Source organism: Paramormyrops kingsleyae, chromosome 3 (genome assembly GCF_048594095.1).
Source record: "Paramormyrops kingsleyae isolate MSU_618 chromosome 3, PKINGS_0.4, whole genome shotgun sequence".
NCBI lineage: Eukaryota > Metazoa > Chordata > Actinopteri > Osteoglossiformes > Mormyridae > Paramormyrops > Paramormyrops kingsleyae.
The window spans coordinates 1,372,060-1,516,238 of NC_132799.1; the positions used below are offsets into that span (position 1 = coordinate 1,372,060).

Genomic DNA, 144,179 nt, shown 5'->3' on the forward strand with positions numbered 1-144,179 from the left:
TCTATCCATGTATCACATTTTAATGAAGGTTCTGTAAATGTCAGCTTGATTAAATAATACCTGAACATCCTTTTAACACAATTAATGTTGAAAACCATTGTTTTATATTAAAATATTATTTTAGCTCATGGGAATTTTACCTACACAAAAGTGTTCTGAAGGCAGAAGGAAAAATGATTGGTTCAGGGAGATAACCAATCAGATTATAGAGGAGGTGGGTCCAAGCAACTAGAGAATGCGAGACCAACCAATCACATATTCTTCTTTGTTAAAATACCTGAAACTATTACATAATCTATGTCATTATAGCTGTGGATGTTATGGGGCTATGCGATGCATGCTTTGTATAACACACATGATCATAAACAACTGGAAATTAAGCCATTACAGAAATGAAGGAAAACAACTGGATAATATACATGTCCCTACTGTGTATGTGTGCAGATTATAAATACATGTCAGTGTGCACCAGCTGTCCACCCGAGGAACAGGTGCAGTCAACATGATTGAGAACTTTATTATAATTGGCATAATTGTTATAATTTTTCAGATGCTAGCAATGTAAATACAGTGGAATCCGTGATGTGATCACGTCTGTCTGGGTGAAATTGATCACTATAAGTGGACGATCATTATAACTGATTTTTTCCCTTTTTATTTATGTTTCAGGCAGATTACCATCTAATTCACATATTGTAAATTTATTACATAAATATAAGGTAATAAAATGGACAGCGTAGCTATTTAAAGAATTTTATTGACTCTCAAAATACAGTACAGCTGTTTCAAACACTTTTCAAATTACAGTACTTTACAAATTAAATAACTGAACTATGTATAATCCAAATACGCTATAATACCGTAACACCGGCGGCATCTGCGGACATGCATGCCTCATGAGCGTGTGTATATAGCCCCATGTGTGTTTTGTATATTTTAGGTCCTGTTTGTATTTTTTAATGTCGGTACTTGTTGGGCTGTGTATCGGTTGTCGCGTGTGCTTTTAACTATGGTTGTACTCTGTCCTAGCCTGACCCTCGCGTGTCTCAGCCACCGTTTAATTACCCGCCGCCTGTGTGCCCTACCTTCCTTAGCGTAACTTCCCCGTGTTTCCGTGTTATTCGTGGCTTTCGTGTTATTGTTGCTTGTGGGATTACTTTAAAGAGTAACATAAAGAACAACTTCTTGTCAGTCCGCCGTTGTTTTCATTCGCCGCCACCGCCGCTATTCCTCGGTCTGCTTTGCGCTTCAGAACGGTACAATATTGTACATAAATTATAGCTTTATTGTAGTTTTGCCGTTGGATCTCGGTGGCTAGTTTTTGCATTTTTATTATAAGCTTCAATGAGTCTATATTTGTCATTGAGAGAAAATGACTTTCTTTTTTCCGTCATGTTTTCTGTGCACGCAGCATTAGCCTCAAGTAGCTAGCAAAAGCAGACGGGTTACCAAATAGGCTTATCTAAGTAAAGTAAAAAAAAAGTAGAATGAGGTAGTAGCATAGATTCACACTGTAAGCGGAATACTTCATTACTATAAGCGAATTATTTAAACAGTATTTGTACATGAATGATTCTGTCTCAAGTTTTTTGATCCATATAAGCGGTTGATCACTATAACCGTGATCTCTATAAGTGGATTCCACTGTACATAAATATCATACTATTATTGCCATTAGGGCCAATAGTAAAAATTAACATACAGTACCAATGTTATTTCGAGGTTAAAGTCGCTAAAATATATTGAGATAGTATATATATATGAGGCAAATTTAAGGATGGACTCTGTTGTGAATTAATGAACGTGGATCCAGAATTAGAGTTAATGGTGACTGTTGCAGCCATTCAGCCAATCAGAAATCTATTCCCTTCCCTTCATTTCTGATTTTCTTACTGTCCTTCTACCTTTGAACCGTAATTGCGACTGGAGCAGTTGCATTTATTTCAGCTTTTCAGTATTTTCATTTCAGTATTTTCTCTTTATTGTTATTACTGGGATGTGCTCGGAGGCATCTGGGGACTGGATTGGCCGCGGCTGATAAAGCTGTCGGTCTACAGGGGATGGGGGGGTGGGTTTGTGGGAAAGGACAGCTGGTGCGATTTAATAAGAACACTCCGGCAAAAAGCACCTTCAGAACCAGAGAGGTAGCAAAGCTAAGGATCCTGCGAAGCTGTCGGCGCCGTGGTTGGTTTCCATACTTGACTCTCACAAAGTCTGCAAAATCGACATGATTCTGTGCCAGCAGGAGTGGCCTGTGGAAGTGCTACAGCGTCTTTATCTCTGGCACGTAAGACCCTGCGATTGCTCTGGCCATCAAGACCACGTGAGCGGCAGTCAGCTCCGCTCGCCTTACCCTCGTGCTGCAACTTGTTCAACACATATTCATTTAAAAATTCTTGAGTCTGATGAGAATAGTTGTTGACTATAGAGGTTAAAAATATAGCCGAAGTAATTTTCACATTTCAAGTTAAGGTATGGTGTAAATTATATGCACCATTACTGCCATGTGAACTGTCTGCTAATTAAAGGAAAAATTATATTTCACATTAAAAATATGGCAAGACCGTGTGTTGTTGGAGACCCCTGGTAGCACTGGGAGTTGACTTTGAGCCCGCTCTTAGGAATGGACTGTTTGTTTTTGGAGCAGGAGGGGGACAGTCCCACCAGGAAATACCTAGAAACATCTGGAATGTTCTGTTTTAGAGGGGGAGGTGATCATAGCCTGTAACACCCACTCTGCTGAGTTACTCGAACCCGCTTCCTTAGCAGCGTGTCCTTCTTACATTGTCTCACCGCTCCATGCTATATATAGATATATGTAGTTGCTTCAGATCTGAATAATTACTGGTGCAAATACTGCATGTTTGTACTGTATTTTATATTTGTCTTATTGCCTTTGTATTATTTGTGTGTCTTTACCCATTGTCCTCACAAGGTTCTTTTGCCTTTTGCTAGGCTGTCAATGTAAATAAGAAACTGTTCTTAGTGAATAAAGGGGTGTGGAAGGTGAACAGAGCCGGAACATGGGGAATTTATAATCCCGAATATGGTCATGTGACATCATTCCTTTTTGAATGCACATTTACTGACGATAATCTGCGCAGTGTCCTTCTTTCATTCTGACAACTTTTAAAAGTCATTTTCCTTCCATCTGTATTCAGTAACTGCCTATCCCGTCTGTGTTGACTTGCATCCAATCCCAGGATGCCAAGGGACCGAGCACAGCACCGATTCCCATTCACTCATACAGTCAAACACAATGGGCAGTCAGGCAATTTGGGCAACAGTCTATTTCACTGTATGATGAAACCTCATAAAAATTGGAGGATCAAGAAGAAACTATTCACAGAAAGGATTCCAACTTGCAATCATAAAAAGTAAAGTGTCATGGTATAATTAGGGTTAGGGTTTGGGCTATTATTGAAGTGTCTCATCTAAATTATCCACAGAGGAGTTGATCAAACTTTTTTCGCAATGTTTTTTTGGCCGAACGTGTGACCGGTATGCTGTGTCCGCTGGGTTTTGCATCACCTGAAATACTTAAAATGCAGTTTTTCTGCTCCTCCCTGGTGCCACCTGCCTGCAGCCATCTGCTCCCGAACTCTGGAGCACCAGCGGCACCGCAACAGAAGTGCTGATGAAAAGGTGCCGCAGTCCCCAGTCCAGTTACCATGTGCCGTGTGCCCCGTCTCCAGCTCCAGTCGTTATCAGAGATGATGTCTCCTGTGAACTTTACAGTTGTGCCTGTGATTTGTTATTAGTGCATGTGCACACGCCTCAGCCACCTTCTTCCATAGGGTCAGTGATTCATTAACAGCTCTCTCACACCATGGGCAGCCTACTGTGTTGTTTACCATGACTTTAAGTTACACAGATACTCCTGAATTATGACACCTGTCCATTTCAGCATGTCAGTGATGTTTTTTGTTTACATTTAAAAAGTCCCATTACAGGTCTCTCTTTCGCCACGTGACGTCCGTGCTAGCTCAGCTGGCAGAGCAGTGCCCACCTCCTGCCGGTTGTGTGCTGTTAGCTACCAGCCAAGCCTCGTTCCTTGTGCTGTGGGCCTCAGGAAGGCTTGCTAGGGGGAGAATGCCATTTGCCCGATTCGGTACACGTCTCTGTAGGACAATGAGTAGGACAGAAACCCAGCTGTTCCTGTAGAACCCAGCTGAAGGGAAGCTCATTTGCTTTCTGTGTCCCACGTGCAGAAGTTGCTGTTTAAACATTCTGTAAACACTATCCCGGTCCTGTAGAGTGGTTAATGACCTGCGAAAAAAGTCGGGGCCTTGTGGAGACCGAATGGAATCACGGTGCATTGATCAGTTCCCAAGCATGGAGACGACTTTGGTTCCTGCGGTGTCTTTGGAAAGGGGCAGCCTGCCATTAGTAATATATTCTCTCAGGCCCTTTACACTCAATCTGTCAGCTGTAGCTATAGTTATATGTAGGAGTCTTTTTTAATTCTCCACTATCATTACATGAGACATTGGGCCAGCCAGTCATACACAGTGACACCGGGCAGTTAATGACACACAAAGGAGGGGGGGGCTTCTGATACCCGGTCCAGGAGCGGGTCCTCACCGTGTCACTCGTTACTGTAGATGTCTTTGCGCTTCAGGGAACGTCGTGGCTGTGAGGACCTGGGCTGTGATTTATCCCTGTAGCCATAGCTGGTCAGTGTTCTCATCCGTCAGGGAGGTGCTGCTGTTCTTGGCGCGTTGGGTAAGAGCCTCCGGGGGGGACGTAGCAGACAGAACCTCAGCGGATGATGCAAGCGAGAGCAGTCAGGTGAGGCCATCCACACCACGGAGCGTCGTGGAGCTTTCAGCCAAGCCGTGTTTGGGCTCTGGAGTGTCCCAATCTCACCCAAATACATCATGCAGAGTCTTCTCATCAGTATTTAGCCTCTCGCCATTTATGTGCTGCTCAACATCATTTCAAATAACCGTACAGGAGAAATATAATGAATATCTTGCTACTTACACTGAAAGGTGGCTTATGCATGGCCTGCATACTACATTGGACGTTATACCTTACTTTAAATTGACTCATTTGCGCTTGGTGTAATGCTCTGCAAAGCAATATTCTGAGATATGTACGCGCCCCTGAAATAGACTTATGCTAAATATGAGAACATGAATTATATGCATCAGTAAAATCTGGAGTAGCCCATTAGAGTCGAAGGTGCAAACGGCATCAATATCAAAGCACATGTGTGGGGAACGGGCCGGGTCCACGCCTGGCTTCTGACATCTCACTGCCGGCAGCTGGAGGAGTTTTGAATTTTGAAAATGCAGCTCCTTGTGCTGTCAGCTGAGCTCGTGCTGCCTGCCGCTGTCATCCCTATCGGCTCGTACTGCCTGCCGGCACTTCAGGACGTGTCAAGGGCACACGCAGCTTTCATGTGCTTTTGTCTTATTGCATCCTGAATTCCTTTTGCTCCGGCTCATCGGGAAGCAGCGGCTGTTTGAAAGTGGGAGCCCCCCCCCCTCCCCCCACGCCGGGCCGGCCCCGACACGATGCTAAAATAAAGTTGTGCCTCCGTGCGGAAACACCTGCTGTTCGCCTGGACAGAATCGGGCAATGTGATGAAACACGTGTGGGTGCTTAAAAATAGAGAACCCCCTTTATTCCGCCCTTATACATGCAATAGCGATTGAATGTTTTGTGACATACAGTTGGCAAATTTCTGAGTTTTTCACGTAGGTTTTTCCCAATCATCGACTGACTTTGGAGACACATTCTTTTAATAGTGTGTTTGAACTGTCACACATGAAGGTTTGCATCATTAAATATCCCCACAGGATATCCCCGGTCCTGTTTGCCCGAGCCATATTTCATAAAGAGATATGCTGTCATCTTGCTCTCACACTTCTAATACCCAATTATAGTGCATAAATCCTACCACTTGCACATTAGGTACAATATCGTATCGGTAAACATTAATCATAATATAAAATGTGTTTTCCTAGATTTCCACAAATTCAATCAAAATGGATTAATTAAGAAATTTAAATAGTTACAAATGGCATTGTTTTCCTCTGTGCAGAGTGCTGAGATGAACTCTTTTCCACGTTCACCAGCGATCATTAAAACGTGATGAAACATACATGTACAGATACCATCACGCACACTTACTATAGATAAACATGGCCATGTCAGGTCAAGATTAGGCAGGGAGATGATTAACATTAAATATGTGGTGCTGCGGAGGCAATTAACAGGATTTAGGAGCCATAACGTGTGCTGATATGGGGCATGCATTTTGACTATCATCTTTTTTATGATTAAATAAAAAGGCGAGTCTGGCTGGGTGCCTGTGCAGAGATTGCATTGTTTTGCTATTAATAAGCTGAATAATTCAGCCCTCATTGGTAATACATCATTTGTTTTGTCTCCAGCTGTTCTGCTGCCCCCCCCCCCCACCTCCCCATCTCCTCCCCACCTACTCTCCTTCCCCAGGATGGGATGAGGAGGCTGCTGTACCACAAACAGATTCCGAGCCATACATGAGTTCACCTCATCTCTCGCTGTGCGCCTCAGCTGTCATGCTGGCGAGCACACGGTGCGTTTCATACGAAGAGATTCCTGTAGCCGTCCTGCAGTATATTGTGTTGCTGTTGTTAGTAGCAAACTGGGCTTTGACGTTTATATCTTGGTATATTGATAATATTGATACAATGCCGTATAAACGATTTCTGTTCACCGTTTATCTAATGTGAAATGTGACGTCGTCATGTCGGCAGATAGTATGCTTCCCTCTGCCTCCCTTCCCCTTAAATTATTGATAATTGGGGAGGGTTTTTTTGCATTGTGTAAAAGATCCCACAACAGCCCTGTCATGTCTACCCTGTCAATGTTGCACTGTGGGTCCAGGAAGAACATTATTTCGTTTCACTGGGTATTATTCTACATGGGGGTGATGACAGTGAAGATTTACTTGACTTCACTTGGACTGATCATAGCTCCAGCTACCTGGTTTTATGTAAACATACCAAACTACATCACAACTGATTGGCCTGTAAAACACAGAGGAGATTGGACCGTCTTCTGTTTCATGGCATCTCTTCAGGGTACGCTGCTCCGATGCACAGGGACACGTCATTAGCTAGGCAAAGCATAGGACCACAACCATGCTGATTGTGTGTTTACATGCGTGACGAGTGTGACATCAAATGTGTTCACCATTTGCCTGTATGTACGCATTGGCCATTGTTTGGTCTCGTGAGCACATGAGCAGTGGATGTTCGTGTTGCCTGCATCACACAGAGTCAAGGTCAAGGCGTCCTGCTCAAACTGTGCCAAACCCGGACAGTAGCTTACATCTCTAACCGAAAAAGTGCCCCCCCCCCCCACAAAGGATGACTCCTGACAAGCCACGTCCACCGGATGCTGGGGGTGTCATTCGGAAGCATGGATCTGGGCTGTCGTCCAGTCACCAAAGCCAAATACAATTCAAATGCTTTCTTTCCAGAGGAGTGGTTCCCAGACTGGACATAAAGATGGATAACTGCGCTCTCTGTCTGTGCCGGTGTGTTCACGGTGGATCGGTGGCAGGAGCTGTGTGTGACATCTGTGAGGGCGAGACCGCCCTCTGAGCCAGAACATCTGATCAACTTCACAGGCTGATGCAGTCACCCCCCGACCAAGCCTGGAACACGATTACAGCCTGCCACCTTTCCCATGATGTGTGTTGGCCACACTCTGGGGCGCTGCTGTTTTTTGTGTCTTGATATTTTTCAAAAATCAGATGTTTTTGCTCTCCTTTGTTTAATGGCTGCATGCAGATGATTATTATTACAATCCCGGGCCGCAAGCAGAAGCGTGACGGGACGTTGAGGGGTGACTAACTGGTTTAGTTCTGGTGAAAACACCAAAACACACAATGTCAAAAAGAAAACATAAACCACGCAGCAGCAACAAGCTGTAATTTTCCAAATTTTTTAATTAAATATCAAAGTGAAGTCTGTAAAATACAAAGTATAAACAGGAGTGTTCATACCTTAAGCTATTATTCAATTTAAAAATTAATAAAAGGAGGCAAATGACCCCAACAGCTCATCGTCTGCACGTGTTGAGGGGAGCAGAATACAGATTTCTTTGCATTTTGGCTGCATTTCACTCTGCCAGCTCCTCTGTTCTTTTTCATTCAGACGAAGCGCGTTTCGAAAGTGTGAATTCAAGCTGATTGTCTTCCTGATGAAATCGCCACTGCAGCCGGAGAAGCTGCTCTGTTCCGGCACGACGGCCCATCGTGTCCCAATGTCTCCACTGGACATCTGCATCAGCCGCAGCACAACTACAGAAGAGTGGAAGAATGTGAAGAATATGAATTATGCTAATGCAGCTACTGCAGCAAGTAACCACGGCGACAAAACAGAGCTGACATGCAATCTGTCGGGAACATGTGGCTGAGAAAACAGTTTCTGTTACAGCTGGAGAATGTGGAGTGGAATCGCGGGGCGACACAGGCCATCAGTGGGCTGGATAATAAAGTTTTATTTTCAAAATTTAAAATACCGTAATGTTACATTTCAACATTTCAGCTGTGCGCCGTGTATTTCGAATCAGAGACGCGAGTGCGTGACAAGAGCAGCAATCAGACAGTGGCGAGGGCGCCAGTTTCTACACCAACAAGCCCGTAACAAATGCCCTCCGCCCCTCTCCACTGGAAACGGCGCCACCTATGATTTGTAAACATTGTTTGGCCGCCATGCTTGATTGGCCCGTAAATGTGACGCTGCTTGACCCCTCAACCTCACGGATGATCGGGAAAATGAGACAGGATGTAAACTGTCCCCACGCCCCCGTGCCACCGCACCCTCTCCACGCAGTTCCATCTGCAGGTCATGTCCTTCGCTCCCGCTAATTATCACGCCCTTAATGGTACCTGTCCGCTCTGACTGTCACCTCCCTGCCGAGCTTTGCCGATTTATGATGAAATACTAAAATGACCATGCTAGGCAGGTGGGCAGGGAGGTGGGCACGGGGGGGGGCATACAAGTGGAAACAGATGGTGGCACTGTGTCACTGTCAGGTGCTTTGATCTTCTGTCAGGTGGTGTTAACTTGTCTTCAGAGAGTCTTTTCCTACCTAAAGTGTCTCGGTCCTCTGTCCTCTTATTCCTTTCCCGGTTCCCCTTCCTCCACACGGACATGAAATCCTTTCATATATAATTACGTTAGTGTGATTCAGCAAGGTGGTGCTGAAATTTACTGTAGGAATGTGCGGCTGTCCTGATATTCCACCAACGGCCTGGCTTCTGGTGCTTCTGGCGCTTTCGTTTCAGCGTGATCATCTCGCGTCCCCTGAATGTCGCGTATCTATAAGTGCATCAGCATCAAGTCGCAGCAGATGGGTCAAACGAGAACTGAGCTTAACTTCATTTCATGAAGATACCTGCTGGCATCATCTACGAAGCAGCCTACATTTACAACAGAGAAATTTCACATGAATGGACATCAACTGCCTCTGGTCACAGAAAAACCAGCTGCCGTTTGGCCAGGCCAGGCCCGGAGCCCCACCGGGAAGACCTGCTGGGGGGGCTCTCTGTCCTTGTGAGTTATCTTCGGACACCGCAGGATGCTGAGCAGCGCCACGGAGGGTGAAGGACAGCTATACTCGTTATTTAACGAGGCTGCGTGCACACGCTTCGCTGACACGCCTGACTTAATCTCACATGGCTTTTTTTTGCCATCCTCGGCCTGCTGGGAGGGTGGTTTCTATTCCTGCTCGCTGATACCCATTTGATGACCGTCGTAATCATTATCTCTGTGGGCAGCCGTTTGGTTTCTCCTTTGTTTTATTCTTCTGTAGATGGTAGGTTTCCTCTCGCTCTGGCTGTCTGACAGCCTCGCGGGCCGCGAGCCACTCTGCTCAGCTCCTGATCGCCGGTTCCTGGCGCCTTGTCCCTCCCTTGCTCACGGCACTGAAACCAGCGGCAAATGCCCTCCACGTTCATCCACGCCGCCAGAGCGCCGGTGTGATTAAAATAAAAACATTCACTAAAATATTAGCAGAGGTTCTGTGGTTTTCTGCCGGAGATGATGGAGGATTAGGACTTCTCATTAACGAGGCAGCCCTGATCGGATACACAGGATTGGGCAGTAAGGACACGAAACCTGACCTTGGTGGATATTTTCATTCCTTGTTAAAGACTCCCTCTCACGGCGTGATTCAAAGTGCAACATGATGCAAATTAATTTCAATGCATCCTCTGATGAGCTATTCTGTAAATAGCACCTCTTGTTCATGTATAATGGCGGGGAGGGGTTTCATATCGCAAGCTGTGGTGAATATTCAGCAAGGAGGCCCCCCATCCATAACTCCCATATCAGGAGATAAGCACTAATGTAAACCAGCATTTTGTGAAATGAGGGGCCTGGATCCTTGACCCAGTGAATAACAGCAGGAGAGTGGTACACGGGCCCCATCTGCCCACCCCCCAAGGAATGGAGGGCAGCTGTGATAAGCTGGCCTAGGCCGGGTGTGGGTGGGTGGGTGGGGTATTAAGCTTTCAATGAGGAATCCTTCTGGCCCCCTCCATAGCTGGCTATGTGAGAAGGTGTCCAGGTGGAGTGAGATTGCACCCCCCTTGGGGGAGACGGAGAATACGTACCCACGCTGGACAGCATGAGGCCCTTTCCGGGCCTCCTTCTCTAAGCTGCATGGGCGCCTCACCTCCCCGCCCCCCCCCGTTTCTCTTAACGCCTAGAGGGGAGACAGAGAGACATGTGAACACTTACAAAAAGCATGCCAGGTCACATGACTCCCCACACAGAAGTGAGACGTCTGTATGCAACATGAGACTGAAAGGCCCTGTGAACTTAGAAGGATTTGTTTACCCTTAAACACCTAAAAACTAACCATTGTCAATGGTATTGTGTGTATAGACTATGATTCTCGTGCCTGAGCGTGTGTGTGTGTGGGCTTTGATTCTTGTGGCTGGGGGTGTGTGAGGCTCTGATTCTCGTTGGCTGAGCGTGTGTGTGCGCTCTGATTCTCGTTGGCTGAGGGTGTGTGTGGGCTCTGATTCTCGTGGCTGAGCGTGTGTATGGGCTCTGATTCTCGTAGCTGAGGGTGTGTGTGGGCTCTGATTCTCGTGGCTGAGCGTGTGTATGGGCTCTGATTCTCGTAGCTGAGGGTGTGTGTGGGCTCTGATTCTCGTGGCTGAGCGTGTGTGTGGGCTCTGATTCTCGTGGCTGAGCGTGTGTGTGGGCTCTGATTCTCGTGGCTGAGCGTGTGTGTGGGCTCTGATTCTCGTGGCTGAGCGTGTGTGTGGGCTCTGATTCTCGTGGCTGAGGGTGTGTGTGGGCTCTGATTCTCGTTGGCTGAGGGTGTGTGTGGGCTCTGATTCTCGTTGGCTGAGGGTGTGTGTGGGCTCTGATTCTCGTTGACTGAGGGTGTGTGTGGGCTCTGATTCTCGTGGCTGAGGGTGTGTGTGGCTCTGATTCTCGTGGCTGAGGGTGTGTGTGGGCTCTGATTCTCGTGGCTGAGGGTGTGTGTGGGCTCTGATTCTCATGGCTGAGCGTGTGTGTGGGCTCTGATTCTCGTGGCTGAGCGTGTGTGTGGGCTCTGATTCTCGTGACTGAGCGTGTGTGTGGGCTCTGGTTCTCGTTGGCTGAGAGTGTGTGTGGGCTCTGATTCTCGTGACTGAGCGTGTGTGTGGGCTCTGATTCTCATTGGCTGAGAGTGTGTGTGGGCTCTGATTCTCGTTGACTGAGGGTGTGTGTGGGCTCTGATTCTCGTGGCTGAGGTTGTGTGTGGGCTCTGATTCTCGTGGCTGAGGGTGTGTGTGGGCTCTGATTCTCGTGGCTGAGGCTGTGTGTGGGCTCTGATTCTCGTGGCTGAGCGTGTGTGTGGGCTCATTCTCGTGGCTGAGCGTGTGTGTGGGCTCTGATACTCGTGGCTGAGCGTGTGTATGGGGTCTGATTCTCGTGGCTGAGCGTATGTGTGGGCTCTGATACTCGTGGCTGAGCGTGTGTATGGGGTCTGAGTCTCGTGGCTGAGCGTGTGTGTGGGCTCTGATTCTCGTGGCTGGGCACTGCAGCAGGGATTACCCTGGACCACACACTGGCCTGTACAGTGAACGATGAAGCTCAGCCAGGGCCTGGGGTTTGAGAGCCACAGAGTGGGCCAGCAGATAAAAGAGCAGGTTCCGTAGAGCGCCAGAAAGACTCGCAGGTTAACCGGCTGGGCTGTTTGGCAGCCCAGGTAGCCTGGCAGGCTGGACAGCCGCTTAGCCACACGCTGCTTAGCCTGCCGCTAAGCCCCCATAGACACAGAGCCAGCCTGCGGCCCCCGCTAACGTGACAGCTAGCCTCTGCGGAGCTAGCCTGCATCCGCTAACGGAACAGCACAGGCTTAAAACAGGCCGTCTGCACCCCAGAGCAGCTGCGAGTGAGCCGCTTGTGGTAGCAGAGTGAAAAACACAATAATAATTTGGGTGAAGAGCTACTCAAACACTGCTGTGCTTTCAATACCTTTCAAAACATAATTTGGTGCTGATAACACACAACATCTCACATTTTAATATTTATTCCATAAACACCAATCTCCAGAAGCCATAAACACTGGAGTACATGGCAGTAATCCAGCATGTAGAATTTCCTCATGTATATACGTGTCTGTATTTTTTTCCTGTATATTCATTATATAAATACAGCAAATATATATGCACACATACACACACATTTGCGGTAACTGGTCTATGTGAAGACGGTTTTACCTTTAGAGAGAGTTGCTTTACATGACGTTAGCAGTGTTAGCATGTACATTTACATTACATTTACAGCATTTGGCAGACGCCCTTAGCCAGAGCGACTTACATAAGTGCTTTAAGACATGTAGCATTGGGCAGGTTAGTGCATGGAAACACTGAGTGGATAGCAATGATGGCCCAAGCTATGCTTCATGAACCATTTGCTGCGTTTTCTGACCCCGCGAGATGGTGCTCTCTGTTCAAAAACTAAGTATACTAAGAGCACCGTTTATCAGGGTCAGAACACACAGCAAATAATTCATGAAGCGTCGTTTTGGCCTAGTAGATAGTTACTAGTAGATTGCGTGTGGTTAATGTGTTTAACAGCCATTCCTCATGGCTTACCCGGACTGGGTCTTTGCAGCAGAATTCTGTGTAATGCTGACCTCAGATGAAGGTTCTGTAGGGCATCTCACTGCCCTTGATTGAGCAACAGTTACTCTTTATGCTCTTCTTAGCTACTGCGGGGACGTGCTACACGCTATTCGCCCACTGAGAGCAACTGAGGGCCCCACAGCGGGTGGTGTGACCTGCCCTGGCATTAAAGTACAGAAACGGAGACTGTAAATTTTCTGTTTTGGTGGCGCTCATTTTCAGCGGTGCCAAACATCATTGCCCTGCCTTTCAGGGAAAAGAGATCACATTCAGAGAACAGAGATAATGGTCGCTCCAAAAAAATCAGTACCTGAAAAAAAAGCCTCATTCGGGGGAATTCATAAGTCCATACATAAACTTTTACAGCGGAAGTGGCAAAAACAAGTCCTTTCAATAAAGGCTGCAGCCATCTTTAACTGTTTTGATTTAATGGTTCTTACAGTTTAAAGTATATAAAATATACTCTACACCACAGAGAAATTGGCCCTTGGAATACTTATTATACCAAGTGAGCTGTTTAATTAAACTGTTAAAGTAAAAAAGTATTCATGCTAATTCCCGTCTGTGGAAGCAGAGCAAATGCCGGGCCACTGCACATTAGCACGTACCCTGATTTTAGCCGTTTAGCATTAGCATGCTATTGTCATGAGAGGTGCTACGGCAGAACTTGCCTTGCTCTAAATTAAGAGAATTAATTAGCCTGGGGAAGGGAACGCCGACGTGATGAATCCCCACAAATCTCTCCTCATTAATTCTGTCCTTTGATCTACTAGCTGCTAATGTTGTATTACAAGCAGGGACTCCTCTGGCACAAAGACCATTAATCATTAATATTCTCTCATCTAATGACTCACTGGACGCGATCATCCAGACTGGACCTTGATTTAGCAGTCTGTTAAAAAAATGTAAATCCTGAGGGCTGTATCGTGAGCCTCTGGCTTTAGTATTGGGCTTATTATCCTTACAGACCTCTGTCATCATTCTGTCACGCCTGTCCTTCCTCTCATCGATCGGTGCCATCTCTGTAGTGAAGACAAAGGGGATTGTGGGTAAATGGGCTTTTCAGTGGCTCCCTAACAGGCCTGTACCTGGGGCTGCAGAAAGATGACAGAGTTGCCACCTGTGTTGCACTGATTAGAAAATGTTCTCTCTCCCCCCTCTTTTAAGTAGCAAGCCCACCGCCATGTGTATGTCAAATCCGTCCAGCTGTAAAGTATGGTCGTATTCTAATCAGCTCCCATCAAACAGGGCTATGTGTAAATCAAAGTTTACATTTGCATTTATTTGTTCAGCCGACGCTTTTGTCCAAAGCGACGTATAAGTGATGCACTTAATCAATCTTACAGATGAATCAGAATGAACGTAACTGAAAATCTTAGAGGATTCTATATGTTCTTCCAAAATGTACAACTTGTCTCATTGCACCATTTGTTTTTTTCTTCCTGGAAAAAAGCAGCCAGTCACATGACAGTCACATGGCACTGGCCTGACATTTTGACAGAGATGCGTTCAGCCCTGAATGCCATGGAGGATTTTCACACAATCAGCGCGTGATACACAAACTTAGCATAGCCATCGTCCTACATGCAATGAAAATGTAAAAAGCCATTCCCCTGTTTGCTTATTGCGATTGTTTGCAGACCTGCGTTTAGATTCACCATACAATCCAAAGACGTCCTGAAGTGCACCTTCTGTGTGAATGCAGATTTTTCACTACAGTATACCCTCAGTGGGCTGTGACCCAGCCACAGTTCTTACCATGGGAATCAACCATTAATAATGCAAATTAGTGATATATGTACATTATTTCACGTGAGAAAATATGAGTGGATTATTTCTTTACCTTTATTTTTTTTTTACATCAAAACAACCCTACAGCAAAAAGCAATGTAACTGTACCTATGTGTGAAGTTTTCTCCCCAGATGGAAATGACATTTAAAAAGCACTTTTTTAAATCTCCTGTAACCTGCCTCCTTTATGACAGATTTTCTCATATAATGTGCGAGGTGCGATTAGTGCTTGAGGAAGGACATTACAGTGCCAGGCGACTTCAGAGACCCTGCTCTCTTTGGTTTACTGCAGGCCACAAACACTGACCAAAAAATGATCCTTTTTATGCTGCTTCCAATAAAATTACCACATGGTGACCTTAGAAAAACTTTGAGACGCCAGAGTGTGGGACACCATGCACATTCAGATTTCAAGTGTTAAAGTCAGCTAACCTTGAATGACAGAATAACTGAATGACATCACTGTGTGACGGAGATGACAACCTGCAGGATGCGGCGCTGATGTAAGATATCAATGTGCTTCATAATATTCCCGCCATCTCAAACTTGCCGTCCTCTTGAATTACCACTCTTAACATCAGATTGTCTCCAGTGGACCCATAGAAGACTATCCTGGTGGACGTTGGTTCACCTCGACCCTAACAGGACGGATGGATGCATGAACAACAAGTATTGTTAAAGACCTTCTGACAGATACCCCACCTCAGCAGGAAGGCCTTCACATCCCGAGACATTCACATCAATCCCCCCCCCCACAAAATCCGTTCTGTTGTTTTTCCACACTTCCTGTTCCAGCCTCCCGCATGTTCACTAAAGGCCCCCGGTACATTTTTCACGTATGCTTTTAAAAATCAGTACCTGAGGTAACCATCTACAGGCTCCTGGCCAAGATGAGGTGTTAGTGCTGAATTCATTCTCTGGTCAGCTTTTATCAAGATAAGTAATATTTCAGCACAGCGCTGTCACCTCGCCGCACGAGTTACCGCCACATCTCAGCGTTTCACACCAGCGATAAGGGACCCAGGCCGGGCCCATAATGTCAACCAGATTAATATGTGTGTTCCTAATGATCGGCCCTAACCCGAGGCAGGGGCTAATTCGACACAGTTTATAAAGGCGGCCTGGCTCTCTCTAATGTTTGCCTCAACTGCCAATATATTTATGGCGGTGCTGTAAATTTAGGTATGGGGGGGGAGCCGAACCAGCTGTCCCATCAAATCCGCGCATGCGACTCTGGGGCTGACAGCACAGAATCCATTACCAACACGCGCTAGGCTACGTAATTATCCAGCTTCCTGCTAGACCATCTCCTGCCCCCTTATTTCTTTTTGGGAGGGGGGGGCAGTGACAGTTCTGCCAATCACAGGATGCCGAGTCATAAATGAATTTTCCACACAGCCGTAGCTTGCAGGCTGTTAGCATTAATGACAACCTGACACACAGGTCTGCATGTTGCCCGTATGTGTGCAGATGTGTACGTGTGTCTGTCTGCATGTTGCCTGTGCGTATGCAGACGTGTACGTGTGTCTGTTTACATGTTGCCTGTGCGTGTGCAGATGTGTACGTGTGTCTGTCTGCATGTTGCTTGTGCGTATGCAGACGTGTACGCGTGTCTGTTTAAATGTTGCCTGTGCGTGTGCGGATGTGTCCACATGTCTGTCTGCATGTTGCCTGTGCGTATGCAGACGTGTACGTGTGTCTGTTTACATGTTGCCTGTGCGTGTGCAGATGTGTACGTGTGTCTGTCTGCATGTTGCCTGTGCGTATGCAGACGTGTACGCGTGTCTGTTTAAATGTTGCCTGTTCGTGTGCGGATGTGTATACATGTCTGTCTGCATGTTGCCTGTGCGTATGTAGACGTGTACATGTGTCTGTTTACATGTTGCCTGTGCGGATGTGTACATGTGTCTGTCTGCATGTTGCTTGTGCATGTGTGTACACGTGTCTGTCTGCATGTTGCGTGTGCGGATGTGTACACGTGTCTGTCAGCATGTTGCTTGTGCGGATGTGTACACGTGTCTGTCTGCATGTTGCTTGTGTGTGTGTGTGGATGTGTACACGTGTCTGTCTGCATGTTACTTGTGTGTGTGTGGATGTGTACGCAGTCGCACTTTTAAAAGATCCCGTGCTGCGTCTGCGGCTCCATTTCCACTGATTATTTGTGCAGCTTTAATGAATCTAAAGCCACGCTGAACAATGCGGCCTTACATTTATTAAGCACGTAATGGGTGTTTGTGATTATAAGCATTGCAGACCAATGTCTGTTGCACAAAACACATTAATCATGCTCTCACACTCCAGTAACAGGATTGAAGAAAATACAGGAACAGAAAATGAATCTAGTTACACAAACAAATCTTTTTCATGCTTGTATTCATGAAAAAGGTTTAGCTGTTCTTCATGAAACTTTCCTTAAATAGGGCTTATTATCATAAACACTGTAATTTATATGAGTAATAGAGCAGCTAGATTTCCCCGGCATTCTATTCCTTGGCTACAGTACAGTCAGTTTGCTCTTTACTGCTGTGTTAATCTTGTGCTGCTCTTGCAAGAAAACCACCATCAGGAGAAGGTTCCTTAGCCCCGTGTTCTCCGTCAGAGTGTGACTAGAACCCAGGCGTCTTCGTGACGGGCGCCCACCTGCCCACGTGCCAGCCTAACCCCACAGGGGCCTACCCATGCGCCCACCTGTTCCTTGCGCCAGCCTGCCCACATACCCATCTGCCCACGTGCCCATCTGCCCACGCGCCGGCCTACCCACGTGTTGGCTTGCCCACATGCCGGCTTGCCCACGCAAAGTCATGATGCCGTCTGCTGACGTCACAGTCAATAGATGTCAGAGCATGGTTAAACATTTTGACAAATCTATACACCTACCACTCGACATCCTGGGGCGCCCTGGCACTCCGTCTTACTGACACCTTTAATCTGAAAGCCACACCCTCTCCCCACACCAGTACCTCCCTCCAGAAAATGCCATGCCAGGACTATAATCAGATGAGCTCATTAAACCACGCTGAAACACCTCATGCTGTCAGATTGCTTACTTTGGAGGAATGAGAGCCACACAGCTCGCGCCTTGGGGGGGATGGGTGCAGAGTTCAGGCAGAGCACATGATTGAAGTGGTCGGTCTGAGAGCTGCAGGACCACATTAGATATCATTACAGCATTAGGGGCCTTTAATGTAGAGTTCCAATGAGCGTGCAGGGGGGAATGGCTGCGCTAACAATATTAGCGACGGCCCGCGCACTCATGACGAAGGGGCCAGGATTCACCCGAGATTTAATCATCATTATTCAATTATATTATTTTACCCTATATTAAGTTCCATAGCTCCCCATTTGTTTTGTTCAATAATAACCTTCATGTCAAAGTCAGATATAAGATTGTGTCAGAATTTCATTCAAATTTGCTTTATCTGTTTGAATTTTCATCTCTGAAAGAAATGTATCTGGGAAACGGCCGTAAAAGTTGGCCTCTGGCTGAGTGCCTCCCATCCGGCTCTGCATATCGCCTCCCCTTCACAGGCTGCACTTCGCGGATGCTAATCGGTACTGGCCGATGATTCTTCCACCTCATAAATAAATATATAACCAGATTCATACTGTATATATAAAGTCATCCTTGACAGCATGCTAGCTGATTAGCAGATTAGCATCTGGCTTCCCAGCCGCACTTCATCCATTATAACATATTCCATTTATTACCCCACTCATAATAGTAATTATTCATAATATTATCACTGTAGACAAATTACTGCTGGAATATAATCAGAAACATATGTACACAAGCAGTATTTATTGTCTTTAAACAGAGAAATATCCCGGGCATGATTTCTGGGGGATTTAGCTCAGTGCAAAAAAAAAAAAAACTAAATCTATTTTGTGTTTCAGTAATTAAAGGTTTCAATTAGGCTGACATTTTAATTAAAACCCCAGCGCTTGCAATAAAACGTAGGCCTACAAAAGCAGGGTGAATTTGGACAAATGCAAGCAAAATGTGTTTCTAGCAGTGATATCTAACCAAAATGGCGCCACATAACTACCAACCGACTAGTCCACTGTCACATAGCCTTTAGATCATTACGTCACTTTACTGATAGCTGTAGATCAGCTACAACCTACAGCAGATTAAAAAAAAACCTTATTTATTGTGATCCAGACCTTTCTATGTTAAATAAATAAAGAAATACCAATAAACAGCTTTGCTGCACCACAAACTATGTAACACACTAATTTACTGTGGAAGTTTAGTCAATAAAGACCAAAACATGGCATTTTATGGATAAAAGAGAGGGAGACCAGCTCTGGCCCCCTGTAATTCGGTAATGAAAGTCCGTTAACAGCCCACCGCCGGCAAAACCACCCCCCCCCCCCCATTGACTGGAGAGAAAGGAGTGCTGAAGTATGCAAATATATTTCTCCAAGAAGTATTTCAAAACTTCTTCACGCTTAGAGGAGGTACCACCTAAAAGGATGAGCCAGCAGTGGGTTGGACGGGTCACTGCTTGACAGTGCAGGTCCGGCCGGCACATCCTCATCTCTGCCCTCTTGGCTTTAGCCAAATTTCCCCTTAGCTTAACTGGCTAATTCGACGTTAGCCTGGTCTAAAAATGCTAATATAGTTTGGAATTTGAAATTGTTCATTAGCATTAAATTGTGTGTGTCCGGCACCCCCCCCCCCCCCACCACGAGATGTGAAGGGGAAGACGTGTGCTTGCTCTCAACACTATCACTAACTGTTTCCTCCTGGATGTTTCCTTTACCAGTGGATGCATATGAGGACTCTGACGTTGAGTATCTCTTTTTAAAGCTTGCATTTCCTTTTTTTCCCCAGAAAACCACTTTAAAACGTTTTCTACATATTTAAGGCAGCTTCACTGACTGTTTTAGCCACAGTGAAGTACAGCTTCTGTTGTTGTACCCAGATTTCTAGGATGACACAGAAATTTGAAGTGTGTTCATCTCCCAGGGCCGGTAAGCCTGTCCCACGTTACACGTCAATATCCTGCTCTGCATGCATCCATCACACGTGTTCAAGACAAACAGTTTCATACATTATCACGGGCCACAAAACAATATTCAAAGATTCAAGATTCAAAGGTTTTATTGCTGTTACGTTTTATTGCTACACACCAAGGTTATCTTAGTGACTTTCAAAGTCAATGCAATACAAATATGAAGCAAATGATATACAATACACAAAATATTGAAGAAGTAACTATGCAGTGAATATATCGAGATAGTTGCACTATTAAAGAGATAAATTATAAAGATGCAGACTGTGTGAAAAAAAATTACATTAAGTGCAGGAGTGACAAGTGACCATAATTGTAAGCTATTTCACATAGTAGCTTAACTGTGTAGGGAAGGAACTTCAATATCTAAGCCTTCAGTACATCAGCTACCCATCATTCAATATCAAGATTTATCCAGCTCCCATAAAACCCATAGAAACACAACAAGTGCCCAGCTGTTTATTTATACCAGCCAGTACGTATTTAATACCGTCCTGTGGTAATTAACCGATTTATCTAATTAAATCCAAACAATGCTCAAACTCTCAGCAGTTTGTTTGTTTCAAGTTTAATATCAAATGCAGTCTGTAATTCATGCTGTTACTATATAATTACATAAAGGTAATTTGAATAATTGTTTCTCCAAGTTCAACATCCACCATGTACGGCCGCATGACAAATAATGACAACTTACCTTCTGTTGCTTGACTTCAGCGCATTAATTTGCATAATCAGATGTGATCGGAGCGGCACCTTTTACGTTTCGCTTTAATCGTTTTGCCGTGCGCGTCTTTCTGAGCGAGCCAATCAGAATCTGGTCAGACCCGCGCGCCGCGAAACAGTTACCTCCGCTCGGCGACGGCTGCCTAAGCGGAGGCGGGAGAAAGTAGCGTAACTGCAGATTAATTGCCTTTGTGACGCACGATGTGTACATTGGAAAAGTGTCTAATAGCAGGTTCTTCTTCGGCGAAGCTGTCAGGGCTGACATTTATATAGTTTTCATAGCGGCGCTGCCTCGGAACAGAAAGATAAAAGTTTATCGACTTACCCTTTCACTTCAGGCCTCGTCTCGGCTGAGCACCTGAAGACCGGGTACGAGAGACGCCTGCGGAGAGAGGAGGGCAGTGAGAATGCGGCCGGGAGCGGCCTCAGAGACAGCAGGCACACGGCATGCAAGGTGACCCGGACTAGAGTCTCGCAAGGCCGGGACCTACGTTACTATCAAAAAAGTAAACCAGTTCTGGGGACGGAGTCGGCGCCTTAGCGTTACAGAAATCATTCTTTAAAGGCAAACCTTGGATTGCCCTGTGCCATTTTCACAATGCTTTTGCTTCTGGTTATGTAACATACGTTTAGTTGGGTGAAAATTAATATTAATTTTAGTCGTTTTTATTGATTACATTATTTTCCCTTTCGTTTTGGTCGAGTGATTTTCTGAAGCCTCTAGTTAACATTAATTAGCGGTTTTAAAAGGCCTAGGCACCTATTTGGGGTTAAGTTGGCAAGGTTTACTTTTTTAAATATTAGTAACTTTAGCATTTATGATTGACATACGCAAAATTAGTTATTGTTGGGGTTACCTGATTAACGCTTATTCATCCTGTGAGTCCCGCGATCTATTGTCTAAGCATCCGCCTCGGGATCTACTAGCCGCAAGAGAGAGTTCAGTTCTAAAGGGGCCGTCAGGGGCGCTGATATTTAAAGCTCTGGAGATTACAGATTGGGCTGGACAACAGAGAAAGCAGAGGGAGAGAAGACATGTGTGACAGCGACGAGTAGTTAAGTCAGAGACACCTCAGACTCACTCCGAGGAGTGAAGAAGACAGAGAGAGTGACTTTATGCAATGCTCAAATGTTGATGGGGGTAGGGGGGGGTAGGTTTGAATATGCTGACTGGGGAGGGGGGGGTGCAGTCATTTCAGCAATCCTTCCTTGATGGGGAGTGTGTGTGGGGGCATCCTTACCTCAATCTCCATAACACTCTCAGAAACACGCTATGGCAAACAAGTCAATCAGAATTGGTGTTTAGTAAGATCAAACTTAGAGGTGCGTTTAAAAACCCATTTATTGTTCTAAACAATCGCTTTTCCATTAACATGTTATACAATTATGTGACTAGCCAAGGAACAATTTAGCTCTTTAAAACTTAACTTTAAAGTTATTTTTAACAATACTTCTTAGTGTATTAATACAGCTTATCTATTGTTACACAAAAAGGACTTAAGACAAAATTTCTAAAATTCATTTGTTGATGAATCCTTTTTGACGTATCAAACCAGTTTAGCCATTACTGTAGAAGAAGGAACAAGTCATTCAAATATCTCTATTTTTACAAAAGGCTTTCAGCTTTATTGACAAATTATGGCAAAACAAATCTGACCATTTATGTTCACCTATTTAGAAGCTTACACAGGGCATGTTATGTTCCTTTTTATTATACGGTTTATGTACAAATACAGGTTAAACACTGAACAGAGCACTGATAATTAGCTACAGACATAGCTGATCGCTGTGCACTCAATAACAAAATTAAATTAAATTTACATACTCAGTATTGAACATCATGAAGCTAACAGATATTAAAGGAAAGAAATTATCTACAAGTTAACGTCTCGCATCACTTGGAAACCGGACTCTTGCCGTCGGAGAGGAGCAGGTGCAGCCGAGTGCCGTTGAGCCATTATTTTGGACATACAGTAACGTGTGGCTGGGAGGAGGAGCCATTTCCACCAGAACAGCTTTGCCAGATTTCGGGGTTTGTGGGATTTTTTTGTGCTTTTCTTTTTTTTTTCTTTTTTTGCTCCTACATTTTAAAAACAAGTCCATGGTGTAAAAAAAAAGCGTGCTGACAGCGATGTCAGGGGTTAAAGGTTAGGCTGGAGCTTGGCTCACCAGGGGTCCAGGAAAACAAAGACTGATTACTTTCTTGCTTTTGTGTGTGTGGGGGGTAGGGCACGGGGGGAGGGTAAGCACACAGTTACAGGGCTGTCTTTTGTTGGAGGTCACAGATGTGGAGCACCTTCAATATCTACCATAGGGCTGCTCTCTGTAGGTCCCTCGGGTTAGCCTTGACGACGGTGCCTTCAGGCTAGGCCGGGACGTGCTCCACTCCTCTTCTGCAAAAAGGCAAATACACCAGTAAAGAGTGTACGCCTCCCCCCCAAGGGCACGGTACACACCCCACACGATGGCCCATCACCGATGGCCTGTCCCACCCGACCCGGTGTCAGAGCCACCCTACAGGCCTGTCAGGGAAGCTTCCAGAGTCGTTAGGATGTGAGGGGAAATGCTCTGAAGTCCCAATAACAGTAAAAGAATAAAGGTCAGGGTAATGAAAATATTCTAGAAGCTAAGTAGCGTGGGGGCGCGTGAAATATAATTACCTCACAGCCATCAGCGATGCTATAATGCAGTCATTATAGTTGTGTTGTGGGTCCCTGACCCGGCATTGTCCCAAACCCATACGGCACAGCTCTGGAGGGTGCCAGCCGATGGGCTATTACCCTTGCCCCATACTCCTGTTGCTTTTTTTTTTTTTGGGGGGGGGTCACAGCTTCAGGCAGCAAGTAACATTCCTTAATGTGCTTTGGCCCTAGCTGCTTCTGAGGGAATAGGGCGAATTAGGTCAGGATCAGAACCAGGGCTGATGGGGGTTGTAACCTACATGACATGCTGCCCCCCAGTGATAGACTGGGATGCATGGCGCCCAAAAGTGCCTAAGGGAGACAAAACTGAACGTTGCGCCCCTGAAATCTGCTTCTTGGTGGCACCCGCACACCCTCAGCCATTGTGGCTGGAGTCCTGCCGTATGTTATGTGCCTCTCCCTAACCCGCTGTGCTGTGCGAGGTGTCACGAGCAGAAGGAGGGAAAAACCATTCCAGTTCCTTCCACCAGGGGGCCATGCTGCACACTGCTTCTCTCCTGCACCCTGTATCATACTTTGTCCTGTCTTAGAGTATAATTATAGAAATAGAAATAAATTCTCTTTGTGTGTATAAATATATACAGAAACGAAAGCTTAATTATCCATTGCATAAACAAGTAAAAATGGAAATTTCCAGACAGTATGTTATTTCCAGACTGTTACGATTAACTGTTTCAACCCCATCTGAGCCCTTGACTCTCAGGAGTGCCTTCATTAGTTCACCTGAAAGCCTTTTTTGTGGTGCTCAGGAGCCTTGGAGAGAGACCTTTGAAAGCAGGAGGAGAGACACCCTCGCCTCTGGGGAAAATGGAGGGTTTCAGAGAAATATCACTGTGGACCTGCTAGTTCATCTGCGCAGGTACAAGCCCAGAAACATAAAACCATAGAAAGAGAGATCTCCATTGTCAGCAAAAGGCATGCTGGGTAGACTGCCCACCTCCTTTAATTTTATGGGGTGTTGAGCCCACATTGACCTTTGGTGGGGAATCTAACCCTAACCTGCTTATTCCAATGGCAGTCAAAAAGCATATCCCCAGCAGAGTAAAGCATAAAATCACGTAACTTTACTCCCGGTTTTCTGGGCTTCTGCGTCCTGACACTCTGGAAGCAGCTTCCCGTGCTTCTGAGAAGACAGGCACAGCAAGGCAGACGAACACTAGGAATTGCCATGCCGGGGGCTCATTGCCAAGAGCTGCATGGGGCCAGCTATCCGCTCTAATCCTACAAAAGCACGTTTATGACTGCTGGGATTCTGTGTCCATCCAAGCTGCACATGCTACTGGCTGCCGGCAGTCCAGATTTCCGCTAGCAGGCTGTGGATGTAGCCCCCCCCCCCCCCCCCCCCCCCCCCCCCCGGAGCTGCCTGGCTAGGTACATAGGGCCCTGCCCGGGAACCACTCACGGTATACTGCGTCTCAGACATCAGCCAGACCGCCTCCCCTTATCTCCCCCAGAGAAAGGACACTCTCTCGCTGCCGCGTGGGAGGAATTCGTTTTTATATAAGAGAAAGGCAGCCTGTGGCTTTCCCTGATGGAGTCAATGGGCCGAGTTTAAGCTACATCCGTCCCTCAGAAGAACGGTGTGAACTCCATGTCTGCAGGCCTGAAAAGGAGCCCCAGGGACCACAGCACAAAGACCCCTAAAGGCTTGTTGTCAATAGAACACTTTTTACATTCTGTTCTTGAGCGAGGGGGAAAATAACCATGGTGAGTGAGCAGCATCAGGGGTCCTGCTGGACATGACATCTGAAAGGGGCGTCCGGGCAAACACATATTTGCCAGAGGTCAGGAATGGGGGTGTCCGCATGCCCTGATACCGTCGGACATGAATAATGCACATTATCCACGCTCCCTAACTCCAGCTGGCGCTGTGCCGCCCCCACCAGACCTTCGATTAGCAGTGGGTGCCCCGGCCTTGGCGCAGGAGGAATTGTTGTCGAGTCGATACATGTGACACTTGGCAAAGTAAAACACTCCCAGGTACTAATCAGGCATCTCAGCATCCCTGCGGATATCAATTTGACCCCCTTTTATTAATTGCTACTGGAATCCTGTTCACATGTAACCCCTCCTGGATACAGAACTCTTGTGTTTGGAACAAAGCTAATCAGTTCAAGAAGATCAAAGTTCTACAAAAGCTGAAAAAGGAAGATTTTTTTGTTTTCTTCCTAAGGGCATCCGGTAGTTTTTTTATTCTGATGAAGCAAAGCAACAAAAACACAGATGGAGAGGAGAAATAGATGGGCAGTCTTTACCGTAAGCGTCGTAGGCGTCCTCGTTTGTGCCGTGGCTGTATTCGTAGTACTCAGAAGCGCTGCAATGAAAGAAGATGGTGGTTTAAGCAGGACAGGATGGCTAGAATGTTCCAAAGCTGCCTCATGTTCACCTCTGATTCATAACCGAATTTTTGCATTGTAGATTGCAAATCCAGAGAAAGATGGAAAATGATGAGTCTGTGGGAAGTACAGGATACAATTCTGACTCAAAGACCCTGCTGAAGGTGGACCCGCAGACCCGCAGACAGACAAATTTCAGAATTACTTCATAACTCTTCTTGTGCTGACCCATTTTCATGACACATGCTACAGAGGCGTCCTCACCCACGGTGCGGGCCTGACGCGCTTAACAAGGTGTGTTTAGGTAACAGGGACGCATAATGCTCCGTGTCCTGCTTTAAGGGTAATGGACCGATTCAGAGAGGATTTTGTAGGACCTGCCATTTTACAGCTCATCTTGCAGGAAATTAACCAGACTAATGAGTTTAATTGATGGGGTTTCAAATTTGGGGTTACGATGCGGAACTGTCCTCCCCCAATTTGACTATGGAATCGCTTAGACTTCCGCTGTCGTCACAGCGACATATTTGGGGGGGGTAATTTGATACATGCATCATGAAGAGAGCGAAGGACAACAGTGGGGGTGTTAAAAGCATGTCGGCTTTGATTGATCATCCTTTCAATGAGCTCAAACATGTACACAATTAACAGTGACCTTACTAACGATCCCACATGCTTACTGTTGCTCCCCCATCATGGGCTTGGTGGTGTGGGGTGTGAAGTGAGGCAGCACACACAGGAAAGCCATTCATGCCCAGAACAGTACGGCACAATGCAGCACACTGTGTCTTTAAGGACAGAGCCACCTGATGCATGAACACCACTGTGAAGCACTCTGTATACACAAGGAGCTCAAAATATTATTATGATTACTCCTGTGATTTTCAGTGAAGGAACAATCAAACGAGAGCATTAAAATAATGGAAAATGAGCCATTATTGATATATTAATTTCAGAAGAGTATATGACTAGATAAGTAAAAGTGAAAATGAACGACTGAATTAATAAACACGTTTATATACAAAGTTCCTAGTTTTCTTCAGCAGAAGATGATTACAGTGGCACGTGTTTAATGTGAGACTGCTGTATTCTTTGAAGACGTCTCTTCAAAACAGTTTAGCTCTTGAGTGATAATGATGGTTTGCCAAGACGGAAAGCGCTTGTTTAAATAGAAAAGCTTCACGTCTCAGAGTTCAGCTGTAATCGTTCTGAAAATAGGCGCTGATTGGTTTACATGAATGCAGGAAATGAGTTTTCGATCCAAGTGACTGACAGTTATTCAAGTGCTGCTCTTGGTGGCGAAACAAGTCTTTTGACTGCTGTCTGATTTCAGCAGTGCAACGTCCACTCAGCGCTGCCAGCAGAATCACAGTTGTTTTCGATGTATGGCTGTCAGTGCTGTGTGTGCTGGACCGAGCATCTATATCTCTGGCTGGTTAACCCAGCATGCCTTTGGGTGAGCATCCATTTGGGTAAAAGCATCAAATAAAAGAGGAAGAGCTTTACACACACACACACGAGATGTTTACAGGAGGCACTCAGAAGTTGGTGCATTTAGTATGTTTAGTAAGTGGAATCTAACATTTTTGTAAAGAATGACTAAGTGCTACAGTTAGTAACAGTTGCAATTACTCTGAAGTAATAACGATGTTACTCTTGGGGTCTCACTGTTAAAGGACACCGGATAGGTGGGGATTTCTGAGGAAACCCCTCCCCTTCTCTAAGGTCCCCATTCAAACCACTATATATCTGGGAAAGTGTCTCCAGACTGCTCATCAGAAGTGCCTGGATTCGTTTTAATTGATTCTCAAAATATGAAACAAATTCTTGAGAGCAGCTCCAGAGAATTGTCGTACTTTAACCACCACAGGCAGGCTAGAGAGTAGGAAGCTATAGACCAGGATCCCCTTCAACTTACAGGCTCCTGCAGGCCATTGTTTCCCCCGTGGATACGCACCTTTTTGTCTGACTGCTGTAGGTGTCTTCATAAGTATCGTAACTCTGGTCGTCATACTCGCCGTCATATCCATCGTCATATGCCTGAGAGTGAAAGCGACAAGTCAGCCTCGACACCTTCACAAGGGAGTTTAGTGAAAGGCAGGGAGTTCCGTAGGCTGGCTGTATGCCTGGGGCCACCTATGTGAATAACTGATTTAAAACTTCAATAATTGTCTGTTGTTTGTTAAAATTTTTAAAGCTTTAACATGTTAATTGCATTTCCTTGGCGTACGTCAGGCCAGTAAGACTTTTTGGAAGGAGCTGAATCGCATTGAGTTGTGTAAACATAATGAGCCCTCAGAGAAATGCACTCTCAAGCCCCTCCCAAAATCTGATCCATGACCAGATGAGGAACGAGACTAATTGCTGTGTAGCAGATTTAAGCGAATCAGTTATGAAATCCAGAGGGCAAGGCATTCCCTCATTTATGAGATTCTTATCCGAAACTAGAAGAGTGGTGCCAGCTCTCTCTATCGGACATTAAGCATTGGCTGTTGACTAATACAGCTGTATCCAGAGATGAGGGGAATCAGCTGGGTCCATGGTCATTTAGTGGTGCCTTTATGCTTGGGACAATCTGAGATACAACAATACAGACAGACTACAATATGATAGATTTTCTCATGATGAGGTTGGAGTTTTTCTGCTATTTCTACCATTTCCTGTTGAGTCAGACACTGAGGCCAGTGCTAATTTCCTGTCTTCTTTCCTTTCTCTCTCTCATTACGAAGGCTGGCACATTCACCGCCGAGGGAATGTCACTTTATACACTCCCTGAAGGACGCTCTGCAGAACAAGCTCTTCTGATAGCTATGCCTCTTTAAAGATAATTGTAAATCCAACAGAAAGACTAGCAGGGCCTAGGAATTAGAAATCATGCCTTGATACTTAGTTTTATATTTCAATAAACATATTTTATTTTTGCTTTGAGGTATGTCCTCTTGGTAATCATTCTTTGCAGAAAAGAATAGGGCCTCAGTAGTTAGAGAATGAGTGGAAAAGAGAATGAACCTCTTTGATTTCATGGTTGAGTACAATTTCAAAAGAATTGGCCTGGACCATGGTCAATGTACCACTGTAACTATCACATCTGCCATACAAATGTTCCAGGTTGTTCTTTTCCTGTCAGAACATTGGCTGACCCAGTGTTCTAGGACATTCCCTTTATATTGTGACAGGGCTCTGAGCATGTTGGCTGTCCCTGTGTTCTAAGACACTCCCTTTATATGGTGACAGGGCTCTGAGCATGTTGGCTGTCCCTGTGTTCTAGGACATTCCCTTTATATGGTGACAGGGCTCTGAGCATGTTGGCTGTCCCTGTGTTCTAGGACACTCCCTTTATATGGTGACAGGGCTCTGAGCATGTTGGCTGTCCCATTGTTCTAAGACACTCCCTTTATATGGTGACAGGGCTCTGAGCATGTTGGCTGTCCCTGTGTTCTAGGACATTCCCTTTATATGGTGACAGGGCTCTGAGCATGTTGGCTGTCCCTGTGTTCTAGGACATTCCCTTTATATGGTGACAGGGCTCTGAGCATGTTGGCTGTCCCTGTGTTCTAGGACACTCCCTTTATATGGTGACAGGGCTCTGAGCATGTTGGCTGTCCCTGTGTTCTAAGACACTCCCTTTATATGGTGACAGGGCTCTGAGCATGTTGGCTGTCCCTGTGTTCTAGGACATTCCCTTTATATGGTGACAGGGCTCTGAGCATGTTGGCTGTCCCTGTGTTCTAGGACATTCCCTTTATATGGTGACAGGGCTCTGAGCATGTTGGCTGTCCCTGTGTTCTAGGACATTCCCTTTATATGGTGACAGGGCTCTGAGCATGTTGGCTGACCCAGTGTTCTAGGACATTCCCTTTATATGGTGACAGGGCTCTGAGCATGTTGGCTGTCCCTGTGTTCTAGGACATTCCCTTTATATGGTGACAGGGCTCTGAGCATGTTGGCTGTCCCTGTGTTCTAGGACATTCCCTTTATATTGTGACAGGGCTCTGAGCATGTTGGCTGTCCCTGTGTTCTAGGACATTCCCTTTATATGGTGACAGGGCTCTGAGCATGTTGGCTGTCCCTGTGTTCTAGGACATTCCCTTTATATGGTGACAGGGCTCTGAGCATGTTGGCTGTCCCTGTGTTCTAGGACATTCCCTTTATATGGTGACAGGGCTCTGAGCATGTTGGCTGTCCCTGTGTTCTAGGACATTCCCTTTATATGGTGACAGGGCTCTGAGCATGTTGGCTGTCCCTGTGTTCTAGGACACTCCCTTTATATGGTGACAGGGCTCTGAGCATGTTGGCTGTCCCTGTGTTCTAGGAGGCTCCCTTTATATGGTGACAGAGCTCTCAGAGGTTCCATGATTACACTTCTGAGACTGTGTGAAGTGATTGATTCTGCGAAAATGGGCATTTCTCAAACCTACTTTGAATATCAAGAGGGAGTCATCGTTCAGACTGTCCATAGATGGTTGGGTATTCAACACAATCTATTGGATGATCTCCAGAAAGGTTTTCTTTTATTGATGAAGAAAAAGTTTCACTTTGAGCTTGGGGATGGTGAGTTGGCAGGGTTCGAAACTTCCATAGTCAGTTTTTATGTAAGTGTGGAGTCATACATTGCTTAGTGTTAGAAGTTGTCTTTATGTTGTCTTGCTGCCACTAATTAACACACAACATACATGCTTATAAACTGATTTTCTGACTAATCCCTGGACATTAAGTGGGTTTCTTACTCAAACTCACAAGGCTTTTGACTTGAAACAAGCACATGTGCCAATATTTCTAGAACATGAAGAATACAATGGCATTTGTCAACCATTATTAAGAACATTAAGTGTTGGGAACATTTTGAATATTGGGAGTATTGTTCTTGTATTTCAGAAAAACGAAAGTCTGATTTCCCGCTGATTCTCAAATGAAAGCGTTTGTAACGGTAGACAGCCCTAAGCGGCATTAATTAGCTGTCCCACACCTTGAATATTAAGCAGATAATACACCTTCAGCCCTGACCTCAGTCCTGCTTTATATTTAATGATCACTTAAAGCCTCCAAAACGCACATCTGCATTCCACACTTAAATGGCATCTTGACACAGACCCTTCGTCCCTACTCAAGTGACAGATTGATTCCTACGTCATTTAAGGATCATATTCAGTCTGTCCTAATTAGTAGCAGTGTTCACCACCACTCAAACCACATGTTTGTGCAGGGCCCCCTGTTGGCCAAACATTCACTACACTAAATATTAAATTTAATAAATACAGTGGTATCTCAGAACTTGAACTTAATCCGTTCAGAACTCCGGATCGAATCCTAAAAAGTTTGAGTTGTGATCGAATTTTCCCCATAATAAATAATGGAAAACCAATTAATTGGTTCCCAGCTCCAAAAAATGACCCCTAAATATGTTTTTTTTTTCTTTAGCATTTAAACACAAAATGAACCGGATAAAACAAGAAGAGCATGTACTGTACTAAACACATCTAAGCACATTTATCAAAACAGTAATTTGTAAAGTAAGGAAATGTATCCAAACAATGTGTAATGTTAAAAAAACAATGTATCATGCCCCGATTGTCTGCTCCTTCTGCGTGCCACGCTCCCTCGTTAACCCCGTGTGGAATCCCCGTGTGATCAGCTGTTTCTGGTTGTTGTCATTAGTCCTCTGTATTTAGTCCGCGTTTCAGTTTGTTTCCCCAGTCCGGTCTTTGTATTGTCCGTCTGCGTTTTGCCTGCCTTACCTGTAATTAAACCCCATATTCCCTGATACCCTGATGTCTGCATCTTTGTCTCCGTTCTGTCCTCGCTCGGCACAACAATATTATTATAATGAAATGTATTAATGGTTTATTATTAATATTATAATAATAAGAAATCTTAATTTTTAAATGTATTTTATTATATAATAATTACTGTTACTGTCCATCATTGTCTAAATGTATTTTTACTGTCTAAATGTAAACATGCACAATGCTTGTTTACAATACAGTGAATGCGAGGCTGAGACTGAAGTGTTACCCTTTGTTGCCGCTGAGAGACGTGTCACGTGACTCATTTCCCCATGTGTACAAATTATCTTAGGTCGGTGTTCACGGTTTGACTTCTGAGATTCAGATCGAGTTCTAATGAGTTTGAGAACTGAGGTACCACTGTATTAAATTTTATAACGTTCCTTATTTGGGAGATGCTGAAGTAGCATGTTCTGCTAACCAGGTAGTTAGCTACCATCTTCTGATTGTTTTTGAAATATCTGGGCATGGGGGTGGGGTGGGCAACCTGACTCTTTCAGTGGGGCCCCAGAAACAACAAGCTGGCCCCTGGTCCTAAATCGTTAGTAATGGGACATATGCTTCATAGTGATTTCCTCTACCACAGATCACAATGTTTGTGCCATGGTTTGGTGTATAAATATTCACGTTTCTTAAGAGTTTAGCGAAGCCAGAAAATGACTGAATCCTCTCGGCCTGGTTGAATTTTCTATATATTGATATTTTGATACAAAATGAGAAAAGAAATGAGAAATTGACATGTTTCTGAGTCGAGCTGCGTGTGAATAATTTATGTTGGAAGCACAGGTTTGTATGTGGGTCAGATTCCCCAGTTTTCCTGCATTTAGCTCTGAAGTAAATTTGTAATATACAGTACATTCCATGAATTGACTGATTTGTGTCCTACTTGTTAATGGCCAGCCTGGAGTGCAGTACTTATTTACCCCAAGCAGCAAAGGGCCAGCTGGTAGTGTGGTGATTAAGGGCATCTACCCCAGGCAGCGCTGGTCCAGGTCTACTGCGGGACCTTTAAGAAAGGTTCTTAACCATAGTCCAGCTGGCCGAACAGGTCAAAATCATTGGATAAGTGTGAGCTAGCCAGCCACACGTGATGTATGAAGTACATATTCAGTTGTGAAAGTGGTCCCTGCTCTAAACACCCAGATAAATTGGCTGTTTGTTGCCCACGTCAGCTGATTTAGACCCTTTGGTTGGCACATCCCTCCTATTTGCTGGAGGCTTGTCAGGAGGCATATATCAGAGAACATCTTTTCTACAGATGTGTAAGGCAGTTGCTGATTCCTGACATGAGACCATCAATCCTCAGGATACTATCACAAAACTCCTGATTCTAAATGGCTATCTTGCCATAAACTGACAGCTGACTGAAAATTAGTGGCACCGGAGAAGCTTCTGGAACAGTGGAGTTTTCTAATGTTCTGTGAATGGTTTTTTTTTTACACATGGCTGATTTATTGAGCGCCAACGCCCGTAGACACGCTGTCTTGGGTACTTCTGTTATCTCTTTGAACATGAAGACCTGTGTACAAAATTAAGGATTTACAAGCAGGCTTGTTATGCTGATTTGCATTATAGCATGTACATGATGTTCAGCTGTCTCATCTTACAAAGGCCCCTGGCTCTTTAGGAGGAACATTCTAGAATTAGTGTGAAGTTTGATAGCTGGATTGCGTCTCTGCTCTCCGCTCTTGGTTCCCCTGTTCAGCCTGTCTGTTGTTTTCTCGCAGATCCTCCTGAAAGCAGAACCAGCTGTTCTGTCTCTTCTGCAACAGTTAGTACGTTTCCATGCACAGCTAAGTGAAGCTACGGTTATAGCTCGACTATACCATTTAATCGGACTACTGGCCTTGTCCCAGTATATATGCACAGGAGGGGAATCGATTTATTCGCTGTGTGTATGTCCGACTCCGATATGATAGGTGGCATTATCTTGGTGTTTTAGTCCAACTATGAGAAATTCGATTTAGTACGATTTCAGTCAGACTAACATGTTTACAGGTACTTTATAAGTATGGTCTTAGTCAGATTAACACAATAATTCGATTTTCTTTGTGTGCTTGTTAACGTATTGAGTTATGTCCCTGACCTGACATTCTGGAAACTTATAATTTTACTTATACACTCATAATTTCACCCATACATTGAGATTACATATGGCCTTCAAAGGTATAAATGCAAGAGCCCCCCCCCCAGAGCTGGAAGTGGCACCCCCAAGGTCTTCATTGGGAAACAAGTTGCAGCTTTTCATGCTGGCTGGCGAAGCACTTTAAGTAGCTGATTATCTACACTTTACACAGCAGGAGAAACACTGAGAGTCTGTGTGGATCAGTGCGCCTGAGATCAAGCTGGAGTCCCTGGAAACACACGCCATTCTCCCCAGATCCTCTAGGTGGCGTTCCATGCAAACCATGTCCCCCCTCAGTTCCCCTGGGCCTTTTAAAATACCTTAGCATTCAAACTGTTCATTGGCATCAATTATCGTCCTAATCTGCCCTATCTAATCCAGAACCTGCCACCGTAGAAACTAAGGCTGTATTTTAATTAATGGGGAAGGGGCTGATTAGCAGCGCAGGCATTCCCCTTTAAAATGATTTGTTCTTAAACATCCATTTACATTAATCTAGGAAAGACACTTTCTCACAGACTGTGACGGAGACTGTAGCAACCTTTTCATCCACACTTACAAACTGGGGACATTTCAGTGAGTAATTAATTGACTGTGGCCTCTTCACTGTAACAAACATATTGCTAAGGGCACATATATAATTTGTATGGCAGAGTTAGCTTGTCGTCTTCCGTTAGTGAGACTCCATCTGTCAACAACGCAGCTAATCCCACCTTCAGACCTAAAAGACCCAGGCTGTATTTATGATAAAGTTTCACTAACGATCCCCATGTGTACAGAATAGGGGCTGATTAAGTAATTTGGTGAAATCTCCAAATATGGATGAGGAACAGGGCTGTTAGCTCATTTGCCTTGTTTGCAGTGTCATTAGTCAGAACTCTCCAGAAGCCACATTCCTGTCGCTTCTGTGTGCTGTCCTCTTCTATGATCTCCCAGCAGACTGTGCTGGTTCTCCCAGGCTGAAAAATGGCATTATAGGTTCGTTCGGCCCACAGACTGGGACAGATTGCTCAAGTCCATCTCTATTGTGAATTCAGGCAGGTTTAAATGCTGCTCACGGATAGAGAGCAGCGTGTGTATGATCATGAACATGGATTTGACTAAATTAAAGCTGAGGATTATGTCAGGGATTAAGTTGTTGTTTTGAATCTCAATCCACAGCCTTGTGGTGTGAGCCGTCCCCTAAATGACAAAGCTGTGGTCCCTTTCTTCCTCTTCCGGGACATTCTCCTGCCCATTCACTTCTTCCCTGGCTTCTGAAAAGGCATTAGCAGTACAGACGACAGTTGCTGTATATAGTTGAATCAAGTTAAGTTCAATGAAGCTCTCATATTTCCAGTGGGAAGCTTCTCCGAATTCCCTGGATGTTTAAATATGCTCCCTAATATTCTGTAGAGGTATGCTGTCCTCTTGCTACTTAGCTCAATTAATCAGGCTCAGGAATGGGCTTGTGGTTTTTGGGGCCCCACTTAAAAAGTCACTTCATGGTCCCTCACCCCTCCCAGTGCAGTGACCTTGGGGGCCCATATAATTGTGTGGTTTGAGTGGTGGTAAACATTGTCACTGATCGGGTCTTATGTTTGGGTGGGCCCCCAGCCCATCGTAATGCCGGTGTGTATCGTACTTATGGAAACTCAATGCTTTGCTCAGAAAGCCCAGTGCTTTCATTTGTGTAACATTTACAAGGACTCCTGGACCTCACTGCATGGAAAGCAAGGCCCCCCTAATGGAGCCCCATTCTTACATTTTAAAACTCGGCAGGAAAACCAATTAACTCCAGCTTCTTTGAACAAGCTAAGAAGAAATAAATCAAGCGCTAACGCACGGGTGGAGGGCTGGGGCCTGCTGTAATTAGGATGGGGGGGCGCTCAATGCCTCTGTAGTGCTACTTCACTGTCAGCTGACAGCCTAACCCAGGACAGCCAGGGAGAGAGAAATGAGGGTCCGGAAGACCGTGGAGGCCTAAACACAGAAATAGCAGCTAATTACCCAGGTCCGCAGGGATCCTGCTTACGTTAGGGTATATTTCCTGGATGGGATGCCAATCCATCACAGGACAAGGGACAACCTGGACAAGATGCTAGTCCATCACAGGGCCAGGGCACAAGACAGGGGACACTCCTGATGGAATGACAGTCCATCACAGGGCACAAGGCAAGGGACACTATGGGACAGATTGCCAGTCCATCATGGCGCACAAAGCAGGGGACACTCTGGATGGGATTCCAGTCTGTCACAAGTCACAGGGCAGGGGACTTCCAGACAGAATGCCAGTCCAGCACAGGGCACAGGATGGGACACCCTGGACAGGATGCCAGTCCATCACAGGGAGGGCACTCTCTAGACAAGATGCCAGTCCATCACAGGACACAGGATGGGACACCCTGGGTGGGATGCCAGTCCATTACAGGGCAGGGGACACCTTGGAGGGGATGCCAGTCCATCACAGGGGGGACACCCAGGATGGATGCCAGTCCATCACAGGGAGGGCACTCTCTAGACAAGATGCCAGTCCATCACAGGACACAGGATGGGACACCCTGGGTGGGATGCCAGTCCATTACAGGGCAGGGGACACCTTGGAGGGGATGCCAGTCCATCACAAGGCACAGGGCTGTGGACACCCTGGACAAGATGCCAGTCCATCATTGGACACAAGGCAGGGGTACACCCAGGATGGATGCCAGTCCATCACAGGGGGGACACCCTGGACAGGATGCCAGTCCATCACAGGGGGGACACCCTGGACAGGATGCCAGTCCATCACAGGGCAGGAGACATCATGGATGGGATGCCAGTCCATCACAGTGTAAGGGACACTCTGGACAGGATGTCGGTCCATCACAGTGTAAGGGACACTCTGGACAGGATATCGGTCCATCAGAGGGCAGGAGACATCATGGATGGGATGCCAGTCCGTCACAGTGTAAGGGACACTCTGGACAGGATGTCGGTCCATCACAGGACACACAAACACAAATCACACTCTATAACCAAATGTGACTGACTATCTTTGGACTGTGGGAGGAAATAAGAGTTTGAGATAGAGGGGAAATCTCTACACACAGAGTGGGATTCAAACCCCTCCAGGCCTGGCGTCTGCCCAATGAGGCACCACGCCACCCCCATATAGGGGTGCTGACTTAAATACGGTCCAATTTTCCGTGTTCGTCTGGGTTTCATCTTGCATTCCACACACATACAGTGCTGATGTATAGTTCAGTTTACCATATCTGGGTCTTACCGTTTCCCATTGAGTATACTCTCTAAGGCCTGAATTGTAAGAGCCCTGGGAGAAGAAGCAGTTTCCTAACCTTTGTGGTGACTTCAGGCACGGCAAGGCAAGCTTATTTATACAGCACATTTTCAAACACGGGTCATTCAAAGTTCTTTACGTAAAATAAGATCAAGTAATTATGTGACTTTAGTCACATAATATTCTGCTATAGCTGCATGCTGTAGGAGGACTATGCCTGACTCGTCGGGTCAGCTGTGCTATTTTCCTTCCGTCCACCGCAGGGCAGCAACTCAAAAACGACCCCCTTCTTTCACATAGCTGCAGACACGGTTTTCTCTCGCTCGCTTCCTCATTGCAGTTTGCATGTTTTCTTCCTTGCGTTGGCATACATCTCCTCTACACAGCCCATAGACGCATGGGTCAGGTGACATGCAGACACTGATCTGCCTTTATCGTGTTTTCTAGGGGAGTTTTTGCCCTGTGATGGACTGATGTGCCCCCCAGGTGGACCTCCCCTTACTCCCCTCAGTAAACTATAGATTACAGCAGCCTTGGTAGCCTATGTGATTTCTCTATACAGATCGGTTGATCAAAGACGATCGGATGTCCTTTTTTTTTGCCCAAATGACTCTTATTCATTGCATAAAATACGGCTCTTTGTATGTGCAGAACATTTGAATGTCAATATTATCATATCTGCAAGTACATGAAATCCTAATTAACTCGGCAAGCCTGACTTAGGAACAATTGTGTCAGAGAAATGTGAATCCTTCTGCCTCCGAGGCCGTTAGCTCCAGCCACAATTAAAATGCAAGACGATAAACAGGCGGTAAGGATTATGTTAAGGATTTTGACAGTACGTCTGTCTAACGAGGCTCTGTCTGTTACTGATTCTGCAGCCGTCTTCACTGATAATAATGCGACAATTACCAAGCTTTGAAAAGAGCCGTCATTAGCTCTTACAAACTAGCTGCGTTTTCAAAGAGCTTGTGTTTATCTCCAAACTCCACGTGGGTCTCCGCACCCATTTTGAAATGGTAATGTTTACCCCTGCAAAGCTTTGTTGCCAAACAGAAGACTTTGAGGAGACATGTTTGGCCCACTCGCCACCAAAACATCCTAAAACATTACAATCAAAGCAGGGAAAAGTGAAAACAAGCATGGAGCAGGACTGACATGCATGGAAACATGTAGATTCTGCTTTGGTTATGGTTACAGTCCGGTAATGGAATAATAATTTAATTGTTTTTTTCATAATTACTTGATAAAGTTCCCAGTGTCTGTCATTTGCATAGTGGGACATACATATTTATAGGCTGTTAAAAGGCACTTTGCACAGTGGTGGGGATAAATTATAAAAGGAACAGACAGCTTATAATTATTTAACTGAACCCAAATACCCATAAAGCTTCTGCGGCACACATGATCTGTCAGCTGAGCCATGTGACTAGGAACACTGCACTTTGAACAAGCTGCTAATCCTTCCCCCGCGCTTGAATAAAAGAGGCCACGCCCAACTTTATACATGCCATCCAGGGTTTTAAGGTCCTGTGCTCTGAGTGTCACTGCTCTCACATATGCCAGCTCATCCTTAACATTAAACCATCTTTCTGCGGGGATGGCATGTTTCATTTCCTCATGGAGGAAGTGGCACAAAGACGGGCACCCAATCCCATGCAGGGGGAGTCTTGGGTGCATGCCAATGAACGGGGTCAGAATCCCACGCTTCTATACCTCTTGGGTCCAAATAATTAGCCAGAGACACTGTGTGTAACGATAAACTGGGATATTTGAAGTGGTGTGATGAGGTCTTACATGCCAACCCCCTGGCGCCCTCTAAACACCAGCCGGCGCTGAACAAACAGCATTTCTGTTCCACACAAAGAGCGTCCCATGGGAATATTCCCGTCTATGACTTACCGCATGCCTGCGTGTTCAGATTTAATCACGTCGCCTTCTTGTATGATAACACTACAAATTAAATGGCATTATAAACAACAGAGCGAGTCTTCCTGTGGGAGGTACGCAGGAGCCAATCATGTTCGCAGGGGGTGCGTTCGGTCACCGATGGCCACAGACCAGCACGGCCTTTGCCAACTCAAACATTGAGCCTGTATTTCTTGCTCTGTTGGCATACAGCTGCTCGCCTGTTTTCTGTTTCATAGAAAGTGACAAAAACATTCTTCATCACAGCCAGAATATCACTGCGTGACTGTCGCTGCATGACTATCACAAAGTGACTATCACAAAGTGACTATTACTTAGAGAAAATCGCCAACTGACTGTCAATGTGTGACTATCACCAAGTGATTATTGCCACCTGACTATCTCCACCTTTCACCGAAGAGGGCGTTCACTGTCTCGAATGGGCTTATTACTCATTCCATTTGGCTCTGAAGTTCATTGATTCCTGAGTAAGAAGTAGAGCGTTTAATTATAAATGGACACACATAACCAATAGTAGTAATGATTTATATGGGTATAAAATGCACGGTTTCTGCACGGAGAATGAAGAAATACAGTCTCTCTCACTGCTTTACTGTCAGTGTGATGGACGGCCCTTCACTGCCCTGGTCCTATACTGGGGATTTGTACAGTCTGCAGCTTTGCACATGAATACAAATTAAATTACACAACATTACACTCTGACATTTGCATTTCATCTGGCCCATCTCTCAGAACAGCGCTTTCTGTATACATGTAGGATCGGCCTTTTTTGAGACATGCATCACACAGGTGCTAAAATATGAAGTATCCTCCCCCCTCCCTCCCCATTCGCTCACTCACTTTCTCATGCAGGATGTGAGTTCTGCCTCAGATCCAACAAGATCCAACAAGCTGTATGTTTCATGGATAAGAGGGTCTAGCTGTAGTTCCTTGGAGCTTGGGAAGGACGTCGGCTTTCAGGAAGGGGATGTAATGAACCCTGTCCTTCCTTAGGCATGTGGCATCAGGGAGGATGACTTAATTAACTGAAGACAGACACGTGCGGAGCTGCAGCGCCCCCCAGCAACAGCTAAATATAGCCATGAGTGAATAAGGCACTCCCTGATATGATGTTGAACAATCCTGTGTAAACAAAGGCTGAGTTTTAACAATCGCCCTCCTTTATAAACGCACCTCAAAGCCTCACTCGTATTTTTGTTCCCAAGTGTCCATGAGGCTCCAGTGACAAATTGTCGCTTCAGGTTAAAAACGGGTAGCGTGGAGCATATGTTGTGGTGCCGGTGAGCCCATGGGCACAGGCCGTAGCAGGCTGCCCTTCGCGTCTATGCACTGGTCACTTTCACTGGTCACAGCGGTTGTTCTCAGGGGTCAGACGTCTGGTCATGGGCTTTGGATGAGCAGATGGCTGGGCTGGGCCAGGCCGCGTCCCCCATTAATACTCAGGGATCCCCCTCCCTCACCATGCTAAGAGGCTAATGTCTTTATTCCCTGGTTGTGCCCATGTCTCCACAGATATGATGTCCAGCATCTAAACACCCGTGCTGCTAACAGTTTAGCATGGTGACATAATAAAAGGCTTACTGCCACCTCTAATGGCCTGTCAATTTTACAAGCCACTGGCCCAGGCCTGTAAGCGGGGGAATTCATAATCAAAGCTCTAGAGGGGGGAGGCCCCACTCCCGGCCATCACTCCTCCGTGCGGCCGTCTGCGAGGAGAGCGGATGCCTGCCCGTGTGACAAATCGTTGCTGTACGTTGGCCAAAACCGGCACCTTCCAGCCGCCAAAAACTGAGCTAATTTGCCTTGTGATTGTGGAAACGCTCCTGTCGGTATTTTTAAGGAAAGGTTTTTTCCCCACATCCAGTATTAATTCAACGTTTCAAGCACAGGGAGACCTGATGGTGAAAATGTAAAATGTAAAATCGAAAATGTTTGACTGTAATTAGAGGTGTCACTTTCATTATAATAATTTCACAGAACCCCCCCCAAAAAAAAACCCAATATTCACTTGGGAAGTTCATCCTCTGGGCGGCGTGGTGGTGCAGTGGGTAGCACAGCCGCATCACATCCTGGGACCTGGTTCCAGTCTTCATGTGTGTGGAGTTTGCATGTTCTCATGCTGTTGTCTCCTCGCACAGCTGCCTCACATCCTGGGACCTGGTTCCAGTCCTCATGTGTGTGGAGTTTGCATGTTCTCATGCTGTTGTCTCCTCACACAGCTGCCTCACATCCTGGGACCTGGTTCCAGTCCTCATGTGTGTGGAGTTTGCATGTTCTCCTGCTGTTGTCTCCTCACACAGCCGCATCACATCCTGGGACCTGGTTCCAGTCTTCATGTGTGTGGAGTTTGCATGTTCTCATGCTGTTGTCTCCTCGCACAGCTGCCTCACATCCTGGGACCTGGTTCCAGTCCTCATGTGTGTGGAGTTTGCATGTTCTCCTGCTGTTGTCTCCTCACACAGCTGCCTCACATCCTGGGACCTGGTTCCAGTCCTCATGTGTGTGGAGTTTGCATGTTCTCATGCTGTTGTCTCCTCACACAGCTGCCTCACATCCTGGGACCTGGTTCCAGTCCTCATGTGTGTGGAGTTTGCATGTTCTCCTGCTGTTGTCTCCTCACACAGCTGCCTCACATCCTGGGGCCTGGTTCCAGTCTTCATGTGTGTGGAGTTTGCATGTTCTCCTGCTGTTGTCTCCTCACACAGCTGCCTCACATCCTGGGACCTGGTTCCAGTCCTCATGTGTGTGGAGTTTGCATGTTCTCATGCTGTTGTCTCCTCACACAGCTGCCTCACATCCTGGGACCTGGTTCCAGTCTTCATGTGTGTGGAGTTTGCATGTTCTCATGCTGTTGTCTCCTCACACAGCTGCCTCACATCCTGGGACCTGGTTCCAGTCCTCATGTGTGTGGAGTTTGCATGTTCTCCTGCTGTTGTCTCCTCGCACAGCTGCCTCACATCCTGGGACCTGGTTCCAGTCTTCGTGTGTGTGGAGTTTGCATGTTCTCCTGCTGTTGTCTCCTCCCACAGCTGCCTCACATCCTGGGACCTGGTTCCAGTCTTCATGTGTGTGGAGTTTGCATGTTCTCATGCTGTTGTCTCCTCACACAGCTGCCTCACATCCTGGGACCTGGTTCCAGTCTTCATGTGTGTGGAGTTTGCATGTTCTCATGCTGTTGTCTCCTCGCACAGCTGCCTCACATCCTGGGACCTGGTTCCAGTCCTCATGTGTGTGGAGTTTGCATGTTCTCCTGCTGTTGTCTCCTCGCACAGCTGCCTCACATCCTGGGACCTGGTTCCAGTCCTCATGTGTGTGGAGTTTGCATGTTCTCCTGCTGTTGTCTCCTTGCACAGCTGCCTCACATCCTGGGACCTGGTTCCAGTCCTCATGTGTGTGGAGTTTGCATGTTCTCCTGCTGTTGTCTCCTCACACAGCTGCCTCACATCCTGGGACCTGGTTCCAGTCTTCATGTGTGTGGAGTTTACAGGTTCTCCTGCTGTTGTCTCCTCTGGGTACTCTGATTTCCCTCCACAGACCAAAAACATGCCGTGGCTAATTAGAGTTACCAAATTCCCTGCCTTGTGCCCAAAGGTTCTGAACCCCCTGCAACCCTGAACAGGATAAGCAGTTTCAGAAAATGGATGGAAGTTCATCCTCCCCCCTGCCAAATCCAGGGGCTGGTTTGCTGTTTCTGGGGGCCTTCAGAGCCCCCTGCTCTCCCTAAGGTAGTGACTGTTTGTGACCAACAGGGGGCCCCCACCCACAGGGGCCCATATGCAATTCTGTGGTTTGAGTGATGGTAAACGCTACTGCTAACCATACACCCCTAACCTAACACAACTAGCCTGTCTGCACTTAACTAACCCGGTGACACCATCTTCTGCTGACCTGAATGATAAAAACCTTCCTTTGAATACTGTTTAAAGGTGTCCATCTTTCACAGTATAGCCTCTTTATCAAAGTACCTTTCAGAGTGTAACCTCTTCATGAATGATCTTGTTAAATTATTTATAATGAATGTCATAGATTTTTATTAATGGACATCAATTAAATATTAATTAAAAGAGTATAAATCATGCTCAATATAGTTACAGTACAGTGCAAGAGTATTAAATAGAAAATGCTTTTTTGAATGTTACAGTATAACATTTGCAGAATTTTGATCTATAGTGTAAGTCCTGTGTCTCTCTGCGCTGGTAACCTTCACTCTCCTGGGTGGCCTGAAGGGGGGGTGTAAATAGCAGTGTAGCTGCTCCCACTGTCTGGGTCGCTCCTGAGCCGGAGAGCTAATAGGATCACATGAGGGAATACGGACAGGGCCTGATGTTTCCTTCACCTTTCTTCCCAAGCACAAAAGCGTCACCCCTTGTACGCACCCCCTCCAGTCGCTCATCAGCCCCCCCCAGCTGCTCCCCTCTCCCACCGAATTGGTATCCGCTGCTGGGAATCGATCCCCTGTTCCCCCGTCGGTTATATTACACCCCCCTCTACAATATCAGTTTTATAAACTTGATTGAGTCACTCAATCATGCGGGTGCTTCCCCGGGGCCCGGCATTAATACGGAAAGCCGGAGAGGCCGTTCAACCCAACACGCCGTAAAACGAGCTTTAATTGAAAATGCGGCCACTTCATCCGGGCCGGCAGCATCCTTCATGTTTATATGAAAGCCATAATTATCGGCAGGGCACATCAGCGGACTGATAGCGCTTCGGGTTACGGTCGATAGGAAACCCAAGCGCCAGGCGGCGCGTGCTGCGGCAGGTCTCGCACTCGCGGGGAACACGTCCTGACTGCTGTGTCAGTGTCTTAATCGGTACACAGAGTCACTGAGCCCAGCTGCTCATAATTGTTAGAGAAATAAGGGCAGTGGAAGTGTTACTGTCACAGCACTGGAATGCAGCGTTATTGTCATAACTGGACTGGGATTCAGAATCGGCCCTGGACCCTGCGGTAATTTTGCCTGGTATGCTGATTGGCCAGTCCAGGCCAGTACTGACCCTGTGATATTTAAATGAGATGGTCTGTAGGGTGAGCAAACACCATCCCTCTCAGAACCCCATGTATGGTACAGATGGCGGGCAGCCGCTTCCACACAATGGCCAGACAGGAATAACACAGGCCTGTCAAGGTAAAGTGCACCACAGTTCCTTCTAAAAGCAATTTGCCACTGATCAGAGGCTGGAGGTCGGGTTGTTTTTAAAGGCAAAGCGCAGCAGACGTGAGAATGAGTGTGCAGGAGACTGGACGCTCTCCCAAAGCTCTTAATCCCCCTGCTCACCATTTCACCAGAAACACTCAGGCTCCTCCGTTAAAAGTCAATTCTACTCCATAATGAGGCTACACTCACGCACATCCCCATGCAGACGGAGTGATATGTGATGGTTGGAACACGCAAGACATCCTGCATGCAAAAGAGGCCTGTACAGGAAGCACTCACTCTCTTATGAGGTTGTGACAAGACCGGCTCTGACCTCAAAAAGCACTTGGCATCCGAGAGCCACCTTGGGCTGTTGGGGTGCTGGAAAGGAAGAATGGTGGGGGAGGGGCTGTGTGCATTGGGGTGTGCAACCCCCCCCCCCCCCCCGCTGCTAAAGGGGGTGGCGGGGTATCAATATCTGGAGGACCAGGCCGCCTCGTCTCCTGGAAATTTCCCTGGATCAACACCATGAGTGGCGTGAAGAATAGGATGGCGAAGATCAAGCTGGCTACATATCAGAGTTTACAGCGGACCCTCTTGCCATCTGCCACACGCCGGCTGCATTAACCTTTGGTAAATAGAATTTCGTAAAATGCAATTTCATGCTTTAATCGATGTGTCCCGGTGGGGTATGGATTTTCATGCTTGCTGGAGAACAATGTGTACCTCATTTCGGCAGGAAAAAGCCTTTTGTTTTCAATCATTTAAGGAAAATGAAGGGAGACGCGGGAGGCGATGGTTTCATATTTTGATTATTGCAGGTGTTATACAGCACTGGATGTTAAGAAGTGGCGATACCTCTCAGCATTAACTGAGATGCGACCTGCTTCTGTACTGACGCTCAAACGGGAACTACATTATATTTACTTTGCGGGCATTTTTATCCAAAGCATCATACATTTTGAGAAAGGGTCAACCTTTTGCTGGAGTACTTGGGGATAAGGGCCTTGCTCAGGGACTCAGTGGTGACATCACTCTGTTGACACAGGGATTTGAATCAGTGACCTTCTGATGACAAGCACAGCATTCCAACCTGCTGAGCCGTGTTTGCGAAACAGTGACTTAGTGTGCATGAATGCCCTGTATTTGCATAGAAGGACAGTGACAGAGCGACCCCTTCCTAGATATACACAGCAGTAATGCAATGTGCAGTGTGTCACTTACATACTCGTCGTAGGACTCATGTGCAGCGGGCAGCAGTGGTGGTCGGTATGCGGGGGTTCCCGGTGCTCCTCGGGCACGGGGGGCTGGCACACCCCTGGCGGCTGGGGTCACGGGCAGTGCCCCCCGAGTGCCAACGCTCCCTCTGGGTGCCGCCGCACCTCTGCCTAGTGGGGGGGGTGGGGCGGCTCCACTCCGTCCCCTGGGGCACAGGGCAAAAAAAGTCAGAGGTCATTTAGAAGTCAGTTAAAGGCAGCAGGGAGATAAATATAGTCACCATGGGGGCAGTGAGATGGAAGTGGGCAGGGCAACTCCCTGCCCCCTTGTCATTGACCCTCCATATCGGGGAGAGTGGGGTAACTGCACTCTGTCCCCCAGTGTGAGGGGCGAATCAGAGGTCAGTCAGAGGGCATTTAAAGGTCATTTAGAGGTCAGTCAGAGGGCAGCAGGGTGATGTGGAGGGTCAATGACAAGGGGGAGAGTGGGGTAACTGCACTCTGTCCCCCGGTGTGAGGGGCGAATCAGAGGTCAGTCAGAGGCATTTAAAGGTCATTTAGAGGTCAGTCAGAGGGCAGCAGGGTGATGTGGAGGGTCAATGACAAGGGGGAGAGTGGGGTAACTGCACTCTGTCCCCTGGTGTGAGGGGTAAAATGAATCAGAGGTCAGTCAGAGGCATTTAAAGGTCATTTAAGGGTCAGTCAGAGGGCAGTAGGGTGATGTGGGGCATCACTCTATCTTCATGGGTATCAAGGTCCATTTACAAACATGTCAGTGAGCACACAAACGGTTCAGAGGAGGGTCTGGGTTCTGAAATGGCCTCACAGGCACCTTGCTGACACTTTATGTCCTTTATAACTCCTTGAAAGGCTCCGACCAATCAGCTGCCGACAGACGGGAAATGACCAGCAGGGTCACGCAGACTACCACGGGCCAGTACTTCAGGAGGCACGGGCATAAACATGGGCTGCCATCTTTAAGAACTCAGCTTCCCAATTTGCTGAGGTGTTGTGGGAGTCATCGTGTGAGAAGGAAGTCATCCTCTACCCGCTCCGCTGGCTCAGAAGCAAACAACTCCGTAAAGGGATTTTCCCTTCTCCATTCATGTCCGTCCCGCTACTTTGGGGAGATGCTGGGATGCATCAGCTGAGAATGACATGGTAGCTCTGGCTTTGCAAATGCAGGATGTGAGGGATGATGGACCTTCTCTGCCCACCCCTGTTTGCTAGAGAAACGTATTCCAGGCTGGTGTTCCAGGGTCTTATGGTCACCTAGTATGTGGTGCTCAAAAATATAAAGAGTTTTTGAGACATGAATAATCAGCAGAAGTGCGAGTGAGATGGGTGCCCAATCACGCTAATGGCAATCAGGGATGCGGGCAGAGTGAGGAGGGGCGTGAGTGGGGAGGACAGTGAGATTGGATGAGGCAGCTTCAGGGAGGGCGGACCCTGTTTTGTGCTGCTATCACCTGAAACTCAGTGAACATGAGATTTTTACCGGGCATTTACGTCACACATTTGCCATGGAATATCTGCCAGTTGGAATACAAACACTGATAATCTCAAACCTTACCAGAAGGATGGCATACAGAACCAGTCATAAGTTTGACACACCAAGCCACCTACAAAGGAGCGTGATAGTGTTGTATGACTTGGTTTTGGGGTCCACATTCCTGATTGCCATTAGCGTGCACTCATCTCACTCGTATCAGAAGGAAAAGCGGCTAATGAGTGTGCACCACTGTGCAGCACTGGCAACCTTCCCAGTCCTAAGCCATAAAGCTTTTTTTTGTGTAATTCTTTCTGGTCAGTGCATAATTCCATATGCGTTATTTTATAGTTTCTGTGTCTTTGTAATTATTCTAAAACATACAGAATAGTACAAATAAATCTTTGTATGGGTAGGTCCAGATTTTTGACTGGTACTGTAGTACATGATTAAATAAACATCACCTCAGATATTCTAGCTGAAATGGAAATGATACTTTTGAGAAAACATGTATCACTAGCGGGGACAGACTATTTTGAATCCTGTAACTGCCCTGAGTCATTGAGGCCTGCGCACAATTGAGCCGGCCGAGGTTGTGATGGACTACCTTGCCGTTGCTGTGGAGGTTAGCCGCAAGCCCCGCCCCCGCACGCTCCTCCCGCGGCTGCCGTCATCCGACCCGTTCAGGTAGGACAGCTCCCTCAGCTGCTCCTGCCGGATCTCGTCGTTGTAGTCCTGTGCATGAGATGATCATGTGACTTTAATTAAATGTACTGCTCACCCAATCACACCGTCATGTGACAAGCAGCACAGCCTATCAGAACGCAAGATGAAAGACAGTAGATGCTCTTACTGGTCTATTTAAGCACAACATTATTTGAAAAATAAATTCTAAAGGCTTAGCTTTTGCTTATATTTTAAAGGGTTATATCTCATTTAAATGGCTACCATTTGGGGTTCAGGTTAAAGCTACTTATGTTTTTCATTTGAGAGTGATTGCTGGTGTGTGATTTAGCAAAAGATGGTGAGAAATCTGGGAAGAGGAGGGTGACAGGACTGGGAAGTCACAAGATGAGCCCAGGTGGGACAAAAATGCACCATTTACATTTGGCACCCCCCCCCCCCAGCCTTAGCCCCTGTCACACACTGCACACATGGGAAAAAAGACAAGCCATTCATCAGTGCTGTCATTAGTATATGTGGCCCCCGCAGGGACAAAAAGCACGAGGGCTCCATGTGGGCTCACTCTGCGGTTCCTGCTCCTCCCTAATTATACACCATAAGGCATCAAGAGAATGCTAAGAAAATGGAAAATACAGTTCCATCACCACAAAGAAATGAAATGGTCTAATTTCCATTGTATGGTAATTATTCTCCTCATCTTGTGAACTGAATTGTAAGAGGTGGTTTCAAGATTCACTCTGAAATCTGCCATGAAATCCAAACCCATCAGGTACAAGTCTGACGGATTCCCCTTTAAGGGTAGCAGGAGCCTAGTAATTCCTGGCCCAATCTGGCAACCCTGGAGTTCCCAGGCCGGCACGGCTTGCAGAAGCAGCTGGAGTGGATACAGCTGCTCAGACATCACACCTGTAGTCAATCCACTAATCATTCCCTGTTAAACTCCAGGCTAAAGTCAATGGGGCTGGAGTGGTAGGGGGTCCATTTTGGCAAGCTGAGGCGAGTGGCACCTCAGCACAGCGCTGCTCGGTGAGTGTGTCTTGGTGGTTTCTCGTTGCGGTTCTTGCCAGCAGAATACCCCAGATTGCTATCTTGTGTCGTCCTGTAGAGTTCTGTTTAAGAAAGGACCTGCACATCTTACACTGTAGTGTTTTCTAGAAGGGCAGGAGCTTTGAGTCTGGCCACCCCCCAGCAGAGAAGCAGGCTGCCTTATTCACAATCATCTGTCAGGAGTCTTTGATGGAGGGGGGCACGCCACTCTGTCAGTGTGTATGAATGTGGTGGGGGGAGCTCTGCTTTTCTGATATGCTTCACATTCCCAGGAGATCCTGTAACAGCTGATCTGCAGCATAAGGGGATGCCACACATTTTCGGTGCAGTGGGGCTTTTTTCGTTGAAGCATAAAATAATGGCACAATGGACAACATGCTGTTGGGAGGTAAGACCTTTAATAAAAGGCCTTTAATAAGAACGTCAAACTTCTGTAGAATCATAACATCTTCAGGGCCTATAACTCATAATCATGCATGCTGGTACTCTTTTGCATATCAGCAAGCCCATTGGTTGCTTTGCACTGACTTTGATGATGTCAGCAGTGCAGTCCTTGCATGAGGCTGGCTAACTCTTTACTAAATGAACAATTAATTTGAATTTGATAACATAAACATAGCCTCACTGCCTTACTGTGTGCTACACGAGTGAGTCTGCAGTCTGTCCCGCACGGGACACGGTAACCATTACTGAAAGTTACTGAAAATTAGTAATTAATTACTTGTTACTTCATTTAAAAATAATTACTTACTGCATTTAAAAGTAATTAGTTACTAGGGAAGGTAACTTTTGTGTTACTTCAATTCTCTTATTAATACCTAGAAAACACACATACTTTGGTTTTAGATCGGAAAATTGTTAAATGATAGTGTTCCATTTAGGCCTATTAACAATATTTAAATGGTTACATACGCTAATGTGTGTTTCAGCGAGTGCATTTTTTTTCTCCCAATTTTGCTTTATTCAGTTCAGCATAACTGTTATGCCTGTTATTACAGTTTCTGTCATGTTAATATTTAAAATAATAAATGTATAACTTTTAATCAGTTAAATTGTTTGTTTGGTATACCATTTTAAACAGTATAGCCACATGCAGGAAAAACGGAACAAATGTACCGTATACTATATAAAAAATATATGGGCTGATTGTAAATTATATAGTCTTATTGGGAAAATAACAGTAGGCTAAACTTCGCATAGTGATCTCATTAACATTGTGTTACTGTTAAAATACCTTGCACAGACATCAGGGGAAATGTCAATATTCAGTAGCGATGTCTCTGTGACATAGAGATGCTTTGCCGATGGATTTCCAAGCATCGCGGAGACATCATGCCGATGCATGTGTGCTGTCTGGTAGTTATTTTAGTGTTGCTGCTGTGACTCAGTACAAGACAATACAACTGTCAAATTTCATCTGTCACTGTATCTAATATCACCCATTCATTGCGCCACTCTAAGGTTGGATGACGTTAGATCATAAACAGGAAACTAGGGGAATAGGCTGCATTTGTCTATTAATATTTTCAAGCAAGACAAAAGACAATTTTCCATTTACATTTCAGTAGTAATTGCATTGTTTAATTTCAAAAAGGTAATTAGTTACATTTCTCATAGCCAAAATGTGTGAAATTATGTTACTTTGTGTACTCATACTGGTGTGTTTACGTTTGTGATGTACCGCACGCTGCTCTATGGCCAATACAGAAAGCAGAATGACATTTAATTCAAGCCATTTTAATTTTTTTCCTCCCATACCAGCAGTAGCCTGAACCCCCACTTCTGGAAGCATCCGTGTGTCGCAAAGGTGTGTGTTTAGTTTCAAAATCCCTGCTGAACACCAGTGTGCACCCTTCCTATCTCTGGTAGCCTTTCCTCGCATTTTCCCCCAAGTGGGAGGGGCGTTTCTGCACCCGCCTCTGCAGAGTGGTGTCCGCACCCCCAGATTCAGCTTCCATTACACGCAGATGAAAGCCCAGGGGTGGGTCAAAAATATTTTCAAATGTAGCATAAAAATTTTAAGGACAAATATAGCGATGGCGGAGTAATGCAATTTGCAGGCGAGTGAATGAGAAAATTGGACGGAGTGACGGTGAGGTAGAGTCGCCGTATTTATACGTAGCCTGGAGCTCAGGGACTCGCGGCCTGATGGACAACCTGCCAGTGCGCTTAATTGGAAAACGAAACGTGCAGCTTAACCGCAGTGAGGAAGTCTGCTTTCATAGGGAATTATCGACGGGGGCTTTGAAGACGGCGAGCCACACCAATCTACTGCAGGGCAATGCAAACAGTGGTCACCTCTTACTTTAATTTTTATGAAGGGAAAATCGATGAAACCGATGGTCTAAACAGAAGGAACAAAGTAGCCAGGTGAAGGCCTTCAAACTTGATCTCGACATGTTGGGGAGCTGCTTCAAAGTTCAAGTCCTAAAAGGAAAGAGTTTATTAGTTTCCTAGAGCCATTTTATTTGGAGAAGGTATAGGGGAGTGACTGCTTCCTAGGCAGTTCCATCCGCTTGATTCAGGCCGTATCCTTACACGCACTGTCAGAGATGGTCGTAATCACGTGAAAACAATCACCACTGAGAGAGGCCTCCCTGGCGTTGCTGGCCTCAGATCTGACTAATTGGTCCCTGAACAGAAGCGAGATGATCCTAACATGGTGAGCCGTGCCTGTAGTCTTCTGGAAAGACTCCCCCTTTCATTCTAGCCGCGTCGAACACACCCTCTCGGATCAGACACTTTCATTCTTCCAGGCTGCTCTGAGAACTATTCCACAGGCAGCCCACGATCTGGCGATGGATTTTCTGATGTGTAAGCAGCGCGCAGGCAAAGAATTAAAGCCACACCAGTGACCACAAGCAAATTTAACATGAACATCTCATTCTGGACACTGTACACAAACGCTTAGCATCCTGTGACAGCTTAATTTTCCGCTGGTCGTAAGTGATGCTATAGTGCCCGGTTTGTCGAGCACCGCATCAAACTTGCGAAAAAACCTTCAAATCAGTGTGAAAGTCCCCCACTGAAGAGCGGCTTGTAAAGCATGGCTGGTTCCACCGTTCAGGAAGCCTTCATCACCAGTGAACATCAAAGCGAGAAATTAGCAAAGGAAGTATGCTTTACTTTTTAAAGAAGGCTGACATTTCCATTAGGGTACCAGAGCACTGAAGCGCGTGAAGGCCTGTTCGCACCCGGGGCTTGGACCATATCACTCGCCGAGGGCAGGAGATACAATCAGAGCTTATGTTTTGCAGAAATCAATGACTTTAATTACCCTAACAGAGCCTGAATGGAGCCAGCTTACTCAGAGCACTCTGCGTCGTTAATGATTGACCGATTCAGATTAATCACAGGACAAACAAAACACTCTGTTTGAGGCATCAAGTAAAAATGAAATGGGGCGTGTTTCTGGAAGGTTCTGCAGACAGGGTACGGCATGCTTTCTGCATGTAGTAGAGCGGTGTCTGCCCTATAACCAGGAAATGAAGCCTAATATGGAAATGCTCCATGCCTTCAGGGTTGGGGTTTTCGAATCCTGGCCCTGCACTGCATTTGTGGGGATTTCTAATTGGCTAATTGCCCTACCCTAAGCCCTGTGCTGCCTGGGATGGAGGGTGGCGGAAGATGGAAATGATTGACTGCATAGTTGCCTCTGACATCAGGTTGTGGGCTTGAGCCTCCACCTGGAGGCTGCATGTCCTGTACTTGTGCGGGTTTCACAGTCTGGGTGAATCACTGGCTGTGTGTATCCCCCACCCCTGGGGCCATAGACACAACTGGGGTGGCCACAGTGTAACGGAAAGGATGGCAAAGTGATGAGATGCAGCTTTATGACGGCTAGATGAGCAAATATTTTAACGGCCTGTCAGCAGAGCTTATTATTTCTACATGAAGTTGGCTGCTGATGATTAAGTGAGGGACAGTAATTAATGAACATCAAAAAAGTGAGGTTTCTCCACTAAAAATGACCATGGAGGCAGGTTAAGAGCCTCCCTTGGATGAGAGCAGCACTTCCCTGAGGTACAGATACAATGATGTTAATGAGCTTCCTAACTCGCCGAATCATCAAGAATCAATTCGAGCAGACAAAATGTGGTGTTTCCCAAACGGCCATAGGGGAGTAATGGTGATGGTGTCATGGAAACAGGACCGGTGACCCCCTCCCATAGTGGAGTAATGGTGATGGTGTCATGGAAACAGGACCGGTGACCCCTTCCCGCAGTGGAGTAATGGTGATGGTGTCGTGGAAACAGGACCGGTGACCCCCTCCCATAGTGGAGTAATGGTGATGGTGTCATGGAAACAGGACCGGTGACCCCTTCCCGCAGTGGAGTAATGGTGATGGTGTCATGGAAACAGGACCGGTGACCCCTTCCCGCAGTGGAGTAATGGTGATGGTGTCATGGAAACAGGACCGATGACCCCCTCCCACAGTGGAGTAATGGTGATGGTGTCATGGAAACAGGACCGGTGACCCCTTCCCGCAGTGGAGTAATGGTGATGGTGTCATGGAAACAGGACCGGTGACCCCTTCCCGCAGTGGAGTAATGGTGATGGTGTCATGGAAACAGGACCGGTGACCCCCTCCCATAGTGGAGTAATGGTGATGGTGTCATGGAAACAGGACCGGTGACCCCTTCCCGCAGTGGAGTAATGGTGATGGTGTCATGGAAACAGGACCGGTGACCCCTTCCCGCAGTGGAGTAATGGTGATGGTGTCATGGAAACAGGACCGGTGACCCCTTCCCGCAGTGGAGTAATGGTGATGGTGTCATGGAAACAGGACCGGTGACCCCTTCCCGCAGTGGAGTAATGGTGATGGTGTCATGGAAACAGGACCGGTGACCCCTTCCCGCAGTGGAGTAATGGTGATGGTGTCATGGAAACAGGACCGGTGACCCCTTCCCGCAGTGGAGTAATGGTGATGGTGTCATGGAAACAGGACCGGTGACCCCTTCCCGCAGTGGAGCAATGGTGATGGTGTCATGGAAACTGGGCCGGTGACCCCTTCCCGCAGTGGAGCAATGGTGATGGTGTCATGGAAACAGGACCGGTGACCCCTTCCCGCAGTGGAGTAATGGTGATGGTGTCATGGAAACAGGACCGGTGACCCCTTCCCGCAGTGGAGTAATGGTGATGGTGTCATGGAAACAGGACCGGTGACCCCTTCCCGCAGTGGAGTAATGGTGATGGTGTCATGGAAACAGGACCGGTGACCCCTTCCCGCAGTGGAGTAATGGTGATGGTGTCATGGAAACAGGACCGGTGACCCCTTCCCGCAGTGGAGTAATGGTGATGGTGTCATGGAAACAGGACCGGTGACCCCTTCCCGCAGTGGAGTAATGGTGATGGTGTCATGGAAACAGGACCGGTGACCCCTTCCCGCAGTGGAGTAATGGTGATGGTGTCATGGAAACAGGACCGGTGACCCCTTCCCGCAGTGGAGTAATGGTGATGGTGTCATGGAAACAGGACCGGTGACCCCTTCCCGCAGTGGAGTAATGGTGATGGTGTCATGGAAACAGGACCGGTGACCCCTTCCCGCAGTGGAGTAATGGTGATGGTGTCATGGAAACAGGACCGGTGACCCCTTCCCGCAGTGGAGTAATGGTGATGGTGTCATGGAAACAGGACCGGTGACCCCTTCCCGCAGTGGAGCAATGGTGATGGTGTCATGGAAACTGGGCCGGTGACCCCTTCCCGCAGTGGAGCAATGGTGATGGTGTCATGGAAACAGGACCGGTGACCCCTTCCCGCAGTGGAGTAATGGTGATGGTGTCATGGAAACAGGACCGGTGACCCCTTCCCGCAGTGGAGTAATGGTGATGGTGTCATGGAAACAGGACCGGTGACCCCTTCCCGCAGTGGAGTAATGGTGATGGTGTCATGGAAACAGGACCGGTGACCCCTTCCCGCAGTGGAGTAATGGTGATGGTGTCATGGAAACAGGACCGGTGACCCCTTCCCGCAGTGGAGTAATGGTTATGGTGTCATGGAAACAGGACCGGTGACCCCTTCCCGCAGTGGAGTAATGGTTATGGTGTCATGGAAACAGGACCGGTGACCCCTTCCCGCAGTGGAGTAATGGTGATGGTGTCATGGAAACTGGGCCGGTGACCCCCCTCACACAGGGGAGTAATGGTGATGGTCTCATGGAAACAGGGCCGGTGACTGGCGTGAGGGTCATTAACCTCCACATGGTGATTTCTCCATGTCACCTACATGATTTGGAAAAATAAAATAAACATGGGTAGATATTGATGGATCCTGGCTGGGGGGGTGTGGGGCTTCGAGAAAGCAACTCGCTGACAGGGAGATACTGGGCAACATGATGATGGGTGATGAAACGTGAAGAAATGAAAACGGTGGCTGATGGCGGGTGTGCACTGCCTCGGGTGAACCCTCCCCACTGTGCTTTTTTTGGTGGGGAACTTGATGAGGTCGGCCTTAATCCCCCACCATTTCAGAGCCTACGTCAGATCACAAGTTGCTGAATGGTCCAACAGCATCTCCATGCACCTCCACATCACCCTCAGAAACGAACCTCATCCAGCATCATACGGTGCAGAAGCGCAAAAGGCTTCAGGCGAATGCAGGTAACATGAAACTTGCACTTCTGGGTGATGCATGGCATCTGCTTTCTAGGAATAAATGCCTGCTGAGTTGGGTGGGCTTTTAAAATAATAAACCATTAGCTTACAGCCGAGTGGCTTTAAGTACAGCACAGGGCCACTGTGAACCAAAGAATGCACTCAGGCAATTTACGTATCAATCTCTTAAATCTTCTGGATATTTCTCGCAAAGGCGCTGGCTTTGTTTCATTGCCGAGTGTGTTTATGGGTCTGTGTGAGGATTCAGCTTTCCGGGGTCTGCCTGGTCAGCAGTGCCGCATAGATGGCACACAATCATAATAAAAAAGTGTGGAGGTAATTACCTCAGCTGGTAACCAGTCTGCCTTTACCTCACATTAACCCCCTGTTAAAACAGGTTTCACTTTAGAGATTTATGCTCATAGCTACAATTTTAGCATTTAAATGGTGCATTGTGTTCATAATTAAATACACAAACGCTTAATTCTGGCCATACATCGTGATCAGTTTCCCTCTGATTAATGATAGGACAGCCTCAGGTGCAGCCCGAGCAAACAGCGTGCTCTTAATGAACCTGTATTAAAGGTCCATGCACCAATTCAGGCGTTTGCTGTACTGATGAGGTAATTTGGTACCTGTAACTGTGGCAAAGTGAATGTGTGCATGGCACGCTCCCCGGCGTGATACTGTGGCAAAGTGAATGTGTGCATGGCACGCTCCCCGGCGTGATACTGTGGCAAAGTGAATGTGTGCATGGCACGCTCCCCGGCGTGATACTGTGGCAAAGTGAATGTGTGCATGGCACGCTCCCCGGCGTGATACTGTGGCAAAGTGAATGTGTGCATGGCACGCTCCCCGGCGTGATACTGTGGCAAAGTGAATGTGTGCATGGCACGCTCCCCGGCGTGATACTGTGGCAAAGTGAATGTGTGCATGGCACGCTCCCCGGCGTGATACTGTGGCAAAGTGAATGTGTGCATGGCACGATGCCCAGCGTGATACTGTGCCCATAATAATGTTGGAGAATAAAATGTCAAAATGACAAACGGAAAATAACAACTGTGAAATAAGGACCATTGCAGAGCGAGCAGCTGCAGGTGGGACACAGCCCATTTTATGTGGCAGTCTGGCTGATCTCGATTGGACAGATCACCCTCGCCTATCTATACCCCCCCACCCAAAGGTCCCCAATCTCACATCTGGATCTTCCTCATAAAAACCCAGAACCTTTCATTCCAGCCGCGTCAGGACAGCAGGACAGCGTTTCATTCCGAGTCAGGACAGCACTGTGTCTGACCGAGCCACCACTGTCAGCACTGAGCCTGGCAAACCGCGTCCCCCGATCAGCATGTCCATCAGTTGTGTCGGACAGGAAACTGCCGTGATGCAGATCCTGATCGGCGAACCTCCAAAACATAACGGCGCTGCCCCCACAGTCAGCCGCAGCTTCCAGCTTCACTCTTCAACTCGATTAACAGTTTTTCCTGGCAGCCACTCCATCTATCCGGGGGAGGACAGACGATTGGAAATGAAGCCGTTTCACTGCCATGGCTCAGATGAAACACGAAACAGGCAGTCCCTTACAGAGCAGATACCAGAGAAGACGGATACCCCCCCGTGTCAGATCCAGAGAAGACGGATACCCCCCGTGTCAGATCCAGAGAAGACGGATACCCCCCCGTGTCAGATCCAGAGAAGACGGATACCCCCCCGTGTCAGATCCAGAGAAGACGCATACCCCCCCGTGTCAGATCCAGAGAAGACGCATACCCCCCCGTGTCAGATCCAGAGAAGACGGATACCCCCCCCGTGTCAGATCCAGAGAAGACGGATACCCCCCCCGTGTCAGATCCAGAGAAGACGGATTCCCTGTGCCACCTCTCATCTTCTTTGATCCTTTCGGCTTTTGGGTGGATGAGCGGACCATTCAGAAGCACTAAAACACCTTGTTCCTCTGTAAAAGCAACTCACAGTGTGAACTTAATGCAGTCCAGAGGAGGACGGGCTCCCCCCTGCTTCTGCTTCCTCCCCAGATTTCTTCCTCACCTCTGTCACCTCAGGCGTACTCTCTGGGGAGCTCAAATTTGTGCTTTGTGACAATGCTTCTTCTTTAAACCACCATATAAATGAAATTAAACTGAATAGTCACTGAGCAGGAGCGAGATCCAGGCATGTAAAAAGGTTTAAGGTTAACCGATGCTTACGGTTGGCATTGATCCCTGAACGGGAGCTAGAGAGCAGATATATCAAAGCGGGCACAGACCTTACTGCAGGCTTGCAGTTGTTGAAGCGCAAGTTACACGCTCTACCTCACCTACCTGAGCTCACTTGAAGCATTTCTCCTCCTCCTGTTTAAATATATGCTGTTTTTATAAAGTCTGGCAGGCGAAGCACCTCCTGGCAAGTCTGTAAAACAGCGCTTTCTCTAAACGCTCACATGACCCCTTGGACCACTCCTCTTTGAAGTTTTAATTATGCTGCTTGTGAGCGAACACAGCCCTGCCTCGCTGTGGCTCAGAAGGGGCAAACCCATCTTCACACGTCGCTCAATTACCTAGCTAAGAATTAGAGAAAGTTGTGCGGTGGAACTTACTGGAACAAGGAACTTCTTGATCTCCTCCAAGGCATGGCTCATGCGGGAGTAGGCTTCCCCGGGCGGGGCAAACACCTCGATGAGAACGTGCAGGTCATTGCTCAGGTGAGCATATTTGGCCTCACCGCTCTTCCTCAGCTCCTCCTCCTGTGAGGAAGAACAAGTTCAGAAGGTCGTGTTAGTTGTCACTAATGTGTTGGCAATGTCCCAGAAGCCTCAAGATGGACCTGCAGTGAGAGGGACTCGGCGAGCAGTGAGGCTTGTTAACCAGTCGTCTCGCTTCAACCAGCTTGTTTATATGTAATTTGTAAACAAGCCAGATACAGCCAGCCACAAGTATGACCCAATCAGAGCATGACTCTACATCACTAGGTATTCAATTGGCCAAAAAACTCACATAAACATCATTATGCTCATCGTGGAGCCGGCAGGGTGCATGAGCTTCTCATTGCTACATGACGATCATCCAGGTACTGTTGAGGACCACTCCAGCAATAACACTTCTTCCCTGCTCTGATTCAACCCATTGCAGAGTACCAGTCACCCTTCTGATTGCCGAAGGTCGTCACTAATTGATCTCTGGATTGGCGGTAATTGCAGTTAGCGGCACAGCTTTCCATGCTGATTACTGTATGTACGACCTCGTGCTCATGGGCTGGATGGCTTTCACGAGAATAACTCTTCATCCTGACTTAATCAGTGGTGGGGCTGGTCTCTCCTCCACTAACAAATACCTTTCCATTCCCCCTCTGAAGTGAGTAGCTCTGACCTGCAAGAACCTCTGCAGAGGGCCTAATTTGTATCAAGGTTAGGAAGCACTCCTGTAATCACCACATTGTGATGGCCGCCCCCAAGAGGACTCTGCGGTTGAGGATGATGGGCCGAAGGGGCTTCTCCAATCACGCCTACTATAAATAATCATTCTCACACTTCTATAATTGTGTTTTCAAGGTGGATAATGGATCTCTACCGACAGGCTTCACAGATTCAGAGCCTTTCCAGTCACACTACTGAAATCTCCTCTCACTTTGATTAGGAACTAAGACAAGCTACTTGGGGACACTGGGTGAAAAAAGGATAAGTGCTTTTTGACCTGGACATTTGCACATTGAGGCAATTACCCACGTACAGGATGTGACTTTTAAGCCTTATGCTTTCAATTAAGTGGCTCTTTGAAGGTGAAGTTGTTTCATCCAGGAGGAAGATGTCTCTAGTATGGATTAGCATGTTACATAGAATATAAAAGCTGGGCATTATGAAAGCTCATCAAAAAGGCAGCAGCTATGAAGGAGGTCCCTGTGAGTTTTTGGTTAAGCTGCTCATTTGGAGAACAACGTTAGGTTCCTCTTCTTCTTCTTCAGATTGCATCACTTCTAAAGATGCATCCTTATTCTCTTAAGTGACCTCTACTCACATCGTTATGTCCCTTCACCACACTCTACAGACACACCATTAGCAGTTGAGGGCACTCTGAAAGCCAGCCAATCAGCACTCTTTGGGGGGTCCAAGCAACTATCCCACCTGAGGAGGCTTTGGAATTTCCTCAATGGTGTTAAGGGTGTTTGTGAGGAGATGATCTCAAGGCTCCATAACAAATCTCTCCCAGCGCAGGGACCCACTCAGTAGCAAGGGTTCCCCAGTATCATTTCTGAGTGTTTAAAGTCTCCTTTAGTGTCAAAACGCTCCATTGTCTTTTATGGGTGGATTTCAAAAGTTCAAAGCGATCCTTTTAGAGAACGACAGAATGACAACTCTTAAGGAGAGGCTTCCCTGTGTTGACACTGTATATACAAACAGAGATGGCCATTATTAACTATAGCACCCCCCAGTGGTATCTACAGTTAATATCAGCAAATTCATGGGCGTCAGTGAGAATATTTAAAGGCTTCAAGAGCCAAGACTGTCCGACTGATCTGTTTCGATACACAAGTGTTAAGGTGCCAGACTAATTTGATCTGCTTAAGATTCTCGTTTATTGACAGATCAGCAAGAGCTATTTGTTGTGTGGCTATGTAATTGGTTTTTGCATACATTCGCATAGATCTGGATAAAAAAAGACTGGGGATGTTAAGAGTGGCTGAGCCAGGAAACACATCACTTATTTTCCTGCTGTGCCATGGTGACCCAGTTTAGGGAACAGCAATGAGCCCCATCTCCCAGACTGGATGGTGTGACAGAGACCCAGCTGCTTACGGGGTGTGATGTGACTCCATCAGCCCTGTTTTCACCAGTATTTAGGACATCTCACTTCCACAAATCCTTCTTAATGATGAATGCACAATTGGCCCACCACCAACAAACAGTGTCCCTGTAAAACACATTCCCCATGTTCAAACAGTGTCTCTGTAAGACATGTTCCCCGCATTCTAAGAGGGTCCCTGTAAGACACGTTCCACATGTTCAGTGTCCCTGTAAGATTTGTTCCCCATATTCAAACCGTGTCCCTGTAAGACACATATTCAAACAATGTCTGCCGTTGACAGCCAGATACACATTCCCTCTGTGTGGGAACATATACTTGGCCAGTAAATTTGATTCTGAATATGGCTGTCCCTTTAAAATATGAACCAGAAGGTAAAACTATATTGTCAAACTCACTTTGGCAGTATAATGTACCAAGTATTCTGTTAGCATCATACAGAAAAAGCTCATTAAAATATAGGAAACATGTCGGGAACAGTTGGAAAATTTGGGCTGTGGGATCTGTGAAGTATTTACACCAGATCCATGTTTTTCTCCTTACCGCTCTGATACCAGGGCTGTCTCTGTGCTGGGTCTGGAATGATAACGCACACAAATGGGTTAATCAAGAACAGCGTCTGTACCATGATGACCAGGATGAGCGAGCCAGTGACACAGTGACCAGGATGAATGAGTCATTGAGCTTTAAGATGTAATCCTCACTCCATCACCCAAACATCCACGTATATGCGGTTAAACAATGCAGCATCAGTATTTATACTGGATTTAAGATTTTCCCTTCACTGTTTAAAACCGCAGCTTGATTAAGATCTTCAGTTGCTTTTTATTGTAATCCTTCAGACTCGTTACACCAAGGCATCATCTATAAGAGCGGCAGACAAGACTGGATCTGATGAAGATGTATGACACACTCAGCAAGTTTGCAGCTCATTTTTTACTTCAAATATTTTTCCTTAATTTCCCCAAGTTCAGAACGGCCAGTTACCCTCTCCCAGCATCCCAGTTTACAGGACATCTACACCACGTCCACCAGAGCAACAATTAATGAGAGACCGACCCAGCCATCCAATACCCACAGAGGAACATAGGCTAATTTAGCATTCAGATAATGTAGTACAGGGGGATCGAACCCGGATCGCTGTTTCAGGGTATGCTTTCAGTCGGCTGGGGTGCCACAGGGGAAGCATCTGATCTACAGCACATTTCAGAGTTATTTACCTTACAGCTAAACTCTGTAAAAGCTTAATGGCATGGGGCTAGACTGTAGCTCGCTAAGTAAACTTGAGGGCTGCGTGAAGACCCCAGCGACGACGATGTTAGCGACGCTGTTTCCCGATGACGCCCTGACTGACAAGATGGGCCAACGCTAATTACACATTCCTGAGACACGGCGTCGCTCTCTTGGTAGAAATCAATCTGAATTCATTACAGGACTTAACGAGAGCCACTTGGACTGCCTGAAACCCCAGTGCTAATTACCGATTCTCATGTACGCAAACCTGTGCGGTCACCTTGGTCCGTGGACACACCGCCTGCGTAAGGTCTTGCCATTAAATTACCTCATAACACGCGATTAAACAGGCTGTGACAATCCACACGTCCCTCAGTGATGCCCGGAAACATCCGCAAAGCCGCCTCACGCACCGTCTGTGTGGCCATAGCCAGTCGTTTTATTAACGTAATCGAGTCCTGAAGCGCTCCTCTCTAAAGCTAATGTCTGCACACAAATACCTACCAGGAATCAGAACAACCCAGAACAGACTAGCACACACTGCTTCACACGGGAGGATTAAGGATTTTTCACAGATGAGATTTATAATCTAATTTTGTGTCAAACTATGTGTGACACTCATGCGAGATGCGATATATCCCCCCTAAGTGAATAAATAAGCAGGCATCAAGAAATAGGGCTTCGGCCACTACTGCACTGTGGTGGTTTAAAGCCCAACAGAAGAGTGCGGTGAGGCTTTGAGTCAGTCGGTCATAGATGCGTCTGTTTTGGCTGCAGGTTCTGGCAAACACCAGGGTAAGGACCCCAGCAGAGAGCCGCCACATGTGTGGCCTTTCCATGGGCCACAGGACAAAACAACACAAGCAGGTTTCCAGCTGTTCTGTAATTTTCCAGCAAACCTCTGGCTGACACACCGAGGCCATTGTCAGGGATAAAGAGTGTGTGACGCTAAAAGCACGTCTGAGCCGTCAAGCAGTCCGCTGTGACCTTTCCGTGACCCTTTTAGTCCTTTGGCTGGGCATTGCTTTGTTGTTCTAGATAGTCATTTTCCCTCTTAAACATGAGAGACCCCCTGACTTTGCTGGGACGAGGGGGCAAGCCTGTCATTTTCTTGGCAGTTTAGCATCCTCAAGCTCTGTGGGATACTGGCGGGGTGACCATGGCGATGCTACCGTGTTCCTCTTTCAGGCACACACTTTAGGGCCAGGCATGTTCATGTGTGATAGGGGGGGGGAGGCTGCATCTATCCTTCCGGCTTATCTCTTCTGCCAGGAGGGATGGGAAGGGGGCGAGGGGGCGGGCCATGTTTACGAAAGATAACCGAACATAAAATAGCTTAATAAAAGCAGGCTGTATGATGAAGAAGTGCCGGCATCAGCCTGCGAGAGGCGCTCTCCATCGGCGTCCTTTTGCTTTTCTAATATTGTCGGTGTAAATAAGTTGAGTATTCATGTTGACAGGAAGCGATACAACAATCGACGTGGAAAAAGCAGAGACAAGGTCAGCTCTTTGGAGCAGGCTAAAGTTATTACCTAATAACTCTGTTCCTGAGGAGCCCCCTCCCTGCTGTAACAGTGACCCCTCCCCTTGTTTTATCACCCGCCGCTGTTTTATTTTAATGCACCGACTCCCTGCATAAATCTCCCATCAGAATAATTTAGCGCCAAATGGAGTCGTGCTTTGGGGCTTAGCCTTCTCTTAGTGCCACTGGCTGCTCTCAAATACTCGTCCTGCTTCTGGGGTTAATGAAAGCCACTTCACCACTGGGACGTTGTTAATGGTTTACGGGAATTAACGGGGCCCTCCGCTTGGCGCTTCAGTCCTCACAGTTTGAGTCAAAAGTGAGTATTTCTGTCAGCTTGTCTCATGACCCAGCGACACGCCATGTGATTTTATTATAGGTCACATGATCAGAATGCAGGGTCGCCTGCTATTGGGTGACGTACTGCCCTGCTTCTAAAGTTAAGATAAAACTTTGTTTACCCCAGGGGACAATGATGCTATGTACAGCAGCAAGGTACATAAAGTTCAGACAAACGTATAGTGCGAAACAAGGCAAAGTGCAAAGACAGAAAAAATATTCTGAAAAGGACGATCAAGGAAGTACATGAGTAAAAATAAAAATAAAAATAAATGAACTGACGACATTTTCTGAGATGTTATGGCTTGGGGGGGGGGCGTGTTTATTCTTCCCTTCCCCTTCATCCCAACACTAGTGTTTGTTTGGACTTTATGTAGCTGTACACTCTGCTGCATTTGCATTGACTGATGGCGTCTTACTGTAATGTTTCTTTCATTGTTTTGCGATTTTGCAGATTACATAGCAGTGTTCCAGAGTCTCAGGTGAAGTACCCTGTTCTCCTGATGAGACTTCAACCTTATGAAGCCAGCTCCTTAACAACCATGCCATCTAATGGCAGGAGAGTTTTCTTTGTCTTTTCTTTTTTATGAAATTTGTGCTTCCCCTCGAGCACTCTGGTTGATGTTATTAGGTGTTATAGGGTTCGGGTTGGGTATAGATGTTATATACTCAAGTGCTGGCAGTCCAAATCAGGATCTGACAGTAACAGAGAATAATACCACACTTTGTCCCCAGATCCAATAATGGTACAGTGACAGTAATCAAAGCTGGCCTCACTCCAGGGCCCCGTTGTTCTAACATAACCCCAACAGCAGAAGTTGCCACATTGGGTAAAGCCATGAAAATCTCTGGGCTTTATAAGGAATTTCCTCATTCACCACCAAGTGAAAAAGTGTGCTCAATGGAACTGAGACGACCCACAATCCCACAGGCTGCTGAGAGGCGATAGTGTGGTCCGTGGTGGTGGTGGGGTGTAGAAAAGAGATACAGCATTTGGGGCCCTGACCATCACATATGTAGATGGGGATACAGGACATGGTGGACAGGGATACAGGACAACGCGGATGGCGATGCAAGACACATTTGACAGGGATACAGCGGACTGGGATACGGGACATGGTGGACGGGCAAACGAAGGACAGGGAAACGGGACACAATGAACGGGGATATGGGATACAGGACACAGTGGACAGGGATACAGCGGACTGGGATACGGGACACGGTGGACGGGCAAACGAAGGACAGGGAAACGGGACACAGTGAACGGGGATATGGGATACAGGACACAGTGGACAGGGATACAGCGGACTGGGATACGGGACACGGTGGACGGGCAAACGAAGGACAGGGAAACGGGACACAATGAACGGGGATATGGGATACAGCGGACTGGGATATGGGACACGGTGGACGGGCAAACGAAGGACAGGGAAACGGGACACAATGAACGGGGATATGGGATACAGCGGACTGGGATATGGGACACGGTGGACGGGCAAACGAAGGACAGGGAAACGGGACACAGTGAACGGGGATATGGGATACAGGACAACGCGGATGGCGATGCAAGACACATTTGACAGGGATACAGCGGACTGGGATACGGGACATGGTGGACGGGCAAACGAAGGACAGGGAAACGGGACACAATGAACGGGGATATGGGATACAGGACACAGTGGACAGGGATACAGCGGACTGGGACACGGTGGACGGGCAAACGAAGGACAGGGAAACGGGACACAGTGAACGGGGATATGGGATACAGGACACAGTGGACAGGGATACAGCAGACTGGGATACGGGACACGGTGGACGGGCAAACGAAGGACAGGGAAACGGGACACAGTGAACGGGGATATGGGATACAGGACACAGTGGACAGGGATACAGCGGATTGGGATACGGGACACGGTGGACGGGCAAACGAAGGACAGGGAAACGGGACACAATGAATGGGGATATGGGATACAGGACACAGTGGACAGGGATACAGCGGACTGGGATACGGGACACGGTGGACTGGCAAACGAAGGACAGGGAAACGGGACACAATGAACGGGGATATGGGATACAGCGGACTGGGATACTGGACACGGTGGACGGGCAAACGAAGGACAGGGAAACGGGACACAGTGAACAGGGATACAGCGGACTGGGATACGGGACACGATGGACGGGCAAACGAAGGACAGGGAAACGGGACACAGTGAACGGGGATATGGGATACAGGACACAGTGGACAGAGATACGTGACACTACAGATGGGGATATGGGGCACGGATGACAAGGATACAAGACACAATGAACAGGCATATGGGACAAGGCCGATAGGGATGCAGGACACGATGGATGCCGCTATGGGAGACGGCGGGCGCGGATACTGGACACAGCAGCAGGACAGGACAGAAGGGCGGCGCTGACCTTGCCTTTGTCCCGCATGGATCCCTTCCCCAGGATGGACATTTTTGCTCCGGTTTCCTCTTGTAATCTTTTCATAGAATTCCCTCGAGGCCCCAGTAGCTTGCCGACGAAATTAAACTGTAATGAGAGAAGGGAAAACAACACTGAGGCGGTCTGCATGCTGGAACGGTGGTCTGTAGGAGAATGGTCTGCGGGGTTCCCTGTCATCTGAGATGGGGGCATGCATGGGGCCCCATTGTCTGGGACAGCAGTCTGCATGCATGGCCCCTGTCATCTGGGGTGGCAGTCTGTGTGAGTGGGGCCCCATCATCTGGGGAGGTGGTGCGGATGTGTGGGGCCCGTTGTCCCTCGGTTCACCGCAGAGCAGCATCGTGATTGTTTTCATATTTTGCCGACAGGGATTAAAATCGATATTATTTTACACGCCTCCAGTCCGTAAACGCAGTAAATAAATACATTTCCATCAGGATTTGAACTGCACATCTCACAAAACCGTGTGATAAAACCTGTCATCTGGCCCAGCGCTGCTCCTCATATATATGTATATGTAAAATCCTTTTTGGTATTACATTTGAAAATGAATTAATTCAGATGGGCTTCCATCTGCTGCAATGAAGCTTGCTGTTAATGTTCACCTTCCTCTGTGTGTTCCGGTGGTGGTTCATTAACCACCATGCCCCCTTCAGGCGGGCTTCAGAATGGCTGCTAGCCGGGAGCATGGAAGGCATCGTCATCAGAGTGGAGGGAATAAACTGGCCTATTAAAGTTCTTGCGGAGAATCCAGGGGTCACATTTTGGATAGTAACAAAAAAATGAGATAATTCCCAGTGGGAAATTGAGCAACACTATCCAGATAAAGAGCAATCAAATGTGGGCCTGCGGCTGTGGGAATCACTTTGGCATGACTGCCCACTTGTGGGGCACAGAAGTGGCACGTGATGGCCCCATCCTGCTGTCCCAGCATTCTGAAATCAGAGGTATGGTATTGATGGCATCTGATGGACGTGCCGAAGGTTACCCGCGGCCTCGTCATGGGCGTTCAGCTTGTCCGGACAGTCGTATGCTGGTCCCTGCTTCTTGAGCCATTTGCAGCATTTAGGAATTGGGAAGAAAACAAGGCCTTGCCAAAAGCCCCAAAATCCGCCAAATCCCAGCACCAACAGCCCCAGAAGAGCTGGTACCCCACTCGCACTTCAACCTAAACCTCTGTGCCTTTCAAACACATCCCTCCTGCCTAACAGTGATTCGGAATATTCTGCCAGAGGCTCAGCTTTAAAACGCGTGTTTGTGTGACGCTTCAGGGAGCCGGTGACTTGAGTGTGCGGTAGGACATCGTTACACACCTGACACACCGAGGCACGGCCTGTGCCTGCGTGAGAGCGCTGTGCCATAAATAACATAAAATCAGCCCCGGAGGCTGCAGAGGTGAAGGAGGCAGGACAAGACCCGCGGAAATGAGTGTGGCCCGTGAGCCACTGCACGCCGCGTGTCGCATGCCGGGCGTGTCGCATGCCGGGCGTGTCACTGTGGAAAGGACACCGTGCGCTGAGAGCCGCAGGGGGCCGATATGACCACCGTGCTGCTCCTATTTGCACTTGTCATATATGATAATATTATATAATATACGCTTAAAACCATGGCAGCCTCTGAGCTTCGTGCCATGGTTCCACCCGCTCGCAGATGTTCTCCAAGCCGTCCCGCTGTGTCAACGCCGGTGGATTCAGCAGGCCTGCTTTCCGGAGCCTTCTGCCAAGCGGCATGTACGACCCCCGCCGGAATATGGCCACGCCGGTGCCGGGGAGCAGATAAGAGCCTGAGCAGCTGTGCACGCCCGCAGCCGAGGCTTCTGGGAGATCGCTGTTTATCCCCATCTTATTCGGCTGGCGGCAGGCTCTCCGCGGGTGCCATCAAAGCGGAGTGTGAGGGGAGCTCTCCGGCGGGCCAGGTCGGCAGCGGGAGCACGTAACAAACACCCCCCCTGGGCCAGGGGGTGCTTACCGGCACGGGTGCCAGAGCCAGGGACAAGGTGAATCTTATTTCCTTTTTTCTGACACGAATATCCCACATCTGGCTGAAGGCCTTCGAGCAGATGGGCACGTTGGCTGGAGGCTGCTGAGAGGAGGTGCCTTTTTATAAAGTTAATGAATGTCTGAAGGACCCTTCAGCCCAGCGAGGGGGGGGGAGAGAGAGAGACAGAGAGAGGAGGGGCTGCCGAGGGCGAGGTTCAGTGTTAAACGCAGTTTGAGACACTCGCACGATGCTTTGAGTGATGATGGGCAGACAGGAGATCTGAGCTGGAAGACGCACTGAAGAGCGACCTGACTGTGTGGAGCTTGTTAGCCATTTCTTAATGCATTCATTAGGCCACGTGTTCGTGCAATCGCAAGTCCACTTCTCTCAGGTAATGAGATGGTGCAGTAACATGTCATTCACATTCTCTCTTGATGCAAGCCCCAGTAGTCGTGCTCTAGAGTAAAAACAGCAACGACGGACGGCGCCATGGCGGGCAACGGTATTTAAACGCCCCTCACTGGCGTCTGGGTGCAGTCACATGATCTCCCTATGAGAACCTCCTGCTGAGAACCTCCATCTGAGGCAGAGATTCGATTATTGGGGGAACACTTCAAAGGCAAAGGGTGGAGGACATTCTTTTTTTTGAGGCATAATTTAAAAAACGACACCATCTGTTTTTTTTTTTTTTAATTGGAAATTGATATTTTTAGTTTTCATCATCCTTTATTTAAACAAGTCGGATTAAAAATGTTTCAGATTGCGTGACACACGATGGCGCCGGGTAAAGTGTGACTGATGGACGAATGTTGGAGAAACACGGGAGGCCAGCCTTTCCGAATAATTAATCAATTTCTACATAAACGCTTTTAAATTTTAATTGTTTTTGAAGAATGCTGCACACCCATGGAGGCAATTAATTAAAATGTTTCCCTCAGCTCTCTAGTTAAGTCAGCGGGTGTTTCCATCGAGAGATGAGACTGAAAAAGCTCCCTTTGGTATCACGCTACAAACACGGTCCATCTTTTGATCTCCAGACATTGCGAATCTGCCACCATAAACAGCTCCAGGGAAACAGGGCCGCAGAAATCGATAGGCTCTCCTCTCGCCTCTTCAGTAAAAGCCATCTGCTGCATACTTCACGACCTGTGGAAGCTCTTTGGTTGTGGCTGAGCTGAGTGTCACGTTGAAAGGGCCGTTTGTGCTTAACGGAGGCCAAGAACGTCAGCATACACAGAATGATCACACTTTTATCTGACTTTTCGTTATACCATTCTTTGTATTCTAGGTGCTTGTTTTATCAGTGATGACAAGTAGATCAGGCTTGTTCACCTTAAAATAAATATTCTAAAAAAAATGCTATAATTTTAGGTGTTAATTCATAGCACCAACTATGCATAACAATGATTACTCAAGGCCAGTTATTACTGTGAAAAATATTACTACTATCAGCAGTTGTTAGGCTGAAATGTTTCCAAGCTGATGGAGTTACGTATGAATGAAGTTTTTGCTCCATCCAGTCTGATAAATTGTCCCCAGGCTTTCATTTTTTCTCCAGATTGAGCTGAATGCATGGCTGATCTTTTGAGATGATGTCATACACGTAACACTATTTTCCTACAGCTGCCATATCAGATGTGTCAATTCAACCAGTTCAATCATAGGTTCAGCATCCAAGCAGATCTATACATGTTCAGTGTCTCATAGCAGAATGCAGCTGTGCTTTGAGGAACCCTGACACGATCATTGCATGGTCTCCCCCCCCGCCCCCAGACACACACATGTTTGTATGGGGAAAAACCCTAATCCTAACAATGACATACTTAACCTAGGGCTGGACGATTTATCGATTTCAAATCGAAATCGCGATTTGAAACAACGCGATTAGCAAGTCGCAAAAATTGCGATTTAGGATATACATTATATAGCACGTCCGACCCAGGGTTTAATTAAAACTGCTGTGAGAATAGTTTTACAAATTCATGCTGCGCTCCCTGTGTGACAGTCATTATCACCAATCACAAGTGCCGTGCTTCTTGCCTGCCAGTCAAGCTCACCAATCAGAAGTGGCCCAAGAAGGCGTATAGGCCCACAAACAGCAAACACGTGAAACCCAAGGAAAATGTTACATGCGCGGTGCGGAAAAATACTGATTCCATTTCATGGTCCGAGATTGGTCCTATCATCAATAAAACAGGCGAGCTCCTTTTAAACACCAGCTGCAATATACTTCAGCGTATCATACCTTTGGTTTTTGTTAATAGGCAATAGCATTAGTATACCGCTAACCCATCAAAACAACAATGAGAGTAATTCTCACAGCAGCGGAGTCGGTGACCTCTAAAAACGCCGTAAAGTATACAATACAGTCGTGTTTATGTCATATATGTTTTTGTGGTTATTAAATTTCAGTGTTTCCAAAGATTAATCCCACAACAGTAATAAAATAAAAGTCTTGCTTTAACTTAAATACTAGAAGAATAGATCGCTTTAATCGCTATTACAGTTAATTGGGTATGGGCACGCGGTCTTATTTAGAAAACATACAAAAAGAGACGCATATAATTTTTAATCATTATATTTGTCCGGGTAACAAAGCAAAGGAATGATAAGCTGCTTCAGTCGAAAGCTGCATTTTACTTCTCATTTAAAATAAAATGCAGGGTTGGCAACTTTGGTCAGCTGCATGGAGTGAGATTTTCTGTTCTCTGTTCTGCACACACATTTACATGTATGTAAGTTTTATTACCTTGCAAATAGTCTGTAGGGTTTGCAAACAGCTGTAACGTACGTTTTTGATGCAGCTAATTTTAAGTTCAGAATGGAATATAGATTTGCCGTAAGATTTCTTGAATGAGAGTCTGAAAGAGTTTGCAACCATGAACACATACATTTTTTGTTTCACCTGAATTGATTTGTATAGAAAATTACCGTATACAGTTGTCAAAAAGCGGAAACTTCGAGCAACATGAAATCACCAATAAACGATTTCTATTTATTCAACATTTTATAAAATGCATATTACGTTTAAAAATTTCCAGCTTTACGGTTTCAGGACAGAACAGCCACTCTGTTATGAACATTTCGTTTTTTGAGTGTTATTAATGTTAATAACAGCAGCTAACAACACAATAGCGCAAACAAAAGGGCTGCATACACCGAAGTAGTTCTTGCTTGTTCATTGGCGTGGGAAAAGGCGGTTCTAGTGTTATTTGGAGGGTAATACGCGTTACCTGCAAGATCGCTATTTTTCTTTTTGCTGCAATTGTTTTCATTATTACTTTATTTAACTTGACACATCACATCTTTAAATTCTCATCCTTGCATTAGAATATAGACCAGTGGTATCTCACTGATACTGATGGTATCTCATACTGTATCATATGTTTTAAAATTACTACACACTGAATATTGAACTGAAGCTTGACATAAAAAAATTAAATCGCAAATCAAATCGTAATTGCAATTTCTGTCAGAAAAATCGCGATTCGATATTTTCCCCAAATCGTGCAGCCCTATCTTAACCCCTACCCAGCTCTAACCTTAACCAGAAGAAACCAAATACAAGACTTCTGACATTTTTTGATGGCAGAGTTTTATAAAATTGACTGACTGAAAAAGTTCACAAGGTCATAGTAACAGTTTATAATCACATTGTGAGGTCCCCACAATGTTATATGTACATGACCACACACATACACACACCATGTCTTAGCAGAGTACTCCCATGTATATGCAGTTATAAAACGTGTTTAAAAAAACAACAACCTTTTTAGCTGAGAAATTATGGCCAGGTAGCATTGTGGTATCAAAAATTTGTGCCTCTCTGTCTTCATATTAGATGTTGTTATTCACTGTTTATTATATATAATAAAATACTTATTTTCACTGTTTAAAACATGGATTCAAGTCAGGACAAGCAGTTCCAAACTCGAGGCGTGCCATTCAAACTGTTTTTCCAATTATTTTTTTTTCCAGCGTCTTCAGAGAAAACCACTTACGCGTGTGGATGTTCCTGTTCATTTCAAACTGCCTGTGAATCTGGGTCTTCTGGAGAATAAGTGCTGATCAAAATAGTATGAGCATGTTGCTATGCCATCCTACATGGGCAAGGCCTGAAGCCCAACAGGCCCAAACACGGAAACACGTGTGAAACCACCACCCGACCTGTGTCACTCCAGAATAGAATCCAATGCCGTCTCTGGCAAATAATTCCTTGTCGAATCTCACACTGGGAGCCTTCTCGGAGACGTGTTTTTTTTAATGTTTTTTTATGTGGTACATTTCCCTTTTAACACCAGTGCTCTGTACAGAAACAATTTAAAATGCATTATGTGCCATTTGCATTCCGACGCGGCACTTTATTTGGGAATATTTATCACCCCCCTCATCGGCTCTGCTATCCTGCTTTTCCCCCGCTTTTTGCTCACTTCCAGTGTCATTAATGCAAATTATGCTCTTAGGCATGTTTACTTCCTCGTACAGTGTCCTTTCCTGTAGCGTGAGTAGGGAACACGGGGACTTCAATAAATCATCGTCTTTATTCGAAAAGGACCCGTCATTTCGGAATGATTTACAAACCTATTCATCTCTGATTATTTGCCGTTTTTCACAGCGCGGCCTGGGAAGAGGACTCTCTCCCGCTGAAAGCGTGGCTGCCTCCCTCCCCTGCTGATTTCAGAAACCTCGATGTGCTCGCCTCAGACGTGCAGCTGTGTTTATGCCAGACTGCTGCTGAAGTAGCAGCAGAATGATCGTTTCCTCCAGCAGTGTAAATAAGCTGCAGTTGTTACATCCTAATTGGACAGGCAAGTTACGAGGTGGCCAATCACCTTTCCACATGACCTTGTCCTCCAGCCTGAAATCAAGTGTATGTTTTCTCCAGACACAGGGCAGTGAATGTGCCTCCTTGGCTCACCCTACTGGCGGAGACCTTGGATGTGGCCTAGAATCTACCACCTTGACTCCCACACATAATGATCAGATTCGTTAACCTGGGATTAAAGGAAAGAGGAACCTTTCTCACCTCACCCTGCTCACTGTGGTGGGTCTTAATGATGACCAAGGTCATAGTCTCCAGCCTTCCATCTACCAGGATTTCCATCTAAATGACCTGCCTCAGTGCACATCCGTATATCGGCATCCATCGGAACACAGGGTACAAACATGTAAATGTAAAGGACAAACTTTGACCTTACATGGAGTAAACGGGTGATGGGGGATTATGATTTAAATTTGGTGGAGAAACTGGTTTGGAGGCAGCAGTCCAAAAGTATATTTACGAAAGTATAGCAGGGTGGTGAGAGTATTGTTTATAATACTTGCAGTGTCTGTGGGCTCTTCCGAGCACCTGGTATGACGGTTCCCATCATGGCTGCTGGGATTTCCCTGTGCCGTGAGAGAGCCGGATGGCCGTCGGCAGCTTTGGAAAGCGCCAAACCGAAGAAAGGCATGGGGTTTCAATCCTGAGGACGTTTGATGGCTGTGTAGGCTGGGCTGCTTCATACCATGCAGACCCCCCCCACCCCCCCTAGAGTGTAGTAAGAGCTGTAAACAAAAGACGACAGGGAATGTGAAATGGCTGCATTCAGATGTATATAATCAGCGACGGAGTGGAAAACGCAACACCTTGTACAAATAATAAAGTTGCCAGGCTGAGATTTACTGTGTCTATCCACAGTCCCTTTGGGAGAAGAATGAGATATTATTATAACTCAGAAAAACCTTAATCATCAGGCGGAAATGATCACACACCAGCGATACATCATCTCACATGGAAAAGTAGCAGACCTGGGAAGCATGATGCTACGCTTGATCGAAGCAGGACACAGCATGTTTCGCACGTTTTAGCATGACGCTACGCTCGATCGGAGCAGGACACAGCATGTTTCGCACGTGTTAGCATGACGCTACGCTCGATCGGAGCAGGACACAGCATGTTTCACACGTGTTAGCAGGACGCTACGCTCGATCGGAGCAGGACACAGCATGTTTCGCACGTGTTAGCATGATCCAAATTAGAGATTTAAAACCAGGAATTCAGCTTTGGAGCGACACGGCATGGATGGATATTTATATCTCCTGTTTCTGCACTGATTTGTCTATGAACCTCCCATGTTCAGCAATTTGAAACATTGTTTTTTATGTTTGTAAGGTATTGAATGCCATTCACTGGTAACTGGTGATGACTTGTATGACACATTGTATTCTCATTATGTATTGTACATACATAACTGTCCACAGGTGTAGCTCCATACAGCAGGTGCTGTTTTCTCACAAGTTCTAAAGTTTAATTATCCCCAGAGTCAAGGTTGTGTCCCAATGACATGCAGCTATGTCCCAGTGACACACGTTCCTCCTCCAGAGCTGCAGACTCAACTGTGGAGCTTAAAACCTGAACTCTGACTCAGCCCCCCCACCCGGATGATGCACCTGGCCCTCTAATCCCACCCCCCAGGGCCCATGCAGGCCTGTGGGCAAGGATGAGGGCTCCTCACTGGAAGGCTGTAGGTTTGCGTCCACAAACAAGGAACGTGAGAATCTGTACGTGTGTGGGGCCTGACTGTTTATAAAAATGGGGGTCATGGCTGTCATGGGTGGGGCCAGGTGAGCAGGCTTTGCCTTCGATTGGCTGCCCTATCCACCGTTCCCAGGCAGACCTTTGCGGATGAATTCCCAGCAGTCCTTTTCTCTTTCCTCGTCTGTAGAGATGGCTTCATTTTAATTTCGGCCTCTCTGTGACATTCAAGCTGCCCCAACCCAGCCCTGTCTTATCCCCGGGTTCATGCGCCTCTGGTGATAGTGACAAAAACACAGGGATGCACTGGAGTACGAGAGGTGTCCCTGGGAGTGGAAGACAGACCCCATTGGCCCTGACAGATGGGGGCGGAGCCACACGTCAGCCAACAGAGGTGACTTGGCTGCAGTGCGGTGGCAGCAGGCCAGACAATAGCCTGAGACAGGGGGTGTTAGTGGGGCAGAAGAAGAGGGGAGAAAACACCTCTACACTGCAGTACCAACCCCAGCCACTGGGTGGCCAGGTGTGCGGGCCTGTGAATGTCATTAGGGTCTCCTGGGGGCACCCAAGCTTTGGCATGATTGGCTAATCATGTCCTTGTCTCTCCCCATGAAACAAATAATACCGATTTTATAGGAGTGGAATTACGCTACACAACTGGGGCCTTTTCAGAATAATGAAAATGAAAGAGTCTAATTCCATGTGGCAAAAACACTGATCACACTATGCCTTTGAATGGGATGCTGTTGATCCAAAGTGGATATTAACTATGGAGAGAATGGGAGAAACTGGGGAACGATTCTGATCTAGAAGCTTCTGCAGCCCCTTGAGAGATGCTAGGGGGAGTTTCCTGGGGAGTGATTGGTGTAATCAAAAGCTCCCCCCCCATCTTGACACTGCAATAAAGACCTGCCAGCACTTTCTAAATTAGGGTCCCAAATCTCTCTGGTCTGCTTCTCATTCTATTGAACCTGTTCCACCTGGTTTAACCATCAGTCCTGAGCTTTCCTCTGCCCCCCCCCCCCCCGGAGATTGTGTTCGGACCTCTATCTGAACACGTTCAGAATACCTGGTGAGACCCGATTCACCGATGAAAGATTTAACATCACTCGTATCTTTTTCATGGATTCGCTACACCAGGGCTGCTAATTTTTAGAAGCATAAATTATAAATTTTCAAAACTGGGGCACAGACTTGCTCTAGTCAGGCCTCACGCTGCAGCTTGGTGTCCAGGCTGCTGGGACCTTCAAGTTTATGTTCGAATGGAGATTTCGCAAGGCAAGATCCAGCTCAGATGCAGAGTCCTACAGATATCGAGCAGATACGACAGCTGGGTCTGTCCACCACACAGCTGTACCTTGCTTGGTAGAACTGACTTCCATGTGAGGGCAAAGCAATTTACACTAGCAAAGAAACTGAAATAAAAATGTTTTTTAAATGTAATTCTGTTACTTTTTAAAAAGTGAGTCACATAGATTAACATTCCACTTAATTAAGATTAGATGTTCAATTACTTGATTACTACTGGCTCTAAAGAATTTAATTAATTGAATGAATTTATCTTGTGTTTCTAATATGTTTAAGACAGAAAACAACAAAAGCTTGGAAGGCAGTCAGCTCTGTTTATCACTGAATTTGCAAAGTGCTCCGGTTTTTCCACAAATGATCGTTCACAGATAACTATCAGGGAGAATCCGGATCGGTATTCAATTAGCGGCTTGTTTAAAGCACTTCATTAAGGGCTCGACCACTGCATGCAGACCAAACTGCAGGAATGCTGGTGTCCATCTTTAAACCATTTTAAAATGCCTCAAAATGTGTATCTTGGGTCTGGGGACAGGATGGGGTGGGGGGAGGAGAGAGAAGGAGCACTGCAGCTTGCATCGCAGAACGGAGGATGATTAATCGCAGGCGTTATGCGACGCGGCTGTTTAAGCGCAGTGGCCTGCAGCTGAAGATCCCTGGCAGCGAAATGAGGATCAGGTTTCCCCCGGCATGTTGTCAAAGAGCCCCGCCTCCATTTATCCTCCGGACGGCAGTGTACGGCAGATTCTGACCTACAGTTGTGGCGGCAGCCTTTAAAATGCCAGCTTCCAGATCCGCTCCATTCCTGCTCGGCCTTGCAGCGGAGCCACGGAGCGTAGGACGGCAACGGGGGTCACCTGAGGCAACTATGAGGAAATAACCGGAAGGGGAACATGGTCGTGTGGAGTATCGCACAAAAACGTGCGATAAGTTCACGGGTAACAGCCGCTTGTAACAGCAGTGTTGTCACTGATAGTTGTCCCCAAAGAATAGTAATGCGATGATAAGCCTTATAAATCCCCCGGAAAAGTCGATAAATCTTTTGTTTAAATAAACACATAACACACCCTCACATGGGAGCAGAGCGACAAATTATGGAATGCCAGGTTTGTGCAGTACATCTAAACAACCAATGAGCACCAGAGTCAATACTGACCTTTGACTCCAAGACAATGTTTCAGATGTTACTGCAGCAATCTAAAACACTGACTGACCTTATAAATATCATTTTCTGCCATCTGGCACACAGCATGTCTAGAAATACGTAAGTGTGCATTATCCCGGCTTTCCCAGGGACGATGGCTGAGGCTCGTCCTAAATTTCACAATATTTGTGGCGCTGATGAATTGCTGGTACCTGCTGATGTCCGTTGTGAAAAAAGAGAACAGCAGATATTTTTGCTAATGCCAGACGGAGAGCGAAGCAGCGGAATGTCCGTGAGCATGAGGGAGAATGCCATGCTCCTCTTTTAGCAAGGCTGCCTGCTTTGTCATTTTTTAGATGCCCGGGTTCGAAATGGCCAGACAAACGGGGTCCCGGCAAGCTCCATTTCTCTATGCCATCCTGACCAGTGCGCTATGCGCTTCCATCATGCGGCGCGTGTGCGGGGGCCACGTCCGCCAGCTTATCGATGTTAAACACCTTTACACAAAGCTGTCACACCTGAGGGGGCGCTGTGCTCTCAGTCCTGAAAGGCAGCGGATTAGGTAGGGCTATAGAGGTCAGAATAAGCTGATTATCTGGAGGCTGGTTACCCCTCCCCCCCACACCACCACCTTAAGAGACACAAGGAACAGAACCGGACTACAGGACCAAAGAGCACAACTGAGGTCAGAGCAGTGAGGCTGTTTATCGGTGGGGGCTGATGTCCCTTCGCGATAATGCCTGACGCTTCTAATCTCCATTACCACCGTGCGCCTTGCCCACCCACTCTCTGTGTCCTTATCCCACTCAGCAAAGATGTTTAATTTAGTGACAGTCCGCGTTGCACATTAAAAACAAAAAAGATTGCGTGTTACATTCTCCCCGGATGTCTTTCCACATCTTACCATGGTTCATAATAACCGAACTGACAGTCACACACAGTCAATGGGCTTCTGCACAGACAGCTCATTATGACTGAAGGTCTCTCTGGCTGATGGCTGAGCGTTAGACTTGAGGTGTGGGGAATGCCATCTGATCAGGATAAACAAATGAATATGCTCTGGGATGTATGACTTCAGGAGAGCGATTAATTAACGGCCATGATTTCAGCCTGTTTTACTAATCCATTGATGACTTAGCCTTTCGAACACAGGCCAGGAAAACACAAAAATGATAAGCCCAAAGGTTTCAAACATTAAATGTTAATTGCCCCTATACCAAGGTCAAGGCTTCGGCCTGGTGTGGCCCACAGGCATTTGCTGACAATGTTGGTGCAGTGCGCAGGCTGCTCCCTGCAGAGGGGGCTGTAAGGTGGTGCAATTTTGCTGCCAGGAGCAGGTATCAGCAAATCGGCCCTCAGCCGGAGCCTCCGGGGGCCGGCATGCCGCGGAACGCTCCGAGACAGAAGCGCGTTCTCTCTGCTGCGCATCACGATAGGCTTTGGTTTTCTGTGGATGCTGATCAATTAGGGGAGGCTTTGATCCCCCTGACCCTCACCGGGAATGATCTGTGCTCTAATACGTGTTTTCACCTCCTCCTCATGACCCAATGAGCTGTTAACAGCAGACTGCAGAGAAATGAAAGGATGAAGAATGCAGTCCAGGAGAAGAGTCCCTTACCTGCATGCTGACTCTGCATGTCCTGCACAATAATTGCTGCTGGACACCTGTTTTTCCATTGAATGCTACGCATTCCCAGGTCACCCGGAGCAACGTGGGCCATTTCTAGCTGGTTTTCAGGTCCCTCTGATTGCTCGGCTGCTCCTAACGTGGTCCAGAAGGAGAGGTACTTTCTGTTGTGTGGATTATCTCTGACGGGAATTCCCCAGAGCATGTAGAGAACACGCCATCTGTCCTCGTGAAATGTTTTAATTAAAGACGCTGCGTATAGTGGCATGGCCTATCGATTACTTGCCGCTGTTCCGATTTGTCCTCAATGTAGCTGATCACATCAGACATGAGTTTGGCTTTCCCAGTATTCCACATCCGGATGGCAGCTGTGTGGTGGCTCCCGGCTTTCTGTGCATCCTTTTCAGCTGTCCCGTGTAGTCGCTCTATCACATATCTGCTCACTGCGGCACTCCAGGTGAGACTTCCGTGAATAACATTTAAATTAACTTTTATTTCCATATTTGTTTCAACACACACACACACACACTTGGGGAACAGGACATTTTGAGCACTTTGTATTGTGTTGTACAAACTGAAAGCAGAAATAAATATTGTTTCTGTCGGTCGCTCTCAAATAGAAGTCGTTTTGCTAAAAGTAGAAGAGTTAAATAAATACAAAACATCATGGTTGGACTGTAAGGAACAGTGGTTGAATTTGGCTTAAATTTCTGAGTGTCTGTGCTCTTCTGCGATCCTCAGGCAGGTTGTGAGGAACGTGAGAATGTGAGGAAGACCATCAGTGCGATAAAGGTCACTCTGCAGCAGTCTGTCTCGCCTGCTCCCCGGCCGCTCAGCAAACAGTGCCACTTCGGTGCCCCACGCACGATAATTACTTTTTTCCCCTTTTGGAAAGCTTCCCTCGGGATTAATTGCCTCCTCCCACGACAAAGTCTTACGTCGTAATAAGGATGTTGCCATGGAAACCGCATCTTCACCGTGAACTGAGCATAACTCTACGATTCGCTGCGGCGGCAATGGCGGGCTCTGGGATGGACCCCAGGGCCCCAGCGGCAGGACCACTGCAGGGCCAGACAGGAAACATGCTTCCATCACCTAGCTGCGATAAATCACTGGCTGTATCCAAAGGGCAGGGTGCTCAGATGCACCATTGGACGGGGTGGCTGATGGCTCGTCTCAAGCAGTATGAGCCAAACCTAAACCTAACTCTAAGCCTAACCATATCCCAAATCATAACTAACCCTAAGCCTAACCCTAAACCTAACCCTATCCATACCCATAATCCTAAGGCTAACCCTACACCTAACTGCTAAGCTCAGATGCACCATTGGACGGGGTGGCTGATGGCTCATCTCAAGCAGTATGAGCCAAACCTAAACCTAACTCTAAGCCTAACCATATCCCAAATCATAACTGTAACCCTAAGCCTAACCATAAACCTAACCCTATCCATACCCGTAATCCTAAGGATAACCCTATACCTAACTGCTAAACCTAGCCCCTAACCATGACCCTTACCATAATCCTAATTACAGCTCATGAGATGAGTAATAATAATAAACGCAGAAAGTTAAATCATATAGCAGGGATTCTTTAAAAATGGTGAGAAACTCGTTCACCCATTACTGAAATTTCAGTTTCATGTTTAAAGTATTAACTACATTAAAAAAAAAAATCCATGGCGTGTTCCCCCCCAGTGTCCCCTGGAATCGCCTCCACACTATGCTGACCATAGCATAAGCACTGGCCCTGCGCACCCAGCAACGTGCTGACGGTGAGCAGGTCTGCCCAGTGCTTACGGGAGGCAGATCTGAGAAGCATGGCACTAATGAGGACGAGGCGGTAAAGGCTGATGCTGAAGCTTACACGCATTCCCTGCAACGGTAAAGGCCAACGCCGGAGCTTACACGCATTCCCTGCAACGGTAAAGGCCAACGCCGGAGCTTACACGCATTCCCTGCAACGGTAAAGGCCGACGCCGGAGCTTACACGCATTCCCTGCAACAGTAAAGGCCAACGCCGGAGCTTACACGCATTCCCTGCAACGGTAAAGGCCGACGCCGGAGCTTACACGCATTCCCTGCAACGGCTTCATAGCCTGCCCTGCTCGTTAGTGATCTGTGGCCTCGTTAATATGCAAGGCAGGTACTGCAGAAGATTCCTCTATTCATCTGTCTGGGGAATCGGGGGTCAGGAATAAAGCATATAGCCAAAATATTTATATTGTTTTATGTGTAGCTGTTTTAATGCCTGCTTGTGTAATGTTGGTTTAACAATATGTGTTGTTGGCATAGTGGTGTGCGAGTCCTCCCAGGTTCCACAGCTGTGCAGATTAGAGGGACTGGTGTAAAAGAGAGTGTTCAGCACCCTGCTTCCTACATCATCTTCATATACCTGTGAGTGACAAGATGAAGGCCTGACATGAACTACAGACAGCTACAGCTAACCTACGGGCAATATTCGCTCAACATATTTTCCCAGCAGAGGCACTGTGATGTTGATGTGCCTCGATGATATCTCATTGAATCATTTGTCATTTCATGGATGCCCAGTCTGAGTAAGTAAGTCTGAAATGGACAGAAAGCACGGCCAATCAGAAGAGGAAGGGCAACAACCTTCCCACCCACTTGCTGTCCATCAGAGTGGCCCCTCCCAGAGAGCTATGTTTCATTAGCAAACACTGCTTGGAAATTGGCAATTAATGCTGGTGGGGGAAGAAAGCATCAGCCACAAGTCTGCTTCTGAAGGCCCTTTTTGTTTGCTTTTGCTTGGTGAGGCACTGTGTCCTGTCTTCAGATAAATGATAAGCACTAAATGTCACACCGCCGTCTTCTAACAAAATGTATTTACACAGACAAACAGGAATGTGAGTAAAGTTGGTGTGAGATCCAGAGATCAGCATCGGTCACCCTGCAGTAAGATACTTTTTCAGATACGTTTCAGTCACATAAAGAAACATGCCGCACCTCTTACCCACAATGCAACCACAATCCAATTATGTATACGTCTGAAGAGTTGGGTAAACTGACAATTAAAGGATAGTAAATGATGCCAGTTCTGTTTGTTTCACTTACGGGCAGCACCGTTTGGGTTTTATAGAGAGAGAAGATGGTTGCAGTGGATTAGCACCATAAAAATTGCGAGCGTGAAATGGGGCCAAACAGATGATTATGTTAGGGAATGGCTAGTGGCTCATGTGTCTCAAGGCATTGTGGTGATGTGTGTGGGGCACCTGGGGACCGGGGAGGGGACAGCATCGATTTCCAGTAAGTCAGGATGCGGTACCTGGTCATGTGAGTGGACATGCTAACTGCTAACTGCTAACTGCTAGAGTGAGGTTAATTCCCAGAAGAGGAGCTTGCACAGGAGGGAGAACAGAGTGTATCTCTGCCTTCTATCTGCTCTGCATTCTCTTCTTTCTTTAATAAAAACTAATTTAGCCATCCATCCATCTTGCCCCTGCTTATCCTGGTCAGGGTTTGGGGTGGGGGGGCTGGGGCTTGTCCTGGCCCGGCTGCAGCCTGCATCTATGAACTGCTGAATGCTGGCAGATTATTATGTCAGAAGTACAGCGTGAAGTTTGGTTTTTCAGAGACATGAAACACATTTTCTGTCTTGGATGAAATCCACAAAATATAAAAGATAATTCAGCCCCCATTCCCGGTCAGCCTCTGCTTGTGCTCCCTGAGAGCCTGATGCCATGGACTCCTCTCTGATGTTTAGCGCTACATTGGGTGGTCCTCAGCCCGGCACTCAGAGCTGCCGTTTATGATGGACTCCTCTTGACCCCAGACCCAGAAGAGACCTCAATACCATTTATTAACCTGAGACCCCCCCCCCACCATCCCTTCATGAAATCTTGGCACATGAAACAACCTGGGTCACGGCTCCAGGTTCCACGTCACAAAGTAAACACACCATGACGGATGGCAAAAAGCAAACGCACCGTGGCGGGTAACGCAAAGTAAACGCACTGCAATGGATTACACACTTATCGCCCCCCCCATCCCTTTTTTAAAATAGTATTAGATCCAATGAGGCATGTGGCGGATGGCCAGCGAGGCATGTTCAGGAGGGCCGGAACAGGGCCAGAAGTGACCTCAATGTGACCAAGTAAGTGAATGGGCGGGGCTTACCTTTGGGTACTGCTGCACCGGGATTAGCACCCTCTCCGAGAGTTTGATGTTTTTGTTGCTGATGACGTCCAGGTATTTCTTCACGTCACCGTCCTTCCTCAGCTCGTCACCCTCGTACTTCTCGATCTCTGCGGGAGAGCAAGCGAGAGGCAGTCACACGTGGGGTGTCACACGAGAGGCAGTCACACGGGGGGTGTCTCCGCCCTAGTGGGAAAGCAGGATTCACACACAGATCGACATGGAGACAAGTGAACAAGACCGAAAACCGTTTATAGGCTTGCCATAATTATTCACAGAACATCTTGGGATTTTTAGATAATTATAAAACAGCATGTGATCAAATGTATTTACAGTTGACATCTTTCTGTCTCTCTGACAACTGGCCCTCAATATTGGTGCCGTATTTACACCATTGAAGTAGACCATTATGAAATTCAGTCATTAATATTCCAATCATCATTCTTATTCATAGCTTACATATGTTCAAATGGCCCTAAGTTACAATTAGAGTACCAGGCTGGATATTCAGCAGAAGCAACAGCACAATTTCAAGCCGCTGTTCCACAGGGTAGTCATTTCCAGCTTGGTAGGTATCAGCTAGCTAGCTCGTTAGTCTACTGACTTGATTTCTCGTCACACTTTTCCTGACTCATGCAATTGAAGCCTAGGATGCAGAAACGGAAACAGCAGCTGCTCATGCTGTCCACCAAACAAGGCCCAATCTTGTGACCCCGACCCTGATTCAGCACCAGTTTCTGGTCGGTATCTCTGGTTGAGTAGAACCTGCCTGAAATGATCATGCTGAAAACAGACCCTCCTCCATCCCTCCTCTATTTAAATTCACACATGCTCTAAAAATGTATTTTTTCCTCTAGAGTATTGCTTTCAATACTTTTCATTGTTCAACTCCAATTATTAATCATTGGAAAGATAGTGACAAGTGGCCTATATCCACCTTTGCATAGGCTGTGAATTGGGATAGAGGTAGTATCCCTTTAAGGACCGTAGGCTCCTGTCCACAGGCCTCTTCGTATAAATACTGCCTCCCACAGAGTAGGACCCTAAGGATGTTCTTTTTATCATGGATTAATTACCTCTGGGATAATTACCCATGGCTTTACATTTTCAGAGAACGCTGCAAACTGCATCCTTGATTACATCTGCGACATTCTGTCACACTGCACGTCTCTGGTCTTAAGTTTAAAAAAACCCCAAAATAAACGTTTGTTTGTCTAATATTCCCATTATCTGAGCATTAACTCTCAACATTTCAGCAAATGGGTTTGCTGACCAATTAAGGCCCATTTTCTCACAATCCTGTGTAATTGAATTTGTGATCGTTACGTCACTGGCAGATGTAGAGCCTAATGGAGATACCGCCCAGATACTCCCCTGCTCATCGCACTTCAGGGTAATAAATCCATTATGAGAACAAAGTGCTCAAGGACTGAATGTTTTCTGGTCTGTGTTTGCAGTTTGATCTGCTCATCATTTTTTATCTGTAAAAAGCACTGTATGCTTTTTTTGGGGTCTTGAACAGAAACAGCCCCATTGGGCAGGTTGAGTAAATACAGGCACATTCATGTGGGAAGGTCTCCTGGAATGAAATGTAGCTGAGTGCTAACTATCACGGCAGGTGTTTGGGGCTACTTAACGATGCCTCTCGGACACTGGCTTAGAAAATGCACCTCTGCCACACCCACCCGACACGGGACCGAGGTCACATGACCAGGCAGAAGCCCTCTGGCCCACACAGTTGGTTGATTGCAACAAAGCCTGGTTCAGAGGTACTTGGGGGGGGGGGGGGTTGGAGTCAGACGTGGCATATCACGCCTGAATGAATCACACCTATCCTCTGTGAGCCCCCCCCCCTCCTCCACACTGCTGAGCCCCCCCCCCCCCTCCACACTGCTGAGCCACCCCCCCACACACACACACTGCTTTCTCGCCTGATGAGTTTTACAGTAGGCATGGGGGACCAGCAGAAACAATGGAGCCACAGGACATTAAGGAACTGAGGAATTAAACTGTCTCGCCGTGACACCAGGGACATGTTAGCGTGAAATAACATGCGTAAGAGCGACCCCTTCAGGACAGCGTGAGGCGTGCATTGGGTAAGTATCACTGCCTGGCTGTGCAGGGTCAGGTCATTCACCTCGAGCGAAGTGGAAGAACCTGCCGGACGAGGCGTGTGGTCCTTTACGTCTCGGGATGGAAGCCAAGGGTGACGGCCTATGGATGAAGCGGCGGCGCTGGAGGCTGGCGCTGAAACACGCCGGTGACTCGGGGAGCCCCCAGCTCAGCGGGACTCTGGCACTGCAATCATCTCTGTTTACAAAACACGCCACGCTTTGTTTGCAAAGGTTTTCTGAATGTCGTCCTGCGCAGCAGAGGAATAATTTCCCGAGTCTACCAAGCGTGTCTGAATGGAAAAGAAGGGATGGTCTGAGGTCTAATGCCATCAGCGGCATCGGCACATTAGGTGGGATGTGGCCGTCCAGACGGCTAGTTTAAAAGGGCAGTAAAACTCTGAGAGGAATCCATTACGCCCCTCACATGGGCTGTCAGGAAGGGTTTGGCCTCCCAAAGGCATCAGGCCGGGAATCAGGGCCTCACACATGCAGCACTGTCCCCGTCGCTGTATTTCCCGGCACAGAGGAAAGTGAAAAATAAAAGGATCACATGAGTATCCGCAGCTAAACACAACATCCAACTGGGTCCCGGAGGAAAGCATCAGCTGTGACTGTTGGGTTCTTTAGTGAATTGTTTGAATTTCCATTATATTACATTTATTTTATTACATTTATGTAGCCAGTGGTGTCTTAATGGTTAGGGAAGCGCACTTGTAATTGAAAGATTGTTTCGAATCCCCGACCAGTAAGGTACCACTGAGGTACCGCCCCCAAGCACTGCTCCCCAGGCGCTGAATTAGCTTCCCCCTGCTATGTCACCATGTCACATATGGGTTAAATGCAGAGGATGCATTTTATTGTTGTGTGGTGTGTCAACAATGACCACTGATCACCAAATTCTAATTTATTTAGTAGAGGATTTTATCCAAAGTGGTGTAACACTTCTGAGAAAACAGGGTTGCAGGAGCAATTGGGGTTTAAGGGCCTTGCTCAGGAAGCAAAGGGTGACATCACTCTGCTGACCATGGGATTTGAACCAGCAACCTACAGATTACAGGCAGCAGCCTAACCTGCTGATCTACACACCACCACCCTCCGGAATGTGTATATAAACTCTTGATTAGTGGCCATTCACAGTGAGTTGGCAGCCTCCCTTCCCGATCGAGGTGGGATTCAACCACATGCTCACATAGCAAGGAAATAAAACGTGTGCCCTGACTTCAGCAAGACATCCAGAAAGGCAGATTGGTCTGCTTCCTCATCAGGACATTAACAGCTATAGAGTGGGGTCGTCACCAACACCACCTTCAGCGGTCTGAGAGGCGCGTCAGTGCGGCTTTACACACCCGCCTTGCTGCTATCGCGGGGGCAAGCCCCAAATTCAGGGCATTGTGCTGGAGGCAGACCAGGAAGACGAGTAATTCTGATAATCCATTGAGAAATGCGACCTAAAGAGGCTGTGAAGTGCAATGAGTTTACATGTGGCACTGTCCATGGCTGCTGCTTGTCTTCTGTCTTAGAGGTGCGGGACAGGGTTTGTTTGGATGTGAGGATCAGCTGCAGGACGACACACGGAGGAGTGTAATGCCCCAGCATACAGCTCACTGTGTGTGTGTGTGTGTGTGTGAACAGCAGGCATTGCTTGCTAGAATATAAACAACCCGGCAATATTTAGCTGTTAGTTTTAGTATTTTGAGTTTTCCCCAGCAGAGAGCAGAACACACTTTACCTTCATGTCTAACTCCAGTTTTGAAGAGATGTCCCTAATTTCTGGCACAAAATGCTATTTTGCACTTTCATGGTACTCCTCCTTTAATTAACTCAATTTTAAACAAGACAGATATAAAACACAGCACTTAACACAGCTGTGAGGTTCCCCTTAAGTTGCTCATGAATATTTGACTTGTTTTATCTGCAAAGATCATTAGAGACCCACTGTAGCACCCAGCCGGCCTCATCTGCTCCGCCGCACACTTAATATCCCACACATATGTGCAGTTCTCATTAAACATGTTACTGCCAAAAACATACGATATGCATACAGCCATTCACTTATTTTACCTGCATATGAAATTACATTTTATAGTGTTATTTTAGTGTCTATCATTGCACATTTATTTTACAGCAATGCTGTAATGAAGCCCTTCTGATATTTCTGGGGGGCGCCCTCAGCCCTGTTTCAGCCCCCAGGGGACACGGGGGCCCATGTCACACTCAGGCACTGATGCCTGGCCAGACCCTTCAGGAAGCACTCAAGGGCGAAAGACGCTGGGAGTTTGATCCACCGAATCCAGTGGCAGGTTTCCGCAATATTCTCTGCAAGCGTATGAACATTCTGGCATGTTAAATAATATTAACAAGAGAATATTATTCTTACGGAGGACCGGTGACATAATGACAAATTAACATTATAAGAACATATGGTACGATGATTAAGAATTTCCCATATTACAGGAGGTGCAATAACCCCGACTTTCCTTTTCCGAGCTGATATTTTTGTGACAAAAAGTTTAGCTTCAATTCTAAAAAAAGTGACTCAGTGCTGCTGTAGAGTGATGGACGGTTATACCCCTTCAGAGGAGCTGAGCTTTACTGATGACAAAAAGAGAAAACTCTGAGCGTTTAGCAGAGAGTCAGCTGGGCTTTGCCGCTAACTCCTGGATTCGTGTGCGCCTCGCTCTCAGGGGCAGACACTGGGTACCTGAGGTGATCTACGCGCCACGTGGATCTGGGATCATGACCCTCAATGATGGCGGCTCCTGAGCGTTCACACGAGTCAAGGTAAAATAAAGCCCCTGGAAGCAGATCCGTCACGAGCGGGCAAGTCTGGGAGATGTGCAGGTAGTAATGACACCTTAAGCTTAGCCAGCATCTCCTTCCTCTGGCTGGACATCCGGCTGCCCCCCCCCCCCCCGCAAGGAGAAGCCGGCCGCAGGTGTGAGGTCTGCGGCTGACAAGCTCCGCACGTGTCAAGTCACACGCTGCCACGTCGCCGTGGAGCCCAGCGGCCGGGGCTGAATCTAAATGAAGAGCCCCCATTCATCTCTAGCTGGCTGCCCCGCCCCCCATGACTGGTCAACGCCCCTGTGATGCACCGACTCCATGATGCACGGCGCACAAGCAGATCCTCTAAGGAATGTGTCATATCAGGACTCCCCAACAGCCTAAAACTGTGGTCACCATTTAAAGGCGTGTTAGCAAGGGTGTGAGCTGTCCTGGGCGGGGGCGGGGGGGGGGCAGCTGTGGAAAGGCTGTACTCCGGGAATAAGGCCGCCTTCATGGCTCCTGTGTCACATGGGGGTGGGAGAGGGGGCCACGCTGTCAGCTAATTAATGTGGCAGGGGTTCCAGACTGTCTCCCCACGGTCACACTGAACCTGCGTTTTATGATGGCTCTGCGACTTGGGGCTCCGGACCCCAGGACCTTGTGATGTAGGTCCCTGCAATGAGGGGGGGGGGCTTTATGCAGTCAGCAGTGATGTTTACCACTCAAACCAGACACCCGACACCACTGACCCCACCCCACCCCCCCTCACACTGATTGGGAGTTTATAGACGTTACTTCATTTTTACTACTGAAAAAATGAAATTACCTCCAATTTCGCTTTGGGCCCTGAAAATACTGTAGCTAAAGTGTGTCTTGGCTGCAGACAGTCCCTCCACTGGGGGGCGGGGGGAGATCTCAACCCAGATAGCACCATGTTATTGTTTCAATGTTGAATTATAGTTAAATGCTTTGAATTATGGTCAGTGTTAAATTATCAACGTTGAAACTAAATTGATTTTTGGTCAGATTTTCAATATTGAAAAATTAATGGTGGTAAAACCTTGATTCAATGTTGGTATAAAGTGGAAGATTGAAGATCAACGTTGTTTCAGCGTTTTTGTCTGATATGGAATCAATGGCATTTCAACATATGTGTGCTATCTGGGAATACCAGCAAATGTTGGTGGTCACAGCACCGAATCAGTGTCACCGACCCCCCAGTAAAGCATCAGCTGTGATAAGAAGCTGTGGATGGGGGCTCATGGGATCCCACCCACCCCCGGGTCTCAGGATGGAGGGGAAACAGAGAGACTCGCTGAAGTGTGTGTCCGTGAAAAAGGCCCTTCATACATTATTTAACGCAGGAATAAACAGTGCAGAGTCAGCAGGAAGAGTAGAGCGTAGAGTGTTTACGGTCGTCGAGGCCGTACCGCTTCTGCGGGGGGTAAACAGGCAGCTTCACACTCCCTTTCCGGGGGCCTGCCTCCTTCCCCCCCCCCCCCCCGGATAAAGCGTGCGGAGCGAGGCAGCATCACGCTCCCTTTCTGGGGGACTGCCTCCTTCCCCCCCCCCGGATAAAGCGTGCGGAGCGAGGCAGCTTCACGCTCCCTTTCCGGGGGCCTGCCTCCTTCCCCCCCCCCCCCCCCCCCCACCCCCGGATAAAGCGTGCGGAGCGAGGCAGCTTCACACTCCCTTTCTGGGGGCTTGCCTCCTTCCCCCCCCGGATAAAGCGTGCGGAGCGAGGCAGCTTCACACTCCCTTTCTGGGGGCCTGCCCCCTTCCCCCCCCCCCCGGATATAGCGTGCGGAGCGAGGCAGCTTCACACTCCCTTTCTGGGGGCTTGCCTCCTTCCCCCCCCGGATAAAGCGTGCGGAGCGAGGCAGCTTCACACTCCCTTTCTGGGGGCCTGCCCCCTTCCCCCCCCCCCCCCGGATAAAGCGTGCGGAGCGAGGCAGCTTCACGCTCCCTTTCTGGGGGCCTGCCTCCTTCCCCCCCCCGGATAAAGCGTGCGGAGCGAGGCAGCTTCACGCTCCCTTTCTGGGGGCCTGCCTCCTTCCCCCCCCCGGATAAAGCGTGCGGAGCGAGGCAGCTTCACGCTCCCTTTCTGGGGGCCTGCCTCCTTCCCCCCCCCGGATAAAGCGTGCGGAGCGAGGCAGCTTCACGCTCCCTTTCCGGGGGCCTGCCTCCTTCCCCCCCCCCCCCCCCCACCCCCGGATAAAGCGTGCGGAGCGAGGCAGCTTCACACTCCCTTTCTGGGGGCTTGCCTCCTTCCCCCCCCGGATAAAGCGTGCGGAGCGAGGCAGCTTCACACTCCCTTTCTGGGGGCCTGCCCCCTTCCCCCCCCCCCCGGATATAGCGTGCGGAGCGAGGCAGCTTCACACTCCCTTTCTGGGGGCTTGCCTCCTTCCCCCCCCGGATAAAGCGTGCGGAGCGAGGCAGCTTCACATTCCCTTTCTGGGGGCCTGCCCCCTTCCCCCCCCCCCCGGATAAAGCGTGCGGAGCGAGGCAGCTTCACGCTCCCTTTCTGGGGGCCTGCCTCCTTCCCCCCCCCGGATAAAGCGTGCGGAGCGAGGCAGCTTCACGCTCCCTTTCTGGGGGCCTGCCTCCTTCCCCCCCCCGGATAAAGCGTGCGGAGCGAGGCAGCTTCACGCTCCCTTTCTGGGGGCCTGCCTCCTTCCCCCCCCCGGATAAAGCGTGCGGAGCGAGGCAGCTTCACGCTCCCTTTCCGGGGGCCTGCCCCCTTCCCCCCCCCCCGGATAAAGCGTGCGGAGCGAGGCAGCTTCACGGCAACGCCTGTCTGTCATCTGCATGTGCGTGAAGCCTCAGGAGGAGCCACAAGCTCATGTGTCACGTTTTCAAGTATAAGTTTTATTTGTCGCAAGCACCAACACGCACTGCGGTGAAACTCCCGCTTCCTGAATCGTGCTGAAAGGAAATATGCAATAGAGAATAAGGGAAAACTGTATAAAAGGACGAGTATAATAATACAAATTCTAATAAAAATAAAATAAGCCTGCAAAATAAGACAATGAAATAGAGAGCAAAGGCTTAGTACCAGTAAGATGAAGATGCAGAGTGAGAATTTGGGGTGCGGTGAAGTGAGCAGTCATGTGACTCTTTCTCAGATTCCAAACTGATCCGTTTCCCAAACTGATAATGGGCAGCCATCTCCCAGGTGCTCGGGCTGTATTCCCAGCCAGTAAATCAGGAAGCTGACTGGGAGTCAGCCAGCGAGTGCCTGGAAAGGCCGTCCGCAAGATGTAGCCTCGACGCCTCACTTATTCTCCAACCCAGCAGAACGTGCCGTCCATGTGAAAGGAAACATATTGCATTACAGTTCCATTCTGCACCGGACTGAAGGGGCTGTCAGCTTGTTAAATGTTATTTAAACGGACCATCTATTTCTTACTATATCAGAGGGTACGTGTGGATAAGAGCTGCACACTGGCCGACTCGCGCTAGAATATCACTGAAGAAATATGCTTGCTACACACCCTACTTTAGGAGCTGCCCGTCAGAGTCACTGGGAAGTGAATTATGGGTTTTAAATATCCAGATATTCCTTGTTTTAACGTTTACTTTTTTCCCCTGCTGTACTCGAGCAAAGCTTTACTCTGAGCTCCTGGCGATTTTACTGTCAAAGAAATGCTCATTTATCACAGAGTGTGTCACACCTGTGTGATGTTGGCAAGCGATCGTAAAATGAAATTTCAGTGTATTAATGGAGATCATTCTGGTTACATTTAATACTGTAGAAGACGAGCAGAGATTGATATGGCAATTATAAATTACATTTGAGAAACGAACATACTGTTTATGTTTCTGGTGGTCCAGAATCACTCCCAGAGGAGGAAAATGTCTGCTGTATTTTCACAATTTCATCTTTATTGCAGGACGCAGTGAATGACACTGTGTTCAATAAGAGGGCACATCCATTGCTGAAAGTGTCAATACTACTTTTTCTTACGCTCTCCTGGATGTACCAAATGTGAAAAAATGAAGTTATTAACTGCTGTGGCTATTTAATAAGACAAGTGGAGGCAGTACAGTGTTTGAAATGGAGCTGGCAGTGAGATTTCAGTCATGGAGGGGGGAATATATATTTTTCTGGGCTTGTTCTTCTCCTCATGCTGATTCTCTGTTCCCCTTTTCTGGATGAACGTTCACTGTGTCCAGATGAACTGACAGCTGAAAACTGAGGTCAAAGCTTCCTGACCTTGGATTCTAATTAAATTTCCCCCAAATCCAGAGAGAAATCCAGAGATCAACTGCTTTGCTTCCAAAAATCACAGCAAATAAAGCAAAACAACGAGAAAGCGAGCATTTCCCAATATGCTCTGAATGGATTTATCAAAAATTCTGGTGGGCTGCAGGTCCCAGGCGCTCGGCTGTGGGTTGGCGCCCGTTTAATTTCTGTATGCGGCGATATGCAGAGAGCACTATCTTTCATCACAGATGAGAGGATCATTCTCATCCCCGCTGTGATTCCAGTTTGCCTCCTCTAACCTTGCAACGACATTATTTATTTAGCAGCAATAAAAACGTGGAACATGTCGCTGTCCTGATTCTTATCTGATACAGCCTGCCTGCATAATACATCACTCCTCGGCGGGGAAAACAAACACCCCCCCGGCCCACCCCCACCCCGAAGCGCTTTATCAAGCTCCTAGTCCTTGCCGGCCTAACGAGGCGGGTTCTGGACCGGCAAACACACCCGGGAACGTTCCGATCCCGCCGACTTTCAGGCGCGAGAGCGTTATGTTTGACAAAATCAGGTCGAGCCAAACATATACATCATTCCGTTCAATAAGGACAGCATGCTGGTCGATAGGGAGTGACAGATATCTCTCCCACAAGCAGCGCTGAGATCTTATTTCCTGACACGTACATCTTTAACAATAAGAAGGTGTTACTGTACAGCCGAGTCCTGGCATTCGTGCTTCAGCCAGCTTTAGGTTAGCTCTCCAGGTAAAGAAGCATCTATCTGATACAGTCATGTGCCAGGGATTGTGGGAAAATCGCATCCAGCTCAGTAAGAGGCTGCGGAATATGGCCTGTACCACGTCTAGGGCCGCTTTCTTCTTTCAGGAGCCCTGCCCAAAACGGCACTTTGGGGCCCCTGCCCAAATCGTGACTTTGGGGCCCCTGCCCACCCAGATGCTTCAAAAACAACATTAATGGCTCGTGAGCAGAGTCAGAAGATCACAGCTAGTTGGCTGGTTAGCAGAACATGCTGCTTCTCTTAAATAAAGACCGTGTTTATTTAATATTTAGTGTAGTGACTGTCTGTGGGCAACAGGGGGCCCTCAAAGCCCAGGGGCCCCACACAAATGCATAATGTGAATGGTGATAAACTCCACCAGATAGGCAGTTGTCGGGGGGGTGTTTGTACCCCCCCACTGGTACTGCAGATGTCAGGTGGGCTGAAGGTGAATGATGGATGGAGGTAGGTGGAGGGCAGCAGAGTGAGGGGGAGCCGTGGATGGAAGCCACCATGCGGGGCCCCCAAGCCCGAGCTGTGCGACGCGGAATGATGCTGCCTGCTAACCAAGAGCCGAATGGCGGTCTGGAGCTTGAGGAGGCAGTGGTGGAGGGCGTAAGGGAAGACCTTGGGGAAAAGACCCCCCCCCAGGAAATGGGCACTCAGATGGGGTTTGTATTTCAACCACAGAACACCTCTGTTTGCTCTGCCGTCGCCAGCAGCACAGGAGTGGGGGGTGGATGGGGGCATTTTTTTTGAGGTGTTGGGTGTATAAGACGTGTCACCTTTCAGTGACCACAGGGAAACGCTCCACGGCCTCCGAGAGCCGGAAAATCAGGAATGCGGTCAGTGAGTACGGGCCCCGTCCGCGAACGGGCCCCCTTCAGAATGATTACGGAACACGAAATGGGAGAACCGAGGGAGAACCGAGAAGTGAAAGGCCTTTCTGGGGGCCCCTGGAATTAACCACCGCCGGCGTTCTCTTTGTAACCGAGCAAGAACCGAGAAGTGAAAGGCCTTTCTGGGGCCCCTGGAATTAACCACTGCCAGCGTTCTCTTTGTAACCGAGGGAGAACCGAGAAGTGAAAGGCCTTTTTGGGGCCCCTGGAATTAACCACCGCCAGCGTTCTCTTTGTAACCGAGGGAGAACTGGAGAAGTAAAAGGCCTTTTTGGGGCCCCTGGAATTAACCACCGCCAGCGTTCTCTTTGTAACCGAGGGAGAACCGGAGAAGTGAAAGGCCTTTCTGGGGACCCTGGGGGGACCGCCAGCGTTCTCTTTGTCCACATTAGTGCTTTCTAGATAGTTAAGGTTTTTTGTTATATCCATTTTACAGTTTTACTTCAGTACAACTGAAACTCCGTTTCAGCTTCTCCTCCTTTCTGAGACAGATTTTGGCACCTGTGTACATGAGTGTATTTTGCTCTTAAGTAGAGGGTCATGTTCATGTCACATGACCAGGGGTGCCCCCCCCCCCCCCCCCCATCTGGGTTCACTGCAGGATGCTAATCCCACATGCTGGCAGAAGCCTCTGCTAGAAAGTTCCCCTGTTTATGAGGGACACCATGCGCATACAACATGGGCAGACAGCTCACGTTCAGGGTCTCTCTGCGTGCCTCCCTCTCCCCCCGACACGTCTGGCTCCCACCCCCAGCTCCCCACCATGCTGAAATAGCAACTTTCATGTCATGATTTTAATTAATTTTGACTTGAGTCAGGCAAATTACTAACCAGGCCCTTTATGCCATTTCTTCTATTACTCAGAAAGTGAGATATAATCTCTTTCAGGGCATAAGACTGCAACTTGCTAATTATTCCTAAATCATTTCTAAAAGCTAATAGTGATTCGTCTGTGGCAAAACACAATCCCTGGAGGCAAACAAGCGCGGTGTGTGCAAAATTCACAACCGTGTTCCTCCCCGTGCACCGTCTCATTATCCTTCATCGCAAAACGGACACTGGATGTTTTTTGTCATCTGTTTTCTCTTTTTATGACCTCGTCACTTGACAGGTTTGAAGGGTCACAGCCAAGTGGCAGGTGTGCAAGGAAATCGGCAGCCAGTGGGGTGCAGACAGCAGACCCAGCGCGGGTAATCGGGCCATGATGTCTCTGGAACCCGTCTAAAACAAACACGGAGATAAAGAAGGATGAAAGAGGGCTATCAGCTGTGCCCCCACGCAGTTTAAGCGTGAAGGAGAGAGAGCTCAGCAGTGCAGAAACTGTCTGCAACATAAATTCAGTTTTAATAAAATACTAGAAGTTTACCTCAGGCAGATACTGAACAGCTGCAAATGATTTATCACACAGCTAATTAAATTCCTGCAAGTTACTTGCATTCTCACCATATTAAAAGCCTCATGTGTTTGCAGTGCTGCTACAGTGCGTGGGGGTGTCTTGCATGCGGCCAGGTACATACCGCATCATACATGTAACATGTAACATGCATGGGGCTGACAACTTGGGGCTGATTGTCCTTTCAGCCACATGGTCCTGACACATGCTGGTTAAAAGCCCTCGTTCATTCTGTGCTACATCTAAATGTTAAACCCGTAATCTTAAAAAATCTAAGCTAAGGTCATTTTACTTAGAGGCAGAGGAAGACACGTCCCCATCAAAGTCAAGCGCATGGATTTTAACAACTTCCTGCTAATGAGTGACAGTAATTATTTTGAGCAAATTTCTTTTGTGCCAGTAAATAAACAGAAAGAAGATCTGCTGTGATGAATGAATGATTCATTCAAAGAATTAAAGCAAAAAGTTTACAAAAGAGAATCACTGACAATGGCAGAGCTTTGAGTTTGATACAGGATGGAGCTCAACCTTATAATTTAAATATAAAAGTTGGGAGTGGGGAGGATCTATGAAGCCAAATTAAATATTGGGGGTACATGACCCCCTGCCAGCCTGGTTCCTATACCCCTGGCTACTGCTAAACATTATATTTGTCCTTTTTACTGTGCTGTATGTTATTCACATGCAAAACATGCGTCAGACTGTAGCACAGTTCACCATGACTGGTTTCCGGATCATTCTCCAATCTCTGCGTTTCCCCCTGGCAGACAGCAGTAATTAATGCTGCAGAGTCACAGCGCCCAGCAGCACTGGGTTTATTTGAAGAAGTTCTCAGCTGAGAGCTGGATGGAGCACTGTGCCTGTGCTCCCTGTCTTGATGGAGCACCGTGCCTGTGCTCCCTGCCTGGGCGGAGCATTGTGCCTGTGCACCCTGCCTGGGCGGAGCACCGTGCCTGTGCTCCCCGCCTGGGTAGAGCACCGTGCCTGTGCGCCCCGCCTGGGTAGAGCAGAGTACCTGTGCTCCCTGTCTGGATGGACCACCATGCCTGTGCGCCCCGCCTGGGCAGAACACCGTGCCTGTGCGCCCCGCCTGGATGGAGCACCGTGCCTGTGCTCCCTGTCTGGATGGAGCACCGTGCCTGTGCTCCCTGTCTTGATGGAGCACCGTGCCTGTGCGCCCTGCCTGGGTAGAGCAGAGTGCCTGTGCTCCCTGTCTGGATGGAGCACCGTGCCTGTGCGCCCCGCCTGGGCAGAACACCGTGCCTGTGCGCCCCGCCTGGGCAGAACACCGTGCCTGTGCGCCCCGCCTGGGTGGAACACCATGCCTGTGCGCCCCGCCTGAATGGAGCACCGTGCCTGTGCTCCCTGTCTGGATGGAGCACCGTGCCTGTGCTCCCTGTCTTGATAGAGCACCATGCCTGTGCACCCTGCCTGGGTAGAGCAGAGTGCCTGTGTGCCCTGCCTGGGTAGGGCAGAGTGCCTGTGTGCCTTGCCTGGGTAGAGCAGAGTGCCTGTGTGCCCTGCTTGGGTAGGGCAGAGTGCCTGTGTGCCCTGCTTGGGTAGAGCAGAGTGCCTGTGCTCCCCGCCTGGGTAGAGCAGAGTGCCTGTGCGCCCTGCCTGGATGGAAAAGCATGCAGTGAAGTCTCACTGATCTGAACAACTTCATCTCTGGATGCTAAAGATGGTGCTTAATGTTGGGTGACCACAGTGTCCTGATTATGCCTGGAAATTTGGGTGGCGGTCAACCTTCCATTCCAGCATGCCAATGTGACACCTTTCCTGCATTTATTTTAGTCACTTTGAACCGTCATTGTCTTACTTGGCCTGGGATGTGCTACCTCAGACAAAGTATATATTAAATTAAATGCAGGACTCCATTAAACAGCAAACCTCTTTTAAGTTTTAAGTTTTCTATTGATCAATGCTCCCCCAGGTGTACTGAGCTTATGGAGACCCAGTGCCAATAGCCGGGTAGCATGACAAGCATTTCTCCTCTACCAGCCCAAACATCTGCTCTCCTCTGTAGTATACAGTCAGCTCCTCTTCATCTCTGTGACGAGTCGTTCATTAACATGTTTTGAGGGAACTTCATGCCATTTTAACTGAGCTCTTCCACTATTCACTTTGATTCTCCAGCCATTCGATCAAATGGATCAACCAATGATCAGATAGTGTAGTTAATGATCCTTTTTTGGAGGGGGGGAGGATTATTGTCAGTCAAATAAAAGATCGCACCCATTTAGAGCGACATCAGTCTCGTTCGCTGTATATTTTAGCTGTCACTCCCTTTAAAGACTGCCAGACCACTTCACAGGCTTATCTACCTCCTGAAATCAGTTAATCCCCGCGCTGGGTATTAGATCTGCGTTGGTGATTTTACATATGCTGCCGATTTAATATGCAAAGACTGAAAAGTGCAGCGAAAATATGGATCCAGCCAAGTTTCTCAGAGAAATCAGCACATACGGTATAAACAGGGAAGTAGCGGAGATGATTGCGTTAGAGAAACGCTGTCCCTGGAAATAAAATCCGTCCCTAGAAATAAAATCCGTCCCTGGAAATACAAGCGGAGCTTCTCGTCATCTCACCTTTGATATGATAACCAGCAGTGGTGCAAAATAGCGACTGTACTGTAATGCTCAAAACCCCAAGATAAGTGCAGGAAATGCGCATGCAAAACCCCCAGTTCGATTTGAAATGGACCTAAAGCGATGACACGGATTATATGATCCAGCCTATTTCAGCCAGACATCTGAGAACAAACATCGCAAGAGCTCACCTTCTGCCAAAAGGCGCATCGCGTGCACGAAGGATGGATCCAGACTGTCTTTCTCGGCCATCAGCTCTGGCAAGTATTTGTCTTGATCCATTATAGGATGTAATAAATATGTTTATTCTTTTTCCAGCGCTCCTGCAGGTGAGACGGATTTTTTAAAAAGCGCCGAGTCTGTAAAAATGAAGCACCGTCCCCGCTTCGAGACTGTCTGCTCAAGGCTTATGGGTGCCGGATGCTGCTGGATAGAGGTGTAAGCACTCAGAGCTAGAAACCCGTCTCTTCGCTGGAAGGCGACCCTCTTCTGTAGGAGCGCCTACCTTACCTACCGAAGCGTCTGGCGACCCCGCCCCCTCGAATGCCATTGGTCCGCCACATCCGCGGACTCCAATGATAATGAGATGTTAATGAGGTGTCGGTCGTTGGTCGTGGTGCTGATCGTCGCTCACACGTGGGGACCGCGTTAGTGAAGCAGAATCAGAATCAGGCCTTCCCTCATAATATGCTGTATGTTTACAATAAAATGAATGAAACTTTGTTTGGTATCAGGGTGAATGCGGAAAGGCAGGTAAAACTCTTAATTTGGAATAAGGGTACATGCATAGGGGCAAGTGAGACTTAATTTGGTATCAGTGTGAATACAGAGGGATAGGTGAAGTTCTTAATATGGAATTGGGGTACATGCAGAGGGGTGGCTGAGACTCTGAACTTGGTATCAGGGTGAATGCAAAGGGGTAGGTAAGACTCTTAATTTGGTATCAGGGTGAATGCAGAGGGAAAGGTGAAGCTCTTAATATGGAATTGGGGTACATGCAGAGGGGTGGCTGAGACTCTTAACTTGGTATCAGGGTGAATGCAAAGGGGTAGGTAAGACTCTTAATTTGGTATCAGAGTGAATGCAGAGGGAAAGGTGAAGCTCTTAATATGGAATTGGGGTACATGCAGAGGGGTGGCTGAGACTCTTAACTTGGTATCAGGGTGAATGCAAAGGGGTAGGTAAGACTCTTAATTTGGTATCAGAGTGAATGCAGAGGGAAAGGTGAAGCTCTTAATATGGAATTAGGGTACATGCAGACGGGTGGCTGAGACTCTTAATTTGGTATCAGGGTTAATGCAGAGGGGCAGGTGCGGCTCTTAATTTGGCATCAGGGTGAATGTAGAGGGACGTGTGAGATTCTTAATTTGGCATCAGGGTGAATGCAGAGGGACGGGTGAGACTCTTAATTTGGTATCAGTGTGAATACCAATCAATGGATCTGTAGGCACTTTCGACTTGCCAAGACAGATTAGACAGGGGCGACATCGAATTGAAAGGGATTGTTGAACTCAGGCAGTTTGCATCTAATTAATGACTGCATGCGCTGTAGAGCCTTTGGCAGCAATGCATCTGATGGGTGCCGGAATGCGTGTGGGTAAACATGCACATGGTTGTGTTTCACAGTTCGTTATTAATTATAATTTAATTAAGGTTACAATCTTATGATTCTAGTATTAATTAAATGCCCGGTGGGAGTCCTCTCATGTCATAGATATTGAAGCATCATCCCTAATAGTTGCTTGTCCCTTGTCATTAAGTTCATCACTGAATGCTCCTTAATGTCCAGACGAGTGATATTCAGCATCATTTACACAGGCGAGCACATAAGCTACCTGTGACTGCTGATATCCCGCAAAGTCCCTTTGCTGGGTGTCGTTGTGGCATCTCTGTTTTAAAGTACTGTCACGGAGTGCTATACCACTTCATTTGCAACAACATAATAAGTGAAAATCATTATTCTTCTCTTGACTAAATTTTCAGACAAAGCCCCGTCCTGAATACTCTGTTCAGGGTGTGTATCTGCGCTCCCCGTGGAGAAATCCCTGATAGATGACAAATCATCTCCTTTACCCAGAATGTTGTCACAGGCACAAGCTTTCTGCTGTACACCCAGAATTTAAGGTTTTCATTTCTCGTTTTGAAATAGAATTGTGTTCCTTAGTGTGATTAGTGCTTGGCCTTGAGTTAAGGAAATCTTTTTTTATGTTTTTGGGATATCTGTGACCCTTTATTGAAATACCCATTCTTAAGAAACCAAAAAGTTAAATGATCCATGATGTGAGAGTGTAATTAAGCTGACTGTGTAGTAATATAATACTTAGTCTAGTGCAAAAATAGCCTGGCTGACAGCCACGTTGGTCATGAAGGGTCTGCCGTGATCTCACAGTTATGCTACACTCATCACCCCACATTAGATAACTAGCAAGACAATCAACCCGTTTCACGGATTTAGCACCATGAAATGACATATATCCCTATATAGAGAATAAATAAGGTGAGTTTGAAACCCAGGACCCTATCGATCCGGAAACCAGAACTGGTTAGAGTAGAACTGTGGGAAAATATTCTAGTGGTCAATGTTCATATAATATATGAGCTTTTTTATCTTTTCATTGATCTCAGAGGTGCAGTGAACCAAGCCAGCGCTGCCTGGACTCCTATCAGGAGCAATAATAAAGCATCAATGCCTGACCTCTGCTCTCACACTGCCAATCACCAAGCAAAGCAATCAATGCAACGATAATGCTTCTTTTCAGATAGAAAGTCTGAGATTTTGTGACGTGAAGCATTTTCCTCGTAATGTGAAAAATAAGTTTGCTCATTTTTTAAGAAAAATAGTAGAATAGGTTAAAAAACAACCTTAAACACACCAGACAGGTAGAAAGTGAATGATTTTGTTGTTGTCGGTGGGCTAATAAACACTCTGATCCTCTAGCCAGACACTGGGAACACTGGGAGTGTTAAGCGGCGCTCTCATTTAGCCAAAAATGATATCTAAGGCTGCATTAAGATTCTGCTGAGGCTCACGGCACTGATGCAGTGCGGACTGCAGTGCTAATATACCAGTTTCACTATAATTCCTTCACACTTGACATATTCACATCCATAACCATTAAAACTTATAGAAAAGACAGAAATATATCAATTTCACAACAATTTCATAAATGTTCTTAATTAAAATCTACTGCTCTTACTTTATTTACAGACATGACAACTGAGTGATTGGCTTTAAATAGGCTTGTCTCCCCTGGCAGGCTCCGGACCCCCGCGACCCAGTAGGATAAGCAGGTCTGGACAATGGATGGATGGATGGATGGATGGATGTCTCCCCTGGCCTCCAATCCTGAGGACGGAACACGTCATCCTCAGTTTCAAGCGTGTGACACTCGTCTCTACTGAAGTATTTTGTACTAACTGTCGTTCTCACTGAAATATCTGGCTGAATGCGTTCCCTTCTGCACTGAAAAGGCTTGTAGTTATAGTGTAAAAGCCTTTTCCACTTCATATAAATGACAGCGCCTTGTACCTTAGTTCTAATGTAATGTGTATTCATTCTGTTATTATTGCTGATATTCCTTGTTTAGCAAACTAAACAAACAATGACTTCTTTCTTGTCACCTGTTTTGTAATAATGTCCTTTGCTGTCATTTACTCATCATTTCACTGTGTGTTCTGACACCCCAGATGCGCAGTGTGTGTTGCTTGTTTGCGCAGATGATCCCCCCCCCCCCCCCAACTGTACACAGAGAAAGACTCAGAGGTTCTGGACGGTGGGATGAATAGAGCCCCCGAATTGGAACATTTCCATTGCGTGTTATCGGGTCATGAATGGATTGTGCTCTCAGTGAGAGACATTCATGGTGGGTTCATGAACATTCAAACTCATTTTTTGCCTGATGGCATGTTTTTTCCCCTTTGAGTGTGTTTAGAATCTGAGAAGGAAAATATTCAATTTTCAGGACAATGCAGACAAAAAGAGGTCTGTGCAGAGTGAATGTAGCCTTTGATTAAACTGTATTAATGTGCATGTCTGCTGAAAGGTCAAAGGCATTTTTATATTTCAACAATATGTAAAGGAATCACCATAAGGTGCTTGAACATTTGATTTGATTCACATGAACAGTCGAAATGCTTGGATGGATTCATGCAGCTCTCTAGTGGTCAAATAAAAAACTGCATATTCACTGGAGGGGCGTGGGCTGGGGGTTACTGCAGCGAAACAAGCCTGTGCTCTGCTTAATGGCATCGCATCATGTCACTTAAGCCCGGGGGGGGGGGGGGGGGCAGGCTGTAATAAAGGCGTTTATGGGGTCAGACCCTTAAATGGCTGCACTGTCTGTTTGCCCAGTGGCCCCATGTTTTGCTGTTACCCTCTGGTCGACTAAGGTTACTATAGTTCATTAAGAAATGCTTATGTGCTTGTCCTGGCTTGCTGGCTAATTTATATATAGCCCCAAAAAAGGACTTTGTGAATCAGTGGTATTAAAACAATACATGCCGACCTCCTGTTATATTAATGAAACCAAATGACATCCAGTGGCGTGACCATTATAATGAAACCAAATGACATCCACTGGCGTCACCATTAGTTTGAGTAGCTCGTTTTAATGATTCATGCATTTTCATGTTGTTCTAATACATTTAATTTATTTTGGATTTTGTGTCTATTAGTATTCAATGATAAATATTTACTACCGGTTTTTTCCAGAAGAGTTATACTGGTTAAAAACTACATACAGTTGTATGTGTCCATCCATCCATCCATCCATCCATCCATCCATCCAGGGCTGAGAGGAGATGTTGGTTTTTATACCTTTTCACTTAATGAAAGGGCATCTTGTCCCATGTAAAGTCATTTTGCTCCCCAGTTATACAGATGGAGGTTTTACTGAATCAGTCCAGAATCAGCACATCTCCAAGGGTCTGACAGCCGACGCCCCCCCCCCCGGATCGTGAACCCTGCTGCCCTTTAGCTAGCCTGTTCACTCTTTCTGTTCCTGCAGACGGATGAGAAACGCAAAGCGTGTGTAGTGTGTAGCAGAGGCGCTGCTGCTGCATAAACGGGAGAACAGGCACCTCTAACCCTTTCCAGAGGAAAACGTCCCGCGTGTTTAATTTATGAAACTGTGCACCGTAACTAGGCCACTCTGCTAAACGGTCGCGCAGCAAAATGAGCAACATCCCCGCCGCACGCCGCTTACGATGATGCATGGCGTCGGAAAAGCCGGCATGTGGTAAATGTGCCGCAGTCCGGCCCCACGGCCCAAAGAAAGACCGGGAGCTGCTCCCAGCAAATGGACTTTGTGCCTCAGAACATGTTTCCTAACAAGATTCATGATTACAGACGGAGCTGCGTGATGCTGTGCTCAGGCGGGGTTGGGGGGGATTGTGAGCCTCACTAAATGAATTTGTCATCTTTGGTAATTTCCCCGCATGGGAACGGGGGAAGGGGCTCTGGCATGGAAAGTTTTCTTTTTTCTGTGTCCATATTGCACTCCTCCCCCCCCCCCCCAGCCGATCATATGGCCTGATCACAGTCTTGCACCCCCTGCGATTGTACCAAACAAAGCGGTGATGGATTTGTTATTTCAGCCGAGAGCAGGAGTGTGGAAATGCAATCACCCTCGCCCCCCCCATGTGAATTATTAACCAGGGCCTGTTCAGTGCAGGAAAGGGGATATTAAGACATAGTTAATTTGGGAGCAAACAGTTCCCCTAGCTTCACCTCAGCATTAAAAGCCCCAAAATCCTTCTTAACCTTCAGCATTCGCTGCTGGGCAAGTTTCTTCCAGAAGTTTCCGAATGTGCCTGCCGTGACTTTCTGGCAGGCAGGCGGCTTAGTGGATCTGTATTAAATTGTATCGGAGCAAATAAATCGGCGTTATGCTTTATGGGATACGGGGTAATAGCCACACGCGCAGTGGAATGGCAGAAGCGTACAGGATGTTTCCTAAATCCCCGCTTCTGCTTGCATAGATGAGGAACTTGCTGTTTCTTTCATAAATGCTGTTCACAGAGGTGCACGTTTGAGGTACGTGGACGGATCAGAGAAAAAATATGGGATTTAAGAGCTGGAGAGTAAAGCATGCTGCAGCGTGTGCAGAACTTATCTTTTCATTAAATAGTTTTAATTACAGAAAATCAAAATCAAAAAAGGAAGCGTAACACAATAGGGATGTGGTTGTAAGGCTTCCAGCTTAAACCTATTTTTTTTTACAATATATTGTGTTAAAGTTTAATTAAGCTTAAGAAACGGCAGATGTTATTAATTGATAATGTAAATTGATTTTAATTGTTTGGTGCAGATCGAGCCTGGATGATGTAGGACGCTGTTTGATGGGTTTGCATTACGGGCCACTGGGATAGAAAACCAGAAGTATATTTCAAATGTCAAGTTTTTCAAGGTTAATGACCAGTATTGAATCAAACTGAAATTCATGGCAGAACATACACATACACCCATCAGCCATATCATTAAAACCACCTGCCTGTAAGACCCCCTAGTGCCGCCTAAACAGCTCTGACCCGCTGAGGCCTGGTCTCCACGAGTCCTCTGAAGGGGTCCTGTGGTATCTGGCACCCAGACGTTAGCAGCGGATCCTTTATGTCCTGTAAGCTGTGAGGTGGAGCCTCCATGGATCAGACTTGTTTGTCCAGCACGTCCCACAGATGCTGCATCGGATTGAGATCTGCGGAATATGGAGGCCAAGTCAACACCTCAAACTCTTTTTCATGTTCCTCAGACCATTCCTGATTTCATATTCCATATCTGCAGTGTGACCGGGCGCATTATCCTGCTGAGAGAGCCCACTGCCATCGGGGAATAGCATAGCCATGAAGGGACGTACTTGGTCTGCGACAATGTCTAAGTAGGCGGCACGTGACAAAGTGACACATGAATGCCAGGACCCCAGATTTCCCAGAACATCACCCAGAGCATCACACTGCCTCCGCCGGCTTGCCTTCTTCTCAGACTGTATCCTGGTTCCATCTCTTCCGCAGGTGAACGACATACACGCACCCGGCTGTCCACGCGATGTAACAGAAAACGTGGGTCATCAGACCAGGCCACCTTCTTCCGTTGTTCCATGGCTCAGTTCTGATGCTCCCGCGCCCATTGTAGGTGGACAGGGGTCAGCATGGGCACTCTGACCAGTCTGTGGCTACGCAGCCCCATACTCAGCAAGCTGTGAGGCACAGTGTGATCTGACACCTTTCTGTCATAAGCAGCATGAACTTTTTCGGCAGTTTGTGGTATAGTAACTCTCTTGTCGGATCGGACCAGACGGGCTAGCCTGAGCTCCTAATGCAATCAATGAGCCTTGGGCGGTCATGACCTCGTTCTTAGTTCACCAGTTGGCCTTCCTTGCACCACTTTTGGTAGCTACTGTACTGACCACCGCATATTGGGATCACCCCTCAAGTTCTTTTGTTTTGGAGATGTTCTGACCCAGCTGTCATAATTTGGCCCTTGTCAGAGTTGCTCAGATCCTTATGCTCGCCATTTTTCCTGCTTCCAACACATCGACTTCAATAACTGATTGTTCACTTGCCTGATATATACAGGTGTCACTGTAACGAGATAATCAATGTTATTTTTCTGTCCGCGGTTATAATGTTATGGCTGGTTGATGTACACATCAACAGACAGGCCTGTCAGGTCGCCCAAAAACATGGACAAGGAGACCCAAAGTCAAGATGTCATGGAAGGATGGAGTGTGCGGACAGCGCTGCACCACTTCCTGCCTCTGCAGAGATGGTCTGTTAGGCAGAGGGAGTCACAGACAGGCTGGGCAGTGGCCTGGGTGCCAGTGACCTGGGCACCAGTGGCCTGGGCGCCAGTGACCCACGGGCAGTGTATCCCGGGGAACGTGGTGTGACCTCGCCCCGTCCCGCTGCCCCCCCAACACACACACACCTCAGCTCCGGGGGATGTCCTTTCCCATCAGGCCGAAGCCATCTGTTATCTCTCTGGCAGCGGAGCGGGGCGGCTCTTTGCCAGTGTAAATACGATGGCGTGCACATGTACCCGGACATTTAAAGGCATTTACGACACTAGCCTGCAATTGCTGTTTCACACCCTCTATCCTAAGTAAATATTTCCAGAATAGATGTGTTTAAATTTGCCTGTCAGAATTTTTTAAATTCTACGAGATTTGTTCTTTTTTGCGTAAAAATTTACAATTGAAGGACTTTGCAATGCAAGGACTTCAGCTGCTTTGGAGTGCTGTAACCCAGAGTAAGACTCGTTCATTCTCTCAGGGAAACAAACAAACATACAAATAAATCTTGATCAGTATTTTGTGTATCCTGTAAAATAAAAAACAAAACATGGATGATTGGACATGAAAACAATTAAGTGAATAGGAAAGGTTTCTTTAAGCAAATGCAGAGAATAAAGAATAAAATATCTCAACAAAAATAAAGGAACGTGATGTCATGCATGTCACAAAATGCAAAAATGAGGACGAAGCTGGAGACGATGTTGATGCTGGCATGGTGACAGAGGACGGGGGTGTGGCCCCGCAGTCACAGAAAGGAGCTTGTGCGTATCGATTACGAGAGCGGAGGCCTTCACGTCATAGTGGAGATGATCTGCTGTCATGGTCCCTGGCGTGACGTGTGCAGCCCATCCGTCACCCGCCGGCGTTTAAGGGTGAATGATGTGCGTTTGTGGGAGCGACATCACGGTGAAATGTAGCTGTGATCTGTCTGGCATCGAGTGATGCTGCTCGTAATGAGGGTGGAGGTCGTTAAGACCCCGTCACCCCCTGACTGTGATTTGTCTGGTTACATGTTTAGGTGTGGCTTGCATGAACACGTACGTTGCTTTTCTATAACAATATATTGATTTTCTTTTTTTCCCAAGGGAAAATAATTGTTTATTTGAGGAATTCCTTGAGTCCTGCTTTGGCCGTTATTAAATCCCCCCCCCCCATCTGTAAAAGCGACAGTGAGACCCATTTGTGGGATTGCAGCCCACAAAAAAAATCCAATATCATCAATTTCAAAGGAACATTATGGGGCAATTTGTTAAAAATTTGTGCAAATGACCCCTTTGGTACAAATGGTTCTGAGCCCAAAAAAAAGTCGTAGAAAAATGATGATGGATCACGCTCATCTTCCCATAAGGCACCTTGTTTTCTTTGCGGGGGGGTGGGTTTGGGGCCATGATGAAGCCACTGCAGAGAAAGAAGTGGTGCATCATTCATACAGAAACACACACACACAGACACACAGACTCGTTAACAGGAATTCCATCTAAATAACAAATGTATACTTTATGCGTGTGACCTCCCAGATGTCGGCCCAAAGAGGAGCACCTCCATGGATCGCTAATGCCTGACCAGGGGGATGTGAAGCTCAGTCGCATCATTATCCCGCTGGGAAGCTGCTCCTTGGGGCACTTAAGCTGCAGAAATTGCCTGAGCAGGTCTCGATTTCCTCGACCAGAGAGAGCTACAGTAGCAATTAATGTGCCTTCGAGTGAAAGTTTATTTGTATTTGTTTGTGCATATATTGTATATTTATGTAAGAGTAATATATTCAAGAAATAATTGTAATTAATTGATAAAAAGAAATGTATGTCACGTCCATTAATGTGCCATGATTGGTCATCATTTCTGGCAATATGTGCATTTAAAACGAGCGTATGAGTGAGATGGTGAGATGGGGAGACGGGAAGATGGAGAGATGGGGAGATGGAGAGATGGAGAGATGATTAAATGGAGAGATGGGGAGACTTCTAAAACCTTCTTTATTAACACAAATGCACAATTAATCCTTACTCAAAAAAATAAATGAAAAAAAATAAGGGAAAAAAAAAAATTTATAAAAAGAAAAAACAAAAGTTATCAGTCCACAAATCCACCATGCACATCATACTTTCAACTCTAGACTTTGATCATCGCCAAGTTCACACAACACTCTGCATTGCCCCCACACCGTGGAGAACTCCTGCAGGGTATGGGTCAGCACAGAGTACGCATACCCCACCCTGAACCGCATCGCTACCAGCCCCACCAGTATAGACTTAGCGTCCGTTGGCCCAGCCCCTCTCAGCGTATTTTTTCGAGATAGCCAAATCGCAAGTTTGGCCTGACCCACTAGGAAATTCAACAAGCACAATTAGATGGTGAGATCAGCTCCTTACCTCAAAGATGGGTTATTAGGGTCCCAAGTGGGATGCAAGCCTTTGCAGCCCTTAACAATTCTTCAGCAATCATTTCAGGAGAAGAAATCAAGTTGTCGTTTTCAATACTCGTCTGAAAAACACAATTAAAGTAATTTGTCATTAATGCTTTTTGGAGTTTCCGCGGCGGTGTAACCGAATCATTGGGGAGTGACATGGGTGACTGGTGGAGAGTGCAGTTTCGGGGCTGGTTTCCTGTTCCCTTAGCACTGGCTGCCCCGGTGTGATAGCCCCCGGTGTGATAGTCCCCAGTCACACATCTCCCACAATCAGCTCCTCACATGTTACACCGAGTGAGAAAGCATCATTTGCTGAAGACCACATCCTCAGCTGCTGGCATGTCCAGATAAGTCCTTATTTTACACATACATAATCCAGCGAGAGAGGAGTGTCCTGCCAGGAAACATGCCAGTTGCTTGGGGAGGTGGAGACTCAGAATGTTCTAGGCTTTGATGACTGGGGCAGTATCTCGCTGGTTAAGCTGGGATGGCGATTGTGCTTTCTTAGTGGTTATCCCCAGGAATCTCGCCCCTTCACATCATTAGCTGTCACGTCTGTCACATCAAACCCTAGCAAACAGACTTTGAATTCGGCCCCCAACTGACAGTGTGTCGGTGAATTCCAGCTCTTTGCTCCCAAATGTATTTTTGATGGCGGCTTCGCCATTTGATCTGCTCCATTTGACATGCAGTTAAAAAAGCCAGCTCTTGGAATTAATTATTTACAGTGTGGGCAAAAGGGGAGATTTATTCATTCAGATGAGCATCATTCACCACAGACTGTATCACAGCGCTGTATTTACAGAGGCGGGGTCCGGTAGTTATGGTGCATGTACGGTCATCTTGAAGATGGTTCCAGGCCAGATGTGGGGCCATATTTGCTTTGGTACCCCTCCTCCCCCAATGCGATGCAGATCACATGGGGTTTGAGGGTCCCTCCTACTCACAAGTGGCCGGCTGCTGTGTAAGGGGACACATCCGAACTTCAGTGGATCTCAGTGGCGTGAAATGTCAGAGGGGAACTTCAGTGAGGATCTTGTTATATGCTGAGCTGTCTGTAGTGAGGGCGGATCGATACTCTACTAATGAGATTAGGTAACAAGGGCAGGCGAGAAAGGTGGGGCGGAACATGATTATCATGTTGTCATGGTAACTTAACTGTGCCTGTATGATTTGATGTATTTATTGCTTTTTAATCATTCTTATAAACGCCTGCTACTTTAATTAATTAGGAACACAATAGCAGCTGTTCATATCTTTCCCGCTTTAAGTGTAAAATCCATCAGCGGCGCTGCCTGTAGAGCCCGTGATATGCCAGCTTCCTGGCCAGCGCCACACTTCCACAGTTGGTGCATCTTCAGCTGTTGCCAGGATGCGGTCGTGTTCCCTGACGTCAGCTCTGCTAGGTGGTGGCCGTGGGTCCGGCTCAGCTGGGACCACCTCCTTCCAGGTGACACCTGGGTCCACTTACAGTCCTCAGGACCGGCTGCCAGAACCCTGCTCGGATCCAATGAGGTGTGTGGCTCGTACCCGTCCCATGCGCCTTTGAGGGTGGAGGGACACATCTGGCGCATCCAGTCATTAGAAGAGAGAGGCAGTGGCACATTGCCCACAATGACAGCTGCGAGTGAGCTCTCCGGCTCCTGGCTGTCTTTGGGGCCCCCGCTGCGGGCCCCCAGACGAGCTGGCAAGCTTGGGAACTCGCACCAAGCGTCTGCCTGCTTCTGCAGGCCTTTCAGGTGATTCCCAGGTCCTCCTGACCAGCAGGTCAGCCTGTGCAATACTGGTGCCACCAGCCTGCCTCTGACCTTGTCGATGAGCATGTGACCTTGACAGTGAGAGGGTGACCTTGACGGTGAGAGTTTGACCATGTCAGCTTTGTGCCATGACTGCCGCACATTCACACACTTCCTGAAGAAGGAAGTATATAAACAATAAGATGAGGAAGATTTCCTGAATGACACATCAGAGTGGTCCAGATGATGCCCGTCTCCGTCCTTGAGAGCTCCTGGTTTGGATTAAAACATGAATCTGAAGGCTTTGTTGCATAAAACTCAGTACTGGAGAGATGGTTCCTCGTGCTGCGTCTTGGTACAACTGTACAACAAGAGCAGGTGATTTATATGCTAATATCGTCATGAAATAATTAAATACGTAACTTAATTACCTTATTAGCTAATGTTTGTTGAAAGTAGTCTATGATAGAGCTGCCAGTTTCCCTTTAGCCCTTAAACCATTTTCAAGCCTTGGTACCCTGATCTGCTTGGTACCCTGATCTGCTTCTGTAAACATCTGTAATTCTTATCTGGCTCGGCAGACAGCTCACACACAGAGGGGTCATCAGAGAGGTCACCATGACGCGGGGTCGCCCTGGAAACCACAGCCTGACTCACCTGTGGATACACGTGATCCATATTATTACATTATCAGAACATTAATTTTCAGATGTGGGAAGTGGAAGTGACTCCCCATGGCCTTCAGACTGACATGGTGCAAACAAAGACAATATGCCCCCCCCCGATTCCCTCCCTCTAAACTGAGTGATGCCCCCACCCCCCGACGCCCCGAGGGCTCCCGGGATCCTGTCATTGAGGTTCTCCTGCCCTCCTGACCCCTTATTCTTACCTCGGGACGTCACAGGGGTCAGTGGTGCTCCTATTGTATACTTGTAAACCTAGTCAGCTGGTTAGTTTAACTTAGTCTGAGCAGGGTTTGCTCTGTCAGCTAGCAGTTATTAGATGGCGAGGAGGCTGTAAGTCCCTCCCAACACACATTTATTATGTTTGGGTCCAGTTTGATCTTCCAGTTTGATCTTTAAAGAACTGAATTCACGCGCAGTTATAAAAACCCACCTGCTACAGTAACCACGACAACCGTGCGACGGCGGCTAATGGGAATGGATGAGTATATATGGGAAAGTTAGGAATAGCCTAATAAACATAAATGAACAGGCCAATAATAAAGCGTCGCCATTTACGAGTGCCGGCATTTCTCGGAAGAGTATAAAGGTTATAAGAACCTTTCTGCTCCGCCTCCCAGCGGCGGCTGGCCTGGGATCAGCGGCAACGTGGCGTCTTTATTAGTGGGCTGCGCGGCACCCGCGGAGAGTGTCTGGTGACAGATCCTGGTTGTTCCGGCTCTTTCCGTGAGTCATTAAGCCTTGGGGAGGAGGTACACTCTGCGCTGGCACCTCGGTGACTTTCCCATATCTGCCCGCGTGTTTGTTTTCGTGAGAGACGAGCGGGAGCCCCGGCGGAGGTCAGCGTGCCTCTCTGGGATGTAGTGTTTTAATTCCGTGCTCATGTGACGAGTGACTGTTTCCCAAACGTGCTCATCCTCGCTGCTGTCTCCTCTAAAAAGGACAAAATTACATTACTGTGATATGAGAAAAAATAATATGCCCTGCAGGCAAGTAATACACAGTAATGCAAGTTATAAAACCACTAGGACTATTTTTTGGTGAAAATATTTAATATAACTGCAGCAAGCAGGCAGACTCTTCTCCAGAAGCCCAAACAAATGTCAACTGCTCTCTGTGCCGACCAGACATGTTCTTACAGACACTGATGTCCTACATGAATATTTAGCAAAGGTGACACTGAATGCTTATTCATTAGTTTATAACAACAGTTTGTTCCATAGCTCTGAGTCAGTTCAAAGAGTGATATGAGCATTAACATTGCACAGCGTTGGGTATGCCTGGCACAGACACTCGTCGTGTTACACGGAGCTTTGTGTGTCTCCTGCAATGCCTGCCTCAGTCATTTTAGCTCTTTAAAATGAGTCAAGAGGAAATCAATGCCAGCTGATTTGAGGATTGATTTCAATCTTTGCTATTTGAAATGATGAGGATTGAGGTTTTTGCGCTTGGTATTCATCTGTGGGTACTGAGAAGAATACCCAGGACCTGGAGCTGCTCGTGTGTGTGTGTGTGTGTGCGTGTGTGTGTGTTTTACACAGAAATCGTCATGCGAAACAGCAGTATCTGAAGGATCTGTGCATCTGTAATAAAACTGAGGACAGAAAGGAAAAATGAAAGGATCTGTCCTTGCGAAATGTGATATTTCATGATTTTTTATTTGTGATGTTGTTGTTATGCAAAAGACCTGTTTTTACTCCCATTCCATTGAGGAAAGTAACTGGTTTGAACTAATCATCTTTTGATAAAAAAGGCTGGCATTTTGCGAAGCTTCAATGATTTGGTGTCTTTAAATTGATATGACCACATGACTGAAGTACAGGAGTCAAATAAGGAGTCTCAGAGAATGTGAGTCTCAGTCAGTCACATGGAGATTGTGAGTCAGTCAGTCACAGGTAGACTGCAAGTCTGTCACAGGGAGACTGTGACTCTCAGATAGTCATAGGGACATTCCCAATCATAGAGAGACTGTGAGACTCTGTCACAGGGAGGCTGTGAGTTACAGATAGTTACAGGGACACTCTAAGTCTCAGTCACAGAGAGAATGGGAGACTCTGTCACAGGGAGAGTGTAAGTCATAGACAGTCACAGAGACACTCTGAGTCTCAGTCATAGAAGGACTCTGTCACAGAGAGACTGTAAGTCATAGACAGTCACAGAGACACTCTGAGTCTCAGTCATAGAGGGACTCTGTCACAGAGAGACTGTAAGTCATAGACAGTCACAGAGACACTCTGAGTCTCAGTCATAGAAGGACTCTGTCACAGAGAGACTGTAAGTCATAGACAGTCACAGAGACACTCTAAGTCTCAGTCATAGAGGGACTCTGTCACAGAGAGACTGTAAGTCATAGACAGTCACAGAGACACTCTGAGTCTCAGTCATAGAGGGACTCTGTCACAGAGAGACTGTAAGTCATAGACAGTCACAGAGACACTCTGAGTCTCAGTCATAGAGGGACTCTGTCACAGAGAGACTGTAAGTCATAGACAGTCACAGAGACACTCTGAGTCTCAGTCATAGAGGGACTCTGTCACAGAGAGACTGTAAGTCATAGACAGTCACAGAGACACTCTGAGTCTCAGTCATAGAGGGACTCTGTCACAGAGAGACTGTAAGTCATAGACAGTCACAGAGACACTCTGAGTCTCAGTCATAGAAGGACTCTGTCACAGAGAGACTGTAAGTCATAGACAGTCACAGAGACACTCTGAGTCTCAGTCATAGAAGGACTCTGTCACAGAGAGACTGTAAGTCATAGACAGTCACAGAGACACTCTGAGTCTCAGTCATAGAGGGACTCTGTCACAGAGAGACTGTAAGTCATAGACAGTCACAGAGACACTCTGAGTCTCAGTCATAGAAGGACTCTGTCACAGAGAGACTGTAAGTCATAGACAGTCACAGAGACACTCTAAGTCTCAGTCATAGAGGGACTCTGTCACAGAGAGACTGTAAGTCATAGACAGTCACAGAGACACTCTGAGTCTCAGTCATAGAGGGACTCTGTCACAGAGAGACTGTAAGTCATAGACAGTCACAGAGACACTCTGAGTCTCAGTCATAGAGGGACTCTGTCACAGAGAGACTGTAAGTCATAGACAGTCACAGAGACACTCTGAGTCTCAGTCATAGAGGGACTCTGTCACAGGGAGACTGTAAGTCATAGACAGTCACAGAGACACTCTGAGTCTCAGTCATAGAGGGACTCTGTCACAGAGAGACTGTAAGTCATAGACAGTCACAGAGATACTCTGAGTCTCAGTCATAGAAGGACTCTGTCACAGGGAGACTGTAAGTCATAGACAGTCACAGAGATACTCTGAGTCTCAGTCATAGAAGGACTCTGTCACAGGGAAACTACAAGACCGCAGATGTCCCCGGAATGCTGTGTTATCTGGAAAATGCACATTTTGTCACCCAGATGAAACTGGAGAAATGGCCAATAGCTTGAAAAACTGATGATGGCCGGCACCTGTCCCAGCTGCCCTGAAAGACCTTGGTCCGGCTTCGGACTGGCAGATCTGTTTAACAGCCTGGTATTAAAAATTCATCAGGCCTTGATCAATGCTGCGATCAAGATTCACTGACCTCTTATTCTGCCCTGTGATCTAAAATGTGGTTTGTGTGACAGAGAAAAATGACATTAATAACCATTTTAATATTTAAAAGTTGCCAAACTGGAAACTGGGTGTGAGGTCAGAGTGTGTTTTCACACCAAACACGTACAAGCAAGCGTGAAGCTCTCATTCTGTATTTTCAAACAAGGACACGAGTGGAATTTTGCCTTTTTGGTCCATTTTCCGAAAGGCAGAAGGTGGAGGAAGTCTGTGAAGATGTCATGGAGGAAGTCTGTGAAGATGTCATGGGGGAAGTCTGTGAAGATGTCATGGGGGAAGTCTGTGAAGATGTCATGGGGGAAGTCTCCGAACCTCTTCAGGAGATCCAGTAATTAATCTGTTCAGAGGCGCATTTCATACTGAGCCCCCAACCCAGACCAGTCTCATTATATTCCAAATATCTTAGGGCCCCTGCCACTCCAAACCCCCCTGCTTTTTGGTGCCCCTGCTCCAGTTGTCATATATGTAAGGCTGATATAACATACCACTTTTAAAAAGAAGTCTAAGATTTATGTATTTATCAACATGCTTTAGAATGAGCCTCATTAAACAGTTAATCTCCTGCAAAACCACTCTCAAAAAGTAAGTGCAGGGGGGTGGGGGCGGCTGCCCCCCCGCAGGCCATCGGCAGCTCCGGGGGCTGCTCTCAGATCTTCAGTTACAAGCCTTCATTGTCCGTTGTCTGAAACATAAATGCGAGAGCAGGTGGTGCCAGCATGAAATAACGAATCACGGCGGAGGAGAAGCAGGAAAACCAAGTGAGATAAACGGCAACGTCTCGAGATGTTCAGGCGAGAGAGGCTTCGAGCAACAGACAAGGCGAGGGCTGTGAGGACCCCAGTCGCTCCTTCACGGGTGGGAGGGCGTGCTCCAGCGACAGCCTGCGGCTTTACGCTCCGATTTCCCTGCAAGGGCCCCGGCCTGCTGCCGCGGGGGGGGGGAGCGAAGTTCACGTCCGTCCTGTGTGACTTGGGCACGAGCTGCAGCAGGCGGGCCTGGCCGAGCGGCGCTGCTGGCCCCCGTGTTCCTGATGAAATGCCTGTGTTGTTATGGAGTATCTCTTTTCTACTTCATTGCTCGTGTAATCTAAGTGCAGCGCCAGCGGATGGCAAATTCCCTCGTCCGCCAGAAGCAGCGAGTAATCCAAGAAACGGATATTAAAGCGTAAATTGGAAAATGTGGTCCTGCACACCGATGAAGTGAAGGACGGGGATCTCAGGAGTGCTCCGCTTGCATCCGGTGAGGCCGCCTGAGAGGGATATAGATTCAACCACAAATGTGATTCAGAGGTTACGGCTCGTGTCACCATGCAAAAGCACAGGAGGGGGTGTCTGTCATTAACCAAGCTCATTAGCCGGATTAAGGGCGAAGCATATCTGTATTCTAAAGCTCTGGGGAATTTTCTCAGGGACAGCTTTATTATTTCAGAAGTCACTTTGTGCCCCCCCCCCCCCCCCCCCCGCAGATGTTTCAAAAACGAAATAAATACCTAGCGAGTAAAGTCAGAAGACCACAGCCAGCTAGCTGGTTAGCAGAACATGCTGCTTCAGCATTTTATAAATAAGGAAGGTGATTATTTAATATTTACTGTAATGACTGTTTGTGACCAACAGGGGCTCTCCAAGCCTCTCGAGCCCCACACAAATGCAAGGTCAAGTTTCAAATTTTATTGTCACATGTTCTAAGATTTTCCTCAGGTCAGGGAGGAGGTACTGCCCCAAGTGGAGAAGTTCAAGTATCTCGGGGTCTCCTTCACGAGTGAGGGTGGGCGAGATGGACAGACGGATCGGAGCGGCGTCTGCAGTTCTGCAGGCACTTAACCGGTTTGTCGTGACTAAGAAAGAACGAAGCTGGAAAGCAAAGCTCTCGATCTATTGGTCCATCTTCGTCCCTACCCTAACCTATGGTCATGAGCTGTGGGTAATGACCGAAAGAATGAGATCGCGAATACAGGCGGCTGAAACGAGGTTTCTCCGCAGGGTGTCTGGGCTCTCCCTTAGGGATAGGGTGAGAAGTTTGGATATCCGGGAGAGTCTCAGAGTAGAACCGCTGCTTCTCCACGTGAAGCCAGTTGAGGTGGTTTGGACATCTGGCACAGATGCCTCCTGGGCGGCTACCCGGAGAGGTTTTCCATGCCTGTCCTACAGGGAGGAGGCCCCGGGGCAGACCCAGGACTCGCTGGAGGGATTATATCTCTCGGCTGGCCTGGGAACGCCTCAGCATCCCCCCCGAGGAGCTGGTAGAGGTAGCTGGGGAGAGGGAGGTCTGGGTGTCTCTCCTGAAGCTGCTACCCCCGAAACCCAAACCCAGGACAAGCGGATGGCAATGGATGGATGTTCTAAGGAACACCTGCAGGGGCAGTGAATGGGGGAACAGGGCAAAGAGCAGCGCGATCCTGGTCCCGGGGATGAGGGGTGACAGGGGCGCCGCCCTTTCGGCAAACCCAGATGCGCTCCAGCCCGACTCCGGCGCCGTCCTAAGCGTCCTCTGCACGTCCCTCATGACTTTAAAAAGCTTCATGTGAAGCGGCACCATGATGGATGGCATGTAAGGGGCAGCACTTAATGTTCTCTCAGCAGGTAACTCTTGGCTGAAGAGAGAGACGTGCGGAAAATGAATGCAGCCCCGTCTCAGCTGGCCTGGGGATCAAAACATTATTTATTTCATGCTCTATTGTCTTGTTATTTTTGCTCTTTTGCACGGCGTCAACCTGTTTTCAGATGATACTCCTGTCTCTCTAGTGTTTCATTATCATATGCTTGTTTCGTGAAGTTCTTTTTGTTTTTACAATTCTGCCGCTGCTCTGACACACCATTGGCAGATTCCTTGTCCTTATATATGTACTTGGCAGTAATAAAACTGATACTAAAATGAAAATAACTAAGAAATCATTTTAAAAGGCTCAGCAGCCATTCTGTATCCCATATTTAATGTCGAAAGTAGGGAGACGAGTAACCCGGCAAACTGGGAGTAAACTGGTTTGTGGGACTGCACTGGAACATTCCAGGTACCAGCTGACGCCAGAGTGACGCAGAGTGGAAGGGCCTCAGATGAGCTGTGAGGTTTGGGCTGCAGGACCTTTTATATCCAGCACTGACTGCTTGGTGTGTTTGGGAGGGATTGAGTTCACAGTGATTAGTCGGAGTGTTTGTGCTCCATCCTGTTGCTGTCACTCTCCGCTCTGTCCTCTGACATTTACGTTGTGTCATACTGGTCGATATAAAATAGACTCGCCGCACGTTAGCAAATGTCACCGTTGGAGGTGATTAAATATACAGTATAATGACTTTACATGCACTCTAAGTACAGCGTCAATGAAGTTCCTGAAATCTAATTTTATTCTGAAAACTTGAATGTCACATTGAAAGTGGATATTGGATAATCATAAATTAACATGGAATATATATGTACGGCATATGCAGACATACGAAGTGAAGGCTGCAGACTCCTTATTTTGAGTCTGCTTTCATTTTCTCTGAAAATGTGCACTTTGAGTCTATGCCCTGGATCTGGCCCGGATATCTGCAGGGTGTCTGGGGCAGAATTAGGGACGCAGGATCTGTCCTGTTCCCATTCTGTCTGTTTTTATTAATTTGCACAAATTAACTGATCAGTGAGTCTTTTGCCTTCACTCGCTGCCTGTGTCTGTCACCAGTGGAAAGTTCTGGAACATGCAGACCCCTCCAGCTGACAGGAACCAGTGGCTGGGGGTGTATTTTTTTAAAGAGAAGGACGTCACAGGTAAATAAATTACAGGGAGGACTGTTTTAGGTCACTGTCCCCCCAGGCCTGGTCCCCACGGGCACCGCGGCTCCTGGTGTCGTGATCTGCTGCTTTTTATACCTTTCTGATGAAACCCAGCGACCTCTCGTTCTCCCATCTCACCTTTCCGTCACCTTCTGGAGGAACACCAGAGGGATTCTTTTATTTTTATTTTTCACTGGCACATAACAATTGGCCTCTTTTTTGTGTTACTGCAGTGTGTGACGGTTTGTTTTTCACACACCGATGAACAGTGACCCGTTAATCCGTATTGTCTGTCTGCAAGGAGAATGAGCTGAAATGAGCGTTCAGCCCCGTTCGCCGCGTCACTGTGTCGCCCTCAAGAAGCACCTTACAGTTTGCGTATCTGCAAAGTCAATCTCACAGCTGTCCCTCAATATGACGACTAAAGCCTCCCATTCAGAGATTATCAACAGCTTCTTTTATTAATTGTTTGTGTTTTGCATTGATCTGTAAAAATAGGATCCAATCACACAATATTTCAGAATTTACTGGCTGAGTAAACAATGGGCATTTAGCCTCAGGATACATTTCATAAAAGCTTCAGAGACATTCAACTGACACATGGCACATGGCACACGTGTATGTGGCTCTTCTGACAAAGTCGTTTTCTAAACACTTTTTCCAGTTAATTATGACTCTATGAGAGTGTTGAAGGGGATGCAGCTAATTAGCGCATGCGGCTGGCTTAGCCAAAGGCTAATGCACGCTAATGCTTCGTCGCAGCTGTGAGACCGGCGTGTGCTGTGAGGTTTTCCCCACACCCTTTCTGGTGTGACTTCAGACTATGAAACCACAGCCTCATCTGGAACCCTGAGGGTAGGCATCGGTTTTTGCCCCTCTGGCTGTGGCTGCCTTTCTGCCTCCCTTAGAGCGCGCGCCTCCCGCGGCTCCCGCGCCTCCCTGCACACCGCCTCCCGGACTCCCAGTAAACACTCAGACTGCTTCCCGCCTCATTCTCGGTCCCTGGGGCCGCTGCTCATTACTTTAATTGGAGTGATACAGACATCCATGGTTGACCGTCAGCTCCTGCTGCATTAGGGTTTCCCCAGTCGTGGATTTCAGAGTAAATCGCTCCCAGTAGGGCTTAAGAGACCGGGCGTACTTTCTCTGCCTTTATCTGCAATTTATGTTTCTTTAAATTGATTCTGCAGAGATGCAAAATGGGTTACGTGCTGGAGAAGGTTCTTCTTTAATCCGCAGGAATGAAAGCAGCACATTGTGAAACGTGCCGAATAAAAATCCCCATTCTCCTCACCTTATTTAATTTCACTGAGAGTCTGGTCCCCCCCACCCACCCCTCCCCGAAACGAGCACTTAATTGCTTTGGCCACTCGGCGCATCACCATTCTGGGACTCTCGTCACTTAGCAGTGAGGAACGTGACCGACTGAAACCGGTTCTTTTCCAAAGAGTGTATTTTTGAGGAATCGCTCTCGAAAGTCTCATACTTGTGGGACCTTTTGTTTCTGGGTAGTGCTCTGATGAGACGTGACCACATCTCCCCCCAAACAGGAGGATGCCAGGGGGAGGCGGCAATGGATGCCAACTGACGGTCACAGCTGGGTGCCACTGAAGATGTAACCTAATGCAAGATGGTGTTCGGCTCCACCAGGCCTTGTGTTTAAGAGCAGATGGACAGGCGTTCCTTACAGCCGCTGCCTTAATGATTCCAGAAACCAGCAGAACAGCAAGTGGTGGCAAACTCTGACCTCACATGCTTAAAAGCGTAGGGCTTGTTCAGCCCCATTAACAGGAGAATGTAGAAAAAACACATTCTGCCATTTTAGTGCTGAAGAGCTTTTGTACATGCTGAACATCTTAGGCTTTTTCTGAGGATATACACACATGTTTAGCTAACAAGACTGTGATGTTCCACACAGAGGAACATTTTCATCCATGCAGTAGTTATCCTTTCTTTGTGCATTTCACCCGTGATCAGAGTTCCACGCTTACTTCATGGTGGTTCATAAACAGAATCCTGACGACCAGCACGCTCACAAGTGTGGACTGGAGCTCAGAGATGGCAGATGCCAGAAATCGGTGGTATAAGCTGTGAGAAAATTGCCCCTCTTTCCCAAGAGCAGAGTTAACCATTTCCAGTCAAAGATGATTCTTCAAAAGAAATCCGTAGGTGCTTTGTGGGTGAAATAGATTCCTTAGGTTTTATCTTCATAAAAGCGGAAGGTTACAAGGCGACAGGCCATCAGAGGCTCTCGGCATTTTTTAAAGGAGAAACTGAGGGAGCGGGTTTGCGCTGTCCTCCTGCCCCGGGCACCTGCATCTGCCGCTGCTGAGCACTTTGACCAAGCTGTCAGGGCGGTAATTGGTCTTGCTGAAAGGCCCTTATAGCCTCTGATGAATGGAACGAAACAGCCTCACCGTTCTGTAAAATCGACGTGTTATGTGTGATAGGTGCTTTCATAAGGGATACGCGAGTTTCCAGATGCCCGTTAAAACTTTAACACCGAAACAGGGACGATGTCGACACCTTCGGTCATTTTACTTTTTAACCGCTGCAGTTTCAATGTCATCATCGAAAAAGGACCACCGATGTTATCTTAAAAGAGGATTAAATAATACGCCTTTAATTTCAGACGAGGTTATTGAACTTGTCCAACATACCGTCGCTGCCACAATAAGGCAGATGACAATGGTGGCAGATAAAGATCGGCGTGTCACTGAAAGCTGCACTGCAGCGGTAATGTGATAATGTGGCACTTTCACATCTCGTCTCCCTGGCTCTGTCCTGGACAGCCACCTCCTGTTTTGAAGGTTGCACAGTCTGTCCTCTGCTCCTCTGGGTTTCGCCTAGCAGTAAAGCAGAATATTTCTGTTTACACATTTTCCCCAAAGATGCCCCACATATTCACACCTGTCAAACTCGCATCATTATAATATGGAGCCCAGAACTGAACGGGACCGTCTGTGAGGTCCAGGGAGAATAAACCCGAAGCTCAGGGAAGGTATAACATACACGCACCATCCTGTGATTCTGTGCCTTCTCTTTAATTACATTTGGCAGTCATGTACCTAATTCTGTCTTTTTAGTATTTTACTGCTCAAACATCAGGCTTGCCTGGATAATTTATGTAGATGAGGATGTGCAGTGGACCCAGAACTGGTCCATGGGGAATGCTGTTTGTTCCCCACGTTCGATTCCTTTCATTGCTGTGCTGTAGGTCACCGTGGTTCATCTACTCAAACTGGAATTACGATATCTTAGAAGCCTTATGGCTGCCTGGAATTTGGAAACTCCCTTGGGACAGAATTCCATAGCAGGCTTGCTCATCAGTGTTCTGAACTCTCTGCGGTACGGTGGACCAGGTTCTGCCGACCTTCTTCCTGCGGTACGGTGGACCAGGTTCTGCTGACCTTCCTGCGGTACGGTGGACCAGGCCCTGCCGACCTTCTTCCTGTGGTACTGTGGACAAGGTCCTACTGACCTTTCTCCTGCTGTACGGTGGACCAGGTCCTGCCGACCTTTTTCCATCGGTTTGGTGGACCAGGTTCTGCTGACCTTCCTGCGGTACGGTGGACCAGGTCCTGCTGACCTTTCTCCTGCTGTACGGTGGACCAGGTTCTGCCAACCTTCTTCCTGCGGTACGGTGGACCAGGTCCTGCTGACCTTTCTCCTGCTGTACGGTGGACCAGGTTCTGCCGAACTTCTTCCTGCTGTATGGTGGACCAGGTCCTGCTGACCTTCCTGCGGTACGGTGGACCAGGCCCTGCTGACCTTTCTCCTGCTGTACGGTGGACCAGGTTCTGCCAACCTTCTTCCTGCGGTATGGTGGACCAGGCCCTGCTACCTTTCTCCTGCTGTATGGTGGACCAGGTTCTGCCAACCTTCTTCCTGCGGTATGGTGGACCAGGCCCTGCTACCTTTCTCCTTGTTCTGCCTGTAAACATCCTGTCTGCTAGTACTCTTTGTTGTTATGCTTGTGCCTCTAAGATATTTTCTTTTTAACAGCTCTGCTTTAACAGTGGATTTTGGCACATACATCTCTTGCATATTAATGTCTAATACCCCATTACTGTTTAATACTCAGTCTCATCACTGTCTAATACTCAACCCCATTGCTGTCTAATACTCAGACCCATTACTGTCTAATGCTCATATCATTGTCAATGCCTGTTATTTTATTTCCCTTCCTTCTTCTGTATAAATCCCTTTCCCAATAATACCCTCAACAGTGTTTCAGCAATAACATTTTCGCAAATCGCCATAAAGCATAACCTTATTAAATTTTAATTTTATCATAGTATAACTGCATATAAATCCAATCACAAAGCCAAATATACCAGGAGGACTCTATGGTTATTTGGAAAGACGAGGGATTAGAAACTGGATTAATAGACAAGAGCTGCTTCCTGGGGATCTGGATTTACAGATAAGACCTTGGAGACCTCATTTCCCTTCTTAAAAAGTCAGCATCATGACCACATCTATAGTCTACTTGGGCTCATCAAACATTTAGGCAGTTGATCGGAATTCTTCATGCCATCATGCCAGTTGTAAATGTAGTAAATGCAGAGTGCCGAGATGCCCGAGGCCCTGGCAGCAGTGATGGCATGACACACATGACCACTACAGCCTGCATGCTAGCTGATTAAAGCACGACCACTACAGCCTGCATGCTAGCTGATTAAAGCACGACCAGGACAGTCTGCATGCTAGCTGATTAAAACACGACCGGGACATTATGCATGCTAGCTGATTAAAGCACGACCAGTACAGTCAGCATGCTAGCTGATTAAAGCACGACCGGGACAGTCTGCATGCTAGTTGATTATAGCGTGACCGGGACAGTCTGCATGCTAGCTGATTAAAGCGTGACCAGGACAGTCTGCATGCTAGCTGATTAAAGCACAACCGGGACGGTCTGCATGCTAGTTGATTAAAACATGACCGGGACATTCTGCATGCTAGCTGATTAAAGCACGACCGGGACAATCTGCATGCTAGCTGATTAAAGCACGACCGGGACAGTCTGCATGCTAGTTGATTATAGCGTGACCGGGACAGTGTGCATGCTAGCTGATTAAAGCACGACCGGGACAGTCTGCATGCTAGCTGATTATATCACGACCGGGACAGTCTGCATGCTAGCTGATTAATGCACGACCGGGACAATCTGCATGCTAGCTGATTAAAGCACGACCGGGACATTCTGCATGCTAGCTGATTAAAGCACTCTCAGGCTTCTTTTTGTCATGTGTCTTTCAGATGAATCTCTAACTAATAAATGAGTACAACACAACTGCAAATTGCCCTATCAGAGCCTGATGTGTGGGGAAGCAATAAAAAAGGCCAATAGAATGTTGGGTTATATCTCTAGGTGTGGCTCTCGTTTGTAAATTTCTTATGTTCTTATGTTCTTATTTCTTATGTTCTTATGTGTGTGGAGTTTAGGTCAAGAGAGGCGATGCTACAATTATATAATTCCTTGGTAAGACCCCACCTAGAATATTGTGTGCAGGTTTGGTCACCATACTTTAAAAAGGACATTGCTGCCTTGGAAAAGCTGCAACGGAGGGCTATGAGAATGATTCCTGGTCTTAGAGCAATGTCTTATGAGGAGAGGTTAGCTGAGCTGAATCTGTTTCAAGCAAAGGAGACTAAGGGGGGACATGATCCAGGTATATAAGATTCTAACAGGTCTGGATGCTGTTAAGACAAATTTCAATATTAGTTTAAATACTAGAACTCGTGGCCATAAGTGGAAATTAGCGGGAGAACATTTTAAAACGAATTTGAGGAAGCACTTCTTTACACAGCATGTAGTTAGAGTATGGAATAGTCTTCCTGCTAGTATAGCGGAAGCTAAAACCCTGGGTTCCTTTAAATCAGAGCTAGATAAGATTTTAACAACTCTGAGCTATTAGTTAAGTTCCCCCCAAACGAGCTCGATGGGCCGAATGGCCTCCTCTCGTTTGTAAATTTCTTATGTTCTTATGATGGAGGGGTGCTCGACTGCACACTTTCATCCGGGAAAAAAATCTGTCCTTGTTTCAGGTGTCCTGTGCCTGAGTGTAACATTCAAGCCGTACATCACTGCCGATGATGAACGATGAATTCCATCGAAAGGCAGCCTGGTCCTGCTGCGACTGCACCAGGATCGCTAGCTGCCTCCTAATTAAAGCAATATGACGCACTGTCCTTCATCATGTGGTCATGAAGCTCCCGGAATCTTCCGGAAGGCATCAGCCACCAAGAAATTAGCGGGATATGCACGTGGTCCACTGAAGCATATTACCGCACAGTGGACTCACATGTTCACATGCTAACATTAATCACAAGGGCAACGCATCAGCAGTTACTCAGGCATGAGTTCATGTGTAGTCGCACCACTTGGGATGGCAGTGTGAGGGGGTGGGAAGCTTTTTTTCTATGTGGCTTAAAATTCTTTGAATTGATTTGCCATCAGAGACCACACTGTTCCAACATTATCTGGACTGACTTCATCCGTTATTCTAGATCCATTTCACAGAACCGGCAGTCCTTGAGATGGGTGCCGGACTCATGGGCCAAGACTGGCAGCGCCAGTGGGTTGCTGGGATAGGCGTGGATTCCCAGGTCACTGGTCGATGAGCAGCATTTTGGGAAGGTACTATAGATGGTTGTTAAACCACTGGCATAGTTAAAGCTGTCATGAATTCCAGCCCGATGATTCAAATATTAGCCGACATGACACTTCGAATAACTTACCTGCCCTTTCCCCTCTCATAAGTGTGCGTTTGCAATGCTTCATAAATTCAGGCTTTTGGGAAAGAAGAAAATTCATTGGGTTTAAAATATTCTAATCTGTCCAAAGCCGACCTTGGAATGGCCAGGTGGTGGGACCTCACCATTTTCCAGGGTATATAAATATTGATAAAAAGGCATAACACATTATAGCACTGTTTATTATGCATTATAAATGCTTTATGAAGCTCTCATCTATAATGCACTGTGGATACCTTTATAATGCATTATAATGGTAGGTATAAGCATTAAGGATGCTTTGTGCTGCATTATAAAGGTATCTATAGTTCATTATAGATGAGAGCTTCATTAAAACTTATAAAGTATTATAATCAACACTATAATGCCTTATGACTGTCAATAGAAGATGCTGCTGTAATGCTTTAGTAAAGCGACCATTATAAAGCATTATAGATGACGACTTCAAGTAAAGTATTACCGAAACCGCTTTATGTGAATGGAGGATTTCAGCTCTTGGCACAATAATGTTCCTGTCTTAGTGTGTGAATTCAATACAGTATCCAGTATTCTGCAGCATAACGGTCTGTATTACACAGTAATGTAACTTATGATTGTGAGTTTAATTTGCTCTTCAGGGCCATCTGATATGCTGCTTAGTCTTACATGCGTCCCCGTGTCTGATGGGACTGTGAGGGACTCAGTCGTTTTGCAAGTATTGTCACGGCTTATGACCAGGTAAAAATGCCGAATCTCTCTCCAACCCCAAATCCAGCTCTGAAAAGCTCACATCCAGGTTCATTTCAAGCAGATTTCAAGGCCTGAAACATCACCCTGAACTTAAAAAAAGCACTTTGACCGGCACACTTATTACTGACACTTGCATTTTCAAATCACTCGTGCTTTTTTGTGAGCTGTTTGTTTCAGTAGTCAATGTTATCAATGTACCAGGCATTTATCATAGCTAATTTTAAAAAGAGTGACAAACACTGAGAAAATAATGACTAACAGAGCCTGCATGTCAGTTTCACCAAAATGCAGAAAGATTACAAAACAGCAGAGTAGCTGGTTAGCACTATGCCAGTCTTGCTGGTGTGCCCCCTATACCTGCATGTGCAGCGGGCAGCCGCAAAGGCTTATGGGTATTTCCCATAAACAGTGAAACTGGGCAGAGAAACTCATTAAGTTCTGTGCATGGAAATGGTGATTCAGATGTGAGAATCCAATTGTGGTGCAATCGTTATGTGCTTACTCGTGCTGCAGGGCACGAAGCTGCATGTTTTCAGGGAAAATTGGCTCCCTACTTCACGGGCTGCGGTGAGTTGGAAAATCGGCAGGACCCACGCGGGGGCTGCATGGGGCTTGGGATGCACTGCTTATTTTCAGGGTGTGTGGGACACGTCAGGCTTAAGCGCTCTTTGAGTGTGATGGCATCACTGTAATTAAAGCCGTGCTGTAAGGGGGGGCTCCTGGTCTCCCCCCATCCTCCTCGGAATGCGAGAGCTTCCTCCTGGCCTCATTCCTCCCCTTCTGGGGCTCAGCTATCTGGATGGCTAGCTCAGTCCACCCGACTAGCAATGCAATTAAATGGATTTTTCCCCCCTCCCAGCTTGCCTCTGGAGCGAAGAATCGGCAAGCCAAATCGCGCCTAATGAACTCCGCGATGAACGGGTCCTCTGCTGATGTGCAGCGGAGGGAGCGCAGATGGGCTCACGGGCCATCGATGGGGTGGGAATCGGGGTGGGGGGGAGCGCTGGTGGCTTGATGAATGATCTGACAGATAGGGTGTGGTGATTACAGGGGAGGTGCCCCCCCCCCCCCACCATGAAAGGGGAATGAGAAGAAAGGAGAGCTGCAGCCTGTGAGGAGCACCGTATAGTGAAAGTGCCGCCTCCTTCACTCATGCACCGTATAGTGAATGACCTTCCTCCTTCACTCATGCACCGTATAGTGAATGACTCGCCTCCTTCACTCATGCACCGTATAGTGAACGACCTTCCTCCTTCACTCATGCACCATATAGTGAACAACCCACCTCCTTCACTTATGCACCGTATAGTGAACGACCTTCCTCCTTCACTCATGCACCGTATAGTGAATGACCCACCTCCTTCACTCATGCACCATATAGTGAACGACCCGCCTCCTTCACTCATGCACCGTATAGTGAACGACCTTCCTCCTTCACTCATGCACCGTATAATGAACGACCTTCCTCCTTCACTCATGCACCATATAGTGAATGACCCGCCTCCTTCACTCATGCATCGTATAATGAACGACCTTCCTCCTTCACTCATGTACCGTATAGTGAACGACTCGCCTCCTTCACTCATGCACCGTATAGTGAACGACCTTCCTCCTTCACTCATGCACCGTATAGTGAACAACCCACCTCCTTCACTTATGCACCGTATAGTGAACAACCTTCCTCCTTCACTCATGCACCGTACAGTGAATGACCCACCTCCTTCACTTATGCACCATATAGTGAATGACCCGCCTCCTTCACTCATGCACCGTATAATGAACGACCTTCCTCCTTCACTCATGCACCATATAGTGAACGACCCGCCTCCTTCACTCATGCACCATATAGTGAACGACCTTCCTCCTTCACTTATGCACCGTATAGTGAACGACCTTCCTCCTTCACTCATGCACCATATAGTGAACGACCCGCCTCCTTCACTCATGCACCATATAGTGAACGACCTTCCTCCTTCACTTATGCACCATATAGTGAACGACCTTCCTCCTTCACTCATGCACCATATAGTGAACGACCCGCCTCCTTCACTCATGCACCATATAGTGAACGACCTTCCTCCTTCACTTATGCACCGTATAGTGAACGACCTTCCTCCTTCACTCATGCACCGTATAGTGAACAACCCGCCTCCTTCACTCATGACGGCTTCGCCTGGTGCTGAAGCGTCCTTGGGGAGAAGCTCGTAACCCCCCTCCCCCAAGTTTGTTTTTCCTGTTTGCGCTCCTGCTGCCAGTAGGGCTCTGGGCAATCTCCGGTTCCGCCCAACACATTTTCCAATCCGAATAGCGCTGGAAATGGGAAAGGGTAGTGCTGATAAACAAACCCTTGTTTTATTCTGGAAAGTGCACACAATGGCTGACGTGCCCATCCTACACAAACACGGCAGCAGTGAATTCTGACGAGGACTCAGATGGAATGGGGTGCTGTTTTTCGGGACCAGGTCTTACCTGGACAGACACAGCTGGGGGGCCTTGTGCGAACCCTCTCAACTAGGGTTATCACTCTCAATATGAAGAAATAAGGGCCCAGACTTAGTGGTTAAACATGGGATACAGTGTTTTATTTTTCAATATGGGCCTACCCCATAATAAACAGGGCGGATGGTGCCTGCACCCCCCAGAGTATGGCTGCAGCCTCTTCAGGTGCAGCAATGATCCTCCAGATGATAATGACTGGGCTGTGACTGACCTTTCTACTCTCCTTTAAACGCACCCTTTCTTTGGCTTCACAGCAGGAATGAATCAGGGTGGATTCAGAGAGCCGGCAGAGGGCCTGCATCTGCTCCGTCGCCCCGTAGCTCCGTGTCTGGTTCCTTCCCAGCACAGCGAGACAGGTCTGCGTTGTGGTGACTAAATCCGGCTGCAAAATTAAGGAATCGAAAAAGTCCCCCCAGTCCCCATCACGCAATAACTGTACCTAATTGTATTAGTACATCGTACATTAATTACTGGAACAGAGGCACCCAGCCCTCATATCAGCAAGCAGCACATTGTCTCCTGCGACAATCAGCCTTTAAATTCCCTGTCTTCCACGCGGCTGCTTTGTCACGTCTGTGGCCGCTTTGCTCCATGTTTACGGCGATAAGGCCTCCTTCCGTGGTGCCGAGGGCTGGAGCCTGTTGTTTCCCTTTAATTTCATTAGCATGTCGTATTGTGTGCGCCGAGTGGGATTCAGACACTATGCCTGCTGCACAGAGCCAGATAATTGAAAAAGAGGAATGCAAGATTAATGGTGGGTCGGGCTGTTTGTCAACATGGCCGCCACCAGTGATTCATCGTGCATCTGTACGGCTTCCTTCACACACTTCCCCATTCGTCTATAAACATGGCCGTTAGGCACCCTTTCTTCTGCGTCCGTCCTCTTTCCGTTTTCTGAATGAAGGGGCTACAGATGTTTCCTTGTCGAGGGACTTGAGTGCGTTGGTGCCATGGCTGCGGTCCTGTCGCCGGGCTGCGATGCAGGCAGGAAGCCGCTGTATACGATGGTGTATTTGCTCACTTGAGGTTTATTTACCACTCCAGCTGCTCTTACCCAGTTGGCTGGCCAAAGTGATTTGGTCCTTATCAAAGTCACTCAGCTCTTTACCCTCGCTCATTTCTTCTGCATTCAACACGTCGACTACGAGTGCTGAATGCTCAATTACCATCTAATATATCCCACAGCGTGACACGCTCCGTTTTTATGAGGCAGTCACCATTCGTCACTTTTGGCTCATCGGTGTACATGAGAATGAGTCCCCTGAAGTTACCAGAGTCCCCAGTGTGTGGTAAGGTGTCAGAAGACTGAGAAAGGCAGTACACAAGAGCAGCCCACCTGTACACATCAGCGTGATGGTAGCCTACCGTGGCCGCCTGCTTTATGGACTATGTTAGGGCTGTGTTAAGGCGGTGTTAAGGTGGAGTTAGGGTTAAGACAGTACCAGGGCTGTGGTAAGGTGTCAGAAGACTGAGAAAGGCAGTACACAAGAGCAGCCCACCTGTACACATCAGCGTGATGGTAGCCTACCGTGGCCGCCTGCTTTATGGACTATGTTAGGGCTGTGTTAAGGCGGTGTTAAGGTGGAGTTAGGGTTAAGACAGTACCAGGGCTGTGGTAAGGTGTCAGAAGACTGAGAAAGGCAGTACACAAGAGCAGCCCACCTGTACACATCAGCGTGATGGTAGCCTACCGTGGCCGCCTGCTTTATGGACTATGTTAGGGCTGTGTTAAGGCGGTGTTAAGGTGGAGTTAGGGTTAAGACAGTACCAGGGCTGTGGTAAGGTGTCAGAAGACTGAGAAAGGCAGTACACAAGAGCAGCCCACCTGTACACATCAGCGTGATGGTAGCCTACCGTGGCCGCCTGCTTTATGGACTATGTTAGGGCTGTGTTAAGGCAGTACTAAGGTGTTAAGGTGGAGTTAGGGTTAAGACAGTACCAGGGCTGTGGTAAGGTGGTGTCAGGGCTGTTTTAAGGCTGTGTTAAGGTTGTTTTAGGGATGCGTAAGGGCTATGTTAGGGCTGTGTTAGGGTAGCGTTCCGGCTGTGTTAGGCCTCTGCCCTCTGGATTTCCCATTTGGCACTTTATCGCAGCTTCATCCTCCATCTGAAGTCTGTCAGGTGACGGGTGACTTTACCAGGTAGAAAATGGCCGTGAGGGGCTGTGTCCCGTAGCCATCGCCTGCTCATCACTGAGCGGGTCGGGGTAGGTGAGGGTGAACAGGACCTTCCAGTGCAGAGCTTCTGAGGGCCCAGCTGTCAGCTTCGGTTCCCTGTAATGAAAGCTGAAGTGGGTACAAACCGAGGTGAGTGGTCAGTGATCCCCCCTTACTCCCCCATGAGTGAGGGAGTGAGCCGGTGCTAAGTGACAGTTAGCGGGCAGCTAGCCTGCATGACGCGGCTTCATTAGGGATTGCGCTTCAGCCAAAATGCGCGATGCAACCTCTGAGCTTTTAAACGGGCCCTGGGGGCTCGATTAGCCTGCTGGTCCATCACGGAGCGGCCCGCTGACCCCGCTGGGGAGAGTGAACGTGCGCGGCCAAGGTTTCCTAACCATGAGCTACAGCCCCATTAAAACTCACTCCAGAGCACCAGACAAACCCCACATTGCCTCCTCACAGATCTGACACTGTATTCTGAGATAACCATTCAGCGAGACACCCTCCTCCCTAATGCCCACTATCCTTTAAAATGCACGTATATGTATATGATCTCTGTGGCATATGGAAATATGCTTTTCACAACCACAAAGATCACACTGAAGAATATTGAGCTCCGAAACGATTCTGATTTAAAGGAGAAACATTTCAGATATAATTTTCTCAGCAAAGAGCCAGAATCAATAATCATGGATCAACAAGAGGAACTCCGCAGCCCGAATTTACTGCGTCAGGCAGACAGCACTTTGTCCATGAAAGGACAACATTTCCATAGTTTATTTCTGTCAGAACAGGTAGAGGACACAGCAAGGGCTGTGGACCCTTGGAGATTTAGCATTAACTTTCACAGTGAAAGGTGCACATTCAAACACACATGTTGGCGGGCTGCTGTGGTGAAGGTGAACGTGTCTGCTGTACATCAGAGTCTCTTAACTCCAGCTGCCCTTGATGTCCCCCCCCACCCCGTACCTCTGGGTCCGAGGTGTCCCCCTGTACCTCTGGGCCCCTGGTATACCTCTGTACCTCTAGGTCCCAGGTATATCTCTGGGCCCCTGGTATATCTCTGGGCCCCTGGTATACCTCTGTACCTCTGGGTCCCAGGCATCCCCCTGTACCTCTGGGCCCCTAGTATATCCCTGTACCTCTGGGTCCCTGGTATATCTCTGGGCCCCTGGTATACCTCTGTACCTCTGGGTCCCAGGTATCCCCCTGTACCTCTGGGCCCATAGTATATCCCTGTACCTCTGGGTCCCTGGTATTCCCCTGTACCTCTGGGCCCCTGGTATATCTCTGGGCCCCTGGTATACCTCTGTACCTCTGGGTCCCAGGTATCCCCCTGTACCTCTGGGCCCCTAGTATATCCCTGTACCTCTGGGTCCCTTGTATACCCCTGTACCTCTGGGCCCCTGGTATTCCCCTGTACCTCTGGGCCCCTGGTATACCTCTGTAACTCTGGGTCCCAGGTATATCTCTGGGCCCCTGGTATACCTCTGTACCTCTGGGTCCCAGGTATCCCCCTGAACCTCTGGTATACCCCTGTACTTCTGGGCCCCTGGTATACCCCTGTACCTCTGGGCCCCTGGTATATCTCTGGGCCCCTGGTATACCTCTGTACCTCTGGGTCCCTAGTATATCCCTGTACCTCTGGGCCCCTGGTATACCCCTGTACCTCTGGGCCCCTGGTATACCTTTGGGCCCCTGGTATAACCCTGTACCTCTGGGTCCCTGGTATACCCCTGTACCTTTGGGCCCCTGGTATATCTCTGGGCCCCTGGTATACCTCTGGGCCCCTAGTATATCCCTGTACCTCTGGGCCCCTGGTATACCCCTGTACCTCTGGGCCCCTAGTATATCCCTGTACCTCTGGGCCCCTGGTATTCCCCTGTACCTCTGGGCCCCTGGTATTCCCCTGTACCTCTGGGCCCATGGTATACCTCTGTAACTCTGGGTCCCAGGAATATCTCTGGGCCCCTGGTATACCTCTGTACCTCTGGGTCCCAGGTATCCCCCTGAACCTCTGACATACCCCTGTACTTCTGGGCCCCTGGTATATCTCTGGGCCCCTGGTATACCTCTGTACCTTTGGGTCCCAGGTATCCCCCTGTACCTCTGGGCCCCTGGTCTCACCCTGTACCTCTGTATCAGAATTGATGCCAGTCCGGCCCTGTCCCATTAGACTTCTCCACATTTGGCTAGCAGTTCTCGTTGGTTGTCCTGTTTGATGTTACCCTAGTATGTTTTATTTCCAGATTCCACTTTTGTTGAGGGTTATTTAACATTTGTTATTTGGCGTTTTCTTGGCTTATGTGTTTGTGTTTCAGTTACAGTTCCTTGCTTTTTGCTCCCTGTTCTCTGTTTGCTCAGTTTTCCTTGTTTTATGTTTCCCTTGGTGTTTGGACCTTCTCTATATCCATTGATTGCCTCCCCCTATTCCTTGGTGCCCCGAGTCCTTTCTGATTGGTTCATTCGTTATGGTTCTCACCTGTCCCTCATCTAGTCTCGTTATCAGTGTATTTAAGTGCCTGCTTTTGTTTTATTCTTCAGTCGGTCATTGTGTTTGTTCCTGTGTGTTTGTTCCTGTGTGTTTGTTCCTGTGTGTTTGTTCCTGTGTGTTTGTTCCTGTGTGTTTGTTCCTGTGTGTTTGTTCCTGTGTGTTTGTTCCTGTGTGTTTGTTCCTGTGTGTTTGTTCCTGTGTGTTTGTTCCTGTGTGTTTGTTCCTGTGTGTTTGTTCCTGTGTGTTTGTTCCTGTGTTTTTACAGTTCTGCTCCTTGCTAGTGTCCCCACTTGTGTTCTTAGTGACAGTTTTCTTTGTGGTTAGTTATCGATACTTCTTGTTCTTACCTACTTGTTTTCACCCCTCAATGTTCCTTTGTTTCCCGGTTCTCCTATTTAGTTCTGTTTAATAAACCCTAATTGTTGAGAGCCCCTATGTGGGTCCCTCCGTTGTCATGCCACACCATAACATTCTGGGCTCCTGTCCTCCCGCTGTACTTCTGCACCCCCAGTTTCTCCCTGTACCTCTGCACCCCTGGTCTCCCCCCCCCCCGATTCTCTCATGTACAGCATACTGTACACATCACTTTCGAATCACATCTCTCATTCTCTTCACAGACCTCTGCTGACTTCTCACTGTCTATAGTTGATCAGAGAAGCTGCCTGTTGTTTGAAAGTTCAGCTTCATCCCCTGCTGATTTCCTGACATCTCTGGTTTAGTGTTCTAGGTTGTGAGAATTGGGAGGCCTGATATTTCTCTGGATTCATTGAGTAATTTCACCCAGGACCTATTTCCCATCATGTCATAATTTTTTCAGCTTGATGCTCATTTGTTTTTCGTCAATGTTTAGCTTATGGTAACCCCAGAAACATGCATAGGCTGTTAGAGTCCTCATAGATATTTAAAGATTTGCTTAGAAAGTTCAATAATAGAGCCCCTGTTGAACATTGTTATTGCTCTGGCTGAAGAGTGAAATCATGCCCTTAGTAGAGATTCAATAGAGCAATCAGCTGCCTGTCAAAACTGACTGATGTGTCTGCTGAGGAACCTGACATGTGCTTCAATCCCAGCTGGTCCAGACAAATATTCCTTTTGAGGAAACCACTGGCCGTCACGTTCACAGAGATCCCTCCAGCCGTGACTCCCTTTCTCTGCCCTTGACTTGCGATTTTTTATGCTTTTACTAGTTTTTTAGTGCAAGATGTTTGCCACTTTTTCATCCATGGAACATGCCACCAACGGGAAGCCTTCATGTTGAAAACGCAACATTGATGTTCAGGCATTGTGTTGGTGATTAGGCCTGCTCTTAAAAGCAGCCCCAGTGCCCTAAAGCCTTCTTCAGATGGAGGGGCGGGAAGAAGGTGCAGTGATGAAGCTTCTTTTCTGATGGTTATCGATTTATTTTTTTGTTCTCACTGTTGATGTTGCTCAGACTCCTCTCCGACCTTTCGACTTCCCTCAGAAACGCACAGGCATGATGTCTGACCTCATCAGGGTGCAAGTTTTATGTGAAAGACATCCTCCACATTTCTCCTCGTTCCCACAAAGTCGCTTTTGATTTTAATTGGATTCCCCTCCCCACAGAAGAGACGTCTGCAGAGAATGGAAAATGTTAACCAAGGTCACGTACAGGGAGATGGATCCTAAAATCTGAATTCTGGAGCTTCTGAAAGACTGAAACTCTACATTTTAAAATGCCATTTCTTTGCTCTGAGGTGAATTGAAACAACATGAAATCTGTGAGGCCACTGAAACAATCAACCATAGATAATTTTAATTGCACGCTGACTAGAGGAGGCGAGCCCGGTATGACCTTTCCAGAGAGTTCCGCGGCTACTCACGCACGTTTCTTGGGCACCTTTGACTCATCTTGTTTGCCATCTGCAGGTTGATGATCGCTCATGGGACTGCAGAGATGACAAGGAGCCACATGGGCCTGGTGTTTCTGGGTTTTCTCATTTGTACAGAAATTAAAGTCTGCATCACGATCGAAAACAATCCATGACAAATGCATCTGATGTCCTTGAGTAAAAAACAGGGGTGCAGAGGAATAGGACACACACACACACACACACACACACACACACACACCCATGCTGGTCTTTAATTATATCTTTGTGGGGACTCCACATTCAACTCCATTCATTTCTATGAGGAAAACTCTAATTCCAACATGAAAAGCTTAACCCTTACTCAGCCCCAACCTTAACCATAAGTAATCAAATAAAACACAAGACTTTTGGCATTTAAAATTTTTTGATTGCATTCACAGAGCTTTGTGGGGACTTGAAATATGGTGCCCACAAGATAAAAAAAAATAGCTTTTTATTACATTGTGAGGGACATTTGGTCGCCACAATGTAATATAAACCTAATCTGTGCACGCACACACACACACACACACAATCATGGGCTGCCTCTGGGATCCATGTCTCATTGTTGCTCCAGCCAAAAGACAGGTGGCTCTGCTTCCCCCTTCAGCACCCTGGACAGCGGTCACCTGTCACCTGTCACCTGTCAAAACTTCAGCACCCTTGTTGTGGACTAACAATCAAACACCCCAACCATCCACGGGCCTTACTGCCACACTCCTTGAGAACAATAATTACTCCATGTGGCTCCAAGAAGAGAGGAGAAACTTGGCAGAAATACTGGGTAAAGGCAACAGGAAGGGGAATGGGCAGGGGAAGGGTAGAGGACGGGAAGGGGAAGGAGGAAAGGAAGGGGTGAAGAAGGGGAAGGAAGAGGAAGGGGAGGGTGAACGGGGAGAGGAATGGAGGGAAAAGGAGGAAAAGAAGGGGAAGGGGGTGAGGAAGGCAAAGGGAAGGAGGAAAGGAAAGGGAGGGGAATGGGGAAAGGAAGGGAAGGGAAAGGAAAGGAAAGGAGGAAAGGAAAGGGAGGGTGAAGGGGGAAAGGAAGGGAAGGGAAAGGAGGAAAGGAAAGGGAGGGGAATGGGGAAAGGAAGGGAAGGGAAAGGGAAGGTGAAGGGGGAAAGGAAAGGAAAGGAGGAAAGGAAAGGGAGGGGAATGGGGAAAGGAAGGGAAGGGAAAGGAGGAAAGGAAAGGAAGGGCCCCTTACCTCTATGGCGTGCCACAGCTAGTAGCTAACTCCACAGTGCGAATGATCACGCTTTCAACAGAAAAGCAGTAACTCTTTGTTATGGAGCCCCTTAGGTGTTACGGAAGAAAAAAATATTATCTCGTAGTAATTCGTGCTCTGGAGTTAATAATATGTTCTGTCGGTTTAGTAAGTCGTGCTCTCGAGTTAGTAATTCATGCACTCGAGTTAGTAATTCGTATGCTCAAATTAATCATCAATCAGAGACCACAATTTAATAACTCGAGAGCACAAATTACCCAAATTAACTCAAGCGCATGGATTAGTAAATTGAGAGCATGAATTGCTAACTCAAGAGCACAGATTAGTAAACTGGGTGCACAAATTATTAACTCGAGAGCATGAATTACTGACAGCAGAGCACGAATTACTCACTCGAGAGCACGATTTACTAACTCAAGAGCATGATTTACTAACTTGAGAGCACGAATTATAATTCGACCACACATATTAGTAACTCTAGCCCACAGATTAGTAACTTGAGAACATGAATTACTATGAGATAATATTTTTTCTACCATGACACCTAAGGGGGTCAGTACTTTGTTTAACCCTGAACCTGGGACCTTTCAGGAAGAAGCTCTCCTTTCCCACATTCCCAAGGCTGTAGTGTAACCCCTGCTCTTAGCGAGAACCAGCATGTTCCGTACCATCTTCCACTGCCTGCTGGATGCCTGGAAGCCCATTTCCAGAAACTCCACCACATACTTCTTCTACCAAGAGGGAACGCATTTTACAAACATTTCTGCAGTTTGTAGTCCGTGCAATGTAATTATCAGACTATCGGTGCTGAGGTTTTCGGTATCGATCGAGTATTTCTCACACCATTAAGGTGAATGGGTTTGTGGGAGTGCTTGTTTCACGCTCTGCTAGATCCGGCTAATATTTCCTCAGCACGATGTCTCATTAGAGATGTTACTTGGCAAAAGTGAGCCTGTGATTTATCCTTGTTATTTCCGGCAGTCGGCTCAAAATTTCACAGGAGTCTGAGATTCTAAAAACATGCTGTGTGTCAATGCCGGTGCTGTCCGTGTCGTCCTGCTGCAACTGCCTGCCTGCATCTGCCTGCCTGCCTCTGCCTGCCTGCATCTGCCTGCCTGCACTTGCCTGCCTGCATCTGCCTGCCTGCCTGCATCTGCCTGCCTGCCTCTGCCTGCCTGCATCTGCCTGCCTGCCTCTGCCTGCCTGCATCTGCCTGCCTGCACCTGCCTGCCTGCATCTGCCTGCCTGCCTGCATCTGCCTGCCTGCCTGCATCTGCCTGCCTGCCTCTGCCTGCCTGCATCTGCCTGCCTGCCTCTGCCTGCCTGCATCTGCCTGCCTGCACCTGCCTGCCTGCATCTGCCTGCACCTGCCTGCCTGCCTGCACCTTGCAACTGTGAAACGGCTGGTTTCTGTTAAGGGGCAATCAAAGAGTGATTCGATGACGGACAACGAGTCGACATTCCCCTGTGCTCCAGTGAGATTAAAAAAGAACTAGCAGTCAGATGGACAGGGCAGATTAACGATATAAATTGGGGGATTAAATCCTGTTTGTTTCGAGCAAAGGAAATATATTAACCTGACCACAGCAGGCCGCCTCGGCTTACGGGGGCGTGAGTGAAACGTAACACCACTCCGCGAATCGCAAAACAAATTGAGCGTGGGGGAAGGAGGAAGCTTCTTGCTGCCCTCCAGGGATGATCGTTTTTATTATCAATTTGCGAAATCCTGACTGATGACTGTGGATCAACTTCTCCGCGCATTAGGTCTAAAAACACGTTACGTTGATGCGATCGGTTACCACCCCTCCTCCCCGCCCCCTGCAGAAGCCAGCCTCCCGCCGGCCCTCTGTCCGTGGCTAACTCTCCCTCTCGGCGGTGTGCCATGATGGATGGACCCGTTCTTTGCTTTATTATAAAATCTAATTATTTCCTCACGCACACACAAAAAAACAAAACAAAACAAAAAAAAAACGAAAAAAGGAACCTGATGCAGCAGCAGCACGGCTGAGACTGAGATTTAATATTGGGAAACATTCTGAACAAATGGGCTGCCAATTACAGGCGTCACACAATAGGATATGTAAAATGAATACCTAATGAGGCTGCTTAGCCCCCTACTCTTAATACTTCCCCTTAATTAAACGTATGTTATTATTTAAATTAATTAGTGGTTCCTGTTTTGGAGTGGAGATGTCTGGAGGATCTGACTCTGTAGAAATGAAGTATAACTGCAGTAAGTGGAACTTTTTAAGGAAAATGAAATGTGTTCTGGCTACATAAGGACTCCTCATTTGAATCTATGATATGTACATGAAACTCATTACTATATACTGTATCTATCATATTTACCTTCCTGTCACGTGACTATTTCCCACCAGGTGTGCTCCTTTACTTTCCTGTCATGTGACTATTTCCCACCAGGTGTGCTCCTTTACCTTCCGGTCACGTGACTATTTCCCACCAGGTGTGCTCCTTTACCTTCATGTCACGTGAGTATTTCCCACCAGGTGTGCTCCTTTACTTTCCTGTCATGTGACTATTTCCCACCAGGTGTGCTCCTTTACTTTCCTGTCATGTGACTATTTCCCACCAGGTGTGCTCCTTTACCTTCCGGTCACGTGACTATTTCCCACCAGGTGTGCTCCTTTACCTTCCTGTCACGTGACTATTTCCCACCAGGTGTGCTCCTTTACTTTCCTGTCATGTGACTATTTCCCACCAGGTGTGCTCCTTTACCTTCCGGTCACGTGACTATTTCCCACCAGGTGTGCTCCTTTACCTTCCGGTCACGTGACTATTTCCCACCAGGTGTGCTCCTTTACCTTCCTGTCACGTGACTATTTCCCACCAGGTGTGCTCCTTTACCTTCATGTCACGTGAGTATTTCCCACCAGGTGTGCTCCTTTACTTTCCTGTCATGTGACTATTTCCCACCAGGTGTGCTCCTTTACCTTCCTGTCACGTGACTATTTCCCACCAGGTGTGCTCCTTTACCTTCCTGTCACGTGACTATTTCCCACCAGGTGTGCTCCTTTACCTTCCTGTCACGTGACTATTTCCCACCAGGTGTGCTCCTTTACCTTCTTGTCACGTGACTGATCCTGGTGGGAGTGTTCCTTCTCCTACCACCAGGGGCATCGAGGTTCATGAAAAATTCCCTGATTAGCAGAGTGATGTAATGAGCAGTAATACTTGCTCAGTAACCCCAGGTAACCTGCATGTTTTTGTTCTGCTGTTCCAAATCTCAGCAAATTCTTATCCATGGCGCTTCAACAAATGTCCCACTGAGGGAGACAGTCTGGCCCTAGCTGGGAGCAGGCATGGATCCAGGACAGTCTGACTGTGAATGAAAATGCTCCAGTGAAAGTAGGAGCCAAAGCTGTCAGAGTTCTTTACTCTGGGTCATTAAGTTCTGCTGGATTTTATAGTTCTTTTGGGACACCTGAAAGCTCAAACAGGGACAGCAGTAGGAGAACTGAAGCCCAGAGGGGGTAAGGACGTGAGCAGAGATATCAGGGAACGAAGAGTGACTGAAACAGCAGGCCGTGGCAGTCTGGACACAGACGGTGAAGAGTCATCCTTCAAGTAGGAGCAGTGACGTGAGAGGTCATGCGACACACCATGACAGGAAGAGCTGAGGTCCAGAGGGGAGCCTAGAGGAACGCCTGATGATCTACTCATGAAACATCAAAGACGGGCGCTGGCATGAGGGCAATATGAAAGCCCCCAGGCGTAAAGGAGGTAGGAGATAGGGGGGAATTCTGGGTGAAAGGGCAGAACTGACGGAGGGAGAGCATCCAGGAAGCTGAAGGCCAGAAGAACTTCTGAGGCTCCAGTCAGTGAGAGAAGAGGAAGTGGGGTGGAAGGCTGGAGCAGCCGTCAACCGCTGCGGGGCTCCGAGCTGCAAGGGGTCAGGCAGAGCTGGAAACCTCGCCACAGTAGGGCAAACTGGCGCCATCTGGAGGGAGACAGGAGGGACGCAGTGGAGGAAGGCAAGAGAAAAAATGCGTCACCTGAAACGAAGAGGACGGGCAAGTAAATGAAAACCAGCATCGGATTATTCAAAGGCCGCGTCAATCACACCTTTCACATTAAAGAGCCAATTTTGCTTTTATCATTCTTGAATATTGTCTTTGATATGCCCATATAAATATTGCTCTGACCATATTCATTGTTTCCATACAAAGGAGAGATTAAACCCACCTTTTGGTGAGCAGTGATTTATTCATAAGACAGGAATCACAATGAACTTTTTGTGATGTTATTACAGTGTTTTTGGCTTTGTCCATATTTAAATCACACCTTGAGTCATCCCAAGAAGCTGATTAGCATGAGCATATAGTGCTCTTATGGTAAGCATGGTACTTACATATGTATGTGCCATGCTGGATGATGAAGCCAATGGTGAAAAGGCCCATTGTGTCGAAGGACAGACCAGGCCCCTTAGGTTTGGGCCCCCTATTGGCCTGAAACCGTCACTACACTAAATATTGAATCACCAGCTAGCTAGATACCATCTTCTTATTCTCCTTGTTGGCAGTTTAGTTTAGTTTTTGTAACACCTTCGGGGGGCTGGGGGGGGGGGGCACTTTTGGAGTGGGGCCCCAGAAAACAACAGACTACATCCCTATGGATAACTGGACGCCTCTGTGACAGAGTCCCCTCGATTCCGGGACCTGGCCTGTATTCCGGTGCTGTGGTTCACTTCCCCGTCACGCTTCCAGCACTTTCTGCCAGGACCCTGGTCCTTTATTGATGGGCACCAGAGCGGCACAGGCTCCAGTCCAGGGATTCATTAACACAGCAGATCGATAATCAGACCAGTAACTTAATGAGGTTCCAAAATCCCTGCACTGGGCTGTTATTCCATGTTTGCATGACAGTGAAACACCTTAATAAAAGGTCGGGTTACTGTTAATTAGGCTTGCTAATAAATTGACAGACCTGATGCTGGTTATCTGAATATTACTTAATGATGAAATAAGTAACATGACCTTAGCTGTTTATCTGGAAACTGCTATTTGTAATGTGACTTCATTAGGGTACTGAGAAAACATCGCCGGCCTCTGAAATGCAGGATAGTGACAGAAATCAAATTTGAAACATGTGTTGTCTGAATATTTTTAAGCAACATTGCCATCATCTAGTTAATTAATCCCATTTATGCAGGTCTATCTTACATATTTAGAATTTTACACACCTATTCACTGCTTATGCACAAATATTAATTTTAAATTATTATTAAAAGCGTACGCTGTATATTATCAAGCTGAATTCTCCGCTTTCCTTTGACGTTTTGGCGCTGGCCTGCTAAATTGAAAATCTCGTAAATGAGCCCATAGTTCCAACAGCAGAATGAGCACTACACATGTAACCTTGTGTCACTGTGGTGAAGTTTGGGGAATATGCATCTTACACCTGTTATGTGTGATTTTAGTTGTCGAGTGTGTGCTTCGTAATTTAATGATATGAGGCACACTGCACAACTGTGGCAGTGTACAAGTCCCCCGGCCCCCCAGGTCCTTATTCACTGAGGGTCTTTTGTTTGGTTTCCTGCTCTCTGTCACGTAGACAGGGGTGTGTCTCACAGCAGCAGCCGTCCGGATGTAGCGCATGCTAATGTAACAACCGGGGTACATCATGGGGAGGGGTGCCAATCATTTTAATTGGTGGAGGAGAGGAAGCAGCGTTTTGTCCGAAGCCGGTGGGTAATGAGCCAATGAAGGCACAGGGTCAGTGGGAGCGATTGTTTCTCCGGAGAGCCGTGGCGGGAATGGCTGGTCTTCTCCTCCCTGGGGTTTCTTCCCTCTTCAAGCCGGCAGCCAGTAGCGGAGGTGTATGCCGGCGCCCCCCCGCTTTGAATTAGGACGGGGGGAACGCGCCGGCCGTTTTCTAAACGCCGTAAACAGGCCCCTACTCCTACCTCGACGGCTAATTAAGCAGCAGGTGAACATGGGTGACAACAGCAAGGTGAGGAGGTGAACATCACTAATGAAATGTCACTCCACCGGGACAGTGTCAGGGGTCGGGTGCCACGTGTTCAGCCTGACCCAGGGTCAACGAGCCACATCCAACTGCAATCCTAAGCCGTCCATCCATTACGGCTCCTACTAGCTAACGCAGGAAGGTGGGGGCACAAACTGCACGACCTGTGACGGTATCATGGCTTCCGTGTCCTGCTACAGTGCGCTTTCACTGCCCCCCCCCGCTCTCGCGGTCCAGCATCAGGGTGCACCCCCCAGAGAGGCAAAGTGGACTTAGTTGAATGAAGGAACTAATTAGTTCAATTGAGTGATTAAGTGATTGGAAAGAGCAGCAGGATTAGACTCCCCCCCCCCCCCCCCGATGGGAGTGACTGTGTTCCTGCTCACCGAACACCAAGAATCTTATGGTCTGTTTATCAAAGACACCCGCCAGATAATTCACCCAGGATTCCATCATGTGTAAAGACCTGACATCTGAACAGCTTACCGTATCAGAGAGTGCTTCATAAGCGACGGCCACATACACACACATGCCCAGTCCATGTATTCATATCTTTATGGGGACTCTCCATTAATTTCTATGGGCATAACTCTAATCCAATCAATGACGACCTTAACCCCTACACAGCCCTAAACCCTAAAAAGTGAGGATGTACGCACCCTGCACGCCCCCTGTACGCACCCTGCACGCCCCCTGTACGCACCCTGCACGCCCCCTGTACGCACCCTGTACGCCCACCTGTGAGATCAGACACCTGCTCCCCTGCTTCCAGTTGACTCTCCAAACTCAAGCTGTTTCATCATTTCATCACTTCGTTGCTTGTTTTTGTTTTGTTGTTTTTTTATTTTTCTTGTCATTTCATTACTGTTTATTTTCCATCATTCTTTTGTTTTTCAGATGAAATGGTTTCAGTTCATTACTGGCTTGAAGAAGTTGGACTGTTTTGCCCAATGAAAATAAATCACAGGTCTGACAAATTAGTTTTCATAAACAGATAAACATGTTTGTTTAATGTTGTTTTTTTAATGAGACGATGTCATGCAGTGAGCGGCATATGTAGGCCTCAGTCCACAGACAGATGCTTCTCACTGTAGTCCTGTGGCTAATCCCTGTGTCTGAGCCTCCGAAACGGTGGCGTGCATGTTGGGGGATGTCAGTGTGCATGCTGGGAAATGGCATGTGCGTGCTGGGGAACACCGTGTGCGTGCTGGGGAACACCATGTGCGTGATAGGGAACGCCGCGCGCGTGCTGGGGAACACCATGTGCGTGATGGGGAACACCGTGTGCGTGATGGGGAACACCATGTGTGTAATGGGGAATGCTGACATATGTGATTGGGAACACCATGTGCGTGATGGGGAATGCTGAAATATGTGATTGGGAACACCATGTGCGTGATGGGGAATGCTGACATATGTGATTGGGAACACCATGTGCGTGATGGGGAATGCTGACATATGTGATTGGGAACACCATGTGCGTGATGGGGAATGAGCCTTTCTCAACAATTCCATCCTGTAACATTTTTACCAGAACTGGTTGTTTATCTTAACTCTTACTATATTTATGTTGCACCCATGAATCTGTTTTCCAGCTTTTTATGCTGGACAGGATGGCACGGATTTTTCTTGCAAGAAACATTAAATATATATTGTGATCAATTGTCTAAAGGTCTAATGGAATATTTAGAGAATAAATGGCATGTTCCTCTGGCCCCTTGTAGCCACAACAGCTTCTCCATTTAGCCTGAAACAGAGCAGATTCAGCTTTTCACCGTAACGCTGCAACCAGCTGAATCTCTAAGCACTTAGACTCCTATAATCAATATTTCATGCACCCCACAGATTACATTCGCATGGAAAAAAGCGCAACTCCGGCAGCGGAGAACCGCAATTCGTCAAAGGCAGAGTGAACAGAAAGGAGGAATCTTTGTTTTTGCTAAATTCATCTGAGATCAAAGCAGGGGAATGAAGAAGTTCAGTCATGTGTCTTTTATAATCACATATTCAGAACTTCTTCAAATAGTTCAGCTTCAAAAGCATCAGGTCCTCCTCAAGAGGCTTTGGCACTGTTTACAGAAAACAGGGGACCATTTGACTTATTATAATGAAGTATTTATGTTCCTGGATGGCAAGCAGAAACAAATTGTCATGAATATTTTACAATAATACAACAGTTAGTCTTTAATGTTCGCGCAAGTAAATTTAATGTAAAATTCATTCACACACATGTTTACACTACATTAATAATTTGGAGTATGCTGATAAGCCCTTTCAAAAGAATAAAATAATTTCATACTGTCATAAGTATTACGAGAAAACAGCCATAGTGGAATATGTGGGAACGTTCTGGATCCATCCAGTAACCATTTTTATTTCACCCTTTCTGTACCAAGACCATGTTTGAACAGCATCAGGCATAATTAATGGATACCTTCATGTCACCATCCACCTACAGATCATCTGTCACAGACCTTACCTATATTTGAGACCCCCCCCAGCCCCCGCAATGCCCCAGGTGAGACCCCCCCCATCCCCAGCAATGCCCTTAGGTGAGACCCCCCCCATCCCCTGCAATGCCCCAGGCGAGAACCCCCCATCCCCCGCAATGCCCCAAGTGAGACCCCCCCATCCCCAGCAATGCCCCAGGTGAGACCCCCCCATCCCCAGCAATGCCCCAGGTGAGACCCCCCCCATCCCCCGCAATGCCCCAGGTGAGACCCCCCCATCCCCAGCAATGCCCCAGGTGAGACCCCCCCCATCCCCAGCAATGCCCCAGGCGAGACCCCCCCATCCCCAGCAATGCCCCAGGAGAGACCCCCCCCCATCCCCAGCAATGTCCCAGGTGAGACCCCCCCCATCCCCAGCAATGCCCCAGGTGAGACCCCCCCATCCCCCGCAATGCCCCAGGTGAGACCCCCCCCATCCCCCGCAATGCCCCAGGTGAGACCCCCCCATCCCCCGCAATGCCCCAGGTGAGACCCCCCCATCCCCAGCAATGCCCCAGGTGAGACCCCCCCCCACACGCTGGATATTTCTGTATGATAGAGGGACTCACTCAGCCCTCGGCCCGCCTGTGTGTTACTACCAATCTCTTTCTGATGAACTTCTGTTTATTTTTAGATTTGCTGCTGGGGTACAATGTGTGTGTGTGTGTGTATGTGTGTGTGTGTGTGTGTGAGCGGGTTTACCTATCCTTATGGGGACATAATGTCCCCATAACGTGATAAATATCCGTTTTTTTTTCCCTTATGGGGACCAGTTACTTATGGTTATGGTTAGGGCAGGGTAGGGGTTAAGGTTGTCATAGTTAGCGTTAGCATTTTTCCCAATGAAATGAATGAGTGGTCCCCATAAGGATATGTTTACCCTACATGTGTGTGTGTGTGTGTGTGTGTATGAGGAGCCAGTGAAGCTCCAAACATTTAAAACATATAAGGACGTCTCTTTGTCTCTTTTCCTTATCTTCTGTAAACAAGTCTAACGTGACAATACAAAAAGAAATGAAAATGTTTAGGAGTATTTTATCTGCATTGGCAAATATAAGTAGTGGGTACATATATTATATATATATATATATACACTCACCTAAAGGATTATTAGGAACACCATACTAATACGGTGTTTGACCCCCTTTCGCCTTCAGAACTGCCTTAATTCTATGTGGCATTGATTCAACAAGGTGCTGAAAGCATTCT

General features: G+C 47.4%; 1 protein-coding gene and 1 long non-coding RNA gene across 6 annotated transcripts; one reads left to right on the forward strand and one right to left on the reverse strand.

Annotated features, from left to right (window-relative positions):
* Nucleotides 1-7,930: 7,930 nt before the first annotated feature.
* Nucleotides 7,931-97,275, reverse strand: khdrbs2 (KH domain containing, RNA binding, signal transduction associated 2). Of its 4 annotated transcripts, none has more exons than XR_011989439.1 (12): nucleotides 96,970-97,275; nucleotides 82,020-82,147; nucleotides 65,281-65,397; nucleotides 57,563-57,709; nucleotides 47,253-47,380; nucleotides 45,164-45,362; nucleotides 27,666-27,748; nucleotides 25,628-25,686; nucleotides 22,980-23,063; nucleotides 20,996-21,052; nucleotides 10,622-10,713; nucleotides 7,931-8,302 (listed from the first exon to the last, which is right to left on the reverse strand). XR_011989439.1 is itself a non-coding variant. In XM_072709352.1 (11 exons), the coding sequence occupies exons 1-10, from the start codon at nucleotides 97,058-97,060 to the stop codon at nucleotides 21,000-21,002; spliced, it is 1,089 nt and encodes a 362-aa protein (XP_072565453.1). In that variant the 5' UTR covers nucleotides 97,061-97,275; the 3' UTR covers nucleotides 7,931-8,302; nucleotides 20,996-20,999. The 4 variants fall into 4 exon arrangements, 1 of the variants encoding a protein (XP_072565453.1); XR_011989440.1 differs by having other exon boundaries at nucleotides 22,967-23,063; XR_011989441.1 differs by lacking the exon at nucleotides 65,281-65,397.
* On the forward strand, nucleotides 20,765-49,379 carry LOC140588154 (uncharacterized). Of its 2 annotated transcripts, XR_011989442.1 has the most exons (4): nucleotides 20,765-20,902; nucleotides 21,009-21,124; nucleotides 46,027-48,355; nucleotides 48,649-49,379. It is a non-coding gene; the product is annotated as an uncharacterized lncRNA (long non-coding RNA). The 2 variants fall into 2 exon arrangements; XR_011989443.1 differs by lacking the exon at nucleotides 46,027-48,355.
* Nucleotides 97,276-144,179: the final 46,904 nt, after the last annotated feature.

Coding starts and splice junctions, on each gene's coding strand:
- khdrbs2 (XM_072709352.1), bottom strand. CDS start 97,060: ATGGATCAAGACAAATACTTGCCAGAGCTGATGGCCGAGAAAGACAGT. Junction 65,398..82,019: donor CGGTGCAGCAGTACCCAAAG/GTAAGCCCCGCC, acceptor CTCTCATTACAG/TTTAATTTCGTCGGCAAGCT. Junction 25,687..27,665: donor TACAGCAGTCAGACAAAAAG/GTGCGTATCCAC, acceptor CTTTCATTGCAG/CGCTTCTGAGTACTACGAAT.